The sequence below is a fragment of the Stenella coeruleoalba genome (assembly GCF_951394435.1).
Source record: "Stenella coeruleoalba genome assembly, chromosome: 20".
Classification (NCBI taxonomy): Eukaryota; Metazoa; Chordata; class Mammalia; order Artiodactyla; family Delphinidae; genus Stenella; species Stenella coeruleoalba.
This window is the reverse complement of record NC_137166.1, coordinates 10,737,811-10,881,989: the sequence shown is the minus strand read 5'-3', so window position 1 is coordinate 10,881,989 and position 144,179 is coordinate 10,737,811. Positions and strand designations below refer to the sequence as shown.

At 43.5% G+C, this 144,179-nt stretch overlaps 2 protein-coding genes and 1 long non-coding RNA gene across 13 annotated transcripts; 2 read left to right on the top strand and 1 right to left on the bottom strand.

Annotated features, from left to right (window-relative positions):
* Positions 1–52,358: 52,358 nt before the first annotated feature.
* Positions 52,359–121,913, bottom strand: LOC307179226. Of its 2 annotated transcripts, none has more exons than XR_013825344.1 (4): positions 121,769–121,913; positions 107,841–107,915; positions 53,098–53,271; positions 52,359–52,438 (listed from the first exon to the last, which is right to left on the bottom strand). It is a non-coding gene; the product is annotated as an uncharacterized lncRNA (long non-coding RNA). The 2 variants fall into 2 exon arrangements; XR_013825345.1 differs by lacking the exon at positions 121,769–121,913 and adding an exon at positions 113,028–114,907.
* A 361-nt stretch (positions 121,914–122,274) lies between these two features.
* On the top strand, positions 122,275–134,968 carry MON1B (MON1 homolog B, secretory trafficking associated). 7 transcript variants are annotated; one of them, XM_079907935.1, is made up of 6 exons: positions 122,275–122,355; positions 122,898–123,055; positions 124,939–125,259; positions 125,784–126,603; positions 126,965–127,112; positions 130,482–134,968. In XM_079907935.1, exons 2-6 carry the CDS (start codon positions 122,908–122,910, stop codon positions 130,689–130,691), a joined length of 1,647 nt encoding a protein of 548 aa, XP_079764061.1. In that variant the 5' UTR covers positions 122,275–122,355; positions 122,898–122,907; the 3' UTR covers positions 130,692–134,968. The 7 variants fall into 7 exon arrangements, with proteins under 7 accessions (XP_079764061.1, XP_079764059.1, XP_079764064.1 ...); XM_079907933.1 differs by having other exon boundaries at positions 122,349–122,485; XM_079907938.1 differs by lacking the exon at positions 130,482–134,968 and adding an exon at positions 128,941–130,206 and having other exon boundaries at positions 122,349–122,485.
* On the top strand, positions 131,857–143,942 carry SYCE1L (synaptonemal complex central element protein 1 like). Of its 4 annotated transcripts, none has more exons than XM_079907944.1 (12): positions 131,857–131,985; positions 137,174–137,236; positions 139,181–139,240; positions 139,432–139,506; positions 140,088–140,135; positions 140,407–140,461; positions 141,646–141,729; positions 141,977–142,040; positions 142,887–142,956; positions 143,051–143,130; positions 143,314–143,392; positions 143,580–143,942. In XM_079907944.1, exons 1-12 carry the CDS (start codon positions 131,925–131,927, stop codon positions 143,654–143,656), a joined length of 816 nt encoding a protein of 271 aa, XP_079764070.1. In that variant the 5' UTR covers positions 131,857–131,924; the 3' UTR covers positions 143,657–143,942. The 4 variants fall into 4 exon arrangements, with proteins under 4 accessions (XP_079764070.1, XP_079764071.1, XP_079764068.1 ...); XM_079907945.1 differs by having other exon boundaries at positions 143,043–143,130; XM_079907942.1 differs by having other exon boundaries at positions 143,314–143,942.
* Positions 143,943–144,179: the final 237 nt, after the last annotated feature.

Genomic DNA, 144,179 nt, shown 5'->3' with positions numbered 1-144,179 from the left:
AGAAATAAAGACGCAGACATAGAGAATGGACTTGAGGACACAGGGAGAGGGAAGGGTAAGTGGGACAAAGTGAGAGTGGCATGGACTTATATACACTATCAAATGTAAAATAGCTAGCTAGTGAGAAGCAGCCACATTGCACAGGGAGAACAGCTCGGTGCTTTGTGACCACCTAGAGGGGTGGGATAAGGAGGGTGGGAGGAGACGCAAGAGGGAGGGGATATGGGGATATATGTATATGTATAGCTGATTCACTTTGTTATAAAGCATAAACTAACACACCATTGTAAAGCAATTATACTCCAATAAAGATGTTTAAAAAAAAAAAACACCTGGGGCTTCCCCGGTGGCGCAGTGGTTGAGAGTCCGCCTGCCGATGCAGGGGACGCGGGTTCGTGCCCCGGTCCGGGAAGATCCCACAGGCTGCGGAGCGGCTGGGCCCATGAGCCATGGCTGCTGAGCCTGTGTGTCCGGAGCCTGTGCTCCGCAACGGGAGAGGCCACAGCAGTGAGAGGCCCGCGTACCGCAAAAAAAAAAAAAAAAAAATCTGTTTTAGACATCCACAACACACTCTTTGAGAAGCAAGCACATATAATGCAGTAAACGATAGCTCGTATGTATACATTTCCTTGGTGATTTCTTAGTGCTTATATTCGCGCTCTCGTCTCCTCTCACGTTTTGTCTGCAAGCAGGAGACTACGTGCTGGAGTGCTTTGGGATCTGTCCTTTTACTTCTACATAAGCAGTAAATACTACGTGAGTATCGTGTGCATAAAATAGCAAATTGGGTCTAGAGACTCACGCTCCGAGGTGGGGGGGAGGGAAGTATTGTGTCCACCTCTCACGAGTAGATAGAGTTTCTCAACCAAAATGTGGTTCAGACGCTGAGGCTGATGACGCCACAAACTCACCAAGAAGGTATGGGCAGATTTATTGCTCACAAAATGAAGCCCTGTGGGGACAGCTGAGTGGATCCTAAGTTTGCCTAAGGATGCCCTGAGAGAGGAGAAGAGAGGCTGGACCGGGGTTCTGTGTTGGTTACGGGGTAGGGAAGGGGTCAGGTTCCTGCCCACGGGCCAGGGCTTGCGCTGTTGGAGCATCACGCTACTGCACGTAAGGAAGACCCTGGACTTTCTCATCACCCTTCCAAATGTGGGGCAAAGGAGAGGCAAAAGCAATGGGGATGAGAAGCTGTCAACAGGCAAACATCAAAATGGGGTCAGACTCTTTATTACAGGGGGATGAAGAAACAGCAATTCAAAATAAGTACATATTCTCTTCCCGTTCCTATGAAAAACTCCTGCCCCCCAAACTGTTCCCTTTAAAGATGCTTGCCCCCTCCAAATTGTAAATTGGAATTTACAATGTAGTACAGAAAGCAGTAAGTAAAGCAACCATCAGAATTACAGACAAAGAGCAAGGGCAGATCTATGCGTAGTTAATACAGTGAGCAGAGGAGAGGATGTGTTAAGTAGGAGCCGGGAAGGCGCACCTGGCACCACGTTGTGGTGGAGAAGTGGAAGGCGGGAAGGCAGGAAGGCATTTCTGGCCAAGGAAGCAGGATGTGCAGAGGCGTGGGAGAAAGAGAGCACGACCCACCGAGATTTTCAAGAGCTCAGGTGGGGCTACAGTGTAAACAAGGGCCGAGAAATGCGGCTGGAAGTTTCCATCCAGAGTAGGTCAGGAACAACCTTGAGAACAATATCCTAGAAAGAAGGTAAGGCGTTAGATCTGAAATAAAAAAGATTCCAGCTGCATTTTAGAAAAATCACCTTGCAGCCAACTGAAGGGTGGATGAGATGGAGAGCAGAGGAGAATCCAGAATACTCATGGGAAGATGTTACACTGATGCGAGATGAGAAACTGACCCAGGACAGTCAGCAGCGGGGCAGGGTGCAGAGGTGGGAGGAGAGATCCTAACGAGGGGGCTGCTGCAGCACCTGCGCTTGCCCACACGGCCTCCAAGGGTAGGGGGTGGAGAGGAATTACAACGCAGAGGGAATTACAAGTGACTCCCAGCCTTCCCACCTGGTTGAGAGGGCAGAAAAACGTGTTTTGAAACAGTTGAGTGTGAGTTGTCTGGGTGACTTCCAGGCGATATCCAAAAAGCAAGAGGGGTAATGAGAGTGGAGATGGTGACATCAAACCACTCTCGGAGAAGGCGGGGTGAGGCCCTTCCCCTTCTAAAAGTACACAAAGGTCTGTCTCATGACACCTCACAAAATAAAAACATTGCTCCTCAGGATAGTGACATACTCAAGAGTCTTTGCATGGGGCAAAAAAGTATGTTGAGAGCCAAGTATACCCAATAATACTTCATTAAATGTTTATTTTAGGAACCAGCTTATACACTTGTCTTCGCTGAAAAAAATTTTTCGCATACTTTTAATGGTGATATCACTGGCAGAATACATAAAATCTGTCAAGAAAAGTCAGAAGATAAAGTTTGAGCCATGCACAATTATTAGCTGTTGCCTAATTGAGAAGCAACACGAATACACAGACATAAGTGCACACAGTATTAAAGGGTAAACGAGGAAAAGCAGGTCATCCCCCAAATCCAGAACCCCAAGTCTCCTCTCCAGATGCAATGAATATTGCCAGCTTCTTGTGCCTTTTCCCATGCATCTGAATTGCTTTGCTGTGAACGCAACTGACCTTACAAGTAATCTTTCAAAAGGATTTACCTATTAAGAAACCTGTTTTCCAGTTTCAAGACCCACAGAGCCAGAACCGCCCTATAAGTAAGTTAAGCAGCTGAGGAATTGATCAAAGTAATCGATGGCTCTTAGACTGGGTTGGGTCAGTTTTTACTAGTTGAGTGATTTATTATCTGCTTTTATCTCCTGCAAAGTTTCAGCTTCTTCCATCAGGCGAAGTGACCACCTGTCTTCCCGCAGAGCTCTGAAAAATGTCTTACCTTGGAACCAACCAGCAACAGCACTACGTAACAGGGAAAATCTAAGACTGCAAGAAAGATGCTTAAGCAGAGTCTGTCTCCGCTTTAATCTGAGCTAAGAATCTCTGCCAGGAAAGAAAATGCTTTGAGAGATGCTTTTTCTTAGTTTTTTCTATTTCCAAAACAAGAGTCAAGGAAGTTAATCAGGATAACAAAATACTTCAATCCTAAAATTGCTTACGGAATTGTTATCCTATTATCCTTTTATATATGAGATGCTTGAATAAAGCAAAAAATGTTTCAACTTTTCTGATTATAAAAGATACTGGCATTTACTGTAGAAAATATGAAAAGCCCAGAAAATAGAAGAATATTAATCATTATGTCACAATCCCAAAATAACCACTGTTACTATCTGTCTAGCTATGTCCCATCTAGACACATTGCAGTTATGCTTAAGATCTTGATGAGTTTTTTCCCAATATACTAAATTTCCCTCAGACTCAGATCAAAAGAGGTAACTCGTGAAAACGGGCTCTTTGTGTCTTTGTCCCCAAGGAGGGAGCCAGCTGTCCTGGCAGGTGGAGGGATGATGTGGACTGCTTTGCAGCAGGTGTTCAATACACCCTTTCCTTGTACCTTCCATCTCCTCCAGCGGTGATGCGACCAACAGAAACTATTCTAAAATCCCACTCTGTGGAAGACAGAGATTAGGTGAAAGTGATTTGCACCTGTGAGAAAGGTTTTTTTGGTCAATAGCCTCTTTAAATCGTGGTTAAGATAGATCTGCTTGGGAGCACTGCTGGTTCAGCTTAAGCACTGGGTGAAAGCTCCAAGGGGACTAGGGAGGATTCCTGTGCCTCTTTGTTTAATGCCAAGCTGGCTCAGGCTTCCCCGGCATGCAGTTTGTGTCTGTTTTTCTCCCATAGGAAAAAAAATGCAGGGGGAGAGCACACAGAGACCGATACGGTTGTAAATCTCCCGGTCACCATTTTATATTCTATATATTTATATATTCTATACATCTATATACTTATATAGTCTTAAGCTATCTTAAAAATATAGTTTCTGCAGACTTGTGGTTGGCAAGGAGGAGGAGGGTTGGGGGAGGGATGGATTGGGAGTTCAGGGTTAGCAGATGCAAACTATTTTATATAGAATGGATAAACAATGAGATCCTACTGTATAGCACAGGGAAATATATTCAATACCCTGTAATAAACCATAATGGAAAAGAATATGAAAAAAATATATATATATAAAACTGAGTCACTTTGCTGTACACCCGAAACTAAACATTGTAAGTCAACTATACCTCAATAAAAAATAAATTAAAGGGCTTCCCTGGTGGCGCAGTGGTTGAGAGTCCGCCTGCCGATGCAGGGGACACAGATTCGTGCCCCGGTCCAGGAAGATCCCACATGCCGCGGAGCGGCTGGGCCCGTGAGCCATGGCCGCTAAGCCTGCGTGTCCGGAGCCTGTGCTCCGCAACGGGAGAGGCCACAGCAGTGAGAGGCCCGTGTACCACAAAAAAATAAAAATAAAAAAATATGTATATTGTTTCTGATGAAAGTAGGGTATTTATGGCTGCCTTGAAGGAAGCCAAACACCGTTCCAATATGCTCTGGTGCAACTGATGGCTCATGGAGTATGAATCAACACAGGAAATGTGAGTTACATGCTCAGCCTAGAACATAGCCTCAAATGTTCTAATCATATTACATCCTTGTGTTTAAATGAAGTTGGTAGGTTTAATTGTTTTGCATCAGCAGACACTGCTGTAGGGCTACCATTTTCCAAAGTTATGCTGATATTACTGAACATCAGGCAAAAACAAATGTAGATACCAGTAAGAATATCAAATATAAAGGGAATTCTGCTAAAGGCAGTGTTCAGTGTACCAAAATGAGCAACAACATATTTTCCATCAAAAAATAAGCACTGGGGCTTCCCTGGTGGCGCAGTGGTTGAGAGTCCGCCTGCCGATGCAGGGGACACGGGTTCGTGCCCCAGTCCGGGAAGATCCCACATGCCACGGAGCGGCTGGGCCCGTGAGCCATGGCCGCTGAGCCTGCGCGTCCGGAGCCTGTGCTCCGCAATGGGAGAGGCCACAACAGTGAGAGGCCAGCGTACCGCAAAAAATTAAAAAAATAAGCACTGCATATAGTCTCAAAATGGAAAACGTCTTTGGTCATCATATACTGTCTTATACTATTTTAAATATCCTAAGATGAATGTCAAGAAAGTTAATTTCACCACCACCTTTCACAACTTAGGCTAATGTTGAGAAATCTTTATTGACAATGAACTTTTCTTTGAACGTAAAATTAGTTCCTCATTTTGGGTGTGTTTGGTTTTATTTTGTGTCTTGGCTTAAGTCTAAGCACCTAGTATGGTCATCTTTCGGTTTTGGAGGAAAATTAGAAGCCCACAGAGTAACACTGAACAGCCCACCCCGTAAATGGAAGAGCCATTTAAGGACTTTTTAAAAAAACGAATTTAGGCATAACACCTGGACTATTACACCTGCTCTCTGAACCAGGTTAAGCTGAATAGGGTGCCAGGTCTCCCTGGCCAGACCCAATTTTCCAAACATAAATCCCTTAAGCAATGGGCACTTCAACCTCAGTCCTTCACATATCTCTTTGAGTCTTTGAGAAGGTATACTCTGCATTCCACCAGAGACCATCATGGCCTAATAAGGAAGGTGAACTACTGAGACCTAAGGGATTCACTTTCTGCCAATTAACTGCATCTGAAAGTTGACTCACATTTGAATTTACAGCCATCACAATCCCTAAGGTTTCTCCAATTTGGCTCCTGTTAATCCACATCTCCTTAATCCTGTGCCTCTTCACTTACTCCTTCTGATTAATTTAAGTACATTTTTAGAAAAAAATATCACATGGCCATTAAAAAAATAAACATGGTTAAAAAGGAAATTCAAATGATGGAAAAATGTATGTTATATAAGGTAAGCATCGCTTGCTGTCCAAGATCCCCACTCCCTGAGGCCCTTCTCTATAACAACCAGTTACGATATATATGCACACAGGCGTGTTTATGTAAACGTGTAGCCCTTGGGTTTTTTTCCCTACAAAATGGGAGCCTATATACTTCCAGTGAGTTTCTCTGTGTATTGATACACAGTACAGTTAGCATAAAGATCTACATGAAGGATATTATTATATCTCACTATTATATTCTCAAATGCACCACGGGAAACTATTCAAGCTTTTCAAGGTCACCTTCACCTAAAAAATCATGAAAGTGTCACCTGTGTCTTCATGCAGATGTTGAAGAACAACAGACCAAAGGAGAGAATGAACCTGTAGCGCTCCACTGCCAACTCTCCCCACCCTGGCAGATAGTAATTAGCTCTCAAGGGGGCTATGAGCCCATTTAACAATATTGTTATCCAGCCCTCATTTTTTCACCCCAGCATCCTGGGATATAAGTCAGAAGCACCAGGAAACTAGAACATCTGCAGAGCCATTTCCTCAGTTATCTTGAGTTGTAATTTTTATTGATTTTCCCTCAATTCTCCCAGCCTTAAAGAGGAAAAAAGACCTTAATAACTTACGGTTTCTTATATAAAAAATGCTATGGACATTAAGTCTTTACTCAATGGGAACGCTGAGAATAACAACAAAATATAGGTAGTGATAAAGGCTAAAAACTACAAGGCAAAGTATCATGGACCCCAGATTCTCATCGCTCAACCAGTAGACTTCCAAACTAAAGCTCAAAGACACACCATGGCAATGCATGCCTGTGTGTCACACAACAGGCCATTCCTGTGAGTGGGAACGGCATAGTGACCAGATGGATCTCTGCAAGGGTTTCCATCTGCTAGCCACCGACACTTCAACTTCTACACGTCTAGAGATCTAGCTTTCCTGCATGAGAACGCACTGATGCAAAGCATAATGAACACTTCCAACGGCCCGCAGTACTTTTCACTGCTGCATAAACTTTCCGGAGAGCACACACCATATGTTTCCCTTTCTCCAAGCTTCTCCTTTGGGCTCCTCCTGCAGCCATACTTTGCTTCCTATTACTATTTCATATTGCTCGCATATGTCTATGCTTTTCAGAAAGCGAATAGCCCAATAATAACAACTGCCTTAACCATCACCTAATTCATGCTTTATGCTGAATTGTATATAACATGGCCATTGAGTAGTAACATTACTTAGCCTAGGGACAACTTCATGTGATACCCGCTTTCTGTTTGATAAAAGTATATTCAGACCGTTTTGAGGAAGATGAGACTACAAAATTAAGCTACATATGGTTTCAAAACTGAAAATAGAGTTTATCGCAGATGAGATATGTATTCAATCATTGGTGAAACGGTAGGTTTTATTTATAAAATGTACAGAGTAAAAAAAACAAGTTAGTCATAATTAAATTGTGGAATCATCTGCAATTGTAGGTACACTCTCATTTTTCTGAAGTGTCTATATTTCAAACTTTTATGAGGATATCATTTCTGAACCCAGAATTGCTCCCTTATCTTGACATCACACACCCTCTTGCATCCCTGTAACAGTGCATGTCTTCTGGACGCACTTGCTGAGATGCTACTGACAGGAAGTAAATACTACCACTGTGTCACATGTGTACATGAAGCTTGATTCATCATATCTTAGATAAGGAAAAACAAATAATTAAATATTACAATTACATCCGTAATGTGTAGTTATTCTAATGATTATGGGTATTTGAGACATAAACTGGATCCCTAGATGCAATCCAACATATATTTTGTGTGTCACTTTTGCTAATTAGATAATTAACATCTCTTCCTCTGATTAACTTTTCATGCCCTCCAAAAGGTAAGATCTATAAAACTTCAAATATGTGGAAACTTTTGTTTTATAAAACTTCAAGATTTTCATCCATTTATGCCTATACGGATAATGCCATGATAACCATATTTTCCATTTAGTAAGTGCCTACGATGTCCCGTTTAGTCCTTGTAACAAGCTTGCAAGGTCGATATTATTACCAAGGCAGGAAACTGACACCCAGGGAAGCTATATCCAGGTATTTACATAGCACATGGGATCCAAACCTACAGCAGACAAGCTCTTTTTATGTGGCAAGGAGTGAAATCATGGTCACAGGCTTTTACTATTGTCCCAAGCAACACCAGAAGAACTGGGGAGGAATGCTCTATCTTTGTTTTTTGGGGGTTTTGTTTTGTTTTGTTTTTTCTTATTAGTCATCCATTTTATACACATCAGTGTATACATGTCAATTCCAATCGCCCAATTCGTCACACCACCACCACCACCCCCTGCGGCTTTCCCCCCTTGGTGTCCATACATTTGTCCTCTACATCTGTGTCTCAATTTCTGCCTGCAAACCGGTTCATCTGTACCATTTTCTAGGTTCCACATATATGCGTTAATATACGATATTTGTTTTTCTCTTTCTGGCTTCCTTCACTCTGTATGACAGTTTCTAGATCCATTCACGTCTCTACGAATGACCCAATTTCATTCCTTTTTATGGCTGAGTAATATTCCATTGTATAGATGTACCACATCTTCTGTATCCATTCGTCTGTCAATGGACACTTAGGTTGCTTCCATGACCTGGCTATTGTAAATAGTGCTGCAATGAACATTGGGGTGCATGTGTCTTTTTGAATTATGGTTTTCTCTGGGTATATGCCCAGTGGTGGGATTGCTGGGTCATATGGTAATTCTATTTTTAGTTTTTTAAGGACCCTCCATACTGTTCTCCATAGTGGCTGTGTCACATTACATTCCCACCAACAGTGCAAGAGGGTTCCCTTTTCTCCACACCCTCTCCAGCATTTGTTGTTTGTAGATTTTCTGATGATGCCCATTCTAACAGGTGTGAGGTGATACCTCATTGTAGTTTTGATTTGCATTTCTCTAATAATTAGTGATGTTGAGCTGCTTTTCATGTGCTTCTTGGCCATCTGTATGTCTTCTTTGGAGAAATGTCTATTTAGGTCTTCTGCCCATTTCTGGATTGGGCTGTTTGTTTTTTTAATATTGAGCTGCATGAGGAATGCTCTACCTTTGATTCTGTTGTCATAATCTCAGTGAAGGATTATGGTTGGCCTAATGAGGCATGCGCTCACTTCAGGTCCAGTCAGTCATTCTGGCCATCTGCATATGGTATTACTGCTGGTCAGACTGAGATCATATACCCACCCTGCAGTCCATGCACTGAAAACTGAGTGGAAGTCCCACCAGCATGCTATGGAATGGGTGGTAGGGATGAAGAAGCTCCCCAGAGAAAGGTGAGTGACCTTACCACTGGAAGGGCGAGAGTGCTACATTACTTACTCACACACACACACACACACACACACACACCCCTTCAAATTCCTTTAATATGCCTCCTATTAGAAGTGGATCTAAGTCCCCTGGACAAGGATCTGGTCCTGTGCCTGCTTAACCAATGAAATATGGTAAGAGTGATGCTGTCCAGTTTCTGGCCCAAAAAAGTAAGCTACTGGGGGCTTCCCTGGTGGCGCAGTGGTTGAGAGTCCGCCTGCCAATGCAGGGGACACGGGTTCGTGCCCCGGTCCGGGAAGATCCCACATGCCGCAGAGCGGCTGGGCCCATGAGCCATGGCCGCTGAGCCCGCACGTCCGGAGCCTGTGCTCCGCAACGGGAGAGGCCACAGCAGTGAGAGGCCCGCGTACTGCAAAAAAAAAAAAAAAAAAAAAGTAAGCTACTGGCAGCCACCCTATCTCTTGGAATGCCCACTCTTGAAAATCAGCCACAATGTTACAGGGAAGTTTGTGGGGGAAGCCCAGGCAGAGAGGGAGCAGAATCTGAAGCTCTCAACCCCAGCTGAGCTCCCAGCCAACAGCCAGGACCACATCCCCAGTCCTGCGAGTAAGCCATCCTGGAAGTATATCCTCCAGCCCCTAGTCAGGCTGCCCCACTGATGCTGCATCAGTGGAGCACACAAGCCTTCCCTGCTGAGCCCTGCCGAAACTGCACGTTTGTGAGGTGATTCTTTTGTTCTTTTAAGCCACTAAGTACTGGGGGCATGTGTTATGTAAATACAGATAACTTGAACAGCCAATCACCAAACTTTCACCCTTTCTTTTGCACTAAACACAGGAACTTTGCTCAGCGCCTTCTTCACAGCCCTCTAAGTACCAGCACCATGCCAAGTATATTGTATGTGTGCTATAAATATTCATGAAATAACTGAATTATACACTGAGAAGGTATTGTCATCTCTTTGTAAATAGACAACTTAAGTGAGAACTTAAGTGAATTGCAGAAAGGGGTCTTCAGCTGAGCTGAAATAAAAGATTTTCATATCTAAGTTGAAAGCAGCATCTATTAGGACCCTCAGAACAGTCTCTTGGCATTAAATAAAACCCAGCTCTTCTTTTTCCCTTGGAACAAGAGGATGGATGGTAGTAAATGCTTTAAACACAAGCATGCTAAAATATCTGGAAAAATAAACTATAAACCGTTAACCGTAGTTAATTTTGGAGAGTAAGCATTGGGGTTTGAGGAATCAATTATTTCTATGTTCTATACCACTTTTGTTTCTTACAAAGAATATACATTACTTTTATAATTTAAATGACATTAAATTAGATCTAGTAAGGAAATTCACCAAAATGTTAACAGCAAGTGTCTTGATTATAGGATTATGAGAGTATTATATTGACATTTAATAGCTAAATCATATATCGATAGTGAAAATGTATTCCCCTACAGTTCTCAAATAATTTAATTTCAAATTCTCACTAAGATCCCAATTTTATATAACAGAAATAAAATCACTGTACATTATCAGGATGTATCATGCAAAATCAACTGTAATATAACAAGCCCAGATTTACACACAAAGAGGAGAATTACACATCTGGTCACCCAGCCCCACATGCACCAGGAGCTATTATGGAAAAGCTCTACTCAAGGACACAGCACCAGTAATAAAAATGCAAATGACTCTCTGATTAAACCTTTCTGCTCCTGAAGCTTTTGTCTTGCCACAGCAGCATTTCTAGAAAGGAAGTTTGAAACATGCACTTTCTCGGTTTCATGGTTAAGTGGAAGAGCCATTCGTGTCTGCTTCTGAGGCTCAAGCCCTGCTAAGGGATACTAAATCTTTAATACTTCCAAAGCTTCCATGCCTATGTAAAAGCTAGAAAATTAGTTAATACGGTATTTTAGATTCTCTTCAGTTATAACTGAAAATTTTCTCTGGACACAAAATTTCAGGATACTTACACTCTGCTTCCTGATTTTCTATTTCTATCAGTAATTTGAGTCATTTTCAGTCCAAATTACAAGTTATCAAAATCAAGCATTTTATTCATCCACTTAGATATTCAACCTATAGCTAAAGAGCAGTTACCAACTGACAGGCATTCTACTGAAGAAATACGAAGTGAGAAGATAAACAATGAATAGTTCTTACTCTTAACTAAATGTCCAAAAGGATGCTCTCCTATTGGCCATGGCTACGTTAGCTGCCTACCCAGCTATAACCTCTGCTCTCTATAAGTCAAGTTCATAGAAACAGAGAGCAGGAAGGTAGTTACCAGAGGCTGAGGAGTGGGGGAAATAAGGAGACGTTTGTTAAAGGATACAAAGTTTCAGCTGTAAGATCAATTCTGGAGATGTACAGCATGTTGACTATTGTTAACAATAATGTATGGTATACTTGAAATTCGCTAAGAGAGTGGATCTTAAATGTTCTACCACTCACACCAAATATTAACTATGTAAGGTGATGGATATGTTAATTAGCTTCACCTTGGTGATAATTTCACAACGTACACATACAGCAAATTATCGCATTGTATACCTTGAGTATACACAATTTGTATCTTCAATCATACCTCAGTAAAGCTGGGGGGAAACTGGCAGACTTAACAGACACCTCATCAAAGAAGATATACAGATGGTAAATAAGCATATGAAAAGATTCTCCATATCATACGTCATCAAGGAAATGGAAATTAAACAGACCAACTGCAACAGCCACAACTCGGAACACCAACGCCACCGAATGCTGGTGATGATATGGAGCAACAGAAACTCTCATCTGCTGCTGGTGGAGTGCAAAATGGTACAGCCACTTTGGAAGAGTTTGACAGTTTCTTATAAAACTAAACATACTTTTACCATATGATCCAGCAATCACACCCCTTGTTATTTACCCAAAAAAAGTTGAAAACATTTGTGCACACAAAAATCTGCACACAGATGTTTATGGCAGCTTTATTCACAACTGCAAAACTTGGGAAGAACCAAGATGTCCTTCAGTAGGTTAAAGAGTAAATAAACTTTGCTATGTGCAGACAATGGAATATTGCTCAGCACTGAAAATAATGAGCCATCAAGCCATGAAAAAACATGAAGCAAACTTATATGCACATTACTAAGTGAAATAAGCCAATGTGAAAAGGCTACATACTGTGTAATTCCAACGATAAGCCTTTGCCAGGGATTAGCTAGCAGGGAGGGGGGATGAATACGAGAAGCACAAAGGATCTTTATGGCAGTGAAACTACCCTGGATGATACTTCAATGGTAGACACATGTCATTATGCGTTTGTCCAAACCCAGAGAATGTACCAAGAGTGAACCCAGAGGTAAACTACAGAATTGGGGCAATAATGATGTGTCAATGCAGGTCCATCGATTGCAAAAAAAATTTACCACTCCAGTAGGGGATGTTGATGGGGGTGAGGGCCGGTGGTTGTGTAGGTGTGGAGTTAACAGGGGTTATATGGGAACTCTGTACTTTCTGCTCAATTTTTTGGTAAACCTAAAACTGCTCTGAAAAATAAAGCTTAGTAATTTTTAAAAAGTGGAGGGAAAATGTTGTTGATAGTCATCATCTCTGAGCAATGAAAATGTGGCTGGTTTTTCTTTTCTTTTTTATAATTTTCTGCATTTTCAAAATTAACCACTATTAGAACTATTAAATGCAGTAATTTTCTATTCTGAAAAAAAATGTATATTTACTGATGCTATCTGAGGAATTTTACCCCTTCTCTTAATTCCCACTATTGCAACTCTAAGTTCATCTTCCATACACTCACGACTGAACTACTGCAAGGGTACCCAAACAAGGTTCCCCACCATCACATCTATGCTCCACTGCATCCTACATATGTATCACACACTGTTCTTCCTTAAATACCATCTCACCAGGCTATTACATAAACTTCTTCAAAATCTCTGGTGTATCCATTGCCTTCTTCTTAAATCCCTTCCCATCCATTCAGGGCTGGCACACCCTCCCTCCCCACACACCTCCCTCCATCCAACCTCAAATGCTCCAATCCACAGTGATTGTTTTTACCGTCATCTTATTTTTTTTTTTTTTAAAAAAAGGACTTCCCTGGTGGCGCAGCAGTTAAGAATCCGCCTGCCAGTGCAGGGACACGGGTTCGAGCTCTGATCTGGGAAGATCCCACATGCCGTGGAGCAACTAAGCCTGTGAGCCACAACTACTGAGCCCACGTGCCTAAAGCCCGTGCTCCGCAACAAGAGAAGCCACCGCAATGAGAAGCCCGCGCACCACAACGAAGAGTAGCCCCCACTCGCCGCAACTAGAGAAAGCCCGCGCGCAGCAACGAAGACCTAATGCAGCCAAAAATAAATTAATCAATTAATTAATTTTTTTAAAAAAAGGCAAAGGCAAGCCTTTAGGAAATGACTGTAAACTTACGTGCACCGTATTTTGGTTTCATGGTCTGTGCGTACGTGGTGCTACCTCCTCAACCAGATTTTAAATCCTGTCGTCTCAGGGACCATGCATTACACCTGCCTTCTGTTAACTCCACTTTTGATGGGTGAAATAACATGATATGTGGAACTTGCTTTAAAATACCCTAGCAAAAATACATAGGGAGACAGATCAAAAAAGGAATGGATACAATATTGATCTTTGCTGAATGTGGATGTTCATTATATGGGGATTTTTTTTTAATACAATTGTCCTAGTTTGTGTGATTTAAAATTTTTTCATAATACAAAGTTCTGAAAAAGGAACTATGAAGAGTTTAAAAGGAATATTAGATGCCATTTCTGAAACTTTATAAGAAAGGTTTGGGTTCAACCTCACTGTAAGCCATGTTCTTAAATTCTTTTCCAAACTTCATACAATCAAATCCATTCCTCTGGCACATATATGCTTTTATTTTTAATATAAACCATTTAGCTTATACGAAAGTTCCTACTGAATGTAAGTCAAAAAATGTGTTTCCATTTATATAAAGTATGCAAATATTAAATAATCTTAAAATTAATTTGGAAAACAAAGTACCTGACAGTGACATTATTTTTTCACTCTTCAAAGAAAAAGTGAGCCCCCTTCTCTTTATTTCACATCATTTACATATACTGACCCCAATCTGGGTCACATAATGGTAATATTATTGATGTAAACATGATTAAGTCACTTATTTATTTAGTTTGTAAATCATTTTAATTACACAGAAATGTCAAGGGAGTTGAGCCCTGACATTCAGAGCTTTAAAAAAAAATGAAATGAGGTAGAAAGATCATTTTAATCATGGCAAAAACATGCTAGTTTTGGAAAGCATTTTTTCATATTAAAATCACACACAATTAAAAAAAAACCCTGACCCCTTCCCCCAACAAGCCCTCTTCAGGTGTGATAAATGCAAGCTTATAAAAGTGCCACAGCCCTTCCTTAGCAACTAGAAAAATTCGGGCTCACAAAGTCTCTGCAAAGGCCTCTTCATTCATCAACCTGCAGCAGAAGCATAAGTAGAGAAGAACATGCAGTTACTCACTGTGTAATGTACCCACACGTGCCTTCACATAGGTGGGACGCCTGCCACCCAAGTGATCCTCATAATCTCTGTTCGTCAGGCTTTTCAAACACCTGATAATGTGGTCTCCAGCCCAGAAACTCTGCACAAGGGCTTACTTCCCCAAACCTCATTTCCTCACTTACTAAATTGAGATAATGACAGTGTGGACCCCATCGAATTGTGCTTATTAAGAGAGATAATGCATGTGGAATGGTCACAGTGCCTGGCATTTTTAAAAGCCTCAAAATGTGAATATAATAATAATAAAACTTCAAAAAGCAGTTATGAAATTTTTTTCCTTCTATTTATTTTCATCACTCAAGGTTCTGGGGCTTAGAAAGATAATATGATTCTGCAGGTGGAATTCTTGCCTCCTAAGCCTCTGAATCACCTCCTCTTGCCTGGGCTCCCCCATCAACTCACCTGAAAGAGAATCTTGTAAGAGGCAATTCCAGGAATGAATTTTTGTGCCCAATTGAAGAAAAAGAACATAAAGTGAAAAAACAGACTTATGTACACATGTGAGTGCTTATTTAGACTGACAGAGAAATTATAAAAATTGTTGATAAAAATCTGAAAAACACCACCATTATCACAAAATCCAAACACATGACACTTTTATTAGGTACCCACCCAACATACATCCAGAAAATATCTATTTTTTTTTTGGTAACCTGCATACGCTTTGATTGCTTTCTTATATGGCAACCATTTTGATCATTTCATGTTCTCTAGAAATAATTGAATGTTAATTTACTCCTTCCTCTAGCATGGTTGATTGAATTTTTTTCGGTTGGTGTTCATAAAACATGCAACCTCACATGCAGATGTACCTTCTGTTTGCAGTACTACTACAGAACACTGCCTTACAAACGTAGAAATTCTGATAAATTCTATTTCACACTATTAACAAAAAATATGTAAAGTATGTTTACAATTTTATATGCTATATATATTCCTACAAAAAACGAGAGAGAAACATGCCTGAGGTTCCACCGCCAGCAGACGGCTGAGCTGGGACTCCATTCCTGACAGCCGGCATCCACTTCTGCTCACATTCCACCCCACGCCACACTACGCCTTCCAGCCTAGTACCCACACCCCTGACACCTCCATCAGCTGCGAAGAGGAAGGGGAAGGGAGGAAGGAAAACTCACTCGCACGTGCTGAACATTCGCTGTGTCTGTCACTTCCCTCATCTCCTTTACTCAAAGAAAGTCTGAAAGGTCAGTGTCATTTCCCCCAATTTACCAATGAGGAAACTGATACGGAGAAGTTCCAGGTTACAGCACTAAAGAGAAGCAACTGTGTGGCTCCGAATTTCATGTTCTGTCCACTGTACGAATCCGATGCCTCAAAAACGGTAAGAAAAAGGAGAGTGTCTGGGGTAAAAATGTAAACTTGGACTTCTAATTTATTTCACTTTTTAAATAAACATGCCTGTTGGCTCCCTGTCCTTTCCTGGGTTGTAAATGGATCAAGGAAAGTAGGAAAGTAGTTAGCATTGGCCACACTAAACACGCCTTCAAGATGGTTAACCTCATGCAGACCTGCAAGGGGCTCCTGGGCCCTTGACAAACCCGTGCTGGTGAGGAAGGGAAAGAAAGCACTGGAAATACACAGCTGCTATTTTAGTATTTACAGCATATATGCATTTTTCCTTCACCACGGCAACGTTGAGTGCCACACCCAAATAGCACTTTCAAATCCCTCAAAATCATCTGGCCACTGACTCGCCCACGATTTGATACCTCTGTCCACAACACAGGTATCCCCCGCTTTTTAAAAGATTGCTTTATGCCACTTCACTTTTACGAAAGACCTACATTAGTTCCTGTTTCCGCTGATGAAAAAATAAAATCCGAAGAGGATTTTCATTTTCAAGAAAAAAGGCGAAAAGCAAAACTGGTGTTCAGCGTTGGTTTTGCAAGTGAGCTGAGCCCATACAGCAGCAGCACGCAGCCTGAGCAGTGAGAGTGGCGCCACCAAGCTTCTTCCCCGGGAACTGCACCCAGCATCTCGGCAGCAAGCCTCCACAGCTTTGAACGGTGTCTGTATCTGTGATTTATCTCGATTTATTTTGTGCATCTGTTAGCGAGATGTGACCTAAGGTAGTTGCTTCGTCACTTTCCACCATTTAGGCTTACGAAAGATCTCCTAGGAACGCTCTACTTTAAGAGAAAGGGGAACCTGCACTAATGAAATCAAGCATCTCCTTGAGATTACTTTCTTGTTTTATGTGGGGGATTTTGGGTTTGGGTGCAATTTATTAGACTGGGGGAAAGAACAGCCTTCTTGTTTTATATTTTTTATTGCGATAAAATATATATAACATAAAATCTACTACTTTAATAATTTTGAAGTATACACTTCAGTGGTATTAAGTACTTTTACACTGTTGCACAAATACCATCAGCAACCATCTTCAGAACTTGTCCGTCTTTCCAAACTGAAACTCCGTAATCATTAAGCAATAATTACCCATTCCCCACTCCCTCAGCCCCGGGCAGCCACTGCTCTTTCTGTTTCTATGCGCTTGACTACTGTAAGTAGGATCACACAGTATTTGTCCTTTTGTGTCTGGCTTAGTTCAACTAACTAAGGTTCATCGATGAACCTTATGAACTAAGGTTCAGAGATGAACCTTCCAAGGTTCATCTATGTTATAGCATGTGTCAACACTTCATTTCCTTTTAAGGCTGAATAATATTCCACTCCACGTATATCCCACATTTTGTTTATCCATTCATCTGTCAATGGACATCTGAGTTGTGTTCACCTTTTGGCTCTTGGGAATAATGCTGCTATGAATGTGGCTGTACAAATATCTGTTCTGTAATTTTTAAGATGAGGAAGTGAGCACTGTAATTACTGTTATTTTGAAAATCAACATGGGTGACCCCAAGGGCTACATTCCTAGCAGCTGAGCCTGAGGGAAGTGCAGGGAGAGGAACCTCTGAGATTCTGCCACAGTCACTGCTTGTCAAAAGCAGAGCCTCAGGTAAGAGACTCCCCAGCATTGCTCAGGTTTATCCCACCACTGTCGTCATGCCCCAGGCTGAGGGAGGAGAGTCATAATGCTCCCTAGAGTATCACATCTTATGGTACATGCATTCATCCCAGGGTCCAAGTGAGTTACCTGCAAATGCAGGGAGGGTCAGACTCAGTTTCCCTGGAGTCCTCAATTCACTGATGAAAGAAGGAAGGGAGGGAGGAAAGGAGACTTATTCCATGAGCGTTAAGTGGAGAGTCATTTTAGGGCAACCACAAAAAGTAAGATCAGAGGTCATGTAGGTTTGGGAGCCAGTAGGACATTTTAAAAACAGCTAGACCTGCATGTGTAAGTGTTCTTTTTAATTAAGGTAGTGTACACTTTTTACTGTGTTACTGATAAATTACTCTAAGTTTTAGGACAAATAGCTACTATAACACTAATCAAAATCTACAAATATAATTATATGCAGATATGTTTATTATGTTTTTTATTGGAGTATAATTGCTTTACAATGTCATGTTAGTTTCTGCTGTACAGTGAAGTGAATCAGCTATATGTATACATATCTCCCCTCCCTCTTGGACCTCCCTCCCATCCCCCCATCCCACCCATCTAGGCCATCACAGAGCACCGAGCTGAGCTCCCTGTGCTATACCACAGGTTCCCACCAGCTATCTATTTTACACATGGTAGTGTATTTACGTCAAACCGTATCTCCCAATTCATCCCACCCTCCCCTTCCCCCGCTGTGTCCACAAGTCCCTTCTCTACGTCTGCTTCTCTGTTCCTGCCCTGCAAACAGGTTCATCTGTACCATTTTTCTATATTACACATATATGCGTTAATATACAATATTTGTTTTTCTCTTTCTGACTTCCTTCACTCTGTATAACAGACTCTAAGTCCATCCACATCTCTACAAATGACCCAATTTCGTTCCTTTTTATGGCTGAGTAATATTCCATTGTATATACCACATCTTCTTTATCCATTCATCTGTCGATGGACATTTAGGTTGTTTCCATGACCTGGCTACTGTAAACAGTGCTGCAATGAACACTGGGGTGCATGTGTCTTTTTAAATTATGGTTTTCTCTGGGTATATGCCCAGTAGTGGGATTGCTGAGCCTGAGGGAAGAGCAGGGAGGGGTACCTCTGAGGTTCTGCCACAGTCACTGCTTGTCAGAGGCAGAGCCTCAGGTAAGAGAGGAACCTCCATACTGTTCTCCATAGTGGCTGTATCAATTTACATTCCCACCAACTGTGTAAGAGGGTTCCCCTTTCTCCACACGCTCTCCAGCATTTATTGTTTATTGTTTGTAGATTTTCTGATGATGCCCATTCTGACAGGTGTGAGGTGATACCTCATTGTAGTTTTGATTTGCATTTCTCTAATAATTAGTGACATTGAGCATCTTTTCACGTGCCTCTTGGCCATTTGTATGTCTGCTTTGGAGAAATGACTATTTAGGGTCTTCCGCTCATTATTTGATTGGGTTCTTTTTTTGATATTGAGCTGCATGAGCTGTTTGTATATTTTGGAGGTTTACCCTTTGTCCACTGCTTTGTTTGCAAATATTTTCTCCCATTCTGAGGATTGTCTTCTCATATTGTTTATGGTTTCCTTTGCTGTGCAAAAGCTTTTAAGTTTCATCAGGTCCCATTTATTTTTGTTTTAATTTTCATTACTCTAGGAGGTGGGTCAAAAAACATCTTGCCGAGGGACTTCCCTGGTGGAGCAGTGGTTAAGAATCTGCCTGCCAACACAGGGGACACAGGTTTGAGCCCTGGTCCAGGAAGATCCCACATGCCGCATAGCAACTAAGCCTGTGCGCCACAACTACTAAGCCCGCACTCTACAGCCCACGAGCCACAACTACTGAGCCCGCGCACCTAGAGCCCGTGCTCTGAAACGAGAAGCCACCTCAATAAGAAGCCCGCGCACCGCAACAAACAGTAGCCCCTGCTTACTGCAACTAGAGAAAAAGCCTGTGCACAGCAACAAAGACCCAATGCAGCTAAAAATTAATTTTTTAATTTTTTAAAAAAAGATCTTGCTGTGACATATGTCAAAGAATGTTCTTCCTATGTTTTCCTCTAAGAGTTTTATGGTGTCCAGTCTTACATTTAGGTCTTCAATCCATTTTGATTTTATTTCTGTGTATGGTGTTAAACGGTGTTCTAACTTCATTATTTTACATGTAGCTGTCCAGTTTTCCCAGCACCACTTATTGAAGAGGCTGTCTTTTCTCCACTGTATATTCTTGCCTCCTTTGTAATAGATTAGGTGATCATAGGTGCATGAGTTTATCTCTGGGCTTTCTATCCTGTACTACTGATCTATATTTCTGTTTTTGTGCCCATACTATACTGTCTTGATCACCGTAGCTTTGTAGTATAGTTTGAAGTCAGGAAGCCTGATTATTTCAGCTCTGTTTTTCTTTCTCAAGATTGCTTTGGCTATTCGGGGTCTTTTGTGTTTCCATACAAATTGTAAAATTTTTTGTTCTAATTCTGTGAAAAATGCCATTGGTAATTTGATAAGGATTGCATTGAATCTGTAGATTACTTTGGGTAGTACAGTCATTTTCACAATATTGATTCTTCCAATCCAAGAGCTTGGTATATCTCTCCATCTGTTTGTGTCATCTTTGATTTCTTTCATCAGTGTTTTATAGTCTTCTGTGTAAAGGTCTTTTGCCTCCTTAGGTAGGTTTATTCCTAGGTATTTTATTCTTTATGTTGTAATGGTAAATGGGATTGTTTCATTAATTTCTCTTTCTGATCTTTCATTATTAGTGAATAGAAATGCAAGAGATTTCTGTGTATTAATTTTGTATGCTGCAACTTTAGCAAATTCATTGATTAGCTCTAGTAGATTTCTGGTGGCATCTTTAGGATTTTCTATGTATAGTATCATGTCATCTGCAAACAGTGACAGTTTTACTTCTTCTTTTCCAATTTGGATTCCTTTTATTTCTTTTTCTTCTCTGATTGCTGTGGCTAGGACTTGCAAAACTACGTCGAATAATAGGGGCGTGAGTGGGGCTTCCCTGGTGGCACAGTGGTTGAGAGTCCACCTGCTGATGCAGGGGACATGGGTTCGTGCCCCAGTCCGGGAAGATCCCACGTGCCGCGGAGCGGTTGGGCCCGTGAGCCATGGCTGCTGAGCCTGTGGGTCCGGAGCCTGTGCTCTGCAACGGGAGGCCACAACAGTAAGAGGCCCGCGTACCGCAAAAAAAAAAAAAAAAAAAAAAAAAAAATAGTGGCGTGAGTGGACATCCTTGTGTTTTTCCTGATAAGGGCTGTATTATGTTGAAGTAGGTTCCCTCTATGCCTACTTTGTGGAGAGTTTTTATCATAAATGGGTGTTGAATTTTGTCAAAAGCTTTTCCTGCATCTATTGAGATGATCATATGGTTTTTATTCTCCAATGTGTTAATATGGTGTATCACACTGATTGACTGATTTGCATATATTGAAGAATCTTTGCATCCTTGGGATAAATCCCACTTGATCATGGTGTATGATCCTTTTAATGTGTGTTGGATTCTGTTTGCTAGTATTTTGTTGAGGATTTTTGTGTCTATGTTCATCAGTGATATTGGTCTGTAGTTTTTTTTGTGATATCTTTGTCTGGTTTTGGTATCAGGGTGATGCTGGCCTCGTAGAACAAGTTTGGGAGTGTTCCTCCCTCTGCAATTTTTTGGAAGAGTTTGAGAAGGAGAGGTGTTAGAGCTTCTCTAAATGTTTGATAGAATTCATCTCGGAAGCTATCTGGTCCTGGACTTTTGTTTGTTGGAAGATTTTTAATTACAGTTTCAATTTCATTACTTGTGATTGGTCTGTTTATATTTTCTAATTCTTCTTGGTTCAGTCTTCGAAAGTTGTACCTTTCTAAGAATTTGTCCATTTCTTCCAGGTTGTCCATTTTATTGGCATATAGTTGCTTGTGGTAGTCTCTTATGATCCTTTGTATCTCTGTGGTGTCAGTTGTAATCTCTCCTTTTTCAGATTTCTAATTTTATTGATTTGAGTCCTCTCCCTATTTTTTGATGAGTCTGGCCAAAGGTTTATCAATTTTATCTTCTCAAAAAACCAACTTTTAGTTTTATTGATCTTTGCTATTGTTTTTTCGCTTCTATTTCATTTATTTCTGCTCCCATCTTTATGATTTCTTTCCTTCTACAAAATTTGGGTTTTCTTTGTTCTTCTTTCTCTAGTTGCTTTAAATGTAAGGTTAGATTGTTTATTTGAGATTTTTCTTATTTCTTGAGGTGAGATTGAATTACTATAAACTTCCCTCTTAGAACTGCTTTTGCTGCGGCCATAGGTTTTGGTTCATCATGTTTTCATTGTCATTCATTTCTAGGTATTTTTTTATTTCCTCTTTGATTTCTTCAGTGATCTCTTGGTTATTTAGCAGTGTGCTGTTTAGCCTCTATGTGTTTGTGTTTTTTACATTTTTTTTCCAGTAACTGATTTGTAATTTCATAGCATTGTGGTTGGAAAAGATACCTGATAAGATTTCAGTTTTCTTAAATTTTCCAAGGCTTGATTTGTGACCCAAGATGTGACCTATCCTGGAGAATGCTCCGTGTGCACTTGAGAAGAAAGTGTATTCTGCCGCTTTCCAGTGGAATGTACTATAAATATCGATTAACTCTACCTGGTCTATTGTGTCATTTAAAGCTTGTGTTTCCTTATTTATTTTCTGTCTGGATTATCTGTCCATTGGTGTTAAGTGGGGTGTTAACAGTATTTATTTTAAAGTCTATTTTATCGGACATGAGTACTGCTACTCCAGCTTTCTTCTGATTTCCATTTGCATAGAATATCTTTTTCCATCCCCTCACTTTGAGTCGCTATGTGTCCCTAGGTCTGAAGTGGGTCTCTTGTAGACAGCACATACACAGATCTTGCTTTTGTATCCATTCAGCCAGTCTGTGTCTTTTGGTTGGAGCATTCAGTCCATTTACATTCAAGGTAATTATCGATATGTATGTTCCTATTACTATTTTCTTAATTGTTTTGGGTTTGTTTTTGTGGGTCTTTTTCTTCTCTGTGTTTCCCACCTAGAGAAGTTCCTTTGCTGCATTTGCTGTAAAGCTGATTTGGTGGTTTTGAATTCTCTTAGCTTTTGCTTGTCTGTAAAACTTTTGATGTCTCCATCGAATCTGAATGAGATCCTTGCTGGGTAGAGTAATCTTGGTTGTAGGTGTTGCTCTTTCATCACTGTAAGTATATCCTGCCACTCCCTTCTGGCCTGCAGAGTTTCCACTGAAAAATCAGCTGATAATCTTACGTGGATTCCCTTGTATGTTATTTTTTGCTTTTCCCTTGCCACTTTTATTTTTTTTAATTTATTTTTTGTTAGTCTAATATGTGTCTTGATGTGTTTCTCCTAGCGTTTATCCTGTATGGGACTCTCTGCACTTCCTGGACTTGGGTGGCTATTTCCCTTCCCATGTTAGGGAAGTTTTCAACTATAATCTCTTCATATATATTTTCAGACTCTTTTTCTTCTTCTTCTGTGACCCCTGTAATTCAAATGTTGGTGCATTTAATGTTGTCCCAGAAGTCTCTGAGACTGCCCTCAATTCTTTTCATTCTTTTTTTCTTTATTCTGCTCCTTGGCAGTTATTTCCACCATCTGTCTTCCAGCTCACTTATCCGCCTCAGTTATTCTGCTATTGATTCCTTCTAGAGTACTTTTCATTTCAGTTATTGTGTTGTTCATCATTGTTTGTGCTTTAGTTCTTCTAGGTCTTTGTTAAACATTTCTTGTATTTTCTTGATGCGTGCCTCCATTCTATTTCCGAGATTTTGGATCATCTTTACTATCATTGCTCTGAATTCTTTTTTAGGTAGGTTACTTATTTCCTCTTCACTTATTTGGTTTTGTAGGTTTTTACCTTGCTCCTTTGTCTGTAACATATATTTTTGCCATCTCATTTTTTTTGATGGGTGTGGCTGCATTCCTGTCTTACTGATTGTTTGGCCTGAGGCATCCAGCCCTGGATTTTGCAGGCAGTGGGTAGAGCTGGGTCTTGGTGCTGAGATGAGGACCTCCAGGAGACCTCACTCTGATGAATATTCCCTGGGGTCTGAGGTTGTGTTAGTCCAACAGTTTGGACTTGACACTTCCACCACAGGAGTGCAGGCCCAACACCAGGCCTGGGAACCAAGATCCTGCAAGCCGCATCGGGAGAAAAAGGCGGGGGGCGGGGGGCAGAACAATAACAAAGAATAAAAAATAAAATTAGAAAAAAAAATTTTTTAGAAAAAACAAAAATATAAATGAAACAACAAGGTAAAACAGAACCACAAGAGCAAAAAAAAAAAAAAAAAAAGCCAGAAAGGGCCTTGCTTGTGGCGGGGCAGGGCTCAGGCAGGGGGCAGGGCCTAGGTTCAGGAAAAGGCCCTGGGGGTGTGGGGACGGGGCTTAGGCTCCTTGCGGCCAGAGGGGGCCTTGGAATGCAGGGGTTTTGGTCCAGGACCCCAGCAGGCTCGCCAGGGGCCAAGCAGGTGGGGTAAACGCTGGCCACATTCCCTTCTAATCCTTTGATCCCCCGAGTGTCTCTCCCTATCCCTGTTGATCCTGTTGCTGTGAATGGGCTCCTCCGGGCGTGGGAACCCCTCCCCTCTCCCAGCCGCCCCTGAGGGGTGCTGGTCCCGTCCCACCTCCACTTCTCCTCCCCTCTCCCTCCCCCCATGTCCTACCCAGTGACTCGGGGGTTCCTCCCATCCCCTTAGGTCTCCAAGGTCCCCCACCGGTGCTTGGTAGGCGTCCTAGCTGTGAGGAGACGCAAACTCCACATCCTACTGCTCCACCATCTTGACTCTGCCCCATCTTTATTATTTTTAAAGATAGGCGTTATGCATGAGTGCATTGCTGGCTCCATATCTAGTTCACATTTTAAGCTTCATTAATTAGTGCATTTATTATTTCTTAGGCATCTGCTTATGATCAGTTTGGTACTACTGATCACCCACCTAGGAAGCTGTAAGAAATATTTATGTCTTTTCCATTTTTATTGAACATTCTAAAACTATTTGGTTCCCATCACCATGGGGAACTGAACAAAGCATTTTTTTTATTGTATCCAAATGGGCATAAACCATAAAGATGAAAAAATATTTCCCAATGAAGCTTAACTTACCCTATCGACTTTTTTTTCTCAATTACAGTTTTGGTATTTCATATGAACAATAATTCGTTTTTCTTTTTTTTAATGTTTTTTTCTGCAAGTCTAGTTAATATTGGGATTATCATATACTTAAAATAAGCATCTCAAATAAATATCATAGCAGATGTCAGCTCTGCTTATCGCACTCTCCAGGGTAAGGTTCTGCTGAGTTCAGTTACAATCTAAAAGCAAAAAAAAAAAAAAAGGCCCTTTCACTGGTAGTCCTTTTGCTATATAAATGAAGTCAAAACCTCATATTATCACATGAGAGAGAGAACAAATAGAGAGAGAGAGAGAAGGGGAGGCTAGATTAGAATTGTTCCCGTCTTCCTCACCAGAGCTCACTTATGACTAGTCAGCAATGCCTGGGAGTTTGCTTCTTAATCCTGGAGAAAATAAACAGGGCTTAACTGAGCAAACTCCCTTTACAGGGTGCTAATTTTATTGAGCTTCAGGATAATAAATGTGGACCCTGGCGGGGAAGCCTGGACTGTTCTGAGGAGGCAGGTGAAGAGGGAGCTGGAGAGTGGGAGTGTCCGCATCCTGTGATGTCCTGAGGGCCAGCTCCAGTCTGTCCTGGTGTCAGCACGCAGGGTGGCCAGGGCCTGGGCAACTTGAGTTCACTCCAAGCATTTTGTCCACCAGTACTGTGAATGCCACCAGGAAAAGAGGTAAAAATAAGCATCAGAGTCATTCTGGGGCAAAATCAATGTGTCATAGCACCTCCTTTTTCTTTCAGCGTTTCTTTAGAAATATGGGCAGCAACCACAGACACTGAATTTTTTTGTTTGTTTGTTTGTTTTGGGGGTTTTTTGTTTGGGTTTTTTTTGCGGTACACGGGCCTCTCACTGTTGTGGCCTCTCCCATTGCGGAGCACAGGCTCCGGACGTGCAGGCTCAGCGGCCATGGCTCACGGGCCCAGCCGCTCCGCGGCATGTGGGATCTTCCCGGACCGGGGCACGAACCCATGTCCCCTGCATCGGCAGGCAGACTCACAACCACTGCGCCACCAGGGAAGCCCGACACTGCATTTTTTACAAATAAAACATGTGGCAACCCCACGTCAAGCAAGTCTATCAACACCATTTTTCCAACAGCATTTGCTCACTTTGGGTCTCTGTGTCACATTCTGGTAATCCTCTCAATATTTCAAACTTTTTCAGTACTGTTATATTTGCTTTGGTGACCTGTGATTCAGTGATCTTTGATCTCACCATCCTAATTGTTTTGGAGGCGCCATGAACTGCATCCACATAAGACTGCAAACCTAACTGATAAATGTGTCTTCTGACTGCTCCACCGACCAGCTGTTCCTTGGCTCTCTACCTCTCCTCAGGCCTCCCTATTCCCTGAAACACAACAACATGAAATCAGGCCAATTAATAACCCTACAGTGACCTCTAAGTGTCCGACTGAATGGAAGAGTCACACGTCTCTCACTTTAAATTGAAAGTTAGAAATGATTAAGCTTAGTGAGGAAGGCATGTTGAAAGCCAAGATAGGCTAAAAGCTAGGCCTCTTGCACCAAACAGCCAAGTTGTGAATGCAAAGGAAAAGTTCTTGAAGGAAATTAAAAGTACTACTCCTGTGAATGATAAGAAATCAAAACAGCCTTGGGCTTCCCTGGTGGCACAGTGGTTGAGAATCTGCCTGCTAATGCAGAGGACACGGGTTCAAGCCCTGGTCTGGGAGGATCCCACATGCCGCGGAGCAACTAGGCCCGTGAGCCACAACTACTGAGCCTGCGCGTCTGGAGCCTGTGCTCCACAATAAGAGAGGCCGCAATAGTGAGAGGCCCGCACACCGCGATGAAGTGTGGCCCCCGCTTGCCACAACTAGAGAAAGCCCTCATACAGAAATGAAGACCCAACACAGCAAAAATAAATTAATTAATAAACTCCTACCCCCAACATCTTCTTAAAAAAAAAAAAAAAGTAATAGTCTCCCCAGCTGTAAACCAGGGACAATAGCACCTACCTCATAAAGTCACTGCACTCAATAAAAAATATCAGCCTTCTACTGGTATTTGAAAAAGCACACCTTCATTTAAAAAAACAAAACAAAACAAAACAGCCTTATTGCTGATACGGAGAAACTTTTAATGGTCCAGACAGAATATCAAACCAGCCACGACATTCCCTTAAACCAAAGCCTAAACCAGAGTAAGGTCCTAACTCTCTTCAATTCTATGAAGGCTGAGAGAGGTGAGGAAGCTGCAGAAGAAATAGCAGAGGTTGGTTCATGAAGTTTAAGGAAAGAAGCTATTTCCATAACATAAAAGTGCCAGGTGAAGCAGCAAGTGCTGATGCAGAAGCTGCAGCAAGTTATCCAGAAGATCTAGCTGAGATCATTAATGAACGTAGCCACACCAAACGACAGATTTTCAGTGCAGACAAAACAGCCTTCTACTGGAAGAAGATGCCACCCAGGACTTTCACAGCTGGAGAGGAGAAGTCAATGCCTGGCTTCAAAGCTTCAAAGGACAGGCTGACTCTCCAGTTATGGGCTAACACAGCTAGCGACTTGGAGTTGAAACCGCTGCTCATTTACCATTCCAAAAATCCTACAGCCCTTAAGACTGAAGCTAAATCTACCCTGCCTGTGCTCTATAAATGGAGCAACAAAGCCTAGATGGCAGCGCATGTGTTTACAACATGGTTTACCGAATATTTTAAGCCCACTGTTGAGACCTGGTGCTCAGAAAAAAAGACTCCTTTCAAAATACTGATATTACTGCTCAATGACAATGCACCTGGTCGCCCAAGAGCTCTGAGGGAGATTAATGTTGTTTCCATGCCTGTGAACACAACATCCACTCCACAGCCATGGATCAAGAAATAACTTCAACTTTCAAGCTTATTTTTTAAGAAATACATTCTGTAAGGCTATTGTTGCCATAGAGAGTGATTCTTCTGACGGATCTGGGCAAAGTCAATTGAAAACCTTCTGGAAAGGATTCACCATTCAAGATGCCATGAACATTCATGACTCATGGAAAGAAGTCAAAATATCAACATTTTTAGCCACAATGCTATTGCACATTTAATAGGTTATAGTATAGTGCAAACATAACTTTTATATGCACTGGGAAACTAAAAAGTTAATGTGATTCACTTTATTGTGTTATCTGTTTTACTGCGGTGGTCTGGTGCCAAACCCACAATGTCTCCAAGGCATGCCTGTATAAGATTACTCTGCATCTGACCATATTTCAGTGATCTGAAGACACAGGCTTTCACACCCTAGTGGCTCTGAAATCGAGATGTATCTCATGATTGATCTCTGTTGGCCAGAGCAGCTGTGGCCTAGTCATTACCTGAGCATACGGGAACTTCATTCTCTTTTTCATGTACGCACAAGAGCAATATATGATTTTAAAATCTATATTATGTCTATATAAGTAGAAAGGGGCTCTTTCAGTAAGTATAAGATTTAAAAGAAGGCACTGGGTCATGGTTTAATGGTCGGCATTTTTTTTTCTTTCTGGAATACCCAATAATAGTACACCTTTAAAATGTTATGAAATTATAGTGGGTAGGTTTCCCTGGTGGCGCAGTGGTTGAGAGTCCGCCCGCCAATACAGGGGACACGGGTTCGTGCCCCGGTCCGGGAAGATCCCACATGCCGCGGAGCGGCTGGGCCCGTGAGCCACGGCCACTGAGCCTGTGCGTCCGGAGCCTGTGCTCCGCAATGGGAGAGGCCACAAGAGTGAGAGGCCCGCGTAACGCAAAAAAAAAAAAAAAAAAAAATTAGAGTGGGTAATAGTAAAGCTTAATTTATTTTTTCATTCTTACATTTCGAAAAGTATAGAAGTTCTAGTCTCTTCTTCCCAAAGCCAGAAGATCCTTTTGTGCATTTTCAGGATGCACACATCCCTATAACAGCCACTTTGGAAATCACTTGACAGGTGATTTCCCCTTGCTTAACGATAATAATACAAGTAGTTAAATGTAATAAAGAAGGCAAGGAATTTGATCTTAGAGACAGTTTCTTTCTGAACGCAAGCCCTTATCAGAACTATTCTCCCTGACGTTATGGCTGAACGACTCAGTGTAAGCTTTGGAAACATCACTTGAGGCCTTGATTAGCCCACTGGCTGAGTGAAAACAGCTGTTTCTTCCTAAAGCCTTCAAAAACAATAATCAAATTACTCTTCATCTCCCTGAATTCCACAAAAATCTCATTGTCTCCGACTGAAATGAAAGGAATATTAATGAAAAAGAAAATCATTTCTTCCTGAGTCACTCTTCAAACAAACTGTACTTTATTCTTCTAACGTTGACAAAACCCTCTCATTCCTTGCTACTCAAAGTGTGACCTCGGAGCCCCACCCCAGCCCTGCTGAAGGGGACTCTGTCCTTCAGCGGGACCTCCAGGTGCCATCCTCAGGACTCAAAGGCACTGCTCTGCCTCTCATCTGTGCCAGGACTGAATAAGGAAGTCATCTATTTTCCTGAAAGAGATCATGGCATGTATTTATTCCGGAAATGGCACTGTGCAGTCTTTTTCCTAGGGAATTGAGTTTATTCCTTTTTTTTTTTTTAAAGGGAACGCTATTTATTTATTTTTGCTGTGTTGGGTCTTCGATTATGTGCGAGGGCTTTCTCTAGTTGTGGCAAGCGGGGGCCACTCTTCATCGTGGTGCGCGGGCCTGTCACTATCGCGGCCTCTCTTGTTGCGGAGCACAGGCTCCAGACGCGCAGGCTCAGTAGTTGTGGCTCACGGGCCCAGTTGCTCCACAGCATGTGGGATCTTCCCGGGCCAGGGCTCGAACCTGTGTCCCCTGCATTGGCAGGCAGATTCTCAACCACTGAGCCACCAGGGAAGCCCTTGAGTTTATTCTTGATGAGGCTCTTTCTGACAAAACCAGTGATGTCTCTCGGCAGCTCCACGCTGATCCCGAAAGTCCCATGTGCAGCTTTCTCCTTTGAGAAGAAACTCTCAAGCCCTAGCCTGAAAAAGTATGTCAAGGCAGAGGAAGGACAGCTGCGGGTTCGGAGACGGGTGAAACGCTTTCGTTCCCTTTTAAATTACAAACTCAACAGCATATCTCTTCTGTTCTGTGTAGTATGATTTTCCCTGCTCTGGAAGAAGAATGCATAAGTTACAGTCTCACAGAAAAACATCACAGCCCGTGCAGTGTTTTCTTATCTTCCTGTCCTACTTTCTCCCACAGTGTTATCACTCTGCCCAGAGTCCATCAGAAGAACGCGAAGGATTTATCAGGACGAGAGTTATCCTCCTTATGTCTTCCAAGAGTCTGGCATATTTGGATATCACCCTCAATTCCACAACCAAGAAAGTATAGGCAAAAGAATCAGATCTTTTGAGATGGTGTTGCTTCCAATATACAGAACACTTTTTAGACATTGATTTAGAAATAGGTGATATCATCTTGTTTAATAACAGCAATACCAATATTGTTAAGAATAATACAAGATCAAGAAGTCTGACCTCTACAGAGACAGTTACTCTCCAAATGCAAATCTATCAGAACTATCCACCACATGGCTGAATGCCCCTGTGTATTCCTCTCTGAAATGTCATTTGAGACCTTGGTTAGCTTCGCTGAGGTAAAATTTCCATACCATAAAATTCACCCATTTTTAGTATATAGTTTGGTGAGTTTTTGTAAATTTGTATAGTTGTAGAATACTTCTACCACCCCCAAAAGTTCCCTCCTGCCCATTTTTGGTCAATCCCCACATCTAGAATCAGCCCCAGGCAAAAACTGTTCTGTTTCATGTCTCCATAGTTTTGACTTTTCTAGGAATTTCAAGTAAATGGAATCAGACAATGGGCAGTCTTACCTGTCCGACTGCTTTCACTTAGAATTATGTTTCTGAAATGCATCCTTGTTGGTGTAGGTTGTTCCTTTTGACTGCCTGATAGTGTTATATAGATATACCATATTTTGCTCATCCAGTTAACAACTAAGGGGGGATTTGGACAGTTTTTCGCTTTTAAGAATAATGTGTAAGTCTTTGTATGGCTATGACTCCTTTCTCTTGAGTAGACTTCTAGGAGTGGAATAACTGGAATGGATCATAGCTCTATGTTAAAGATTTTAAAGATTGTCAAATGTTTCCTAAGGAGCTGTAAAATTAATTTTTTTCATCAACTTTGGGAAGATATCAGCCATTATGTATTCAAATATGTTTTCTATTCATTTCTCTCTTCTCTTTTTGCAATTCCCATTATGCATACAGTGGTTCCTTCATGGTGCCTCACAAGGTCTCTGAGGATTTGTTCATTTCTCTTTATTCTTTTTTTCTTTCCTTTATTCAGACTGGATAAATTCTATTGTTCTAGCTTCCTGTTTTCTTATTCTTCTGCCATCTCACGTCACTGTTGAACACCTTTAGTGACTTCTTTTTCATTTCAGTTACTGTATCTTACAACTCCAGAATTTCCATTTGGTTCTTTTTTTAAATATAACGTCTATCTCTTTATTTAGACCATTTATTATACGAGTCAGTCTGTGGATTCTTTTTATTATTATTCCATAAAGAGTAACAGTATGACATGCTTTCCATTAGTTCTTGGAACTTATTTATCATAGCTACTCTGAAATCTCTGTCTTCTAAGTCCAACACCTGGGATCCCTCAGAGACCATTTTTATCGACTAATTTTTTCCCCTGTGTATGTGTTACATGTTCCTACTTATTTACATGTCTCATAAATGTTGCTGTGTGCAAGGCATCATGTTCAGCCAGGGACATGTAAAATGCTAGGGACCTCTCAGTGTCTCCTAAGCTTATGTAGCCTGATGCATGTGCACAACTGCAAGGACTTCCAAGGATGTGTGGGAGCTTATTGTCATCCACTATGGCTATTTCATTCCCAAATTTCCCTGCTACATTTCTGGCTAGTCTGCCTCTCCATTGCTTTCCCCACCTATGATTACAACATCAGGCTAGCTGTTATATTGGTCTTCCTTGTTCATTTGCTACCATTTCCCAGGAACAATTCCCAAGAACATTCATTTTTTTCAATACCACAGTCCAATTTAAGTCAACCCTCTCTGAGAGCAAAGCTTCTGGTTTTCACATCTTATCCTGCCCTGGTAGAACTACTATGCCAATGGAGCTGAGAGAATTGGGGGAGATGGGGTGGGATGAGAGTACCCCCAGGCTAAAATGCCATAAACTCCTATTGTTCTTATCCAAAGTTCAAGTATTTATCTTTAATAAATGCTTGTCAGATTGCTGTGTGCCTTTGGTTAATTTCCAGAGTCCTAAAATGGTTGTTTTGGAAAACTCTGTCCACTTTCATCACTGATTTTTGGACATAAGAATTGTCTCCTTACTCTGCCATTTTTCAGTCTGACCTCCTCTGTTCATTTATCTTCAATCTCCTTTTTCTTCTGTTTTTTGGGTTGGGTAATTTCTGTTGACCTATCAGAAAGTTCACTATTTCTTCTAACATCTAAAATATACCAGTAATCCTGCCCAGTAAATATTTAATTTCAGTATTATCATTTTCAAGTCTAAAAATACCATTTAGTTCATTTTTATAATTTCAATGTTTCTGCTGAGATGCCTCACTTGGAGCACCACTGACACCGTATTTCCTTTAATTTTTTGAATATAATTTCCTTAAATCTCTGCACATATTTGTGAACACTGATTTAAGTCTCTGACTGCTAAATCCAATATCCTGTACTTACAGAGTCCGTTGTTATTGCTTTTCCCCCCTGTGCATCACTCACACATTCACTTCTTTGCATGTTTTATACTTTTTGCTTGAAAAGTGGAAATTTTAGATAATACATAGTAGACACTGTGGATTCCTTTCGAGATAATATACTGTAGGAGCTGTGGATTCTTTTTATTATTATTCTATAAAGAGTAATAATAATTACTATTATAACTACTATTATTATTATTATTTACTTGTCTGGACTTAAACTGCAAAAACATCTCTCCCAGGTAGTGTGTTCTGTTTATTCTTGCTTTTATTTTCTATCCCAGTTTCTTGGGGGCTGCTCCTGTATCTGTATTGTTTACTGGCTAGCTAACAATAGGGGCAAGATTTGTGCTCGAGCATCTCAAGCTGCTAATGCTTCCACCCTCTACCGATCAATTTGTGTCTGTGCTGATTCTGGGGAAAGCATTCAAAGTCACAGCTAGTTCTCCAATATCCCTGGTGTTCTCTTTCCACTGGATTCTCTCAGGTCACTCTTGCATGTTTAGCTTCCCAGACAGAGGTGCGTAGAGAGCTCATCTCAGCCATTTGATGCCTCTCTCATTTCCAGGATCTCCCTTTGAGAGCATGCTCTTTAAACAAATTCTATTCTACTGGGGCATTCTGTTTTTTTCAATAAAATAGGTCTCATAAACACAGATAACATTGGAAACTGGTGGATCTTCGGTCCACTGTGAACTTTCGGAGGTTCTGTGTTTTGGCTGCAGAGCTATATTAAAGTAGAGTTGTTAGTGTGTCTTGGGAAGGGCCTTCTATTTCAGAATAACCATTATAAGAAAAAACAAGTAAAGCACTTCTCAAGTTTATCCTAAATTCTTGATGAATGTAAGGTTGTACGGTGCTTGTAGCATTAACTAGTGTTTTCAAAACACTTGCCTTCTATATCTGTATCCCTGAATGATAAAAGCATGCTGAAAGAGGAAGGCAGACAAAAGCGCAAAAGCAGTGCTTAGGAAATTAAATCACAGGAAATCTCTATGTTTATGGGAATGCAATTTTTATATACAGGTGAACCAAGAACTTTTTTTAAAAATTTATTTTATTTTTGGCTGCGTTGGGTCTTTGTTGCTGCGCGCAGGCTTTCTCTAGTTGCAGTGAGCGGGGGCTACTCTTCATTGCGGGGCGCAGGCTTCTCATTGTCATGGCTTTTCTTGTTGTGGAGCACAGGCTCTAGGTGCACAGGCTTCAGTAGTTGTGGCTCACGGGCTCTGGAGCGCAGGCTCAGTAGTTGTGGCGCACAGGCTTAGTTGCTCCACCGCATGTGGGATCTTCCCAGACCAGGGCTCAAACCCGTGTCCCCTGCATTGGCAGGTGGATTCTTAATCACTGCTCCACCAGGGAAGCCCCCAAGAACTATTTTTATTTTGAAAATATGGTATATACATATTCACATTTTAAGGGGTTTTACGTAGAAGCTAAAATTCCAGGTTTCTAGATTTCACAAATACAATAACTTCCCAGTTATATACATGTAAAGGAAACAAATCTTTACTAAAAATTTAAATCTCCTCAAGATACTGAGAAAATTAAGTAGTCCTCTTTTTTTTTTTAAACAGAACTTGGAGATATTTTGATTAGTTATTTTCCTCTAGCAGAGTGTGTCCTAACAGCTGGGTGTGTGTACTCATTAATTTAAAAGTGGGAATACTGAAATCCTTATGAGACATAAGAATGCCCACAGTTAAGGTTCTTCGCTTAAGGCACACATGCCCCAGACATTATATGATCCACCTAATTAAGAAAATAAAAAATAATCTTCTTCGGCTACCCACAGGATACCATCGCTGTCCGGAGAGGACCATCTTTCCTTCAAAGCAGTTACTAGTGCTCTCAATTCTGGATTGGCTGGAGAAAAATACTGTTCACTGCTCAGGTCTGCTTTATCTATATGCACTGAAGGACTGCAGAGCAAGCAGGCATCTGCTGCCACAGCTCGTTAAGTGCTCTCTCTGTGAGCAGCCACTTACAGGATGGAGAGAAAGGAAGAGGGAAAACACCAAAGAGAAAGATTAAATACTGTGCACTGCACTGCAGGTCATTCCCTCTTCTGATTTTACCTCATGACCGAAACAAATACTAACAAAGAAAACTCCTTCCTTCCATATTAGCGTCTCACTGTTTGCGCCAGTTTGGAGGGAGATGCAAGGTCACCCTTCTCTTGGCTGGAGGCCTTCAAAAGCAGCACTCTGAATTTAGTTCCCATTTCATTGATCTGCTCAAACCTCTTACGGGGAGAGGAAAATAAGAGGTGGTATTTCTTCCAATAACAACCACCTGATATCCCACTAGCGTCCCAGGCTTGCCACCTAAACTTTTTTTTTTTTTTTTTGTGGTACGCGGGCCTCTCACTGCTGTGGCCTCTCCCGCCGCGGAGCACAGGCTCCGGACACACGGGCCCAGCCGCTCCGCGGCATGTGGGATCCTCCCAGACCGGGGCATGAACCCGTGTCCCCTGCATCGGCAGGCGGACCCTCAACCACTGCGCCACCAGGGAAGCCCCACCTAAACTCTTGAGTGGACAGTCTCAAAGATGTTTTTTTTCTACACTGATAGCTATATTCCTAGTAACCTTCTAACTGAAAACTGCAGGAGGCTCAACCATAGCACTCTTTGAAACGTCTGTGCCACCTCCACTGAGTTTCTGTCAATCTCGAGGGTAGAAGCTCTCACTTGGAGGTGGGCTTAACTAACCTTCATTTTATAAACAGAAGAAAAGAAGCCCACAGCCAAGAATATCTACTGAAAATCATATATCAGCTCAGTCAATTTCTGGTTCCTCACAGAAGCCTAATTTTCTCTTTGAACCCAGAGAAAGCTAAGGATGGCTCTTTCTTGTATCATTGCTTCATACAAATCTATGTTGGGCTTCTAAGTGAAGGAGGGTAACAAAGGGAGAAATAAGCCATCAGATCGAGGAGCAGAGGTGAGACAGGAAAATAAAAAACTTTGAAGAGGAAAAAGGATTGTGTGAGCAGAAAACACCTAGGAGACATCTATAGTAGTTGCCTAGAGCTGTCCAAGTCTTATTTCCTTTCCAACAATAGTTTTCTTGAAGGAACTGGGTTCAGACAGGCATGAACTGAAATCCCAGCTTAGTCAATTACCAGATGTATTTCTTGGTTAATTTCTTTAACTTCTTTAAACTTCAGTTTCTAATTCTATTGGGTTGGCCAAAAAGTTCATTCTGGTTTTCCCATAAGATGTTCCAGAAAAACCTGAATGAACTTTCTGGCCAAGCCAATATGAAATGAGGACATGGGTAGTGCCATTTCTCTTTGTGCCCCCAGCGCCTGTCATGAAATCTGAAAATGTGTGTCCATAACACTTCTGAAGAGAAGGCTGAGGCAGGGAGGAGCAAAGCACACTGCTTCTGCTTAATAAACTCGAATGTAAGTTGCTATGCTTCCTTCCAGTCTCTTCCAGACATTTCCAACCACACAGATTCTCTAAAAACTCTGTGCTAAAGATCCTTAACTAAATCGAGTAGAAAGTGTTTGGAGGTTCTGGTTTGGAAAAGTAGGCTGGGAGGCATGACATCAGCAAGACAGTAGAATAGGAAGCCCCAGACCCTCCTTCCCCCACAGAGACAGGGATTTAACAACAGAAAGCCAACAAAATACCTCTGTGAGACATCCAGACACCAATTACAAGGTTCCTGCACCCCCAGGTAAGCATGAAGACAACCGCATCAAAACCCAGGCGGGGGGACTTCCCTGGTGGTCCAGTGGGTAAGACTCTGCGCTCCCAATGCAGGGGGCCCAGGTTCCATCCCTGATCAGGAAACTAGATCCCGCATGCTGCAACTAAGACCCGGTGCAGCTAAATAAATAAATAACAAATTAAAAAAAAAAACCCAGGCGGGATTTCCTGACACACTCCACTCTCTCTCATCAGGGTCATTGTAAGGATAAATACACAGACAAATATAGAAGCCTGCTGTATTGGAAAACAGATTAGTAAATCCCTTAAAAATATGTATAGAATTTTTTAAGCATAAAAAGTAATTATAAGACTATGTTAATAGATATGCAATATAAAAAGAAGAAATTTGTGTCATCAATGACATAATACACAAAAGTTAACTCAAAATGGATTAAAGATCTAAATGTAAGACCTAAAACTACTAAACTCCTAAAAGAAAACGTAAGGAAGATTGGTTCAAGATGGTGGAGTAGAAGGACGTGCTCTCACTCCCTCTTTCGAGAACAGCAGAATCACAACTAACTGCTGAACAATCATCGACAGGAAGACACTGGAACTCACCAAAAAAGATACATCACATCCAAAGACAAAGGAGAAGCCTCAATGACACTGTAGGAGGGGCGCAATCACAATAAAATCAAATCCCATCACTGCAGGGTGGGTGACTCACAAACTGAAGAACACTTATACCACAGAAGTCCACCCACTGGAGTGAAGGTTCTGAGCCCCACGTCAGGCTTCCCAACCTGGGGGTCCGGCAATGGGAGGAGAATCAGACTTGGAAGGCTTTGACTACAGGACTTCGAAAGGACTGGGGGAAAAAAACTCCACTCTTGGAGGGCACACACAAAGTAGTGTGCGCGTTGGGACCCAGGGAGAGGAGCAGTGACCCCATAGGAGACTGAACCAGACTCACCTGCTAGTGCTGGAGGGTCTCCTGCAGAGGCGGGGGGTGGCTGTGGCTCACACTGAGGACAAGGACACTGGCAGCAGAAGTTCTGGGAAGTACTCCTTGGTGTGAGCCCTCCAAGAGTCTGCCATTAGCCCCACCAAAGAACCCGGGTAGGCTCCAGTGTTGGGTTGCCTCAGGCCAAACAACCAAGAGGGAGGGAACCTAGCCCCACCCATCAGAAGACAAGGGGATTAAAGTTTTACTGAGCTCTGCCCACCAGAGCAACACCCAGCTCTACCCACCACCAGTCCCTCCCATCAGGAAGCTTGCACAAGCCTTCTTAGATAGCCTCATCCACCAGTCAGCAGACAGCAGAAGCAAAAAGAACTACAATCCTGCAGCCTGTGGAACAAAAACCACATTCACAGAAAGACAAGATGAAAAGGCAGAGGGCTATGTACCAGATGAAGGAACAAGACAAAACCCCAGAAAAACAACTAAATGAAGTGGAGATAGGCAACCTTCCAGAAAAAGAATTCAGAATAATGATAGTGAAGATGATCCAGGACCTCGGAAAAAGAATGGAGGCAAGGATCTAGAAGATGCAAGAAATGTTTAACAAAAACCTAGAAGAATTAAAGAAAAAACACCTAGAAGAATTAAAGAACAAACAAACAGAGATGAACAATACAATAACTGAAATGAAAAATACACTAAGGAATCAACAGCAGAATAACTGAGGCAGAAGAACGGATAAGTGACCTGGAAGACAGGTTAGTGGAATCCACTGCTGTGGAACAGAATAAAGGAAAAAGAATGAAAAGAAATGAAGACAGACTAAGAGACCTCTGGGACAACATTAAATGCAACAACATTCATATTATAGGGGTCCCAGAAGGAGAAGAGAGAGAGAAAGGACCCAAGAAAATATTTGAAGAGATTATAGTCGAAAACTTCCCTAACATGGGAGAGGAAATAGCCACCCAAGTCCAGGAAGCACAGAGAGCCCCAGGCAGGATAAACCCAAGGAGAAACACACCGAGACACATAGTAATCAAACTGGCAAAAATTAAAGACAAAGAAAAATTATTGTAAGCAGCAAGGGAAAAATGGCAAAGAACATACAAGGGAACTCCCATAATGTTAACGGCTGATTTCTCAGCAGAAACTCTACAAGCCAGAAGTGAGTGGCATGATATACTTAAAGTGATGAAAGGGAAGAACCTACAACCAAGATTACTCTACCCGGCAAGGATCTCATTCAGATTCGATGGAGAAATCAAAAGCTTTACAGACAAGCAAAAGCTAAGAGAATTCAGCACCACCAAATCAGCTCTACAACAAATGCTAAAGGAACTTCTCTAAGTGGGAAACACGAGAGAAGAAAAGGACCTACAAAAACAAACCCAAAACAATTAAGAAAATGGTAATAGGAACATACATATTGATAATTACCTTAAATGTGAACAGATTAAGTGCTCCAACCAAAAGACACAGGCTTGCTGAATGGATAAAAAAACAAGATCCATATATATATGCTGTCTAAAACAGACCCACTTCAGACCTAGAGACACATACAGACTGAAAGTGAAGGGATGGAAAATGATATTCTGTGCAAATGGAAATCAAAAGAAAGCTGGAGTAGCAATACTCATATCAGATAAAATAGACTTTAAAATAAATACTGTTACAAGAGACAAGAAGGATGCTACATAATGATCAAGGGATCAATCCAAGAAGATATAACAATTGTAAATATATATGCACCCAACATAGGAGCACCACAATACATAAGGCAACCGCTAACAGCTATAAAAGAGGAAATCGACAGTAACACAATAATAGTGGGGGACTTCAACGCCTCACATACACCAATGGACAGATCATCCAAACAGAAAATTAATAAGGAAACACAAGCTTTAAATGACACAACAGACCAGATAGATTTAATTGATATTTATAGGACATTCCATCCAAAAACAGCAGATTACAGTTTCTTCTCAAGTGCGCATGGAACATTCTCTAGGATAGATCACATCTTGGGTCACAAATCAAGCCTCAGTAAATTTAAGAAAATTAAAATCATATCAAGCATCTTTTCTGACCACAATGCTATGAGATTAGAAGTCAATTACACGGGAAAAAAAAACTAAAAACCCCAAACACATGGAAGCTAAACAATAAGTTACTAAATAACCAAGAGATCACTGAAGAAATCAAAGAGGAAATCAAAAAATACCTAGAGACAAATGACAATGAAAACACAATGATCCAAAACCTATGGGACGCAGCAAAAGCAGTTCTAAGAGGGAAGTTTATAGCTATACAAGCCTACCTCAAGAAACAAGAAAAATCTCAAATAAACAATCTAACCTTACACCTATAGGAACTAGAAAAAGAAGAACACACAAAACCCAAAGTTAGCACAAGGAAAGAAATCATAAAGACCAGAGCAGAAATAAATGAAATAGAAACAAAGAAAACAATAGCAAAGATCAATAAAACTAAAAGCTGGTTCTATGAGAAGATAAACAAAATTGGTAAACCATTAGCCAGACTCATCAAGAAAAAGAGGGAGAGGACACAAATCAATAAAATTAGAAATGAAAATGGAGAAGTTACAACAGACACCACAGAAATACAAAGCATCCTAAGAGACTACTACAAGCAACTGTACGCCAATAAAATGGACAACCTGGAAGAAATGGGCAAATTCTTAGAAAGGTATAACCTTCTAAGACTGAACAAGGAAGAAATAGAAAATATGAACAGACCAATCACAAGTCATGAAATTGAAACTGTGATTAAAAATCTTCCAACAAACATAAGTCCAGGACCAGATGGCTTCACAGGTGAATACTATCAAACATTTAGAGAAGAGCTAACACCCATCCTTCTCAAACTCCTCCAAAAAATTGCAGAGGAAGGAACACTCCCAAACTCATTCTGTGAGGCCACCATCACCCTGATACCAAAACCAGACAAAGACACTACAAAAAAAGAAAATTACAGACCAATATCACTGATGAATATAGATGCAAAAATCCTCAACAAAATACTAGCAAACACAATCCAACAACACAGTAAAAGGATCATACACCATGATCAAGTGGGATTTTTCCCAGAGATGCAAGGATTCTTCAATATACACACAAAAAAATGTGATACACCATATTAACAAATTGAAGAAGAAAAACCATATGTTCATCTCAATTGATGAAGAAAAAGCTTTTGACAAAATTCAACACCCATTTGTGATAAAAACTCTCCAGAAAGTGGGCATAGAGGGACCTACTTCAACATAATAAAGGCCATATATGAAAAACCCACAGCAAACATCACTCTCAATGGTGAGAAACTGAAAGCATTTCCTCTAAGATCAGGAACAAGACAAGGATGTCCACTCTCACTACTATTATTCAACATAGTTTTGCAAGTCCTAGCCATGGCAATCAGAGAAGAAAAAAGAATAAAAGGAATACAAATTGGAAAAGAACAAGTAAAACTGTCACTGTTTGCAGATGACATGATACTATACATAGAGAATCCTAAAGATGCCACCAGAAAACTACTCGAGCTAGTCAATGAATTTGGTAAAGTTGCAGGATACAAAATTAATGCACAGAAATCTCTGGCATTCCTATACACTAATGATGAAAAATCTGAAAGAGAAATTAAGAAAACACTCCCATTTACTATTGCAACAAAAAGAAAAAAATACCTAGGAATAAACCTACCTAGGGAGACAAAAGACCTGTATTCAGAAAAGTATAAGACACTGATGAAAGAAATTAAAAATGATACCAACATATGGAGACATATACCATGTTCCTGGATTGGAAGAATCAATATTGTGAATATGACTATACTACCCACAGCAATCTACAGATTCAATGCAATCCCTATCAAATTACCAATGGCATTTTTTACAGAACTAGAACAAAAAAATCTTAAAATTTGTTTGGAGACACAAAAGGTCCTGAATAGCCAAAGCAGTCTGGAGGGAAAAAAATGGAGCTGGAGGAATTAGACTCCCTGACTTCAGACTATACTACAAAGCTACAGTAATCAAGACAATATGGTACTGGCACAAAAACAGAAATACAGATCAATGGAACACGATAGAAAGCCCAGAGATAAACCCACGCACCTATGGTTAACTAACCTATGACAAAGGAGGCAAGGATATACAATGGAGAAAAGACAGTCTCTTCAGTAAGTGGTGCTGGAAAAACTGGACAGCTACATGTAAAAGAATGAAATTAGAACACTCCCTAACACCATACACAAAAATAAACTCAAAATGGATTAGAGACCTAGATGTAAGACCGGACACTATAAAACTCTTAGAGGAAAACACAGGAAGAACACTCTTTGACATAAATCACAGCAAGATCTTTTTTGATCCACCTCCTAGAGTAATGGAAACAAAAATAAACAAATGGGACCTAATGAAACTTAAAAGCTTTTGCACAGCAAAGGAAACCATAAACAAGATGAAAAGACAACCCTCAGAATGGGAGAAAATATTTGCAAACGAAGCAACTGACAAAGGATTGATCTCCAAAATACATAAACAGCTCATGCAGCTCAATATTAAAAAAACAAACAACCCAATCTGAAAATGGGCAGAAGACCTACACATTTCTCCAAAGAAGACATACAGATGGCCAAGAAGCACATGAAAAGCTGCTCAACATCACTAATTATTAGAGAAATGCAAATCAAAACTATAATGAGGTATCACCTCACACCAGTTAGAATGGGCATCATCAGAAAAACTACAAACAACAAATGCTGGAGAGGGTGTGGAGAAAAGGCACCCCTCTGCACTGTTGGTGGGAATGTAAATTGATACAGCCACTATGTATAACAGTCTGGAGGTTCCTTAAAAAACTAAAAATAGAATTACCATATGACCCAGCAATCCCACTACTGGGCATATACCCAGAGAAAGCCATAATTCAAAAAGGCACATGCACCCCAATGTTCATCGCAGCACTATTTACAATAGCCAGGTCATGGAAGCAACCTAAATGTCCATCAACAGACGAATGGATACAGAAGATATATATACAATGGAATACTACTCAACCTTAAAAAGGAATGAAATTGGGTCATTTGTAGAGACGTGGATGCATCTAGAGACCGTCATACAGAGTGAAGGAAGTCAGAAAGAGAAAAACAAATATCGTATGTTAACGCATGTATGTGGATTCTAGAAAAATGGTACAGATGAACCGGTTTGCAGGCAGAAATTGAGACACAGATGTAGAGAACAAACATATGGACACCAAGGGCGGAAAGCGGCGGGGTGGGGGGGGTGGTGATGAATTGGGTGATTGGGATTGACAGGTATACACTGATGTGTATAAAATGGATGACTAATAAGGACCTGCTGTATAAAAAAATTAAATTAAATTAAAAAAAGAAAACATAAGGGAAAAGCTTCAGGACACTGGATTTTGTAATGATTTCTCGGATATGATATACCAAAAGCACAAGAAACAAAATTAAAAACAGACAAAAAGGACTATACTAAACTTAAAATTTTCTTCATGTCAAAAGAAACAATGAACAGAGTGAAAAGGTGCCTATAGAATGGGAGAAAATAACTGCAAGTCATATACCTGATAAAGGGTTAACATCTCGAATGTATAAGAAGCTTATGTAACTCAACAATGACAAGAAACTAAAAATCTGATTTAAAAAATGGACAAAGAACTTTAATAGATATTTCTCCAAAGAAGATATACAAATGACCAATAAGCACATAAAGAGATCCTCAACATCACTTATAATTAGAGAAATGTAAATCAAAACCACAATGAAATAGCACCTCATATCCATCTGGGGTGCCAGTTATCAAAAGAAAACAATTGTTCTGGAGGATGTGAAGTTAGAATCCTTGTGCATTGCTGGGAATGCAAATGGGGTAGCCATTATGGAAAACAATGGCGTTCCATATGGAGGAAATACGGAGCTTCCTCAGAAAATTAAAAAATAGGATTACCATATGATCCAGCAATCTCACTTCTGGGTATATATACAGTGAACTCAGAGCAGGATCCTGAAGAGACATTTGCACATCCATGTGCATTGCAGCATAATTAACAATAGCCAGGAGGTGAAAGCAACCCAAATTCCCACAACAGATTAATGGATAAAAACATGTGGTACATACATAAGATTGAATTTTACGCAGCCTTAAAAAGGAAGGAAATCCTATCAGGCTACAACATGGATGAACCCCGAGGACATTTATGCTAAATGAAATAAGTCAGGTGCAAAAAGACAAATAAATATATAAGTCCACTCATACGAAATATCTAAAAGAGTCAAAATTATAGAAACAGAAAACAGAAAGGTAGTTCCCAAGGGCTGAGGGGAGGGGAGGAGGGAAGTAGTGTTTAACAGATGTAGAGTTTCAGTGTTGCAAAATGATAAAGTTCTAGAGATCTGAATTTAGACAATAATGTAAATATACTTTACACAATAATGTGAATATACTTTAAACTACTGAACTGTACACTTCAAAATGGCCAAGATGGCAAATTTAATGTTATGTGTTTTTACAATAATAAAAAACAAAAAAGTTAGCTTGGTCACATTTTCATTTGAACTGGTTTGTTAGGTTGTTTTCCCTTGAGTAATAGCTTTTGGGGAAAATTTTTTTGGTTCAATAAAAAAATACGTATTTAGATTCACTTTGCAGTTCAGCAAAATAGGCCATTTCAATTCAGACTCTATTCCTAACTAGGGCCAATCTGCCTTGGATGGAAGATACCTGGTCCAACTTAAACCAGCCTGTGGCTATTCTGTGGGTTTATTCTGCACTTCAAGCACAACGGGGCTAAAAACACTATTGATCACACCCCTGATTTCCTAAAGATGTCAGGGACACTTTTCCTCTGAGGTATTAAATATCAGGCCTGCCATTAACCAGATTTTGATAACAGACACAATAAAGCCAACTGCAAAGTTAACATTAAAGAATATTTCTCCAAAGGTCATGATGCGGCCGTAGAGTATCATAATGACCCTCTTCTTTGAGGGCTACTGGTTTCTCACAAAAGATGTCCCTAGCCCAGCTTTGCAACTTCCACCTCTCCATGATAGCAAGTAACTCAGAGATGATTCCTGCTGCCTCTAACCCTTCCTAAGAATCATTTAACTCAAGCACAAGCCTCAGTTTAAAAACACCCTCCCGGCTCCTTCTTATCAAGAGACACTTCACAGTTCACTAGCATACCCCCCCCAGTCCCCGCCCCGTTGCAGTAAGTCAGTAAATCTTCTTTGTTGGACAAAGAGTTTGCCTTGGTCGTCTTTGGCTGTTGGAATTTTTCCTCTCCCTTGCAGGAAAAGAATGTTTCCAACATGTCCAAAACCAGCAGGCTTAGGTAGAAGGGTTTGTTCTTCCCCCAAAATGAGGATAAATCTGAGATCTGTAAAGAGCCATTCCCAGCTCCTGGCCTGGCTCACCATCGGCCAGCCCATCAGGAACAGCAGAATGGCTGGAAGCTGGGCAAGACGCTCTCTGCCTACGACCATGCAGAGTAAGCTCCTTTCGCGGACTCCTGCCAGTATCTTCCAACGTTCCCCTGGAAAAAGTTGTGTCCTTCGGGTCCTTTAAAGCTATCACCACCTCCTTCCCTGAAACCATGCGTCGCCGACTGGGGGTACCTCAAGGTGTAACATTTGACACTCATCCTGCATCTCAGGTCAACACAAGTCTAATCATTCAAGGTCTTGCTAAAATGTCACCTCTTCAGAGACACCTTCTTCGATCCCTCTCAGCTAGCCTCTTCACAATCTCTTACACAACATCTTACTCTTTTTTTCTTCTTAGCACTTATCATAGAAAGCACCCTCAGCACTCGGCACTTCATGATTTCCTTCACTACGTTATCAAATTCTTTTCTTAATTCTCATATTTTATAGAACTTTATGGGCTTTTTAACTTTACAATCACGTCACCAACATGTCTCTTTTCCCCAATATTTATTGTAAATATTTCTTGTTCACATTGCATTAGCTGCTGCTCCAAAAAAAAAAAAAAAGAAGATTGAAATCGAGTAATGATACATTCTGATTCCAGGTGGGATTCCGGGGGGGGGGCAGGTTCAAATACCGTTATAAAACCAAAGCATTTTATTTATCTGTAAGGAACTTTAGTAGTCATAAAACGTTTCTCCCTGTCTTGCAGATAAAACTGAGGGCTGGACTGTGGAGGCAACCTGAAAAGACCTCGGTTTACTGGTGACTGCGTGCCTGATGATATTTGATGAAACAAGAAGAGGAGGACTGCATGTTTTCAGTACCACGAAAGCTTAGTATTTCGCATTCTTAAAATGAATATTTCTAAAAATAAAAAAATATATAATGTATACAGAGTTCGCACGTGTATAAGTTAAAGAACCATGAATAGTCCATTTACCTTAACAAATGGACAGAACTATTGAAACTCTCACTGGGACACTCCCTGATCACTGCCTTCTCTTATTTTATCTTGTGGGAAAAGGGGCAAGGAACTCTTCTGAATTTTGTTTTCATCGTTCCTGTTTTATTTGATTTGTAGTTTGACTACTTATCTGTTCTTAAACTGACATGAATGATTTCATACTGTATGTAATCATTAACAACTTGCTTTCTTTTCACTGTTTTTGAGATTCAGCATTTTCATGCTAATTCCTTTGGCTACATTAATTTTCACTGCTGTAAAATATTCAGGAGTGTAATAATGCCATGCTTCATCCATTCTCTTACTCTGTGGATAAATTAAACTTAAATATTTGTTCTGAGAGCTGAGATGACCTGTGTCAAACACAGCATTAACTATTTGCTCCAGCAGAGCCTAGTGCAGAAAGATAAGACAGCAACCTAAGAAATAACTTCACTATTACCTTCAGAAAATTCTTGCAATTCACTTTATCCAGGCAGATAGTCTGCACTATTGGAGAAACAACTCTTTTATAAGGAAGGACAAGAGTTTATTCATCTGGATACACAGTGAGCTTATCAAAACGACAGCACTTAAAAAAATACTCTATTAACCCCAAAGAAGGCAGGAAAGAGGGGGAAAGGATCCAAAAACAGGTGGGACAAATAGAAAACAAAAGGCAAGATGGCAGATTTAAATCCCACCATGTCAATAATAACATTAAATATAAATTGTGTAAACACTACAAGTAAGAGAGGCTGTCAAACCGAATTTTAAAATAAATAACTATCTGTCACCCACAAAATACCAACTTTCAACAGAAGGAACAGATAAACAGGAAAGGGCTGGAAAAAGACACGGCCTGAAAACACCAATCCAAAGAGAGCTGGCTGAATTAATAGGAGACCTAATTCTCTGGTTCCTTTCCGGCGGGAGGGGCGATGTTGGAAAAGCCAGGCAGGAAAGAAGAGGCGACGGTGAGGGTCAATAGACACAGGAAGAACTGCACGGCGGGGGCCGTCTACACTCACCGTGAGAACGAGGACACGGCGGCCTCAGGCTATGGAGCCCGGAGCATTCCTCGGCCGGGATGCTGTCAAGGACCCGATGCTGCTGCCCGTCTCCGCAGCCCTGCCAGGACCCCTTCATCCCCGCAGATGGCTTCCTGTATGAGCGTGAGCCAATGCGAGGTACATCTGCACCGGAAGGAGGAGATCGCCTGGCGGACACAGGCCTGCGAGAGGCTGCGGGGCGCGCGGTGCGAGCAGCATTAAGCGCCGCAGTGGCCGAAGCAGAGGACTGGGCGTGCGGCTCTCTGGAGAAGGAGGCGGTCACCGTGAGAGGCTCCTCAACCCCCGCACGCCCAGGGCCGCCTCGGGGAGCCTCCCGGGTGACGCCCCACCAGGCCTAGGGCAGCCCGCAGGCAAGGACAAGGTGCTGCCAGCTTCCGGCTCCGTCTGGCCCCCGAGGCCAAGGTTTTATGAGCCTGTACACAACCGAGCTAGAGCAGCTGTCGCGCATCGTGAGGCCCCACGCGGGGGGAGAAAAGGCTCACGTCTGGCCTACGACTCGCTTCCCGCCGCATTTGGCGACCCGTGGACCGTGTCGGCCGGCGCATGCGCGGTGAGTGACGTGTGCGCCGTGACCCGCGCCGGCCCGGACGACGCCGTGCCGGGCGCCGTGGCCACCCTTGCTTGTATGACAGGCTGATTCGGAAGGAAGTGGTGGACCCCCTGACCGTGACACCCCCGTGGACCTCAATGTCGTGGCTCTGCAGTGGGCGGCCGGGCCTCCTGGGTTCCAGAAGCTGCGGGCAAAGCTGCTGGCAGAGGTCAGGGGAAACCAAATAAACAGGCTTAGATGCAGGAGAAAGAAAAAATGCCCTGCACCAGATTGCCTGAGTGCAAAACCTGAGTCCCTGCTAACTAGCTAGAGTAAATTACCCTAGCCGCTTTCAGCCTCACTTTCTCCACCTTGAAAACGAGGATATTAAGTCTCCTTCTCAAAGGGCTAAAGTGAAAATTAAGGAATATGCGAAGTGAGCAGTGCTGATTCCAGTTTTTAATGGTAAATGACACTAATATTTTACCCTTTAGAATATCATTGGTTGGGGCTTCCCTGGTAGCGCAGTGGTTAAGAATACACCTGCCAATGCAGGGGACACGGGTTCGAGCCCCGGTCCAGGAAGATCCCACGTGCCGCAGAGCAGCTAAGCCCATGCGCCACAGGTACTCAGCCTGCGCTCTAGAGCCCAGGAGCCACAACTACTGAGCCCGCCGCACGCCCAGAGCCCATGCTCAGCAACAAGAGAAGGCACCACAACGAGAAGCCCTTGCACCGCAATGAAGAGTGGCCCCCGCTCACCACAACTAGAGAAAGCCCACGCACGGGCAACGAAGACCCAACGTAGCCAAAAATAAATAAATAAAATAAACAAATTTAAAAAAATATATCACTGGTTATTTTAGTAAATAGCATTTGTTTAAATAGCTTTCTTCTAATCCAACTCTTTGCAGTTATTCACAGTAGCTCTGTATTTAACTGAATAACTTTTCAACATCTATTGATGTCCTTTAGTTTGTTGGTAGAATGAAATATGTTGATAAAGTTCTTGTTTCTGAAGTCCTTGCATTACTGAAATTAATCCCATTTGTTTATATCATAATTTTATAAATGGATAGCTGGATTCAGACTTCCAATAGTTTATTTGAAATATTTGTTTCTATACTTGTAATCAAAATTCATCTTATTTTCTCTGGTGTGCTATCTTTATGATACTTTATACAATGAATTAGGGGTCTTTCATCTCTTTCTGTGGACTGCAATTATTTAAATAGCATAGGAATTACATGATCTATGAACTGAGATTAAACTCAGCAGTAAAACCATCTGAGCCTGCCACTGAATTCAGCTGTGGTTATTGGTCTGTTCAAATTTTCTGTATCATTTTTGGGTCAAATGGGATATTTTATGTTTTGATAGTAAGTTGTCCATTTCTCTCAGTTTCCAAATTTATTATCATGAGTTTGTACAAGCTGCTTTAATATAAATCTTTAAGCTTTAATGTATCTCATTATTAACATTGTACATTTATTTTCTCTTTCTCTCGCTCCCTCTTAATTACGTTTGCCAGGAATTTCCTTTTTTATTCTATTATTCTTTTTAAACAAAAATGTGTATTCTGTATCATGTAACATAGAACATGTTATATATCACACAAAAAATTAAGGAACAGTGTCTTAAACAAGAAAAAGTTCATTTCTCTTTCATGTAAAAGAGGTCCAGAGGTGTGCAGCCTGGGACTGTTGTGTTAGCACTCTGGCATCATCAGGGACCCAGACACAGTCTTCAAGCTGTGATTCCCCAGCCTAGCTTCCATCCTTGTGATCTTATCATTCACAACGACTGTGGTGCTCTAATGATCAGATTCGTCTTTCTGGCCAGTAGCAGGCAGAAGAAGGGAAAGATAAAAGAATCACTTCACCAGTAATTCAGCCCCCTTATTAGCCTTCCCAGAAGTTCCTGACCATACTTTTGTTAATGTATCATCTGCCTGAATTAATCATAGAGCCACAGTATGAGGCAAGGGAGTGCTAGGAATGCAGCCTGAGTAGATTTCCAGCCCAAAAAAAAAAAAAAAAAAATCAAACTTCTATTCCTGGATAAAACGACAGGTATGGATACTGGGGCGGGGGGCGGGGGCTGGAGGTTATCTGCACAATTTCATGTATCCTGTCAAACATTTCTGCTTGCACTTCTGCTTTAAATTTTCATAGCTTTCATGTCAATTAACTTTTCTTCCTAATTTCTGTTGGTTTATTTTGATACTCATTTTTTAAAGCCTGAGGTCAGTTTATTTATTTTTTGTCTTTTAAATAAATTACAATAAAACACTTGAGAATATAAATTTGAAGTCCTCTATTTTGTTGCCTCATTTGCTAGATCTCAACCTTTTACCAGTGGGGTAAATGTTTATGGAGCTGTCCCAAGACAGCTGGAACTAAACCATTAGATTTTCAGGTTGTGATCTTTGAACATATATTCCCTGAGCTGGGTGGTTATTTGACATATTAAATGTCTCTTCTCAAGCACACAGTCTCTTGTATCAAAATTCATTGAACGACTTGCCTTTTGCCAGACACTGAGTTGTCCCTAATTCTTCAAGATTATGAGTACTGCTGTATCTGCCATTCTTTTATCTTTATCTACCTGTGTAATATATCTGTAGGATTAATTTCTAGAAGTGGAATGGCTGCGTCAAAGAGTGTAAAAAGGTAAAATCTGATACCTATCACAAAACAGCTTATTAGTCTGATCGTCTTTTGCCCTCCAAAAAGTTTTCCAGGAAATATAGAATGCTTTTTCCCATACACTTTTGGTGAGAGCATACCTTGCTAAAGCTGATTCAGATAGCAATCTGGTCACATCAGCCAAAAGTGAAACAGGCACAGCCTCTGACACAGCAAGCCCTCTTCTAGGAGTCTGTCTTACTAAATTGCTTTTATATGTACACAGATATACACTGTACGTGATGACTAGGAAATATAACCTAAAGACGTTAAAATTAAGTGAAAAAAGATCCCATTGAAGACACGTGCTGTGATTCCATTTTGTAAAATAAAACTATATGGGCAAATGTAAGCATACATTAGTACTTAAGTACAAAGTAAAAGAGTGAAAAGAATACATACCCAACAGTGGTCATTGGTTACCTCTCAGGAAGTAAGATCAGGCCCAGGAAAGGAAGATTGTGGAAAAGAGAAAGGTCCACATTTAAGTCCATATACTTTTATATTATATATATCTTTCACACTAGGGATATATCTTCCTTTGACTATTACAGGAAATAAGATACTTTTTAATTAAATTAGAATGTTGGTTCGTATTTTAAAGTTACCTATACTATCATTTCATTAGTTATTTATATTGCTTATTTATAGGGTGGCTTTATTTTTATTTTAGTGTCTCAATGACATTATCAAGGAGCTAGGTTCTTTCTCTCTTCCTGCTCTTCTACAGCATAGATTGCTGCCACCACCCCAGGTGTCAGCCAACAAAATCCAGTTAAAGAAGGGCTTTTGTCACAATGTCCCCTCCAAAAAATAAATCTTAGCAACCCACCCAGCAGTCCTTTGCCTCATACACACACACACACACACACCCCTCACCTCCTGGGTCATAATTTTTCCTAAGTCTGTTCCTAAACCCATTCCTAGCAAGGGAAATTAATGTGATTAAACTTCACCATAACAAAGAAGGTGGGTACCTGAGAAAAACCTGGGATATTTAAAAAGCAAAATGGGGGTAACGGCTATTATATAAGCAGCCAACAAGTCCTGGTAATGTACTGAAAGGGCTCCCTCTTCTCCCAGGATAAGTCCTTTCCCCTTATTCTAAAGTTTGGACCTCAGAGTAAATCTTACAAATACATTTCCCCCAGAAAGATCTGTTGCGGTGCTCTAGCCTGTGTGAGTTGCAATTTGGGGTAACTTATTGAATGCACACGTGCCTAATTAGGGGCTGAGGAGATTCCTTCTGCTCTGCATGTATCCACAGGTTATGACGTTTCATAGGGAATTTAATGGATTACCACATTTAATCTTAAAGAGTACATAATTTGCTAAATCATAACATAAATATACAGTTTTAGGAATTTATCTGCAGCTTGGGCCACAGCCCTCTGCTCCCGGAAAAGGAACTATCTAAAAGCAGTAGTTGCCTAGCATTGGTGCTAGGTGCAGAGAGTGAGTTTAGACCAAGAGAACTAACCCCATGGCCAAGGTTGGCTAAGAATTCCTTCCCCCAGCATGGGCTGCACTCCCCGGAATCAGAGAAAGGCTTGATACGGAAAGCACTTTGCCTTGAGTACGAGTATTCTACTTTCTTCACCAAGTCAAGCCACATATGCCACACAAGTGGGCAAGATTTCAGCTAAAAATTCTAACAACTTGCTGAAGACCAGTTTAGGCAAGTGTGAGAGTATAGAACCCCTGGGAGATTCAGATATAAAGGGAGTTTGTACCAACTCACAGGTTATTCTTTATGGGCTTCAGAAGCAAGATGAAGAACAGGGTGGTTCAGAAAGCCTAAATCCCCACCCAGATCTTCCTCCTCCATGGAACAAAAGCATTAAGCTGTTGAGGAAAGGGTGGCAAGAACTGCCAAACTTAGAACACAGGCAAAGACCCACTGCAGCAAAGAAAGGAGGGCACAACTCACACTACTGTTTGGAGAGTCTCAGGAAACCATGTGGGCTCAGATCATTAGAAATTCTCTATTTTTGCAGGAGTGGCAGAATCACTGAGTAACCTCCACCAATGAGCCCCAGGAATACAACAGAAGCCTAAGATTGAGGCTTAAGAGGGAAAACCAGAGAATACCCTTTCGCACCTCAATGGGGCCAGTGAGGATCAATTACAAAGATCAACTGTCCATCACACAGAATGGGGCAAGACCATGCAGAACAATGATCTCTGAGGTTCTGGCTCAGAGGGAAAGCCTAAAGCTGAGGGGGTGGCGGGGGGCATAAGAACATGGAGAAAACCTCTGATAACCTGTCCCCATCTCAAGCACAAGGCAAAGCTGGAAGAATTCAAAGCTGGGGGTCCACTGAGGGTAACCAGAGCAACAACAGAACGCACAGCTAGCTCAACCACTGTTAAGATTTTCTCTTTATCTTTGGTGTTCAGCAGTTTGAATATAATGTACTTGGGTGTGGTGTTCTCTGTAGTTGTTTGGCTTTGTATTAATTGAGGTTCTTCAAATATGTATTTGGTCTTCAGCCTTGGAATTTCCTGTGATAAGAGGGATAAAGGTGTCTTTTACTATGTCAGTGAGGTGACTTTTGTAAAGCCCTTAGGTAACTTAGGGATGAGGGCTAGTTGCCAGGGGAACCAATCACATGATTAGAGGGTTAGAATTTTCAGTATCCCCCCACCACCAACAACCTCCGGGAAGGGAACAATGGGCTGGAAGTTGAACCAATTACCAATGGCCAATGATTTAATTATTCATGCCTATGTGCTTCTGCCTATGTAATGAAGCCTCCATAAACCCCCAAAAGGACAGGGTTTGGAGAGCTTCCGGGTTGGTGAACAGGTGGAGATTCTGGGAGAATGGCAGGCCTGGAGAGGTCCTGGGAGCTCCACACCCTTTCCACATGCCTTGCCCTGTGCATCTCTTCCATCTGCCTATTCCTCAGTTACACCCTTTTATAATAAACTGCTCATCTAGTAAGTAAAATGTTTCTCTTAAAATCAATGAGCCACTCTAGCAAATTAATTGAACCCAAGGAGGGGCTCTTGGGAACCCCTGATTTCTAGCCAGTAGGTCAGAAGCACAGATAACCAACTGGCCTTGCAACTTGCATCTGAAGTGGGCGGGAAGGAGGAAGAGGGAGGGAGAGGAGTGTTTGCTGGGCTGCACCCCGCAGGCCTGCAAGGTCGGTACTTACCCAGCTCTAAGACGAAAGAAAGAGCCTGGAGTCAGAGACAGAGACGTCAGTGGTTTAATGGTTAGAGGGACTTTACACATCTGCAGCAAGGTCCTGGAACAACATCGCACCGTGTGCTTCCGGCGGCATGCAGGATGTGGCAGAAGTCTTCGCTCCCAGGGGAGAGGGAGGTCCCTAGTTATAGGGAGAATTGACATCGGGTGGGCTCATCGGTTACCAGGGAAACTAGCAAAGGGGCACGAGGCCCCTCCTGGCCCCTTTGATAAGCTAACAGGTGAAGATGTTCTGACCTAAGTATTAGAACAGGGCTTCCCTGGTGGCGCAGTGGTTGAGAGTCCACCTGCCGATGCAGGGGACACGGGTTCGTGCCCCGGTCCGAGAAGATCCCACATGCCGCGGAGCGGCTGGGCCCGTGAGCCATGGCCGCTGAGCCTGCGAGTCCGGAGCCTGCGCTCCACAATGGGAGAGGCCACAGCAGTGAGAGGCCCGCGTACCGCAAAAAAAAAAAAAGATTAGAACAATCACTAGCGGGGGCAGGGGTAAGTACGTAGGAAGGTCGGTCACGTGAGTAGAGTATAGGTGAAGCAGGGGAGGTACAGAGAGCAAGACAGCAGCCACCTTGGGAGGCCTGATCAGACAGTCTTGTAGGACTGAACACTTAACTCGTGGAATATGATGTAGTCTCCAAGTATAGCTGAATTGAGTTGAATTGTAAGACACGCAGCTGGTGTCCCAAGATTCGCTGGCTGGTGTGGGGAACATCCCCCCACACACATGGAAGTGGTACCAGATCCTGTTTTGAGAGGAAGGGAAATCATCCAAGGCGTCTGCACAAAGGACCTCCTCGACGCAGAAAGAGGGCACCTTGAGAACTTCCCTGAGGCTGTGTGAAAGAATATTATCAAGCCTCAGTGGTGAGTGAAAATGCAGCTCTTTAAGAGAGATGTGTGGTTATTGAAATGTCCTGGCTGCGCACTGGTGAGCCAAACCCCACATCTGGCCCCAGCCATCCTTCCTCTGCCTTAAAAATAATGAAGTGTGGTGCCTTGAGTTAGGGTCGGTATCCCTCAGGGTGCCCATTATTCTCTACTCACCCCCTGTATTGCCTGTCTAGCCTCTTAACCATCCACAGACTCACAGTAATACACACACGCCGGCTCCACCGATACGGAGGCCCCAACCCTCAGTTTCAAAAGGAACAAAAATTAGACCAGCATGGAATAATTTTTTATTGGCTTGTTGGTGGATTTCTTTGGGCTCATCCTTGCTTTTCAGCAACTTCTTTCAACCTGGCTTATAATTATGCAACTACAGTACCTGCTAGAATCACTCAGCCTTCCCAACCCAAACACATTCACCCTCATCCACATGTAATTTATCTGAAACGCCATGTTGGTGTGAGCATTATGCATTACTGCCTAGGCTTCTATTTCTTTCTTAAATAATGAAACACCCTAATGGAAAATATTCCCTCTAAATAAATTTTAATGAGCACTTATTTGCCCAAACTGTCCTTTCTCTGAATGGCAGAAATTTAATATGAACCTGAATTATCAGGGGCATTTTGTGATAATGGGCTTTGGGAATAAATCATGCAAAGATGACTTATTTTCCTGTATCTTCTAAACTGCAAGTGCTGCGGTAACAACTTCCTCTCAAATGCAAAGTCAGTACCAACGTCTTAACTCGCATCTCTACAGGGAAATGTCACATCAGAAATCATGTCAAGGTGTAAGATATTACTGAAGATCGAAGGCAACAAAAAGCCTAATTGTTATAGAGGGCATATATCCCAGACTTTGCCACTACAAATGAAAATGCTTGTGTCTGCTATGTTTTTGTTGTTGTTGTTCCATGCACTGAATTGTTTTTCTGAGGAAAGAAAGCAAATAGGAAATACCACCCTGTATCCCGGGCAGGCTGGGAACTTGGGCCTCATTGTGCTAAGCAGGGATGAGAGCAGGGTCAGACGCAGAATTTGGAGAGGTGCCTTCCAGAGAAGAGCTCCAGCGTCAGTAAGGATTATGAGTCTACGAAGTAGGGAGCCTGATTGGAGGATGACCCCTTAGATTACAGAATGCACACCGTCAATTACTCTTCCAGGCTTTCTCTCCATCTGAAATACTGCCAAAGGGAGCCATTGCCATTTCTGAATCGTTTTTATAATAGAAATGACACTGAGAGGACTCATTTATTCAGTTACAAAAAAATTGTATTGCACACCTACTAGAAGCTTCAGAATATTAAAGAACAACAATAAAAGAGAGAGCTTCCATTTTCTTTTTTCTTATTGAAGTCTAATTGCCATATAACATTGTATCAGTTTCAGGTGTACAACATAATGATTCAACATTTGTATACATGGCAAAATGATCACCTCCATAAATATGGCTAACACGGAGAGTTTCTATTTTCAGAGAGCTCTGTTCTGGGCTGAGGAGCTCACAGAGAAGTCAAAAACACCTCAGTGAGTATCAGTCAGATTCTTCTTTTTAAACCGGAAAAGTGTCAGCTCAATGAGCACCTCCAGGGGACAACAGGGCACAAAAGTCCCACTCTTCCTGTTCCCCGGAGGCTTTGGGCATGGAGGGAAACATGGACTCCAGATGCTGAGGGCTGCATCACCCACCAGCCTCCATCCACAAGGTCAATGAACGCCCCGAACACTCTGCATCCTTATCAGTAAAATGGGAAAAGAACGCCCATGTTGTAAAGCAGTTGCGAGGTGCTGGCAGACAGTAAACATTTCAGGAACGTTCTCCTAACCTCCTCTCCAATGAGCACTCTCCTGTCACCTCTCCCGCCACCGCATCATAGGACTCCGCCTCCCCCCCCACTCTCCTGGCAGTTTTGTCCAGGGCCAGCTCTGTCCACAGAGATGATCAAATGATTAGAACATGGAATCTCAAAGACGATATGGGAAGTGGAATTATTTAGTCCATGGAGAGAGAAGGTGGACAAAATACTATACAATGTGATTAAGATGATTTTGTAATCAATAACGGTAATATGCCCCCTCCTACTTTACGTACCTGAATCATTAATCCTACTAAAAAAAACATTAAAATAACATTTATAAAACATTTAAAAGTTACGAAGCACTTTCATATTTACTTTATCATTTGATCTTCAGAACAATCTGGTATTATCAGCAGGACAGAAATTTTACTAATGATTTTTAAAATGAGGAAACTGGGGCTCTGAGGATCTATATGGCTTGACCCAGTCATACAGAACATTGATGGAAAAAGAGGACTCACGTAAACCTTTGCTTCCAAATCCTATCTCCTTGTAGCCTGTCATACTGCTTGAATAAATATCTCTAAAAGAGGACCGGCCTTGACTTATGACATACCAGTAGGCCTACTCAACAGCTCAATTTAAATGTCATATTGGTAACTCAAGCTAGGTCCAAAACGTTATTCTTGAACTCACCACACACCTTCACTCCTTCAAAGCTTCCTGTCTTCATGCAGGTGCCGCCAGTCACCCTAGTGTTCATGCCGGAAGCCTTGACGTTACCCCTGACACCTCACCTTCATCCACCTCTTGAATATCTCCTGAATCTGACCCCACCATCCTAGACAAGCCACAATGATCTCTTCCTTCTCACTGCCATGCCCCCTGGAATTCATTCTTGCCCCCCTCTAATGTGATCCCCCAGACACCATCGAAGTCATCTTTTAAAGCCTGGATGTGAAGCCACCCCTTCCCTGCTGAAGTCCTCCGTCTTAGTCCTCTCAGAGCAGAGCCAAGTCCTTCATGAGTGGACCACTGCCAGCTGCTTTGACCTCATGTGCTCTCATTCTCTCTACAACACCAACCCAGGACTCTTTCGGGTCCAGGCAGCACATCTCTGCCCACCTCTGGACCTTTCCACAGGGCACTCTCTCTGGGTGGTGGGTCCTTGCTGCCCACAACACCTGCTTCCCTCCTACTATCCCGTGTGTATTCTTCTAAATGCTTTTGCTCTTCCTGGTTTTTTTCCTCAACTCCTCTTTTACTCCAGGTGGTAGGCAGAACAATGGCCTCTCCACTGATCTACATCCTAATTCCTGAAAGCTGTGAGTATGTTACAGGGCAGAAGAGATCTTGAGATGCAATTAAGTTACGAATCTTGATACGGGAAGATTATCCTGGCTTATCTCACTGGTCCCAAAGAAATCACAAGGGTCGTGATCCAGGAAAAGTAGAAGGCAGGGGAGTCAGAGAAGATATGACTGCAAAAGTGGTGGTTGGAGTGATGTAATTACTGGCTGGGAGTCACAAACCAAGGAATGTGGGCAACCTCTAGAAGATGGAAAAGGTAAGGAAATAGATTCTCCACTCCTGCCTCCAGGAGAAACACAGCCCTTCCAACACCTTGATTTTAGCCCTGTAAGACCCAGTTCAGACTTCTGACCTTCAGAACCTTAAGATTCTTTTTAAGCTTCCACGCATATTTTGTTACAGCAGCAACGAGAAACTAATACCCCTCTACTCCTACATCCCAGGTCCTCTTAGGCCCCCTCGTCTTGTGTTTGCATAGCATTCTATACTTCTCTTAACTGCAGGTAGTTCTCTTGCAAACAATTTATATGGAATATTTTGTTTACTGTCTGTTCTCCTGGCCAGAGAGTGTGGCATTCCTCACATAACCTGATTTGGCCTCCACTGATTCCCCAGCATCCAGCCCAGGACCTGGCCTAAGAAGTAATTCACGGATTCAAAGAGCAGGAGTCCGAGAGCATTGCTGTGGCAGGGGAAGCAGGATGCATCAATATAATGATGAAAATAAATTGGTTATTTTCAAAGAAAGCGGCAACTGACAGGCAGCGTGTGTTGATAAGGAGGAGAAGGACTGTCTCCCAGGGCTGGCTCACTACCTTTCTAAGTTGACACAGGAGTAGATGCTGCTTGCAGGGTGGTACAACCTCTCCAGTGAGCTTCTGAGTTTGCATCACAAGGGACTGAGTGGTCAGGTGCCTCTGAGGGACAGAGGACATGGCATTCTAGGTCCCTCTACTCTGAAAGGGAGTCCTCCACCAGGAAGGAGGGAACCTGGGGCAGGGCTTGGTTTCCACGTGCTCTGCAGTGCAGAGTTATGGGAAACCAGCAGCGTCACCGGGTAGGAAAAGAGGAGTCATTTTTTAAATTTATTTATTTATTTATTTTTGACTGCGTTGGGTCTTCGTTTCTGTGCGAGGGCTTTCTCTAGTTGCGGTGAGTGGGGACCACTCTTCATCGCGGTGCGCGGACCTCTCACTATCGCGGCCTCTCCCGTTGCGGAGCACAGGCTCCAGACGCGCAGGCTCAGTAGCTGTGGCTCACGGGCCTAGTTGCTCCGCGGCATGTGGGATCTTCCCGGACCGGGGCGCGAACCCGTGTTCCCTGCATTGGCAGGCAGATTCTCAACCACTGCGCCACCAGGGAAGCCCAAAGAGGAGTAATTTTAAGTGCCTAACATGTACTCACATTTTATTCCCAAGTGGTAAAACATACACACACACACACACACACACACACACGCACACACACCTCCCACGAGCAAGCTTATTTAGGATGTTTTAGACAATAAGATTTCCCTGTGAGGAAGAACTCCAGTGCAGCGCTTGAGATGATCCCTTCTGAAGTTACACGCATCAAATTCTGGCTCCCTCATTTATAGTGAATGGACCAGAGTTGAATCCCTAAATCTCTCATTTTCCTCATCTGCAAAAGGACTTGTAATGCTCACCTCGTCAGACTGTTCCCACATCCTGAGGATTAAACAAGAACATGCCAGTGAGATGCCTGGCGCACACCACGTGCTCAATAATGGTAGGAATTGTTATCATTATTCCGTGGGGCAGGAGAGATGGACGATGACATTGATTGGTGCTTTTTATAAGCCGTGCACTGTCTCTGGAGCCTTCACAATCACCATCTCGTTGTATCCACACCACACCCGTGTGGTCGAGAGAATCATCCCCACCTTGCAGGTGAGGAATCTGGCTCACAGAGGTGGTGTGATTTGCCCAGAGCCAGACAGAGTGTAAATGGCAGAATGTTTGATCTGGTTCTAGAACCAGACTGGCCTGGCTGGAGGAAAAGAACAGTCAAGAGCTCTGTAGGAACACTGCTGGAGAGAATCCTGATGTGAGCGTAACATTTCTGGGAAAAGGAAACTGGCAAACCTTACTGTCAACCATCAGAAGGGGATCAACAGGAGGAAAGTAACTCCGGGAAAGCATTTAAAAAAAAATCTTCTTTGAAACAGAGCTGATTTCACTAGACAAACAGAGAGGCAAATTCATGCAATTATCTCTGCATACACGCCTGTCATCTTCTCTCTTGGTAGACAGTATACTTTATTTCTTAAGTAAAGGGGGAAAAAAAGAGGTGTTGTTATTCATACATTAGCAGGCTGAAAAATCTCTCTCCCCCTGCTTCTCTGTTGTAGTCATCGGCACGTGTTAGGATGAATTTTGGGAGTAGGTCAATTAAGACATCTGTAAAAAGCTAGTAAAAGAAAAATTTCTCGGTGTTTGCTAGTGGGAAGAATACCATCAATTGCTTCCCGATTTGGGGGAGAAGGAAACTAAGGGTCTCTCCCTCAGTGGAAGTGAACTCTTTGCTCCAACCACATGTGCCTGGAAAGTAGGAGCATTAACTCATGGGGGCAGACATGCATCAACATGACTTCCCACTGCCCACACACCTACCACCTGGACAACCGGCTCCTCTTCCCAAGGCCCATCTGGGTTCCGTATCCCCAAGGAGGTGAAGGCTAGCCCTCGCTGTCTGCTTGCTAAGCCTCTCTGGGGACTGATGGGGCGAGTGTGTGTTGTGGGGCTAGAAGGGTCCAGGCATCTGCTGGCCAGATGGCATGGTCCTAGCTTTCACGTGACTGTGTCTGCCCACCGCAAACTGGGGTAAGAACACATATTCGTTCACAGTCCTGAACTCTGTTTCCTTCCAGTCCCCCCTCTGGTGGAGCCCCAGAGTAGTGAACACCCTTCTTCCAAATTCACAGAAGCCCTTAGACGTACTTCTTGCTATATTTGCAACTGTACGAAAACAGGCTTTTGTACATTCAGAAATATTAACCTACTGGGATACTCAGTCCTGGGGCTCCTCAGGGAACCCAATGGGAGTCAGAGTGGCTGGTCGATTCTGTGGTCCCCCAATTTCCTCCTTTGCCAGGCCTGTCCCACAGGTGCGCTGAGCCCAGAAGACATGGTGAGCACTGGTCTATGCCCTCCCTCCATGGAGACCCAGGGCACAGCTGGATCACGAGGCCAGAGAGAAAGGACTTATGTGAAGCCATCCTAGTGACCCAGGGGAAGGATCAGAAATCAAAATCTACCATGGGAAGCAGTGAAGCAAAGGGTAAAAAGAAGTAAGTGATAAACCAATTGTACAGTAGACTCTCATTGTTATTGAAACAATAAACTGTATAAATGTTATATTCATATATCTTGAAAAAACACCATAAAGAAATATAGCAAAATACAAAATTTTGAGCTTCTTCCCCTGCCCCAACCGCTAGGAAAACAGGTGACATTTATTGATTGATTTACATACGTATGTATTGTATGTATGTATTTATTTCTGTGTGTGACACAGACCTATTTTTTCCCCAAATTTTCCACATGAAGCATGTACTTTTGTCATAAAGACAAGAAAGCTACTGTTTAAAAAAATTACAAATGCTCCACACCGGCCTATGAGCTTGAAGGGAAACCATTGATGGAGACAAACAGAGTCATTCTCCAAGCTTCCCTGTAACCAGGACACTGAAGGTTTAAAATGCTCACATCAGCAAACATGTAGTCATTAGGCTATAAATTTTTTAAAGACGTGGATGTAAGTGACCACCTTTGTACAGAGCAGACTAAACAGAGGCAGCTTCCTCTTACCCCTGATCTAGTTCCTCACCCTCACGGGGCAGGGCGGCTCTCCTTTGACCATCTCCATCCTCTCCTGGAGGTTCAGGGTCCAGGAAGCTACACACCAAGGTCAACAGCAAAGAAGTGAGATGGGTCTGATGCAAGACAAAGCTCAGGGCTACAGTGCGGAGAAAGCAAACGAGACTGCAATCCCAGCTCAGCAACCACCGAGCTGGCAAATCTTTGGACAAGTTATTGATTGTCTCCTGGACTCATGTTCCTCATAGGTACCAGGGTCCTCTCTTTTGTCTCCAAGGAACTTCTGCGGAAGTTTCACAGAACACTGATTACTCCTCAGAAGAGGAACTGGGAAAAACGACAAACGTGAATCAGAAAAACAAACCAACCACCTTAGCTCAGTAAACATGGAATGGAAGTAAAGTGTGTTTACCTTTACTTTTGCTTAAAATGAAAGAAAACCAGGACACCTGGCCCTCACGCACGCCTCAGATACTATGGTACAACTGTACAATAATTATACAAGTGATCTGATGTTTCAAAGTAATGCCGGAACGCCAGAATCGTCTAAGCCTCTATTGTCCAATATGGTAGCCACTAACCACTTGTGGCTATTAAAATGGGGCTAGTCCAAACTGAGGGGTGCGGTAAGCATAAAAAACACTCTAGATTTCAAAACTTTAGCATGAAGAAATGGTAACGTATCTCACTCACATTTTGCATTAATTATACATTGACCTCAAAATATTTTGAGAGAAGAAATCAAATTATTAAAAATAATTTCACCTGTTACTTTTTACTTTTCTTTTAGTGTATCTTATAAGATAATTTAAAATTACTTACATGGCCGGCACTATATTTCTACCAGACAGTGCTGATCTAGATGAAAGGTTTTCTTTCTGGGGATAGGTCCTACCTGCATGCCCTTCCAGCCACCACGTGGCATGATGAGAGAGCTATGTGAAGGGCACTGTACTGGTTATGGCGGCTGTGATGTGAGCCACTGTTTCTTCTTCCCTCCTTCTTCCTCTTCTTCCTTGCTCTCTCCTCTTTTTCCCTTTTTTGTAACGTCACCTATGCCATTGGCCTGCCATTGCTAAGCTCTAATAGGAGTGAGGTGTCAGTCAGATAATTAGCTGCCATTACACTTCACTCATCATTAGCAACTGATTTACTGGGAAAGCTCCACTCTAGGTAAAATCATTACCTGCCAGCGAGATGTCACTTGTAGGGACAGGTCTTGCCTGCCCAGAATACTTCCAATGTTCTTTAAGTAACAGCGCTCTGATTTTTCCTTGCAAAACTGATCAATGCCTTTCGTTGTGTCAATCATAGTGCCCTACACTCTTCCCCTCCTCACTGGACATTCAGGACAATTTGACTCCACTTCCCAGAACTTGAGTCTCAAGAGAAATGACGCACCATGGGAATGAAGGTGGATCTAAGCCATTGCTATATATTCTCATTTGTCTCCAAAGAAGAATGACCAATCGCACCTGCTACTGGACTCTTAGAGCTGCCTTGACACTGTGCCTGACTGATTTTCAATTCTCCCTTCAATCTGTTGAGCTAACCAGTCATCTTCCTGGTTATAACTGGTTTTAACCTGGTTATAACGAAATAACTTTCTTTTGCATGTAAGCTACGGGGAGTCATTTTCCATTCGTTGGGGCCACAGCCCTCTATGTCACTATTCTGATTCAGCAACTGTAAAACGTATGTAGGGATCTGGCTGTAAATATTAGTATCAACAGTAGAAGCACAGAATAAAGAGATAAAATGGTTGAAATTCAGCCATCAGCTTTGTCTTTGTAAGAAACTACAATTGGGGACAACTGAGGGGAACCTACTGCAGAGCACAGGGAACTCTACTTAATGCACTGTGGTGTCCTAAACGGGAGGGAATTCCAAAAGGGAGGGGATATATGTATAAGTATGGCTGATTCATTTTGCTGTGCAGTAGAAGCTTACACAACATTGTAAAGCAACTACACTACAATCAAAATTAATTAAAAAAAAAAAAGAAACTACAATTGGGGAATTCCCTGGCAGTACAGTGGTCAGGACTCTGCGCTTTCACTGCCGAGGGCCGGCCTGGGTTTGATCCCTGGTCAGGGAACTAAGATCCTGCAAGCTTCGTGGTGTGGCAAAAAAAAAAGAAAATGAAAAGAGAAAAAAAAGAAAAAGGAACAACTACAATTGACCTGGCTCCCAGCTAGCTCAGTTAAACACAGAGCTGAAATTTACCACTACCTTGAAGATCTTACCTCCATGCCAGAGGGCTGAGCTCTGGGAAAAAGGAGTTAAGGGGAAGCAGATGGCCTGGATTTCTCTAAGCTTTCACTTTTTAAACACTACTACAGTGAGTTCTCACTCAAGCTGTCCCATAGGAAATCAAGTTTTGATGTTGTGTCTAATATCTCTGAGTTATCTTCAAAGTACACCTTAAATTTTGTCCTCAAAGATGCATCTATTCTCAGCGACATGTAAAAGAATGAAATTAGAACACTCCCTAACACTATACACAAAAATAAACTCCAAATGGATTAAAGACCTAAATGTAAGGCCAGATGCTATAAAACTGTTAGAGGAAAATATAGGAAGAACACTGTATGACATAAATCACAGCAAGATCCTTTTGACCCACCTCCTAGAGAAATGGAAATAAAAACAAAATAAACAAATGGGACCTAATGGAACTTAAAAGCTTTTGCACAGCAAAGGAAACCACAAACAAGACTAAAAGCCAACCCTCAGAATGGGAGAAAATATTTGCAAACGAAGCAACGGACAAAGGATTAATCTCCAAAATATACAAGCAGCTCATGCAGCTCAATATCAAAAAAAACAAACAACCCAATCCAAAAATGGGCAGAAGACCTAAACAGACATTTCTCAAAAGAAGATATACAGATGGCCAACAAACACATGAAAGAATGCTCAACATCATTAATCATTAGAGAAATGCAAATCAAAACTACAGTGAGGGGCTTCCCCGGTGGCACAGTGGTTGAGAGTCCACCTGCCGATGCAGGGGACATGGGTTCGTGCCCCAGCCCGGGAAGATCCCACATGCCGTGGAGCGGCTGGGCCCGTGAGCCATGGCCGCTGAGCCTGCGTGTCCGGGGCCTGTGCTCCGCAACGGGAGAGGCCACAACAGTGAGAGGCCCGCACACCGCAAAAAAACAAAACAAAACAAAACAAAACTACAGTGAGGTATCACCTCACACCAGTCAGAATGGTCATCACTGAAAAACTCTACCAACAATAAATGCTGGAGGGGGTGTGGAGAAGAGGGAACCCTCTTGCACTGCTGGTGGGAATGTAAATTGATACAGCCGCTATGGAGAACAGTATGGAGGTTCCTCAAAAAACTAAAAATAGAACTACCATACAGCCTAGCAATCCCAGTACTGGCCATATTCCCTGAGAAAACCATAATTCAAAGTCATGTACCACAATGTTCATTGCAACTGTATTTACTATAGCCAGGACATGGAAGCAACCTAAGTGTCCATCGACAGATGAACGGATAAAGAAGATGTGGCACATATATACAATGGAATATTACTGAGCCATAAAAAGAAATGAAATTGAGTTATTTGTAGTGAGGTGGATGGACCTAGAGTCTGTCATACAGAGTGAAGTAAGTCAGAAAGAGAAAAACAAATACCGTATGCTAACACATATATATGGAATTTAAAAAAAAAAAGTTTCTGAAGAACCTAGGGGCAGGACAGGAATAAAGACGCAGACGTAAAGAATGGACTTGAGGACACGGGGAGGGGGAAGGGTAAGCTGGGATGAAGTAAGAGAGTGGCATGGACATATTTACACTACCAAATATAAAATAGATAGCTAGTGGGAAGCAGCCACATAGCACAGGGAGATCAGCTAGGTGCTTTGTTTCCACCTAGAGGGGTGGGATAGGGAGGGTGGGAGGGAGGCACAAGAGGGAGGGGATATGGGGATATATGTATACATATAGCTGAATCACTTTGTTATACAGCAGAGACTAACACACCATTGTAAAGCAATTATACGCCAATAAAGATGTTTAAAAAAAAAAGATTCTCTTGTGACATATAAATGCAACTTCAATTACTTTTGTTATTTAGGCAGAATCCTGGTGGTTTCACCTGTTAATTGAGGTAAAGGAGGGCTTTCTTTCCTCCCAAAGGATGGCCAACTTTCCTCTTATTTGAGAGTTTTAAAGACTTGGTCAGGGCTTCCCTGGTGGCGCAGTGATTGAGAGTCCGCCTGCCGATGCAGGGGACGCGGGTTCGTGCCCCGGTCCGGGAGGATCCCGCATGCCGCGGAGCGGCTGGGCCCGTGAGCCATGGCCGCTGAGCCTGCGCGTCTGGAGCCCGTGCTCCACAATGGGAGAGGCCACAACAGTGAGGGGCCCGCGTACCGCCAAAAAAAAAAAAAAGACTTGGTCATTGTCTCTCACTAATTCTAATTGTTACTCAATATACGTATCTCTAACATTTTATTTCATCAAGGGAAGAGAAGAGGACGATACATAAAACTTAATGGAAGTTTTGCAGCTGCAAGCACTGAATCTACTATTCCTAAAATGCTTTGCATCTGCAAAGTAAGTTAACAAAAAATTGGTTGTTTCTTCATGAACTCTATACCTGTAAGTTCTGTATTTATTAGAAAGGTTAGTGCCAGCCAGGGACAAAGGAGTAGGGGTAAATATAAATCCCTTGATGTGTGTAACCAAGAGACTGAAGTAATATTCACTTACACACAATTGTTTATTGACTGCACACAAACTTTCAGGCACTGAAGTAGGGATTTCACTTGTTTTTCACAACAACCCTGAAGGTTACATATCAATTACCCAATTTTAGAACTGAGAAGGCTGAAAACCAAAATAATTAAGTCATCTGACTAAGGTCACTCAGCTAAGAAATGGCAAAGCAAGGTGTCAAACCCCAGGAGGGGCAGCCAAGATGGTGGAGTAGGAAGACACTGAGCTCACCCCCTCCCACGGCTGACCAAAGTAATAGCTATTTACAGAACAACTACTGATGAGAAGACTAGCATAAAAGATCTTCTATCGCTAAAGATATAAAAAAGGAACCACAACAAGATGGGTAGGAGGAGTGTGATGTGATATAGTCAAGACCTACACCCCCAGGTAGACAACCCAAAAACAGAGAGGAGCACTAATGTCCAAAATACACAAAGAACTGGTTTTTAAAAAAACCCAATTGAAAAATGGGATGGACCCAAAATAGACATTTTTTCAAAGGAGACATACAGATGGCCGATAGGCATATGAAAAGATGCTCAACGTCACTAAGAATCAGGGAACTGCAAGTCAAAACCACGATGAGATATCACCTCACACCTATCAGAATGGCTGTCATCCAAAAGACAACAGATAGCACGTGTTGACGAGAATGTGGAAGAGGAGGAACCCTCACGCACTGTTGATGGGAATGTACACTGGTACGGCCACTATGAAAAACAGTATGGAGATTCCTCAAAAAATTAAAAAGAGAACTACCGTATGATCCAGCAATTCCACTCCAGGGTATTTATCTGAAGAAAATGAAAACACTAACTGAAAAAATATATACGCACCCACTGGTTCATTGCAGCATTATTTACAATAGCCAAGATATTCAAGCAACCTAAGTGCCCATTGATAAATTAATGGATAAAGAAGATGTGATACACACACACACACACACACACACACACACACACAGAATATTACTCAGCCATAAAAAGAATGAAATCTGGCCATCTGTGATAACATGGGTGGACTTAGAGGGTATTATGCTTAGTGAAATAAGTCAGAAAGAGAAAGACAAATACTGCGTGACTTCACTTATATGTGGAATCTGAAAAACAAAACAGATGAACAAACACAACAAAAACAGAGTCATAGATACAGAGAACAAACAGGTGGTTGCCAGAGGACAGGGTAGTGAGGGGAGGAGAGAGGTGAAGGGGATCAAGAGGTGTAAACTACCAGTTACAAAATAAAGGTCACAGTATGAAATGTACAGTGTGGGGAATAGAGTCAATGATCATGTGATGTCTTTGTATGGTGACAGATGGTAACTAGGCTTATCATGGCGAACGTTTTGAAATGTATAATAACATGGAATCACTGTCCTGTTCACCAGGAAGTGTTCAAAACTTTGTAGGTCAATGTACTTCCAAAACAAACAAACAAACTCATGGAAAAAGAGATCAGATTTGAGGTTAACAGAGGCAGGGGGATGGGGGAAGGGATAATTAGATGAAGGCATTCTAAAGGCACAAACTTCTGGTCATAAGATAAATAAGTACTAGGGATGTAATATACAACATGATGAATGTAATTAACACTACTGTATATTACGTATGAAAATTAAGAGAGTAAATCCGAAGACTTCTCCTCAAGGAAAAATAATTTTTTTCTCTTTCCCTAATTTTGTATCTATGTGAGGTGACGGATGTTCACTGAGCTTACTGTGGTAATCATCTCATGACATATGTAAGTCAAATAATTATGCTCTACACCTTAAAACATATACAGTGATGTATGTCAACTGTATCACAATTGGAAAAAACATTTTTAAGGTTTTAAACTCCAGTGATATCTAATTTCAAACCTAATTCCTTCCATCAGATCTTCCCGTTTCATTGCTATTGTTGTTGCTGTTTAATAACATTCATTTTAGTAAAAAACTAGAACTCAACTCTGAACTGACATAACCGGTTTCTTATGTTAGCCCTTAAATAAGATGTGAAATAAGACTTAAAGAAACAGACCCCTCATCGAGGATGCATACACGGAACCAGCAAGTGGTATTTTAGGCACCACTCTTTAAACGTAGCTCTGGTGCCCACCCATCAGACTGAAGCTGTCTGATGTTAGAAATTCATTGTCTTTTATCTGCCACAGACTCCATAGACTGCATATTCTCCCAGGTCCTACTGCTTGAAGTTTCTGGATCCAGGGAGACTGCCCGCTTCGGGCATTCTGTGACTTGTTAGCTGTCCTTCCTCACAGGTAACATCTGAACGTACTTTGCCTCTCCCTGAGGTAAGCTGAAATTGAAAGAATCTGATTAATTCTACAGGTTAGCACCCTCCCCCAAACCTGCAGTCCCAAGTTCCTAAACGTCTCACATCTAGATCCCATCCTTCTAAATAAGTATTTTAGCAGCTGCATAACTTTATTATTCTCTAACTCTCCATCCAGGATAAACCGCTTCTCAAAGGAGCTGTACTCACTCGTGACTTTCAACAAAACACCTAAAATAATTTAAAATACAAGATAAGGTGATACCATTATTTTCTTTAAAAAAAGTCATGGATGGGTTTATCCTATTACAGTATGTGGTTGTTTCCTAATAAAGTCACCACTGGGTTTATCAGCTCCAAGGCTGGGTGTTTCTGGTTCCACCTGCTGTTTCAACATCTCTCTCTGAGGTTAGTTTATGTTATTGTATTTGAGGCTATCCCACAGAGATGGCAATCACTGCCCACCAAGTCCACTCCCAGATGTTAGGGAAGCATCTTTTCTACAATTCTTGATTACAGGAGGGGAAGAGGCAGCCGAATTCTTTTCCTTCTCACAACTTTCACATGGCCCTCTCCACCCTCAAGCTAGTGTCAAACCTGCATCTACTTCTTGTCTTGAGTGTTGGGCCCTTAGAGTGAGAGAGAGAGAGAAGGGAAGGAGAGGGAGGGAGAGAGACTGATGAAAAACAGATTTCACAGAAAAGTCTGTGCATAATCTTGGAGGGAAATAGGGGAAGGCAAAAAATAAAAAGGATTGAGTCAAAGAGTAGGATAACTGATCTTCATCAATGATATTCTCTCTGCTTCTGAACATTTATTTTTTTATGTTTTTGGACAATAAAGAAATATTTCCTGAAACAACAAAATAGATATTATACTCTGCCCCACTGTACTCTTCCATCTGTATTCGAATTCTATATGTCTGATAAAATTGAAATTTTAAATGTTTCCAAAGGAAGCACTGATCGGGACTTCCCTGGCGGTCCAGTGGTTAAGACGCCGTGCTTCCAATGCAGGGGGCGCAGGTTTGGTCCCTGGTGGGGGAACTAAGATCCCCCATGCTGCACGGCCAAAAAACAAAAAAAAAAGAAAGAAAGAAAGAAAAACAAGGAAGCACTGATCACTACTCTGAAATATCAAGCACAGAACACCTATACCCCCGTGGCTAGACGTGCCATTTAAAATCACTCAGCAAACATTTCCAAAAGCCAAATGAATCTGGCCCCAAACACATCTGAGTCTAACTGGAAAATAAACACTCGCCTGGCTATTGAGAAGAAGGTACATAGAAACCCTATGGTTCCATGGAAGGAAAACTGAGGTCATCCTACAATGGAGGCCAGCAGTGGGTAGCGTATGTTCTGGAAAATTTCTAATCCAAATAATCCCCTACCCTTTTTGCTTCATGGATAGTAAATGAAGATGACTCTCTGCATCCAATCCTGGCTCCTGCGGTTGCTAGCTTTGTGACCTTGGGGAGGACGTTTCACTTCTCTATCAATTCATTTCATCAGCTATAAAAATGGGCGCAATTATATTTGCCTCGTAGGACCATCGTAAGGATTGAGCAAGGTCGTGTGTATGAATGAGCTCACTTAGTCCCTGGCATGATAGGTGATTAATGAACATTAGATTTTTTTTTAACATTAGATTTTTTTTCTCATAATTTGAGACTAACACTTCTGTTTGAAAAGAGCCCTGATTTTAACTACAAATATCATTGCAGCCAACTTGTGGGTTGGGGTGAGAGCTTGGATGAGAACGCCAATCAGACTTCTCATCACATACTCATCAGCTTTGCAAAACCGGCAACCTGTCAGATGTGGAATTTTAAGTTCCCGAGACTCAAAAGCGGAGAGTTGTTTTTACCTCAATGGATTGTGTGAGTGGAAAACAAACTTTGTAAAACACCTGGTCCTGCAGAGCGTTGGCACACGGCACGTGGGTGTGTGGGTGTATCCTGTTCAAGAGACTCTTGTCAGCCACCGAGTCATGAGGATATTCTCCTAAATTATATTCTAGAACCGTTCTTGTTTTACGTCTCATATTTAGGTCTACTGGCCACCTGGAATTGATTTTTGTTCTATGGTATGAGAAAGGGAATTTATAATAACTATTTATTATAAGATAAAGCCGGTGAGGATACTCAAGACCGGCTTATTCGTCAGTAGACTTCTTGATTCATGACCTTGATCCTCCAGAATTACTGGGGTTCCACCGCAATCTATCTTCCTTTCTCCTTGCAGCCTGTATCAGCTCTCTCTCCTACTCTTCAAGCCAGTTTCCTATATAAGCAGACACATCTAGTTAGGGAAAGAGATTGCCTGTCTTCTGAAACCCTGCATTCTTCCTAAAGGATGGTCTTGGAAAATCTCTAAAAGGCTGGAGTGCAGGTGGAGAATCGCAGCGGGAAGAGCCAGGGCGCACCCCAGCCCATCTTCCTAATCTTCCGTTTATATCAGCTTGGCAGGGAAGGTGACTGGAATGACGACGGAGGCACCAAGAGACAGCTTGGAGACTTCTGTGAGGATCTGGCAACTGGACAAGTTCCACAGATCAACCTCCCATCACACCAGCGTGAGCATGCAGGGGAGAAAGGGCAATACAAAGAGGAAACTGCGGTCCAAACTTAGATGGTGCCCACTTGACACTCTCACCGGAGCCTTCACCTGCTCACGTGCTTAAAGAAACGAGGAGTGCTTGCGCCCCCTGCAGGTCGCAAGGGGCGTCCCTGGTACCCAGGAGGTCATCAGTGATTCTGCGAGCTTCAGGGTGCACAGCTTACAGGGGGCTCTCCATCATCCCCGAAAATTTAAAAAAAAAAAAAGCATTCTCACAGCTGAGCAGCTGCCGATAATGTTCATTGAAAACAACTAAAGCAGCCTGTGTGTTGTCAAAGAGCCGCATGGCACCTGAAAAACTAGCATTCTCATATTTTAGGGGGGGAAAAAAAGGAAAAAGAAAAAGGAACTCTTCTATCTCAAAAGACACAGATTTTCCCAATTCTGAGAATGTGAATTACAGCCAACTCACGAAGTCTTTTGAAATTAACAGGTTATATTGGAAGAACTGCCACAGCCTTATCTAAAAGTAAGCAAGAAAAGCCCCACTATGATGAAAAAGCAAAACAAACTTCTAAAACATGCCATGGCCTGAGACGAAGAAAAATTAAGGTGTTTGCATAATAATGTCCCAGAAGAAGCCCATCATATATTTCTGTGAGGAACTTGGTTAGGGGACCAACAAGTCACATTTTCTTGTGTGGCAGAACACATAACATGAGGATTTTAGAGTTGTGGGTGGCCAGGATATTTATGAAGATGCAGGAAAAGTTCCGGTCTAAGAAATAAGATGAATGAATATGTACAGAGAGAAGCATAAGCAGGGGCAGGAGATGGACAGAGAAAGCGATCTCAGGATCTTTCCAGGTTTGGATTCCGTCACTCTTGAAGTCCAGCTCCTTCCCATCCTATGTGCCATGAGGTACACCTGAACTGATTTTGTAGCCACTTTTTGAATGAGCTGCCTCGAGGTGGGTTCTCTTACTTTCAATCCAGAATCCTAACAACGGCAGCAAGTGTTAGGAGATGGGCCAGTGAATAGGGAGGCTGTTTGCAAGGCACAGGGCTGTGACACAGCACACGACATCACTGACAAAACTCACTCTGTTCCAGGGGTGCTGACATCCCGCATAAAGTTCTTGAATATCAGGTTATACAACAGAGAAACACATCACATTGGATGTGTTCTGTCTGCAAAGGAGATGGAGGGTAGACTTGAGCGGGCATCTCAAAGCAGCTAGGATGTGTGATTTAACTATTCCATTGCACTAAGGAAGGCCATGTAACCCGGAGCTGGCAGCAAAGTCCCACTTTAAAATACTCTGCTAACATCCGCCTTGACATTGCCACAATCCTCCCTTAAGAATTTATGCTCATCCTTACTCAGGAAAGTCCAGCTAAATCAGTTTCCCAGATTCATTCTTTCCAGTGGTCCAGTGATGAGCAGAAGATTTTAGTACACGCATCACAGGGCCAAAGAGACAATCACGTTTCATCTGCATTCATGAAGCCCTAACGAGGCTGACATCAAGCACCAATGTTGTGAATTCCATGTAGTAGAAATACATTTTTTTAAATCACTTACATTTTTCTAATTATATGACCTTTAGCAAATTGCTTAAACTCTCTGGGCTTCCGTATACTTTTCTGTAAAACAGTTTTAATATGCATTTCTTCATATGATTATTGTGAATATTAAATAAGTTTACTAATACAAAGTGCTTAGTATAGTACCTGGCCCATGATAAATGCTGAATAAATATACGTTATTATTATTACTAGAAGTACCTGGCTGCCTCCACTGATTCGATTTCAGTGGCAGGTGAACTTTGCCTCATCCAAAACTATTTCAGACACCACTCAGGCCATCAGAGATTCATCACTTTGGGTTGTCAAATAATCTCTACTGTAACGCAAGAAAATTCTAGTAGGAAATATGAAATACGACCTAATGGTCGGTCATTCAAGCCTTTTATAAAATAGTGTTCCAAGTGGATTATTTCCTCCTAATATGTTTTAATGAAAAGAAGAATGAGATTAACCATCAGACTCTTGAAAGAGGTAAAGATCTGGAGGACTGACGTGGGGGTGGGCTGGTATCACAGTGCTCCGTAAGTCTCTATACTCACCAGGCAGAGAACTGATCTCCTGATTTAACAGATACTCAGAGCTTCAGACTTTTAGGAACAGGTGCCTCCTTACCAGGTACATGGATTTTTTCTGCCATCTACTGGTCATTTTTTAGGACAACAGCCTTTATGACCGCATAAAAGGCATCCCACCCTGGACAATTTTAAGTACCTCACATAAGTGGAATCATAATTTCACAGGTGTACATATATGTCCAAACACATCAAATTTAATGTACATTAAATATGTGCAGGTTTTGCATATCAATTATAGTTTAACAAAGCCATTAAAAAAGAAGAAGAAGAAGAACTCACTGGTTCCCAGGCATCTTTTCCAGCTTAACACTTTCCAGGAGCTGCCCCTGAGATCTTACATGAGAGGGGAAGAAAAACAAAGGCCTGAGTCCTCAAGGAGGCTCAACCCCCAGACTGGCTATTCAAAGACCGATAGTTTAGCCACTGATTCTCCACATGGCATCAGCCTGTCACTTCTCTCTCCCAATCTGTTTTCTCATCGATCAGATAAGTCATCCTGGCTGGTCCCTGCTAGCTCTAATACTCTGATGTTCTAGTGTCCCCTCAGATTGTAAATCTTTGTTTAAAGAAGTGTATCTATACTTCCTTCATTAATAAAACTAAATTGAGGGACTTCCCTGGTGGTCCAGTGGTAAAGAATCCACCTTCCAATGCAGGGGATGCGGGTTCCATCCCTGGTCAGGGAACTAAGATCCCACATGCCGCGGGGCAACTAAGCCCACGCGCCACAACTACTGAGCTCGCACGCCTCAACGAGAGAGCCCGCGAGCCGCAAACTACAGAGCCCATGCTCTCTGGAGCCCGCGCGCCACAACTAGAGAAGAGAAAACCCGCACACCACAACTAGAGCAAAGCCCGCATGCCGCAGCAAAGAGCCCTCATGCCACAAGGAAAGATCTCGTGTGCCTCAACGAAGATCCCACGTGCTGCAACTAAGACCCGATGCAGCCAAAATAAATAAATAAATCTTTAAAAACAAAAAAAAATTAAATAAAACTAAATTGAGGAGAAATTATAACATTTAGACGGTTAACTAATTTACTAGTCTCTAGGACAACAGAGTGGTAAGGTGGGTGAGCACAATGTTTCTACATCATCTGCCACTTGGGGGAGCTCTTCCTTCTTAATTGCCTTAGAGAGACTGTATGAAACGGATTCATTTACTCTCAAGTCCATACGTAAAATGCAAAGAGCAATGAACAAGTGCCTTGTTTCTAATACTCAGCTCTTCCTTGATGAATGACAGAAAGGCTTTAATACACAGTCATGTATTCATTTGTTGGATTTATTTAACCTTGATTTTTCCATTTGTCATGACACAGACTGGTTTAATTCTTCCCCAAAAGGACTGCCATACTCTTTACACATTATCATACTCTCTAACATTCTACTGGCTTCTAGAATCTCTCCTTTCCCTTCATCACTATTCTTTCCAATAATTAAGAGAGAGAAATCTGAAAAGAATGGACTCCTTAAGATCCCGCTGGCTTCCCACAGCTGCCATCACTCAGTCCGAACCTGCATCATGCCATCGAAGCATGCATGGATTGGGCCCTAGAAGGGACATTTGTTTACTGCTTTCTCAGCCTCCCCACTTCCCTACCGGCTGCAGCACCCGAACTTTCTTCGAAAAACTATTCCCTGCTATGGCTTGGGTAGTCTTAACCTCACTTCCAAGTCTAGAGTGAATCTGTATTGCCATAGGCCACTCTAAATGACCCTTCTCATGGCCACAGTGGTCAGTTCAGGGTGGACACATAATCCAACCTGAGTCAGTGATCAATGAAATTTCTGCAGACTTCTGAGAAACAGACCCTCTCCGATCCCTCTGGACAGAAGCAGGACATATGTAGCCAAAGAAGTTGCTGGTACCATCTTGGGGACGAGAGGGGAAAGACTACTAGAAATTGGAGTAAGCACCAAAGAAAAAAAGAAATGGAGAAAGAAACTGAATCCTGGTCAGATCATTGGAGCCCCGGACCAAGGCTCACCCTTTCCCTACTGGCCAATAAAGTTCGTTGATTATTTAAGGCAGCTTGAGTTGAGTTTTCTGCCTTTTCAAATAATAATAGTCATAACTCATATAGGTCCCATGCAAACTTTTCCTAGACTTTGCGTTAGTCCTCACAGACTCCTTTCTCTTGATCTCACCAGACTAAAGAAGAATATTCAGGCAGAAGGCCCAGTGTGGGTGAAGGCCCAGGGGTGCTCATCAGGTTCTGGGATTGCTGACTTGGTCATTAATAACTGGACCTGGGAATGGGGAGAAAGCAGAGGCAAGGGTGACCCCAAGGGGATGGACTTGAGTCACTTCGGGACTGATTGCTGTTGCCATTTAGTTTGGGGGAAGGACACAAGGTTCAGTTTGGAACAATTCAAATTTGAGGGGAGTTTTCCTACTCGGCTGTGAAAGCTGCTGACTTGTCTGCCACTGCCAGGAAACTGGCAGGTCCTTAAGGGCATGGACTGTGTGTTCTTCATCTTCAATCCATCCTCCAGAAGACCCCAAGGATGGTGTTCAATTAATGAAGAAACAAATAACTCTAAGCTACATTACCCAAAAATAATTAGAGAATAATTAAGTCCTGGTCTCTTCTGTGGGTCTGGTGATTAAGTTTGTGAAAGTTCTGCAATGCCTGATGGTGGGAAGGAGTCTGTCAGTGGGAGAGGTGGCACTGAAGCTGTACCTTGAAGATACTGGTGGAGGAAGGGGAGTAGGGCATTCTAGGCTGGGAGAAGGACTTGGGCAAAGGTGCTCCTACCTCCCCATCTGACTGGGGAGTGCCACTACACCCTGCAGAATTATATCACTGTTCCAAACAATTGGAGAGAGAGCCAGAGGGAAGCAACCAATAAGGGATCCCACGTGATCTGACCACCGGTGACCCATCACAATGGCCAGAGAAGTCAAGGGCACCAGGAAGGAATTGTGTTTGGAGAAATAGGTCGCAGCAAATTAAACAGACAAACAAAAAAAGGTTCTTAACTGCAACGTTCTACCTCATTCAGCTGAGTCAGGAGGCCATTTTTTGTGCCTCTATTGAAATCCAAGGAATAGGAAATGAGGCAGCTGGTGCTGGTGTTTTGTGCCTCTTTTTTCTGATTACATACAAGATGGAGAGAAAGGAGAGGGGACTCTAAGCCACTGTGATAAACAAATCCAGAAGCTAATTGCATTGTTGTGTTCTCTTCGCCTCTGAAGGAATTTTCCAGCGGATGAGTTACAGAGAAATTTCTATTTTAAAAAAGGAAGAGTCTAACTCCCATAATTGTTTCCAATTTAAGAAAAAACATCTTCAAAAGGACATCATTACTTCTAAGCTAGTTGTTCCATACGCATTTTAAAAAGAAAATACGGCACAACCTAAAGCAGCTTTCTGTGGGCTACCGGGGATTTGCATGAGAATGATCAAAGGGGCCTTTTTCTTCCTCTCTGAGATGTATAACCTATTATCCGTCTCCTCTTAAAAGGCTCTCTGGGTGTTTGCAGTCATTCTTCTATCATGACTGTTTACACTTACAGGCAACATAACTCTCATGGCTGGTTTTATGAATTTCTTATCTATCCGCAAAGAAGTACTTTGAAACATTAGAAAATCCATTCAAATCTTATTTTCTGGCAGCAGGTGACTTGGAAATGATTTTGTGCTCCTTGTTTTCTAATTCTTTGAAGAGTGATGCTGCCGAGTGGCTTTACTACTTCTACAGGGAAACGAATCTGGGATGGAGAGATCTGTGAAAACAGTGGCCCTCACCCATCATCATTATGCAATTCACACCTTCCGAGTTTTTTGTGACCAGATTAGATTTATCTCAAAGGAATAATGAAATGACTGGGGCCTTGCATTCTGGAAATTTGCTCATGTTTTTGCATTTTAATATGAACACTACACAGTAGAACAGAGGTGGTGTGGAATAGCAGAAGAGGCATGGAATTGGGGACCATGAAATCCCAACTTGGCTTGACTAAATAATTTAACCTTTTAAGGCCTCTGTTTACCTTATCCCTAAAATGTGATCGTTACATCCACTCCAAAAAAAGTACTGAGGATTAAATGAGATAACATATATCAAATATCTCATACATGATACACAGTATTGGTTCAGGGAATAGGTTCAATTGGGGAGAGGAGCGCACTGCCAGTAACAGCATTATTATTATTGAACTTTAAATATTCATCCAATGGAGGAAAACATTTAAGTAGGAGAGTCCACCTCAAATTATCCATGATGATTGCAAAGGGTGACATAAATAAGTAATACGAAATTGACATTTTTCAATGCGGGATATTTTTATTGTTTTATTAAAGCTAATATATGCTCACTTTCAAATGTTTAAATGATACAATTGTATAAAGTGGGAAGTGAAAATCCCTTATAATTTTATACCTTCCTGCTCTGAGATATGGTGATTATCCTTTCAAATTTGTTTTTGTACACATATAAAAATACTGCTAGAACAAAATAATGGATTCTTCACTCAACAATAAGACTGGATCTGGATGGGCTGGAGGACCATTTTATCTCTAGGGCCTTATCTCTGGGATGGAGCCCATTGGGAACTTCAGTCTTTTGACCCAGTTTGCAGGCCAATAGCAAATGAGGCTTTCGAATTAGTCTAACCGAGTGGTCCTGTGTTGTCCATCATCAAATAATGTCTCAAAACATCAATATTTCCTGCTGGACTTCCCTAGAAAAGTAATGACTTTTACTGAAGGATAATTTCAAAAAGGTAAAAATTTGACTCATGTAAACATACGATAAGCACATGTCAACTATTTAATTCAATATATATTTAATAACTTAAGAAATCACTTAGATGGTACACCTGGTTCAAAGTAGAATTCAAGGAACAGAAATTTAAATAGTCATTCAATGGGATGCTGAAATAAACTTGTTAATAGATGCAAAACTGGTTAATGCCCTTCAGGGCCATAAACTGAAATCTTTGGAGTTTAGATTTCTGACTGGACAGAAGTGTAAAATTTAACGTCTAAGATCAGAGTTTCAATGCTCCCATCAAATAATAAGGAAAAAAGTTAAACACGGACGCATTCGCTTAGATAATTAAATAATCCTTGGATGAGACCTTTCACCAATGACCTAGTATGACTTTGAAAGGACATGCTGTCATCTCTTGCTTTATTTCAAAATTGTGCATGTTAATATTTTTTTTCTTTTTCAAATTCTTTTCCTGATTAGATTGTTACATAATACTGAGCAGAGCTGCCTGTGCTATACAGTAGGTCCTTGTTGGTTATCCATTTTAAGTATAGCAGTGTGTATGTCAAGAATATTAATTATAAGAATAAATATTAGTATTAATTATTCTTAATAGTTATTTAAGCTTGCTCTTGCTTGTTAAAGTCATATGTCCCTATTATCTTTTGACTCAAAATCTTTTCACCTGTCTTTGATTTCCTTTTCATGTCTTTCATGTTTTTATATATATATATATATACACACACACATATTATTCATAATATATATTTCATTGTATCTATAACTTTTATAAAGAAACAACATCTTAAGTTACCTTCACTTGCTCTTTTTAATCTTATAGATACATAAAACAACAACTGTGAGACTGGTTCCTTGTCACCAGCCAGGTCAATTCTATCTCCCATTGTAGAGTTGATTCCATCAAAACATAGTAATTAACTATTAAGATTCCTGTTCTATTGTTACTTTTTGCACATTTCTCTAAGTTTCAAGCTTAGAATAAATCCCTCTCATGCTCTATCCCACCCTCAAGACCATATAAGGTGTCTCTTATGTGTCCTAATGCACTTGTCACACTATTATGACACACTTCTTAGCTACCTACCACCACCAACATACTCTCCTATTAACTTGGAACCCTTAAGGGCAAAGCCTGTCTTCGTCCCATTTCCTCAGGTCCTGGCTTATACTAGGCACTCAATAAATAATACTTGAATCAAGGAATGAGGTATGGATACTACTCTTATCGTCAATGAAGCAAATGTGAAAATAAATATTAAAAATTAATTCAAAACTTCCTTGCTCTTCTCCCTGCCCTGCCGCCATAGTTTTGTTTTAGTCATTCTACCAAACTTTGTCACTCAACTGAAACATCGTAAAACTCTCCATCTTTTTATGTTCTAATTAGTACTTTCGGCTTTACTTAGACCATTTACTCTTTAGGCGACATAGCAAGATGGTCAAATTCTGAGTTTCTCAACTCAAAATTGAGCTTAGCTGTTCATAACCAGCTTTACTGAATGGTAACAGGGATTTAATTTTGCTCTGTAGTCAACAGCTATGAAAGGGATTTTTCCCCTCTCAGAGCTAAAACCATTTAGTACAGCATTTTAATTTTTTACCCAACACTTCCTTCTTACCCTCTTCCCTCAAAATCACAAGCTGTCCAATCTGCTCTTGCCAAGGGAATTGGATGTTTTCTAGAGACCAGCAACTTCTATGAAAAACTGAGGTCCTACTCTTTCTATCCCTCCCATCACAGATACTCAAGTTTCCCAGGAAGGCCCCCAAAATCAATTATGTTTACACATCCAAGGATTGGGATAGCTGTGGTTATGAGGTGAGGACTTCTCAACAATCACAATTACGTATTGCAGGCGAGCACCCTGTCCACATGCAGCCCCTCCACCTTGCTACCCACTCTACTTCTGCAACTGTAGCACCACCGAGGACCAAGGGCCCCCTCTCCATGATCTGACAGATACTTCCCAGGGAAGAATGCTGGACCATCATTCATGGCTGACTCCATACCAGCCTCAGGGTTTCCAGACCCTCTGGGGCCAACTACCTAGGGGCCAGAGCGTGTCCTTCTCTGGGGTCACCCACACAGGCTGTGCTGACTCTCAGGGCGTGCACTCTGATCACCGCAGGGTATCTGAGGAGGGAGGCGCTGTACTTCACAAAATGCCACCCGGTATACTTCTGGTACCGGCTCACCAGTGAGCAGAGACTAGGTTTCAAGGCACTGTACAAAAAAAGATGCAAATGTCACGCGAGTGGCCTCCTAAGCCTTTTTTCTCTGCAGCCCAGGCACTGGTGGTTGTCCCACGTCCTTGTGTCCAGGGCTCTCTCCCTTCTATCTCCCTCTGTGGATGACCCCTGCTCTCTCACCTTCCTCCTATTCCCTGGCCGCCTCCTGCCCCAGTTTCCCTCCTGTTCCCTGCCCCCCTCACTCTTCCCTTTAGCCTCTACCTGTATTCAGACCCTTGTCTTTTTAGGGTGGGGTTGTGAACAGGAGTGGGTAGCAGGTGGCAACAAGCCCTGGGTCTCTCTCCACCTCTAGGTTCAGCCATGCCTCCTCTGCTGGCGCCCTTGCCCTCAACCTGATTTCAAAGAGTGTGTGTGGCAACAGAGAGCCTGTGACTACCATATATGGGAAGGAAACCAGTCCTTGTACGCCATGTGTGCCCTCACGTGCTATGGTCACTGTGAATGGACCAGAATCCAGACCCATAATTATCAACCCGAAACCACTACTCCAGAAACAATTCCTGAGATGCTTACCTTTTACATTATAGGGTTTTAATATTGTTTTTTGACATGGCTATTCTTAACAGAATTGAGTTAGTTTTGTATACATTCATTGAGATGAACACTTAAGTTTTGTTTACTTTTTGCAAGTAGTGTATGCATCAATAAAATTTATAAAAATAAATCCCAAGCTTGCAAACCCAACCCTGGTAACAAATTCCTTTTATCTTCTCAATTCTTCAATCACCTCTTATCTCTTATTCATCCAGCAACAGCATGCCTGACCTTAATCCCTCTCATTCCAGAGTTCCTGACATTTCCTCAACCTACCAAAAGCAAGAGCCCTGGGCTCACACAAAGGGATAAATCCAGAGAGACTGGAGTCAGTCTCCACCTGACATGCCCTGACCCTTTCCCACATGATATGCAGAAGTAAGAATTACTGGGCCAGGGAGAAAAAATATTCCTTATTCCCACTGAATCAAGACTCCTTTGCAAATATAAAAATCATTCTTTGTCAGAGTAAAGTCCTGAGCATAAAATATGAAACTCAAACTTTTACAAGAACAAAAAGAGGAATATTTTTAGGACTTCAAACTCAAAAGGCACACAATATGAAGAAAAATATTAATAAATTTCACTACTTTAAAAATAAAACATCTTTCCAAAAGTAAAATAAAGCACCATGAACACTATAAAAATATAAGATGCAGACATAGATTGGAATGATAGCAGACTTACAGCATTATGGTAAAAATGAGGTCTCAACAATGAATGTTTTAAGGAATTAATTGAAGTTTTCCTTTGAACACAATTTTTCCCCTTGAAAATTTTCCACAGTCCTTCTGAAAACAGTGTCTTCTCTCTTTATTCATTTTATTCAATTAATTTTTTCAATTTTGGAATAATTTTGGATTTACCAAAAAAAGTACCAAAATGATTACAGAGAATTCATATGTACCCTTTACCTAGTTTGCCCTAATGATAACATCTTATGTAATGATGATACATTTGGCAAAACTAAGTAATTAACATGAATACAATACTATGAACTGAATGACACTCTGTTCAGACTTCTACACCTTTTCCTTTCACCTGTGCCAGAACCCAAACCTGGATACTGCAGAAATTAGTCAACCTGCCTCCTCGGTCTTCTCTGGTCTGTGATAGCTTTTTAGTTTAACTTTGTTTTTGATGACCTTGCAATTTTTCTGGTCAGGTGTTTCACAGGCTGTTCCTCAGTTTGGGTTTGGCTGATGTGTTTTCATGATCAGACTGGGGCTATCAATTTTGGGGAAGAGGACCACAAAGAGGAAATATTTTTTCATTGCACCACATCACAAGTACATAGCATTGACACTACATCACTCATGATATTAATAATGACTACTTGGTTAAGGTGGTGTCTGCCAGGGTTCTCCACTGTAAAGCCATGATTTTTCCTTTTCTACACTCTATTGACCATGCCCATGGTTATTTTTTTTTCTATAACTGAACAATGGAATTTAGAAACCCATACCTGGGCGCTGGGTTGTTCACTGTCACTGGGGTCACTGCTTCCAGGCCCTCTCAGTAAACAGAGCTACTAATTCATGTATATACACATAGACATAACTACTTCTATATCTCCCTCAATATATATTAAATAAACATGAGTTCATACTATCTCCAACTATAGAGTAATACAGGGTTAATTCTAGCCCTCAACCCTTGATTATTTGTACATTTTTTCTCTGACAATAAGAAACCTGATTCCCATTTTATATAATTTATTTACTTATTTGTTCGACTCTAGTATACATATAAAGTAGTTTCAGAATTTTCAACATATACACCTGTGAAAATGATTTTATCAACTAGAGTATCAGGTTTATGTAGTTTTTACATACATCTACTCAGATTTATGGTCCCTACCCTTGGGCACAAAGCTTCCCGAAGCATCTGTGTCCATTCTGAGAGAGGAAGCCCTGCAGGGGAGATGGTGTTCCTGGCCCAGACTCAGAAATCTGGGCGGACTTACATGCGGTGTCAGGAATAAAGGCACTGCCTGGTAATTACACCTCTACAATCCCCACCTAATTTATCCAGACTCCCAATTTCAAGTTTCCAAGAAGGAGGTCCTCCCATTAAAAGCTCTCAGAATAAGACAGAGCTCCTGGAAAAAGAATTAAGAATCTGAGTGGGTATAGTTATGGTAAATAAGCATAATGGGAGGCTGCAAAATCCATAGACCAATTGCCTGTGATCTCATCCTCCCTGGAGTTCAACTATCCACCCTGGAATCAAAGGATGATTCAAAAAATAGAGCAACTATGGGACAGATGGCATACCTGTCACAGACTGGGGGAACCAAATGGGCACAAGGAGGTTTTCTGTGACTACAAGGCCACACACACACACACACACACACACACAGACGCACACATACACACACACACAGTTACAAAAATGTTTTAAAATATTTGTGTATACATTGATAACATATATTTCCTAGCTTAGTGTGGTGAGTGCCTAAGTGAAATAAAATCTATCAGTGGCCCAGGCAACAGATACTCACCAAAAGCAAAAATCTATAAAAGACAAACTGACAAATTGCGCCTCATTAAAATGTAAGACTCCCACACTTCAAAAGCTGTAATTCCAAAAATAAAACAATAAGCTCCGGAAAGAAGTGTTATATGCAAAATATATATTATCTGACAAACAACCTGTATCCAGAATACATTAAAGAAAATTTAAAAACCTCTTACCACTCAATAATAAAAAGAGAAACAATACAAATGGGCAAAGTATTTGAACATTTTATAAAACACGGTACATGAATGTCTAATAGTCCATTACAACATTTATTGGAAAAATATATGTAAAACCTCTGCAGGATACAACTTCACATCCACTACGGTGGCTAAATTAATGACTGATAATACCAAGTGTTGACAAGGATTTGAAGTACCTGGAACTCTTCTTTTTTTTTCTTTTAATTAATTTATTTGTTTTTTTGTTTGTTTTTGCGGTATGCAGGCCTCTGACTGTTGTGGCCTCTCCTGTTGCAGAGCACAGGCTCCAGACGCGCAGGCTCAGTGGCCATGGCTCACGGGCCCAGCCGCTCCGCGGCATGTGGGTTCTTCTCAGACCAGGGCACGAACCCATGTCCCCTGCATGAGCAGGCGGACTCTCAACCACTGCGCCACCAGGGAAGCCCCTAATTTATTTATTTTATTTATTTTTGGCTGTGTTGGGTCTTTGTTGCTGCGTGTGGGCTTTCTCTAGTTGAGGTGAGCAGGGGCTACTCTTCCTTGCGGTGTGCGGGCTTCTCATTGCAGTGGCTTCTCTTGTGGCGGAGCATGGGCTCTAGGCACGTGGGCTTCAGTAGTTGAGGCACGCAGGCTCAGTAATTGTGGCTCGCGGGCTCTAGAGCACAGGCTCCGGAGTTGTGGTGTACAGGCTTAGTTGCTCTGCAGCATGTGGGATCTTCTCAGACCAGGGCTCGAGCCCGTGTCCCCTGCATTGGCAGGCGGATTCTTAACCACTGCACCACCCAGGGAATCCCCTGGAACTCTTCTAAATTGCTCTTGGGAGTACAAAATATGACAACCAATTTGGAAAAAGCCCAACAGTTTCTTATGAAGCTAATGATAAAATTATCATATGATCAACAGATTACAGCCTTAGAATTTACACAAATAATGAAAGCATATGACAACAGAGACTGGTAAGGACTGTATATGACAGCTTTATTCATAATGGCCAAAATCTTGAGAGAAAACAATTTTCCATCAGAAATTGATTGAATAAACAAATTTTGGTTTATTCATACATTGTAACAGTGACTAATAAGAAAGGGAATGAACTATTAGTACAGGCAACATGGATAAATTTTAAAATGACTGTGCTGAGAGGAAGAAGCCATTTACCAAAGAGATAATGCTATATTAACTTATTTATATTAAATTCTAAAATATGCAAAATTAATCAATATTTATAGAAATTAGGTCAATGTTTGTCCAAAGCTGGCATGGGTGAATGATTAACTCCAAAGGGATATGAGGGAATTGGAGTATTTATGCTATTGTTCTGTATCTTGACCGAGGTACTGTTACATAGTGTGTTTATTCATAAAAAGTCTTTAGACTGTGTGATTGAAATGTGCATGTCGTGTTGTGTGTCCATTTCTTTAACATATTTGATTAAATTGGTAACCATCATTTTATTACTTCTTATATCTATCCCAGTTATATTTTTGGAGACCAAGATCCAAGTCACTGACTGTCTGTAGCCCTAGTAGGAGTCACATCAAAAAATAAAATACCTAGGAATAAACCTGACCAAGGAGGTGAAAGACATATATGCTGAAAATCATAAAACACTGATAAAGGAAATTGATGATGGTTCAAAGAAATGTAAAGATATTCCACTCTCTTGGATTGGAAGAATTAATATTGTTTAAACGGCCATACTACCCAAAGCAATCTACAGATTTAATGTGATTCCTATCAAAATACCCATGACATTTTTCATGGAACTAGAACAAACAATCCTAAAAGTTATATTGGACCACAAAAGACCCAGAATTGCCAAAGTAATTTTGAGGAAAAAGAACAAAGCTGGAGGCATAACCCTCCTAGACTTCAGATAATACTACAAAGCTATAGTAATCAAAACAGTGTGATACTGGCGCAAAAACAGATATATGGATCAATGGAACAGAATAGACAGCCCAGAAATAAACCCATACCTCTAGAGTTAATTAATCTACAGTAAAGGAGGCAAGAATAGACAGTGGAGAAAAGACAGTCTCTTCAGCAAGTGGTGCTGGGAAAGCTGGACAGCCTCATGTAAATCAGTGAAATCAGAACACTTCCTCACACCATATACAAAAATAAACTCAAAATGGTTTAAAGACCTAACTATAAATCATGACACCATAAAACTCCTAGAAAGGAACATTGGCAAAACATTCTCAGACATAAATTGTGGCAATATTTTCTTAGATCCAACTCCCGAGGCAAAAAGAAATAAAAGGAAAAATAAATAAATGGGGCCTATTCCAACTTAAGAGCTTTTGCACAGCAAAGGAAATCATCAACAAAATGAAAAGACAACCTATTGAAAGGAGAATATATTTACAAATGATGCGACCAACAGGGCTTAATTTCCAAAATTTACATACAGGTCATACAACTCAATATCAGAAAAACAAACAACCAATCGAAAAAAGGGCAGAAGACCTAAATAGACATTTCTCCAAAAAAGACATACAGATGGCCAACAGGCACATGAAAAGATGCTCACCATTGCTAATTATTAGAGAAATGCAAATCAAAACCACAGTGAGGTAGCACCTCGCACTGGACAGAATGGTTATCACCAAAAAGCCTAAAAATAATAAATGTTGGAGAGTGTGTGGAGAAAAGGGAACTCTCCTACACTGTTTGTGGGAATGTAAATTGGTGCAGCCACTATGGAAAACAGTATGGAGGTTCCTTAAATATCTAAAAATAGAGCTGCATTACGATCCAGCAATCCCACTCCTGAACATATACCTGGAAAAGATGAAAACTCTAATTCAAAATGATACATGCGCCCCAATGTTCATAGCAGCACTATTTACAATAGTTAAGACATGGAAACAACCTAAGTGCCAATCAACAGACAACTGGTTTAAGAAGATACGGCATATATATACAATGGAATATTACTCAGCCATAAAAAAGAGTGAAATATTGTCATTTGCAGCAACATAGATGGACCTAGAGATTATCATACTAAGTAAGTCAGACAAAGACAAATATCAGGGGCTTCCCTGGTGGCACAGTGGTTGAGAATCCTCCTGCCAATGCAGGGGACATGGGTTCGATCCCTGGTCCAAGAAGATCCCACATGCCACAGAGCAACTAAGCCCATGCGCCATAACTACTGAGCCTGTGCGCCACAACTACTGAGCCCCCATGCTGCAACTACTGAAGCCCAAGTGCTTAGAGCCCATGCTCCACAATGAGAAGCCACCGCAATGAGAAGCCCATGCACCACAACGAAGAGTAGACCCCACTCGCTGCAACTAGAGAAAGCCCACACACAGCAATGAAGACCCAACACAGCCAAAAATAAACAAAATAAATAAATTTATGAAAAAAAAGACAAATATCATATGATATGACTTATATGTGGAATCTAAGAAATAATATAAATGAATCTATATACAAAACAGAAACAGACTCGCAGACACAGAAAACAAACTTATGGTACCAAAGGGGAAAGGGAGTGGAGGGAGGGATAAGTTAGGAGTATGTGATTAACATACATGCTACTATACATAAAATATATAAGTAGCAAGGATTTACTGTATAACACAAGAAACTATATTCAGTATCTCATAATAACCTATAGCGGAAAATAATCTGAATATACATATGCAACTTAATCACTTTACACCTGAAACTAACACAATATTATAAATCAACTATACTTCAATTAAAAAAAAAAAACTCCAAGGAGAAATGTGTGTGTTTCCTATGGACACCGCTCTATCAAATTCTACAACTCCTAGTATTCCTCTTACCAGAATCTGGATCAAGAAAGAAAACACAAACCACTTAAGTGTTATTAGATTTGAGGAGGCTGGCATGACGTCTGTGAGGGTCTTATTCAAGTTATTTCAGAACAACTGTTCACACAGTTTAGACAGGTGCTTGGTTTGGTAAATTGTACACCTTGAAGACAGGGCAGGAGAAATCTTGCCTATATGACTGTATGAGTATGAGTAAGCAGTGACCACTATCCCTACGGAAATCTCTCTGGAGGATGCAGAAAGCAGAGCAAAGTTTACCACGTCTTAATTCTGTGCCCTGTTCAATGCAGACAATAGAAAAAAGGTGGAACAGAAGATGAAGGATTGGCAGAGTCCTGGGAGGAGAGGGAAGGAACAAAAAGACAGCAAGTGGAGCAAACAGTAGCAAGTAAAGCAGGTAGTGACAACAGAGAACAGGGAAGATCAGAAGCTCATCAAAGAGAAAGGGCAAACACAGATTTAAAAAAAGGAACTACAGAACGGCCAAGAGGATAGAGAGGAGAGGAGGAAAGGAAGAGGGAGAGGCAGCAAGGCACAAAGAGAGTAGGCACCAGGTCCTGGGCTGAAAGAACAGCGGATGGGTCATTCATGGTAGAATGACCTGTCCTGTAGATATGGAGAAGGTATCTTAGTTATACTCTTTTCCGTATTTCATGCTACGTCTATTCAATTTTGATTTACTGTTACTCAAAACTGCTCATGAAGACAGAAGTCAAATTTGGAAGGTCAGCACACTGTGTCCACTCTGTGGTTTAAGTGAATCTAGTCCTAATGGCCTCAGGAAACCCCGGGCAGGGAAACAAATCAGCTATGGATGAGCAGTCCCGGGAGGGAGAACAATGTTCTAAGTTACTAAACAGAGATTATATTTCTGGTCTGTTGGCCAAAACTCAGGGTTCCATGTCAGCGGGTGAGAGAAGGCAAAGGGCTAGGGGGTGTGTGACTCATCCTAGATTAGGTATTTTTGCTGAAAACTCCACTCAGGAATGTAACCATGCTAATTTTCCTTACCACGAGCATATAGATAAATTCAAATTTCTCCTCAAGAGATCTGATCACCTGTGGAGGAAAGAGAGTGATATGGCACTCAGGAATATGTGTGGGGTGGAATGACTGTGGTGTTTGTGTGTAACCCAGACCTGTTAGACTCCAGACACCCTCCCTGCACATTCTCTCAGTCAGAATCTTCCGTTGGCCAAAATCTTCTGTTCTCGAGGGGAGACACCTATGGGGAGGAATCGGTAGGGTTTCCCTGCTAATGCGCTCTCATAGGGCTACATTTTCCTGCTGACATGGCCAAGTCCTAGAATAAAGCAGCAATGATTGAGAGGGTGGAAAGAGTATGCATGGGACCCCTCATGTCTAGGTATTCAAGATCCCACTCATGTGCCTCCAGCCAAGACTCAAAATACAAAATGTGCAGCCCCACTGCACTCATACCTGGGATCCTTCCCTCAACCACCTGAGCAGGGTGAACTCTCACCCCTTCGAACCAAATGGTGAAACACCACAGCAAAGGACCTTGCATTCTTCTTTTTCTTTTTTAAGATTTTTTTTTTGATGTGGACCATTTTTTTTAAGCCTTTATTGAATTTGTTATAATACTGCTTCTGTTTTATGTTTCAGTTTTTTGCCCGTGAGGCATGTGGGATCTTAGCTCCCCGACTAGGGATCGAACCTGCACCCCCTGCATTGGAAGGCGAAGTCTTAACCACTGGACCGCCAGGGAAGTCCCCAGGACCTTGCATTCTTAACAGACTCCCCAACTTCTAAGCAACAATCCAGTGGTGTAATAGTGCACAAGAGCAGGCATGGTGATGAGAGGCAGGAAGAGGCAGAGACCACCAGGAAGGTGGGAGCCAGGTGGGAGCGTGGGGGATAAGGAAAGATTTAGGAAAAGACCTTCTTGCAGTCTCCCTGTCTTTAATTGACATAATATTGACAGGATGTAGATAAATAATACTAGTGACTTATGATAAGTATTCTTTTAATCACCATGAGAAACACAGAGGTTAAATAAATGGAGCATGGACTCAAGGTGCTTGGGTTAAAATCCAAGTTGCATGAACTCCCGACCGAAGTACCTCAGCACAAGTCATTCAACAGCTTTTTGCCTCAGATTCCTCAACTATGAAATGCAGGTAATCACAGAACTTCTCTTACAGGATTACCGACAAGGTTACACGTTTAATGCACGGAATACACTTGAGGTATGACCCGAAACCAAGTGAACGCTCAAAAACTATGGATTTGTATTGTACACTCTATGGTTAGTAGTTACTGTTACTAACATAGCTTTAATAAGTCAGGATCTACCTCTTTTACACCTCACGAATACTCATAAAAATATAGATTTATCCCCCTAATTTACAAGTATCTCTTCATTCCTAATTATAGGATTAATTTCAATTATAAAGGCAAAAGTAATATCAACGATGCATCATAACTATCCCAATTTTGTATAGATTAAGGGACAACAACAGGATTCACCAGGGTAGTATTAATCATGGTTATAATGTTATATTAATGTAAATTAACAGTGTACCGAAATCATCCCCATTTCCTAAAGGGAAATCAATACTCCCAAAGAGAATGTCAACATTCTTATGACGACTTTCTTGGCCCTGGTTATAAAGGTTCCGGGATATGAAAGAACTCTGTAGAGTAAACTCTGTACTCTGCTCAGAGATTAGTCCCCACAGTCGTTACCCCCCATTTTCCTTCTAAGTTGGCCGTGAATTTTCTTGGACGTAGCCATGTCCCTACACCCTCACCCCATGCTGGGCACTCACCAGAGTGAGGCCATGCCCTAGTCTCCCCCCTCCTCTGAGAATGCCCAAGTCTACGCAAGCACACAGCCACAACATACCCCAACAAAGAACATACAATCTTTTTGAGGCTATAAGCCCTGACTTCAATCACACACCCTGCCTTTTGCCTCAGGAGGAGGTCACAAATAGGTCAAAGATCAGTTTCTTGTCCCCATGCCCTCTTCTAGGGCCTCTCGGTGCCACCATTGAACTCATCCAGCCCCCCTGCATAAGCAAGGGAGAGAAATGCTATTGAATACATTGCATTTTGTGGTGACAGAATAGTCAGAGATATCAGTGCAGTGAGTATTCATGTCTATTTTACTATATATTCAGATATTCAGATGCAGAAATAATTATAGATATGCTTATATACAAAATTAGCAGTATATATATATATATACAAAATCTATTTATTGAATAGATATTTACTGAATATTTATTTATTCATTTGTTTCTTTGTCTGTTTCTTGGCTCTGTCTCCTGAGCAGACCTAGAAGCACTGACACCTTGAAAGCAATGAGCACATTCAGTGCACAGATCTTGGTTTCTAAACACCATTACCCATTAAAGGGAAACCAGAGCTCTTTGGAAAAAGGGCTGAATACAGGGCTGGGCCAGGTAAAACACAAGATGATCCCATCTATGTTATAAGGACACATGAATCAATATGAAAGAACGCCCAACAGACAAGGCTGGAACCATTTTCCTAGAAAACTATATAACAAATGGAAAAATTAAAACATGGGACAGGGCTTCCCTGGTGGTGCAGTGGTTGAGAGTCTGCTTGCCGATGCAGGGGACACGGGTTCGTGCCCTGGTCCGGGAAGATCCCACGTGCCGTGGAGCGGCTAGGCTCATGAACCATGGCCGCTGAGCCTGCGCGTCCGGAGCCTGTGCTCTGCAACGGGAGAGGCCACAACAGTGAAAGGCCCGCGTACCGCAAAAATAAATAAATAAATAAATAAATAAATAAATAAATAAATAAATAAATAAAATATGGGACAATTTTCCTAGCAAAATAAATATATAATATTGAATTATACCCCAAAGAAAAAAATAAATATCCATCAGCCCATACCAATGTTTATAAAATATTGAATAAATAAATGGAGGGAACAAATCTTCCTTATGGAAGAATTCCAAATAACATGTTGAGATACCTGCCTTCTAAGAAGTGGAAATTCATTTCCTTCCCCTTCAGTATGGGGAGGACTTGCCATATGCCAAAGAATAGAAGATGGAAAGAAGAAAATCATGATTTTATAATAGAGAAGTAGTGAAGAAACATCTTAAGCAAGCAATCAAGCTAATTTCAGCAGTGATCATTTTTACTGAAACCATATATCCCCTGACATGATGCAATGAGAAACACACTCTACCTCTCAGTATATTTTAGAAATATACTTTCTCTTTTCAAAGTGAAATTTACTTAAATATATAATGAATGCATTATATTTAAATTACAATTCCTTTGTAAGCCTCTGCTATAACATACTAAATTTATGACTATATCTATAACCACTGACTCTAAACTAATGCAAAAAAATTAAATGCTGACCATTACAGATTTGCCCTCATTTTTTTTTCTTGTTGAATTTTCTCATCTAGGATCCACTAAGTTAATGCAAAAACTTAATCTCAAAAGTTGACTACTGGAGTGTAGGGGTCTTGCCTTCTGGTCTTTCAGGATGTTTGCTGAGAATGTGACTCAAATGAGGTCCTTCCCTATGAGACTGCAACTCATGTTGTTAATGACAGAAGATGGAGATGTCTTAACCTTCATGATGCTTGGTATATATATGTTAAAAAATAATGCTCTTAGTAATTTCCAGATTTTCTTCCAAGCATGTTCCAAATTTCTTTCACATACACTGAGCTCAGTTTTTATTTTTGCAGGCTGAGGGAAATTTAGGGATCTGTATAACATTTGGTTGATACCACCATTGCTTGTCAGGGAGGTGAGTAAGGCAAACAAATGATAAGGATCAGATCTTCCACTAATTTAAGTGATCTGGGTGTGTGGTTAACACATGCTCTTGACACCACAGCATTTCTATGTGGATGTAACTATCCCTCCTCTCCACATATGATTCTGTATTTAGGCTTTAGGAATGCCTAACATTAACGGTGAAAAAAATGTAGTGGATTTTCCCCTCAAGTTAGGCAATTTTCTAAAACTTATTTCATGATCTTGTCCCTAAATGATTCATCTAAGCGAAAACAGATAACAAGATAACATCACTAAGCCTGTGAATTCATTCATGATGCAACACCAAGTGTTACTAATCCCAGCATCAGATGTGAGCCTACTTTGAAGGGTGATGAAGGGTGACATTCTGGGGCTCTGTTGATGATTAGTTAGATGCTCTCCTTTGAAGAGACTTACAAATAAAACAAACAACCGTGAATGAAATGATTAAACAGGGCCTGTGAAGACCTTCAGAGACTGTTGTGGGTTTAGGCAAACAAGAGAGTGCATTAGGTTGTAAGAGACAGAAAAGTAGCTCAAAGTAACTTAAGCAAAAGAGGAAGAATTTATGGGATCTCACAGTGAGGAAATACAGAACTGCCTCTGGCTTCAGACCTGGCTTGACGCAAAAACTGAGTACCTTGAGGCCTCCTGATCTGCCTCTCCACCTCACACTCTCTGGATTCTTTTGGCGCCTTTCCTCCGATGGGCTCCTATCCGCCGGCTCAGCCACCCCACTGAAAAAAGGCAGTCTTTTCTCTTTTCAGGCATGAAAATTTCCAAGGAGACCACCCCGGGGTCATGTGCCCTTCACCAACCGGTCACTAAGGTCTGGGCTGTGGTACTCCAATTGGACGGGCTTGGCCCAAGCCTTGACTCCTCTGTCCAGGGAAGGGTGGGGCCAGGTGATTCATGGACCAAAGGGCCACAAGGGTGAGGGAGGAGAAGTTCCTAAAAGAGAAGAGGAGCGTCACTTTCAGAAAACAGGGGCGGAGATCACAGCCCCTACAGCTCTCTCAAGCGAAAGTGTTCTCTGACCAGAGACACCTGTGATCATACGGCAATCATCCACCAGGGCCTAAGAGAGTGCCCCAGAGCGGGCCTCATACACCATTCACTACCCTGTTACTGTTCTGAGCAAGGTCTACCCAAGCACAGCTATGGAGAGACGCTTCTCTGTCTGTTGCAGCTTCGTGGATCTGTGCACTCCTTCTGGAGCCCCTCTCTCTCACACAGTAGGGACAGGCTCCCAGAAGCCATGTGTGTACCACGTGATTTGGCTCTACCCACAGCTGACGGGTAAAAGGCAAGTCTCAGAACTGAACTCATCAGATATATGCTGAGGAACTTGGGATTGGGGCCGACAAGGCAGATCTTCCTATGTGGCTAAACACGAAACAAGGGAATTTGAGAGCTTTGTGTGGTTAGGATTTTCATTCAGAAACAAGGAAAGCAGGGGCCTCAGAAGTAAATAACAAAGATATAGAGAGAGGTGTGGAGAGAGGTATAAGGATGTTTGGACAGAGGTATAGGCAGAGGGCAGAGAAAGAAACCTCAGGATTTCCAGTTTCTGATTCCATCCCTCCTGAAGTTCAGCTGCTTTCCATCCAATGTGCCATGAGGTAGGCTCTGATTCCTTACCTCCCTTTTAATGAGCTCACCAGAGCTGGGTTCTCTTACTTTCAACCCAGCATCCTAACCACTATCACAAGTGTTAGGAGATGGGCCAGTGAGTAGGGAGGCTGTTTTCTAGGCACAGGACCGTGGCAAAACACAACACAACACATCGCTGACAAAACTCACTCAGTCCCAGCGGTGCTGAGGCTGAGCTGTTCCACAAAGCCCATGAGCATCAAACTAGACCACCAGAGAAACACACCAGGTTGGAAGAACTGAGTGACGTTCTGCCTGTGCAGGAGGGAGAAGATAGACTCAAGATGGTCCCTGGCAGCTAGGATGTGTGTTTTAACCACTCCATCATACTAAAAGAGGGTCATGGGACTTCTCTGGCGGTCCAGTGGTTAAGACTCCACGCTCCCAATGCAGGCGGCCCGGGTTCCATCACTGGTCAGGGAACTAAGATCCCACATGCCACACGGCACGGCCTGAAAAATAACATAACAACATAACAGAACATAATATAAAATAGGGTCATGTAACCTGGGGCCAGCAAGACAGTCCTGGTTGAAAATATTCTCTAACATCAGCCTGGATGCTATCACAGTGCTCCCTTAAGCATTCATTTATGGTCACACTTACTCAAGATAACACAGCTAAAACTGTTTCCCAGATCTAGGAAGAAGATTTTAACCCACGCGTCACAGTGTCAAGAGAACAATAACATTTCACCTGAATTCATAAGGCTCCAGCAATGCTAACAACAAGCACCACATTGTTAACTGCATGTAGTATGAACAGATAAAAAGGAAAAGTCCTGAGCAGTTTTCTAATTGTAGGACCTTGAACAAATTACTTGAACTTTCTGGGCATCAGTGTACTTCTTAGTAAAAAAAAAAAAAAAATTGTTAAATAGCCATCACTTCTTAGGGTTATTGTGAAAATTAAATGTGCCAATATGAAATGCTTCATACAGTGCCTAGCATATAGTAAGTGCTAAATAAATATCAGCTTTTATTATTATTACTAAAATTATACGGCTGCCTCCACCAAGTTAATTTCAAAAGCACATGAACTCTTTCCTTGTCCAAAATTATTCACACACCATTCTATTACACATTCATCACTTTGGATTGCCAAATCTCTATTGTAATGCAGAAAACTCTAGTAGGAAACGTGAAATACCACATTCAAGACTTTTATAGTTTTCAGAGTAGAGGGACTTCCCTGGTGGCGCAGTGGTTAATAATCCGCCTGCCAATGCAGGGGACATGGGTTCAATCCCTGGTCTGGGAAGATCCCACATGCTGCAGAGCACCTAAGCCCGTGAGCCACAACTACTGAGCCTGCACGCCACAATTACTGAGACTGTGCTCTAGAGCCTGTGAGCCACAACTACTGAAGCCCATGCACCTAGAGCCCAAGTGCCACAACAAAAGAAGCCACTGCAATGAGAAGCCCGCGCACTGCAACAAAGAGTAGCCCCTGTTCACCTCAACTAGAGAAAGCCCACGCACAGCAACAAAAACCCAATGCAATCAAAAAAAAAATAAATTTTTAAATCCCTTAAAAAAAGAAAAGTAGATTATTTCCTCCTAATGGGTTTTAACAAAGAGAAAGGTGAGATTAACCACAACACTATTCTGACAAGTACAGATTTGGACAAGTGACATAGAAGTAGGTGGGCAGTGTTATAAGTGGTGGGCTGAGAACAAAACGTCTTGATGGAAAATTTGATGATATCACGATGATCTGTAATTCTCAGTATTCACCAGGCAGATGAGCCGGTGTCCTTAGAAAAACTCTAGACTGTCAAAGCTCCATAATTTTGGGAGCACATGTCTACATATCCAAATCATATATTTTCCTGCCACCTACTGGTCATTTCTGAGAAGGACCACAGTCTGTACGTGAGCAGAGATGGCAGGAGGGTCTTGATGCTTCTCTTCTTTCTTGGCCTACCTGGGGCCTTGCCCACAAACCTCACTGGAGCTGTGGAGTGTGAACTGGGTTTGTGGGATAAGTGACAGGGCTTTTGGGGATGATGACGGTGGTGTATGGAGACACTGATGGACATATGTGGGGTAGTGAGTATCGATCTGTGGGCTTACAGAATGGGGTTTATATTTTCAGGAATGGGTTGTCTGTGGACTTTTATATCCCATCGAGACCAGTCATTGGATGTAGGCTGCCGCTTATGGGTAGGAAACCAGTCCTTGCACTCCAAGTGTGTGCCCTCCATGACTGGTGGCTGTGAATGGACCCAAGTTGATGTGGCGCCCAATCCTTCCCCTCCAAAGAAGAATCCTGATGTACACCTGCCCACTCACAGCCTGAATCCCAACAGTTCCCCAGCACACATGATAACTTTTCTGGGCACAACTCTACTGTTCCACCCAAGGACCCCACCAGCTCATCCAACTGTTAATCCTATGACCTTTCCATCCAGACCACTAACAACTAAGTGGAATGCAAAAACTCCTCCAGTTCATTTAAACTACTTGAAGTAGTCCAAGCAGTACTTCAGCCTGTCCTATCACTGTAGGGTTATAATGTTTGGTTCCTTGATGTGGGAAATGGGGACAAGCTGGGGTGATTTTCTGAAAGTTCATTGAGTTGTACCCTTAAGTTTTGTTTACTTTCTATAAGTAACATATGCATTAATAAAATTTATGAAAATAAATCTCAGGATAACAAACTCCATCCTGATGAAAAATCCCCTTGATCCTCTGTATTCTTCATTTACCTTTTTTTTTTTTTTTTGTGCGGCACGCGGGCCTCTCACTGTTGTGGCCTCTCCCGTTGCGGAGCACAGGCTCCAACGCGCAGGCTCAGCGGCCATGACTCACGGGCCCAGCCACTCCGCCGGCACGTGGGATCCTCCCGGATCAGGGCACGAACCCGCGTCCCCTACATCGGCAGGCGGACTCTCAACCTCTGCGCCACCAGGTAAGCCCTTCATTTACCTTTTATCTCTTATTCATCCAGCAAACTCATGCCTGACCCTAACCCTTCCCATTCCAACATTCCTGCCATCTTCTCACTCCATCCAAAGCAAAACACAGCCTGGACAAAGAAATAGATCCAGTGGGATCTGGAGTCAAACTCCACCTGACATGCCCCGAACATTCCCTAGATGATTTGCTGAACCCAAGAATCATTGGGCAAGAGAAGGGAGGGTATTCTAGCTCCCAAAGAGTAAAACTTTTAAAATTTTATCATAACACAAAGGAGACTATCTTTAGGACTTCAAGATACAAAAGGCACAAAATATGCAGGAAATTGTTAGTGAGTTTGACTACTTTTAAGTAAAACATGTTTCCAAAAATAAAATACAGCACAGCCAACACTATGACAACACAGTAAGGTGCAGACACAAGTTAGAGTTGTAGGAGATGTACGGCAGATATGAGTCTGAACAGTTCATATTTTGGGAACTGATTAAATGTCTCCTTTTAACATAATTTCACAACACTAAACTTTTCTAGAGTCCTTCAAAGACAGCGCATTCTCTATTTTGTTTTGTTCTATTCATTTTTAGACTTTAGAATAAATTTAGATTTGCAGAAAAGATTCTAAGAGGGTACACAGAATTGTTTACAGCCTTAACCTAGTTTGCCCTAAGGAGAATATCTTACATAACCAGGGTGCATTTGTCAAAACTGGAAAGTTAACATGGGCACAGTACTATTAGCTAAATGACAGACCCTGTTCAGATTTCACCAGTTTCTGTGCCAGAAGCTAATCCAGATCGCAGCATCTAGTCACCATGTTTCCTTCGTCTCCTCTGACCTGCGACAGTTTCTTAGTCCTTTTTTGTACAACTTAGAAAATGTAAACAGTATCGATCATATATTTTGTACTATATCCCTCGATTTCTGTCTCCTGTATTCTCATTATTAGACTAGGGTTACATTTTTTATGGGAGGAAAAAATCCCCGAAGAGCAAGTACCCTTCTCATGAAATCATAACAGGAGTACGTTATATGCCCGTGGTATCTCTGGTGATGTTAATCCTGATCATTTGGTTAAGGTGGTTTCTACCATGTCTTCTCCACTGTAAAGCCACTTTTTCTTTTCTCTCTCCATACCCTATCTTTTCTTTTCTTTTTTTTTTTGGCCGCACCGCAAGGCTTGTGGGATCTCAGTTCCCCAACCAGGGCTTGAACCTGCGCCCTCAGGGATGAAAGTGCAGAGTCCTAACCACTGGACTTCCAAGGGAATTCCCTCCATACCCTAACATTAGGAAGTGAGCTAGAAGTCCAGCCTACACTCCAGGGAAGGGAAAGTAATTGGAATCAGTTCAAATTGTTCTATAAGGAAGATCGACCTCCTTTCCCCCCATCTATTTATGCATTCAATGATTCATTCACATTTTCATAGACTCGTGGATATTTAGTTTCTTGGGTTATATAATCCAGTACTAGTATTATCTACGTATTTGCTCAAATTGTTCCAGCTTTGCTTACTGGGAGCAATTTCAGGTTGGCTCCTGTACCCATTTGCAAACCCCATATTTTTTAAAATCAGAGAATGGTATTTAAAAGCCAGTATCTGGAAGAGTAATGTCAGCAAAATGGCAGCTCTAAGCTCTTGTCTCCCCACAGACACATCAAAAACAGAAACTATCAGAACCAATTTTATCAGAACTCTCCAGCAATCAACAATGTACCTCAATTAAGCCAATGCTGAATCAAGAAAAAAATGAATCTTCAAAATTGCAGAAAAGTTTTGTGGTTATTTTATTTGCCCTTATTCCACCCCTCTCCCCAGCCAAGCAGCAGTTTTAAAGCAGTAGCAACCTGCATTCCCTGAAAGGAACGCTTCTCCCTGGATCAGGAAGGAACTGAGTAGATCTTTTTTTCAAATTACTGTATATCTGTTCAGATCTGTCTGGGGGCTACCTATAAAACTAATAAAAGTTCCTCATCTCTGTTTCATCTAACTTGGAAGCCAGCACAACAGAGCAGAAAAGTAACAGGCATTCCTCAGAAACACTACAAGGCCTATTAACTACCCTCAGATGCCTGGGGCAAAAATATTACCTTCAAAACATTCAATAGATTGCTTAAGGCCAGAGAGCAAAACTTCAGAGCAAAATCTGGGAAGACTTTCTCTGGGAAATCACGCATTCAAAAGCACTCACATAGACAGGGAAGTTAGAAGGTTATGCACAGACCCAGGACAAGGCACATGCTCAGAACAGACCTGAGAGGATCCTAAGTTTTCACCTGGGAATGATCCAGTGCAAGCATAGTTTATGTGGACCTGGTCAACCCAGAGTGAGCTGTATTGGGGCCAGGATTCTACTAATTACCTGGCTCTCATATGATCCCAATCAAACTTGTTTTTCCGGATAGCAATGTGAACTCAGACCCGCGCTGAACAGTGATGGAAATGCTCAGTTAGACTCCTTGTCCCAGTATATAGTTACCAAAAGGTCCAGAGTCCCATTGGAGGACCAGGAAAATGTTTACTGTATGGTGTTATAGGGTCTTCCCTTCTGCGGACCAATCCTCTCCAGCATTTAGTGTGTTCCCAGTAAAGACAGTGGCTCAGGACTGGGGAAGTGTTCATTTTGACGGCTTCCCTGAGCCTCCCATCCCTCTTTTACTTCATTTGATTGTACAGACTGAGAACTACCATGATGGCTGCCAATCTAATCTGCTTGAGGGGGACTCTTTTCTATTACTTAACTCGATTACTTTCAGCCATTCAGGCCCCTTTGTCTTCCATTCCCACCTTGTTGCTCACGAAGATAATTGTATCACCAGGCTTTTGACGGTTAAGTCCTATACCTAGTACCTATATTCTTGGTTACCTACCATTTCCAATGCTATTAGCGATCTCAGATCTGAATGGCATTTCCTATCTTCAGTACTGAGCTTAGAGGGGAGCCACTAAATAACTTGCTATGATTCTGATGCCTTTCTCCCCAGTACATTACTTATGGATGATATAAACGGTTATCTCATGGGCCCTCTTAAAGAACTGAGTGGTCTGATAGTTTTTCTCGTCTTACGTAGTTAATCCACTCCAACACGCCTACTTCTGTGGGTCTATGTTACCTTCTTCTGTCTGCTATGGCATTTCTGGTTTTTCTCCATCAAGTACTTTAGTTATTACACATTGCTAGGAGCCATCCTAGAGACAGGTTGACACCATCTAAAACAGTTCCTGCCTTGGTGTTAAATCCTGTATCCTTGGTGTTCTGATCCAAATGGAATCTTCAATACCACCTGGCCAGCAACCTCAGAGTCTGGTTCCACATCCACTCCATGGCTCTTGCCAGTACATGATATCTATGTACTGTCATTATACTGAGACATTGTCTCTACTTTCCTAGCAGGCTCAACGTGTCCCTCACTGGAATACATTATGACCTTTTCATAGGTATTGACTTAGTGGGAAGCCCTTGAAAGGCTCTGAGTTAGGAAAATATTTGGTAGAACGTGACAAAGAGTGCAGCACCAGGGAGAAATGGCTGATTCCAGGACAGAAGCAGGGACAATGCAAAATGATCCCAGGGCATCATCTTGTGCCACAAATCAAGGATGTACAGATTTTTCCAGCTATTGAGGTATAATTGATAAAACTGTATATATTTAAAGAAGTTAACATGATGGTTTGATATATGTATACATTGTGAAATGATGACCACAGTCAAGCTAAATTAATACATCTATCATCTCATATAGTTGCATTTTCTTTTAAAAATTATTTCAGTGCTGTGAGAACCCTTAACATACTCTCTTAGCAAGTTTCAAGTATACAGCACAGTATCATTAACTATGGCACATGCAGTGCACCCAATCCCCAGAACTTATCTATAACTGAAAGTCTGTAACCCTTGAACCCACCTCTCCTCCATTTTCTCCACCCCTCGGTGACCATGGCCGAGAAGAAAGCACAAAATTTAAATAAATACGTAAGAATTACAGATATCCCAAAAGGAAACAGGAGTTGATCTCAAAGAGATCTCAATGGCTAAAGCTGGAATAATTTGCCCAAAATATATAGTGACAGTATAGGATTATGCCCAAAAAGAAAAAATAAATATCACTAATTATACGGATATAAATTAAAGATTGAATAAAGAAATAAATGAGGAAAAGAGGCAAATCCTTCGTACAAAAGTTTTCCAAATAACATACGTAGATACCGCTAGAGCACTGGTCCACAACTTTTTGGCACTAGGGCCCGGTTTTGTGGGAGACAATTTTTCCACAGATGAGGAGTTGGGGGGAATAGATCAGGTGGTAATGCGAGCGATGGTTCAGGCGGTGATGCGAGCGATGGTTCAGGCGGTAATGCGAGCGATGGGGAGCGATGGGGAGCAGCAGATGAAGCTTCGCTCCCTTGACCATCGCTCACCTCCTGCTGTGCAGCCTGGTTCCTAACAGGCTGCAGCCCACTACAGGTCCACAGCCTGGGGGTTGGGGACCACTGCCCTAGAGGACTTCACTTCCTTCTTTGAGCGCAGACTGGACTTAATGACTCACTCACTTCCAAAGAATAAAGTATGAAAAGGTAAAATTAGCAACTTTACAGTGGAGAAACCTGACAGACACCTTCAACTAAGTGATCAAGGTGAATATCACCAGTGATGGTTCATACTGATATCATGTATCACCTGACATGATACAATGAGAAGGGGAATACCTCTATGGTATTCTTCTTGAAAATCCATAACCCAAATTTAAACAAGAGAAAACACCAGACAGACAACAATGAGGGACATTCTATAAAATACCTGACTAGTACTCTTCAAAACTCTCAAGGTCATGAAAAGCTAGGAAAGATTGAAAACTGCCACATATTGTAGAAGACTAATGGCACTTAAGGAGTCAATGTCATCTGTTATCCAGAATTTGACCAAGGAAGTGAAAAAGGATATGGGTGGCAAGACTGATTAAACATGAATAAAGTTTATAGTTTAGCTCATAATATTGTACCAACGCTAATTTAATAGTTTTAACGAATGTACAATGGTTGCATACCATGTATTTTAGGTACTTTCCCTGGGGAAACCGGATGAAAGGTATACAGGAACTCTCCATACTAAATTTCCAAAATTAAAGTTCATTTAACAAGTTAAAATGTAAAAACAAAATTGTGAAAAGGCCCTTCCTAAGAATAAACAAAATAAAGCAAAGGAGTCTAGGGCAGGTGGAGTTGGTGACTTGCATTAAGTAACCTAAGAAGAATGATTCCAATTGATTTGTGAACCCATCATCAGCCTGTATTTCTCTCACAGATATGCCCAAAAGACGAAAATAAAATACAGTTGACTATTTATCTCCTAAGTAGCTTGAGAGCCCTGCAGAAACTCTGTGGAGTGTCTCAGCCAAGAACGCCAAAGGAGCAGCACTTTAGAACAGTGGCCTAGGCTAGGTATATGTCATCCCCAGCATCTAGGTGTAGAATTCTTTGTGCTTAACCTATTCTGAATTTGTTGAACTTCTTAAATGCACATATTAATACTTTTCCTCATATCTGAGCTTTCAGCCATTAAATGTCTCTTTTTGACCCCTCCCTTCCTTCCTTCCTTCCTTCCCTCCTCCCTCCCTCCCTTCCTCCTTTCCTTCCTTCCGTCTCTCTCTGGGATTAGCATTGCATGTTTAATGTAGTATGTTTAATGGTTTCCCAAGGGTCTCTTAAGATTCTCTTATTTTTCTTTGAATACATTCTTTTATGTCCATCAATTGGACAATCTGTATTGATCTATCTTCAGTTTTGCAGATTTTTCCTTCTGCTAGCTCATATCTGCTGTTGAACCTCTCCAGTGAATCACCCATACCAGTTATTGTACTTATTTAACTCCAGATATTCCTACTAGTTCATATGTATGATTTCAATGTATTTATCCATGTTATCAATTTTATGAGTCATGTAATTGTATTTTCTTTGATTCTTTAGTTTTTAAGGCATATTTATAACACCTGTTTTGAAGTCCTTTTCAACTAAGTCCAACATCTTAGCCCCCTCAGAGAAGATTTCTATTGACAGATTTTTTTCTTCCTGTGTATAAGGCACACTTTCCTGCTTCTTTGCATGCATTCTTGAAAAACTGGCATTTTAGACAGTATGTTATACTAACTTTAGATTCTGTTGCTGCCTTGTGGGTGGTTGTAGTTGATGGAGTTTTATTTGTCTGTTTAGTGACTTCCCTGGACTAATTCTGTAGTCTGCTTCTCCCTCAGTGTGTGTGTGACTGCTGTCATCTTGTTGCCTAGAGCTTGAAATTCCATTCCTACATCCTCATTGCTTCCCTACAATAACAAGATGGCATTTTTTCCTATCCCAACTAGAGAGTATGGGGAGCTTTATGGAAATGATGGAGCAGGAGAAAGGGATTCACTAAATCTGTATTTGATGTCCTGGTAGACCCTTAAGAAATGTACGTATGAAAGGGGCTATAACCAACACAGAAGAAGGTTTGAGAAGTGAATTACAATATAGAAAACCAAACAAGTTTCAAAATTGGCCTCTGGGTAGCACACACGTGAGGGAGACAAGAGTCACACTGCAAAGGCTTTGAAAGCTAAATTCATAGCTGAGCTACAGCCCATAAAAGCAGGTCAGAATATGCGTTCCAGACCAAAACAGATTGATCACTTACTAAAATGGAAGATTTTCAAAGGAACCATGTACAAACAAACAAACAAACTCATAGAAAGAGAGATCAGGTTACCTGAGGCAGTCGTTGGGGGAAGGGGAAATTGGAAGAAGTCTGTCAAAAGCACAAACTTCCAGTTATAAGATAAATAAGTACCTGGGATGTAATGTACGATATGAACAAATATAATTATCACTATCATATACAGTGCTCATATATATGTTATATATTAAAGTTGTTACAAGAGTAAACCTTAAGAGTTCCAATCACAAGGAAAAAATCTTTTTCTGTTTCTTTAATTTTGTCTATATAAAATGATGGATGTTCGCTAAAGTTATTGTGGTAATCATTTCATGATGTATATAAGTCAAATCATTATGCTGTACATCTTAAACTTATACAGTGCTGTATGTCAATTACATCTCAATACAACTGGAAGAAAAAAAAGCAAATGCAACACCATAAAATAAATAAATAAATAATAAATAAATAAAAGGAACCATGCCATATAATATTCAACAAGCCCAAGACACAGTCTAAAATAGCATAGCTGCATTCTCCCTTGTAGACCCAGAGTTTGCCTTGCTGCTACTCCCAGCTAGAAATCTTCCCTAGTAATTCCTGCTGCAGTTTTAATTTCTTGTGATTCAGAAAGGCTCATGGGAACAGAGGTCATAGCCCGGAGCCACCTCAGTGTGTGTAGATATCCACAGACAAGAACACGTTGTGGTTTACAAATAGTCTGTTCCAGAGACTCAGGGCACCCTGGGGCAGGTATAGAATGGACATGGCTGGTCAGTACTGGGAGACTCATGAAGAATAATGTGCAGGGAGTGGAACCTTTTGTCCTGGGAAGATGGGTTGGGTATACTTTTGAGGAACGCATACCAAGGGTTAGGGGTAGGAGTCTGGACAATGGTCAGCTTAGCCTAGATGAGGAACCAAGGTAAGTGCCTCCTGAGAAGTTCAACTTCTCCCGCGATGTCTACTTTTGGATGTAAATAGTTATCCTCCTTAGAAGTTATACAAATGAACTCATATACTCTCTCAGTTGCCTTGATCATCTATAATGAAAAACAGGAGTGTGGCATGGCCTGAAGAGTATGGAAGTGTTTTAGTCAGCTTAAGCGGCTATAATAAAATAGCATAGACTGGGTAGCTTAAACAACAGATGTTTATTCCTCACAGTTCTGCAGCCTGGGAAGTCCAAAACCAAGGTGATGACAGATCTGGTTTCTGGTGAGGGCCCACTTTCTGGTTTGCAGATCACTGCCTTCTTACTGTATTCTCACATGGTGGAGAGTGAGCAAGCTCTCTGGTCTCTTCTTATAAGGCCACTAACTCCATGATGAAGACCCATCCTCACGGCTCTCTAAACTTAATTACATCCCAAAGGCCCTACCTCCAAATACCATCACACTGGGGGTTAAGGCTTTAACATATGGATTTGGGTGGACATAATTCAATCCATAGCAGAATAATGCCCCCCTCCCAATATGTCTGTGTCTTAATCCCAAGAACCTGTGATTATGTTACCTTACATAGCAAAAGGGAGCTTGTTGGCATGATTAAATTTAAGGACACTGAGTTGGGGAGATTATTCTGGATTATCTGGGTGGACCCGATTTAACTGTGTGAATATTGAAAAGTAGAGAACCTTTCTTAGATCTCAGTCAGAAAAGTAAATGTGGTGACAGAAGAGTACTCAGAGAGATGCAACACTGTCAGCTTTGGATATGAAGGCAGGAGACCATGACCCAAGGAATACAGGAAGATTGTAGAAGCTAGAAAAAGCAAGGAAACAGGTTCTCCTCTAGAACCTCCAGAAAAGAACACATCCCCAATGATCTTTTTTTTAAATTAATTAATTAATTAGTTTGGTTTTTTGGCTGAGTTGGGTTTTTGTTGCTATGTGCAGGCTTTCTCCGGTTACGGTGAGTGGGGACTACTCTTCATTGTGGTGCATGGGCTTCTCATTGTGGTGGGTTCTCTTGTTGCGGAGCACAAGAGCACAAGCACAGGCTCTAGGCATGTGGGCTTCAGTAGCTGTGGCACACGGGCTCAGCAGTTGTGGCTCGTGGTCTCTAGAGCATACACTCAGTAGTTGAGGCGCACAGGCTTAGCTACTCCGCGGCATGTGGGATCTTCCCGGACCAGGACTTGAACACGTGTCCCCTGCATTGGCAGGCGGATTCTTAACCACTGCGCCACCAGGGAAGCCCTCCCAATGACATCCTGATTTTTAGCCTGGTGAGTGAGATCCATGTTGGGTTTCTAACCTATAGAACTGTAATAAGACACATTTGTACTGTTTTAAGCCACTGAAGTTGTGATAAGTTGTTAAAGCAGTAAGCGGTGATTAATACAAGGGAATCTGTGGGAATCCAGAGTCCTAATATTTCAAGAGAATTTGCTGGGCTCTAGGAATTCACCCAACCCCATTCACCCAGAGCCGTTTTTAAAGACCTTGTATTTTGGTGGGGACATGGAGGTTGGAAAAGTTCATTTGTTTAAATGTTAATTTCATGGACAGGCATATTCCTGCTAATATGGCCAGGATCCTGGAATTTAACACAGGAGGCTGGCCAGGGTAAGAAAGGAGTTACAATTCAGGAATTCCCTGCTATGAAGAGACTAAAGAATTTATCCTTACATATACCCAAACCTTTGGAGGAGAAAGTGTGCAGAGACCCTTTCCAGGCTCCCCTAACATGAATCGATGGGCCTGTGCAATCTGGGAGATTTGATGGGGGTTGAAAATGAAGGACATGGGCTTCCCTGGTGGCGCAGTGGTTGAGTCCGCCTGCCGATGCTGGGGACACGGGTTCGTGCTCCGATCCGGGAAGATCCCACGTGCCGTGGAGCGGCTGGGCCCGTGAGCCATGGCCGCTGAGCCTGCGCGTCCGGAGCCTGTGCTCCACAACAGGAGAGGCCACAGCAGTGAAAGGCCCGTGTACCGCAAAAAAAAAAAAAAAGAAAATGAAGGACAATCTGTTTTCCCGTGGAGGCTGCAGTGACACTGAGGGGACTGGCCACAAACAACAGATAATTCTGGATTAAATGTGAATTCCCAGTTTGGTTTATGATATTCAGCACCTGTCGTGTACTGATTAGTCATGTGCGTACCTTAGTTTAAAAAGTATCTATGGGTTGTATTCTTCTTATTAAGAGTTCTTTCCATATATTCTTTGTCTGAGAATTTGAGACATTTAAAAATTTTTAAATGTGCAGTGGTATCTCACTGTGGTTTTAAATTGCATTTCTCCAATCCTTAATGATGTTGATCATCTTGTATGTGCTTATTTACCAAATGCACACTTTCTTTGGTAAAATTTCTTTGTCAATTATCTATCTATCTAATCTATCATATTCTCTCTCTCAGTCTGTGTTATTTGTTTTTATTTTCGTGGTGTATTTTGAAGTCCAATTCATTTTTTTTTTTTGCATGATTGATGCTTTTGGAGACATAAGTGAAAAAAAACGTTCCTAACCCAAGACTGTGAAAATTTTTCTTCTATGTTTTCTTCTAGAAATGTAAAATTCTAACTTTTATGTTTAGGTGATTGACGTATTTTGTATTAATTCATTGTATGGTGTTAATTTAGGGTTGAGTATTTTTTTTTCTGTATGAATATTTACTGTTCCAACTCCATTTGTTGGCAAGACCATCATTTCCCCATTGAATTATCTTGTCATTTTTGTTGCACCGTAGAGGTGGGGGGGGGAGGAGTTCTCTAGTGTGGTCCATTGATCTATATGTGTAAACTTTCTCACTATCATATATATTTCTTTTTTTTTTTTTTTTTTTTGTGGTACGCGGGCCTCTCACTGTTGTGGCCTCTCCCATTGCGGAGCACAGGCTCCGGACGCGCAGGCTCAGCGGCCATGGTTCACAGGCCCAGCCGCTCCGCAGCACGTGGGATCTTCCCAGACCGGGGCACGAACCCGTGTCCCCTGCACCGGCAGGCAGACTCTCAACCACTGCGCTACCAGGGAAGCCCTATATTTCTTTAATATAATCTAAGTATGTGATTAAACCTGCTAGTGTAGGTCTTCCCTCATTTTTTAAATGGTTTTAACTACTCTAAAATATTTGCATTTTCATGTAAATATTAAAATAATCTCATAAGTTTCCTCAAAAATGCACATTACGGTTTTCATTACTATTATATTAAAAAATGAAACTTCTGTGGAGTTCTCCAATCAATGATCATAGTATACATCCCAACGTATTTACATCTTCTTGGTTTCTTGCAGCAAAATTCTATAGTTACCTGGATACAGGTCTTGCACACATTTTGCTAAAATTCCCACTAACTGTCTTGTGGTGTTGATGCTACTGTTTATCCTCTTGATTTTCTAAATTTCATTACTTTTTTATGTTAGACATTTTATTAAATATGCAGTAGTATCTCTTTGTGATTTTAATTTGCAGTTCTCCAATGACTAATTAGTTCAGCCCTTTCTATATGCTTATTTACCATATGTAGAACTTCTTTTGTAAAGTAGTTGTTCAATTTTTTGCCAATTTTCTATTTGGTTATTCATATTCTTGTTGAAATTTGAGAGTTCTTTATGTATTCAAGATACAGTCCCTTATTAGCTATGTGATTTTCCCCTAATCTGTTGCTTGCCTTTTATTCTTTTTTTTTTTTTTTTTTTTTACTGTACGCGGGCCTCTCACTGTTGTGGCCTCTCCCATTGCGGAGCACAGGCTCCAGACGCGCGCAGGCTCAGCGGCCATGGCTCACGGGCCCAGCCGCTCCGTGGCATGTGGGATCTTCCCGGACCAGGGCACGAACCCGTGTCCCCTGCATCGGCAGGCGGACTCTCAACCACTGTGCCACCAGGGAAGCCCTCCTTTTATTCTTTTAACAACATCTTTCAAATAGCATAATTTAAAGTTTAATGGAGTCCAATGTTTCAAAAGGTTCTTTTTTCAGCTTTGGTGATTGTGGTTCAGGGTGATTTGTGAGACTATGATCAAGAAGAAAATCAGAACCACAGATATCTCAAGACTCGAGTGGAAGAGGCTATGCCTCTCAGGTTACTTACTTGGCTCTTGGAAGAACTCAGTTTTTTGCCTTGAGACCCTCTTCACCTGCCTCATGACATGGCAGCTGGCTTCCCCTAGAGCAAGAAAGATGAGGGAGATCAAAAGAGTTTGCCCAAGAAGGAAGATGCAGTCTTTATAACCTAATCAGCAAATGGCATCCCATTACTCTGCAACATTCTATGCCTCAGAACCGTCATTAAATCGAGTGCACACTCAGATGGACGGGTTTACACACAAGTATGAGCAACAAGAGGCAGGAATAATCGAAGGGTATCTTAGAGGCTGTTTACTACAGTTCACCCTCTGGCACCTAAAATTCACAACACTTCCACAGGCAAAATACTCTCATCCCCTCCCAAGGTCTCCCAAATTCCCATTAAAGTATAAGCTAAAAAATCCGGAATCTTATCATCTAGATCAGGTCCAGGTATGGGTGAAACACCTCTGGTGTATTTCCTTTTGCAAATTACTAGAATGATCCCATTTCATGGAAGGGAACAGAGATCTCAAGTACTTATGTAGCCATACATTAGGCCCTAGGAAGGCCCTGGCTAGATCTTGTGGAAGGTCACACAAAGATCTGAGGCCAGTTATGAAGCTCTCAGGTCCTAGACTGGGCTAATTATATGCAACATTAATGGCTTCATCTTCAGCCTAAGAATGTCCAAGACCTCTCAGGCCCTCAGTGGAAGGAGATGCACAGGTCAATAATCAATGCTCGTGGCTCCCACCCCAATCTATGGGGCTGGCCATGCCCAAGCCATTACTAAGGCCAGTCCATGCCTCATTATGGGATGGGGAGAAAAGCAGGCTTTCTCTTATCTGAGTCTTTGAGGCCTCAACCAGCTCATCTGGTCTGCACTACAGCTTGCTGACGTCTCAGGTCTCCTTGACCCCTGGAGACCCTATGTGCAGCAATCATAGGAGAGCACAAGTCAAGCAAGGAAATGTGCGGATTGAATCAAGGACTTGGTGAGAGGGCAATTAGGGGTCAGAAAGCAGTCACCATGCTTCATAAATTCTGGATACACACTGGTCTGTAACCAGACCATCAGCTCCTTCCCAGTCCTGGCAAGGCCCAGGGCCAAGCGGGTGTTTGGCTAGAGGACGCAGGCAGGTCAGGCTCTGGTGGCCCTGTTCTCCTCCAGGGCTCTCCTCTTGGACTGTGACCCCAGGTCATAACCATTCTCCAAGATCTTCTCCGTACACAGCAGGAGATCACTCACTTCAGAATTAAATCCATTCGATCAGGCACGCTCTGGACCTCTCAAAGTCCCCAGGGTACAGTGGAGGAGACAGGGTTTGGCAGGATGGGCCTTGACTAGCTCATCTTGTCTGCCATGATGACGCCTGAACTCCCAAAGTGAGTGCCTCCTGCCTCGAGCCGTGTAGCCCCCCAAAGACCCTCTGAGAACAGGAGAGCAGGAAGAGGGATATAGGTCCACTGGGATTCAGAGGAAAACCAGATTGTAGATAGGAGGAAGTCACAGGCAGCACAGGAACCTCTCCCCATGCACCATGCCCTTTTCCACAGACCTGTCCATTACCCCATGAGCCATAGCCCTGTCCCTGCCTTGGACTGGGAGCCAGGCTTACAGGCTCATCAGAGGAAAAGGGTCAAGCTGCCAATGGCATCCATGAGGCACGACCCTACTCTTCGAACTACACCCACATCTCAAGACCATCTCCTGTGCGTGTCTAAGACCTTGTGGGATTTACCAGTCAAATGTAACACTCAACCCTCCAAACAGGCCAGATGTTCTCCCTGTCTCCCTATCCCAGACGACTCAAGGCTTCCATGATCTTTAAGAGAGGTTCACATGATGAAAGTTTTCTTACCCACAAAACACTCTGGATCAAGCACCCTCTCTAGCTTGAGGTTTTATACTCTCAGTGGGGTAAAGATGCAGACTATACTTGAGACTGAGGAAAAAACAGCGCCAGGAGTGTGACTTGCAGGTGAGGAAGAATTCAAATAGCAAAGTACAAGAATGAAGAGGCAGAGAGGAGAGGACAATTTGGGTATACTTATTTATTCTATTATACTGATGTGTGAACGTAAGTGTACAACTTCGTGAATTGTTACAAAACAAAACAAGTGCCCACATGCAGATAAGAATTCATGTGCTTAGTGAGCTTTGGGGGCTTGGAGGAGGGGTGATGGGATTAGCAAGAATGGTGTGTTTGGAATGACTGGTGAGCCTGGCAGTCTTCAGGTGTTTGGGAACATTGACAGGCTTGGGGAGATTTACGAGCTTAGAGATTAAGACAACTAACCAACTGGGTGAGGTGCAGTGAAATGCGGGAGGCTCTTATTTATATAGTTTCATTGAAGGTGGGCAAGCAGAGAGGGCCTCAGGAGCCGGTCACCAACAAGTGGACTGAACTCAATGTTTTCATGCAAATGGGGCTTCTTCATGGGACAGGAGTTCAGGAAAGCAGCAACCCACATTTGTTTTGAAATCTACCTACAAAGTACAGCAAAGTCGGTCCCCGTCTGCTCTCCATTACTGCGGTCTACCCCAACTAGAGAAGAGAAGTGAATCAAATATTTGAGAAGAGGAAACAGAGTCTTGGTGAAGCCACGGAGCAGATAGATGGAGACAGGCTGAGAGTGAGCGGGAAGAGAACGGGGAGGAAAAACAGAGACCAGATCACACAGAGAACAGCAACGGGATCAGAAAGTAGGAAGAGAGGGATCAGGGAACGTGGTAAAGGAGCTGGGAACAGGGACAGGCACTGGGGAGGAGGAAGGAGAGCAGGGTCAGTGAGTGAACACAGGGAAGGAGAAGAAAAAGCAGAGAACAAGGAACACGGAGAAGCAGTAGGGAACATGGAGGGAAAACAAGCCATAGTCCTGGAGAGCTGCAGGGTCAGCTGCTTGTGGTGCCGTTTCATCCCACGTGTTGTGTACCAGGAAACCTGGTTTTGCTCAAAATGCAGCACCATCCAGGAATCCATAGGGCAAATACTGTGACTCAGATAACCTGTTATACAGAGAACTTTGAGGGAACACACGGTACAACATTAGAGCCAGAACAATGTGTCCAGATAGCTCCATAAAAGGACACATTGTGGTTCACAAGAGTCAGTTCCAGAAGCTCAGAGGACGCTGAGGCAGGGGAGGAATCCTCTAGGACTCCTTGTTCTGCAGCACAGTGTCCTGGAGTCAACTCAGGGCAGAAGACCTTACGTGAGAGGTTCTGTGTGGCCAGGCCCATGTCTGAGACCCAGCTACAGGGAATCGTGCAGGGCAAGGAGACTGGCGTGGGTCACGAAGCCCACACGAGGAAATCTTTGCTTGGGACTCCAGCCTCATGGCTGTCCTCAAGCAGAATCAATGACGTGGCTAATTAGAAGACAGCAAATGTCCTCACAAAGCTTTTGGTCATCTACGGGGAGAAAAGGAATGAAATGGGACAGAAGAGTTTCTGTGGGATGAAGGGCCAGTCTTGTTCTTTCAACAGGACCTGGTGGAGGCCTGAGACCCACCTGGCTCCCTCAGCTACAGCAGACTGGGGTGGGGGGCGGGGTGGGGGGGTGAAGGGTTCTGGGGCTACAAGTAGGAGGAAACATTGAAGGATATACCTGCCTGACGATGAACTCATGAAGTGTGTATTATCAGTAACCTTGCTGACATCACCACCAACACTATGTCAATATAACGGGGATGACGCACAGACACTAGAGGCTTGTGACAAGTTTCCACAAAGCACATCAAAGAGAATGGAGCCAGACCCCTAGGGTGAAATCCAGGATGTTTTCTTCCTGACGTTTATCCCTCGGCTTTAGGTCAGTTGCCCCGGCCTTACCTCAGGTTCCCGGCTTCATAGCTGGTGCCACAGCTTTATTTCACGTTCCCTCTTTATGTCTGGTCTTTGGGCTGAACGTCATGTGCCCAGCTTTTGTAACATAACTGGCACTAAATACAAGGGTCCGCATACTTTACCTCAGTTTCCTGGCATTTACGTCACCTGACCCTGCTTTATGACACTTTACCCTGCTCTACTTCAGTTGACAATGCTTTACGGCACTACCAGGCTTTGTTTACATTAATTTCCCAGGCTTTACGTCACCTTACCCTGTTTTACATCACTTGACAATGCTTTACGACACTTCCAGGCTTTACATCAGCTGACTTTGCTTTACCTCACCTGACCCTGTTTTATGGCATTCCTCCTGCCTGGCATGACCTCAGGTTTTCAGGGTTTTCGTCAGGTGATCTGGCTTTACCCGTCTTATCCCGGTTTAACTTTCCTAACCCTGCTTTTCTTCAAGAGCTTAGCTTTATGTCAAGAGCCTGGCTTTCTGTAACGTGCCCGGCCTTACATCAGGCCCTGTAACAGGGAAGAACTAATCTGGTTTCGTATTACATCTTTCTTTTATTTTAACTTTTGTTTTCTATTTTTACTACAAGATAATCACTAAAGGAATGTTGCCTATAGCTTAAAATATACATAATGGCCTGTCTTCTCTGAGAGCCCTGCCGCACCCCCAGCCCCATGCCTGAATGTTAAACTGAAATACCTTTGTTCAGCTCACAGGAAACATCCTGACCCAGCCCACCTGTAAATGGCTGCAGGCAACAAGAAATTAACACATCCCCTCCGGGAGTCTGGATTAAGCCAGGAGATGTTTGCAACAACTCAGGGCCTTTTATTCTACCTCCTCACCTCCCCCTTTACGTGTTCTCTAAAAGAAACTAGCATCCAGACCCTAGTAAGATGCTTCTCTAGGACACTGGTCCGCCATTTGCTTCGACTCCCGGCATTCCAAACAAAGTGGTCATTCCATGCCCCAACACCTTCGCTCCCGATTTATTGGCCTGTCTTGCAGCAAGGAGAATGAGCTTGGACTCGATAACAAGCCTAGAACTAAGAAAGAGATGATATTATATTGTAGTAGTGTATGGCCACAATATGTGTTAGGATCAGAAGAGCGATGGCCCCTGAATAACTCCCTCAATTATTATACGATCTTGCAGTTAGAATTGTTTTGTGAAAGAGCAGGGGAAAATGACAAGATCCTACACACTGAAGCATTTATACTATTACATCAGGAGGAAAAGGAGTCAGAGGGCTAACGCCTTACGGTGCATCGGTCTGAAAGGAAACCCAAGGGAAAATCTGTTCTACAATAGGGAGAGAGAGGAAATGACAGCGGGGACATGTTATGTCAAAACTTACCCCGGGGGTTTCCCTGGTGGCGCAGTGGTTGAGAGTCCGCCTGCCGATGCAGGGGACACGGGTTCATGCCCCGGTCCGGGAAGATCCCACATGCCGCGGAGCGGCTGGGCCCGTGCGTCATGGCCGCTGAGCCTGCGCGTCCGGAGCCTGTGCTCCGCAACGGGAGAGGCCGCAGCAGTGAGAGGCCCGCGTACCGCAAAAAACAAACAAAAAAGGAAAAAAAAAACGGAACTGTAGCCTATCCGCTTCCCCCACCGGCAGAGCCGACTGTACCAGCAGCTGTGCCGACCGTCCCCATGCCGCCAATATATTCACCCCTTTTACCGCCTCCTGTTTCCCCTACTAATGGGGATCAAGTAGACGTTTCTAGGTTAACCGCTGGGGCACGGAGACCTGGTTTGGTATCACCACTTAAAACCCAACAGCGCACTCAGTTTGGACCTGGAGCCACTTCCGGAGCTGGGAAATTTCCCTTGTGCTGATATCCCATAGAAGGCTTTCATGCAAATGGCCAACCAGATAGGTTTCTATGGATGCACAATCCATTCTCAACTTCATATTTGTGTAAGGCCAGCAGGTCCGGGGAAGGGCCCAGGGAGCCAGACGGAACCCCCGCCAAAGTGGCTGATGCAACCACTCCTGACATTGCCACACCACTCGGCCCCCGTCTTCCCGCTCCCCGAGGGGCGGAACCAACGGCTCTGAGGCTGATGCAACCGACACCTGACATTGCCACAACACCCGAGAGATTACCAAAAAAGGGCTGCTTCACACAGCAAGCACCTCCCCTGCGTCCGCGCCTATAAATTTTGTTCATGCCCGCACCCGAGCGCGACTCCTCTGGCCCCTTTCTCTCGGACCAGTGAACCTCGCCCGGGAGCGTTCCCAAATAAAGCTAGTTTAAGCTCTCCTCCGTCTTTGGTGCCGTGCCTTACAATTTGCTTAACTGGAAAGACCATAACCCTGCTTACCGAGAGGACCCCCTCTGCATGACTGAACTTTTTATATCTGTCTTTGCCACTCAACATGCCACTCGGGCGGACATTCACACTCTTAAGAATAGGATGCTTACTGGGGATGAAAGGAGGATGGTTGTTGACAAGGCTAGAGAGGAAGCACACCAGCTCTATCTAGCGGATCCAGGTGAAACTCCAGAAGCAAATCTGGCATTCCTATTGCTGAGCCTAATTGGGACCTAAAAATGGACGCATGCCACACCTAGAGCATTATATCAATAGAAAGTGTAGCGGGTCTTCAAAAGGGGGTACCTAGGCAAAAGAGCTTAAACAAAATTTAGGAGATAGAACAAAAACCCAGTGAGAATCCATCAGCGTTTATAGAATTTATCAAGCTCATAGATGCTACAGGGATGCAGATCCTGAGGCCCGAGAATAAAAGGATGGCAAATATGACCTTCATCGGGCAAAGCTCCCCAGATGTAAGAAGAAAACTACAAAAGTTAGATGGTGCATTTGGAATGGACCCTTCTCAATTGGTAGGTGTTGCTTTTAACGTGTTCAACAACAGGGGATGACGACAGAAGAAAGAAGATGCAAAACAGAACACCACTTCTCTGGCAGCAGCATTGGATTCCCAGAAGGTGAGTAACCCAAAGAGAGGTAAGCCACCACTGGGGAAAGAACGATGGGCTTACTGTTAAGGAGGAAGGGCACTGGAAAAAAGATTGCCCTAGGCTGAAACATAGGAACAAAAACGATAAAAGGAAGCAGGGAGGCTCTCTTGCATGGTAGAAAGAGAGGAAAGCTCATGGTAAGTGAAGAGGCCCGGGGGCTCCCTTGAACTTGAGGCATCAAATTCCAATCTCCCCACAGGAGTCCCGGGCAACTTTGACAGTGCGGAAAAAGTTGATTGACTTTCTAATAGACATGGGTGCAACATATTCTGTGGTAAACACCAAGGTGGCACAGAAAACATCTCAATCCATCCTGGTCATGCGAGTCTCTGGAGAAGTACAAAATCGTTCATTCTTACAACCTCTAGAACGTCAACTAGGGGACCTCACCCTGAAACACATTTTCTTATATATGCCAGAGTGTCCAATCCCTCCTTTGGGACAGGACCTCCTTTGTAAATTAAAAGCTCAAGTAACATTTTTGACAGAATAGCTTGACATCAGGGACCCACCAGAGCACGCTTTGAGCCTGCAGATGGGGCTCATGGAAACCCCAGAAAAGGAGACGGAGCTCTTTTCCCCCCTGAAGTCTATGAAAAGGTAAGGCCAGAAGTGTAGGCTGACAGCACCCCAGGGAAAGCCAAAAATGCATGGCCAATATGAATCCCATTAAAAAGGAATGCCGGGACACCTAATCTAAAACAATATCCTCTGAGTCAAGAGGCCCCAAAGGGAATTCAGCCAATTCTCGAAAAGTTTTTGAAAACAGGACTGATTAAACCTTACAAGTCCCTGAACAACCCCCCTATTCTCCCGGTCAAAGCCAAACTCGGCAGAGTATTGCTTTGTCCAAGACTTGAGGCCTATGAATGAAATAGTCAAAGATTTGCACCCTGTGGTACCTAATCCGTACACTGCTCACAGCGATTGCTGGAGAATACAGCTGGTTCTCGGTTTGGGACTTGAAACATGCTTTTTTCTGCATTCCTATTGCAGAAGAATCACAGCAGCTATTTGCTTTTACGTGGCAGGACCCAGAAGCACAGGTAGTCCAACAGTATTGTTGGATTGTCCTGCCTCAAGGATTTAAGAATTCCCCTACGGTAAGCTGCTCTTTGCAGGAAACCGCCCTCAGCAGGAAGCCCCTTTCCTTGTCACTTTAGCAAGGCTATATTGTAACTAACTTTTAAACCAAGCAGCCCCATGCTCTACTCATATCTGACCCAAGCACACCTTTCAAATCTTTTAATCAAACAATACCTTACCTAACTTTTCGGTTCTTTCCATAGATCAAAGCAGTAAAAATGAAGAATAAGTAATTAACAGATGACCAGATCTCTTCCCTAGCTTCCCTTTCAGTAAACTCTGGAACAAACTGTGTGAGCAAACTCTGTGAACAAGATAATGTCTAGAGGAAGATCAGAAGTCGACAAGCCTGCACACAGTGGGCGGTGGCGCTAACTCTGACCCCCATCTCAGTGATTAACTGAGATTCCTTCTCTGTTTCCCTTTCAAAACTTTGATTTCTGAGCAAAATCTTTGGAGGTGGTTTTGGGCTGAGGCCACCATCTTCCCAGATTGCTGGTGTTCTGATTAAAGGCACCTTTTCTTTCTACCGACATTTGTGAGTATTGATTTTGTAAGCGGCAAGCTGCAGGACCTGATTCATTCAGTAACACTACTTCGTTTGGGGAAATGTTGGCTAGGGACCTCAGAAACTTAATATTGGATGAAGGAGTCTAACTCCAATATGTGGACAATTTGCTCATAGCAAGTCCTACATATGATAAATGTCTATAAGATACCATCAGAACCCTGAACGATTTGGCCAGTTGTGGATATAAGGTCTCCCAGAAAGAGGCCCAGATATGTAAGCAAGTCACCTATCTGGGCTCTTTCCTCTCCCAAGGACAGCGGGATCTTTTGCCTGATAGAAAACAGGCAATTGCAGGCTTGGGAATACCCAAGACCCACAGGCAACTGAGAGGGTTCCTGGGAATGGCAGGGTTCTGTCAGATTTGGATCTCATAGGAAAACCCCTCTATGAGGCTTTAAAGGGACATGATCTTGAGACCCTTACTTGGACTAAAGAGTGCCAAACAGCCTTTGAAACAATAAAAACAAACTTAGTCTCAGCCCCGACTTTGGGATTACCAGACTGAAAGAAACCTTTCAAATTGTATGTCCATGAAAGACAAGGCATAAGTCTTGGGGTGTTAATTCAAGCTCTGGGGAATAACCCCTCACCCACTGCCTACTTCTCAAAACAACTAGAAGAGACTGTTAAGGGACGGCCACCTTGCCTTCGAGTTGTAGCCACTACATGTGACAGACTTCAGGAAGCTGAGAAGTTTACTCTGGGGCAACCCACCACTGTGGATGTCCCTCGCCACGTCCTTTCTTTACTGGAACAAAAAGGGGGCTATTGGCTGAGTTCTGGGAGAATGGGAAAGTACCAAGCCATTCTCTTAGACAATTCCAACGTAAGACTTCAGGTCACTTCAGCCCTAAATCCAGCCACATTGCTCCCAATTGATGCTGCACAATTCCCAGAGCACAACTGCCTACACTTCATTGAGCTAGTGTACTCTAGCAGACCAGACTTAACGGACCAACCCTCAGCTGAGCCAGATATGGAACTGTTCACCGATGGAAGCAGCTGCATGGACCAAGGTAGCCAACACACTGGGTATGTGGTGGTAAACCTTAAAAAGATTGTTGAAGCAAAAGCCCTGCCCCGCAGGGAGCTCAGCTCAGAAGGCGGAAATCATTGCACTGACAAGAGCCCTACTCCCACTGAAGGCAAGGGAGTAAATATATACACAGACCCTTTGCTATGTGTTCTCGTGGTGCATGCTCACGGGGCAATCTGGAAGGAAAAGGGGTTCCTCACTTCGAACAATAAAGACATAAAACGTTCTTCTGAAATCCTGTCACTATTGATAGAGACAGAGTAAAGGGACAAAGTAGGTAATTAAATAGTTAATCCCACTAGGGTATTGTAGGTAAAGAAAAAGGGGTGGGAGACCCCTGTAAGTTAATGATCACTCAAGAAAGCAGGTTTGCTTAACCGCAAAACCAAGCAGGCTTGCTTAGCCATAAAACCATGGAACAGAAGCATGAGAAATGCCCCAAAACAATAAAACAATGGTGTCATGAGAGCCATATCCTGCCCAGTGAGCTCAGTAAGTTAATGACCCCTAGGACATGCTCTCTGCACACATAAAAAACAATAATTTATGGAAAGGTGACATTTCAAAGTGAAAGACCCTCATTGTACCGAGAGCTGAAATCATTTTTCCATAGTGCCATGACGCTCCTGGCTTGACCATGTAGGGACAAGAAAACTCCCCTGCCCAACCTGGAGGATGACCTGATGATGGAACTGTGACATCTACTCAAGAATGAGGAAGAAGGTGGTCTTCTCCCCCTCCCCACTTTTCCTCTGATTATAAAACTGTAGCCCACTGAGTTCTCAGGGTGCAGCACCCTCTCACCCACCCACTTGTAAGCCTCACAAGTGTCCTATTCCAATAAATCACTTCTTATCTATCACTTTGCCTCTCGCTTAATTCTTTCTGTGCTGAGACATAAAGAACCGGAGCTCCCTGGAGCCCCCCGAAATGCCACCTAGTGGTTTCACTGTTAGAAGCAGTCCATAAGCCCTCCCAATTGGCCATAATGCACTGCCCAGGCCACCAAAAGGGTGAAACTCATATAATAGAGGGCAACTGGTTAGCTGACCAAAGCTGCAAAGAAGGGAGCAAAGAAGGCAACCATCAAGCCATGATAGGATCACTTCTCCCACAGACTGACTTGTCAAAACACCAGGCAGTGTATTCAGAAAAGGACAAGGAGAGGGCCGAAGAGTGGGGTTTCACTCTTGACCACACATCACCTGGCTGGAAATGTAGTGCACAAGGAATTGTTTTGATTCCTGAGATACTCCTGGACACTGTGCTGTAGCACATTCATAATCGTACCCATCACGGGAGAGATGCCACCTTACGATGGATTCAAAAGTATATAATGGGGCCTAACCTACAAAAAACCATCCAGTGAGTCACTCAGAATTGCATGATTTGGGCTAAAAATAATTCAAAGGCTTCTGTTAGGCCTCCCCAGATGGGGACCCAACACAGAGGAACCTGCCCCACTGAGGACTGGCAAATAAAGTTGACTCAAATGCCTTGAGCTGTAGGAAATTTCAGATATCTGCTAGACTTTGTGGACACTTTTGCAGGATGGGCGGAAGCATAACCCATCAGGACAGGAAAATTCTCTGAAGTGGTTCCAGCCCTCCTTAAGGAAATTATCCCCGGGTTTGGACTGCCTAACACCCTTCAAAGTGATAACAGGCTTGCTTTTGCCTCTAGCATAATCCAACAAATGACGTCTAAAGCACTACAAATTAATGGGCAGTTCCATTCATCCTGGGACCACAATCAACAGGGAAAAAAATGAATCATATATTAAAAAGAAGCACTGCTAAAATAGGTCAAGAGAATAATTTAACTGGGGATAAGGCTCTGCCAGCTGCCCTGCTATGGATCAGAGTGGCTCCCAGAAGCAGGCTTAAATTAAGCCCCTGTGAAATATTTTATGGTAGGTCCAGGTGTCTACCTGGACCAGGGAATCTGTAAACGCTCTGAAAGATCTAGCTGTTGCTAATTAGTTAAAATTTGGGGCACTATACTGACCTCTCTTCAAGAGTTTGCCTCCAACAGGTCTGCCTATCCAACTGAAGTAGCCTTACATCCTTTCCGACCCAGAGACTGAGTCTTCCTTAAAACCTGGAGAGAACAAGGGCCTGAAGTTCAGCTGACTGCAAGGCGGACAGGACCACATGTGGTATTACTTACCGTGCACTCATCTGTCAAGTTAGCTGAAGAAAAGCCATGGATTTATCATACTCAGATTAAAGCAGCACCACCGTCATCAGAAAATGGCCCAACTCCCGAAAGGCCTAGAGAACAATGGGTTTGTGAACCCTTAGAAGACTTAAGTTTGCTCTTCAAAAATGATAAGTATTGAGATTGCAATTTCATTATAACTGGAGAAGGGTGGGTCAACCTACTTGTTTAATCTTGTTCAACTGAACAACACAGCAATCTAGTGTAATTATGACACAGTCGGAAAGTTAAAATTAATAGATATGTATAGAAACTTGAACCAAAAGCCCCAAGTCCAATTACAAATTAGACAACAGAAGGACTGAGGGATTTCATCGGGTTCAAATAATTGAGAATTGTCCTATCTACCAAAGATTCTAAGGACTATTCTTAGACTAGAATAGAATATTCTTATCAGCCCAAGGCTGATCAATTCCATTCTACAATCACCCACATCACCCCTATCTAGCAGGAAGTAGCCAGAGGGGTCATTGCCCCTTTTCCCATAAGATTGTGGAATGGACATTGACAGTGGGGAATTGTAATAGGGAATAACAAATCTGACTCCATATTAGATCTGTTTCTTTTACTTTAACCTTTGATTTCCGTTGCTTTTGTTACAAGTTAATCACTAAAAGGATGTTGCCTATAGCATGAAGCATACATACTTAATGGCCCGTCTCAGGTAACCCTGCCCCCTCTGCCTGAAAGTTAAACTAAAATACCTTCGTTCAGCTCACGGGGAAACATCCTGACCCAAGCTACCTGTGAATGACTGCAGGAAAGAAGAAATTAACATATCCCCTCCTTGAGTCTGGTGAAATCAGAAGATATTTGCAAAACGTATGGGCTTTTTACTTTACCTCCTCACTTGCCTCCTCTCTGTTCTATAAAAGAAACTAGCATCCAGGGCTTCCCTGGTGGTGCAGTGGTTAAGAATCCGTCTGCCAATGCAGGGGACACGGGTTCAAGCCCTGGTCTGGGAAGATCCCACATGCCGCGGAGCAACTAAGCCCATGCGCCACAACTACTGAGCCTGCGCTCTAGAGCCCGTGAGCCTCAACTACTGAAGCCCGCCCGCCTAGAGCCCATGCTCCGCAACAAGAGAAGCCACTGCAAGCCCAAGCACCGCAAGAGAGAGTAGCCCCCGCTCGCCACAACTAGAGAAAGCCCGTGCGCAGCAGCAAAGACCCAACTCAGCCAAAAATAAATTAATTAAAAAAAAAGAAACTTGCATCCAGACCCCCTGCAAGACGGTTCTCTAGGACTCTAGTCTGCCATCTTCTCAGACTCCCAGCTTTCCAAATAAAGTTGTTATTCCTTGCCCCAACACCTCCTGTCTTGATTTATTGTCCTGTCATGCGGCGAGCAGAACGAGTTTGGACTCGGTAACAATGAGAGTCAATTTCTCCTAAGATTGCTCAACGTAAATGGGAATCCTGTGGGCAGTGGAGGTCGGGGTTCCAAGTAGGCTGGTCCTCAGGGACTTTGCCTCATTGAGCTCCATTCGGTTGACCAAAGGGGAAAGAGTGGGAAGCCAGAGATCAACTGAGAGCAAAGTGAGAGCGACACAGAGGAAGAGAGAGAAAGGGAGATATTGGAGGAGAGAAAACTGAAGAACGACTAAGACAAAGACCTGGAGAAAAAGACGTAAAAAGAGCTAAAGGGATAAGGAAGGAGGGCACACAGACACACGGAGACATAAACATCGGAAGAGAGACAGAGATGCAGACGCAAAGAGACATCCAGACACAGAGAGAGAAAGAGGCTCAGAGACAAGGAGTCGCGGGCAGAGACATTCAGAGCAAAGAAGGAGAATCCAGAGCAGGACTGTCTACATCTGCGCTCACCCTCACACTAAATTTGTCGGCTAGGACCGCCTGATGCAGCCCAGGAAAAGAATATCGGATCATCCGGACCGCGCACTCCTCTAAGCTAGCTTAGACACCCTCCAGGGGACGGATCCCAGCGGCGGGCATCTTGCCCTACCCTCGTCCAGCCAGTGGTGGCGCTCAGAGGCCGAAGGGGCATTTTCCTCAACCAACGAGGTCTCAGAAGGCTCCCAAAGCCTCGCCCACAAGCACCCTAGTTAGGCCTGGGCTCCTAATCTGCATGGCTCCGCCCACAGAGCCCTATCTTCGGAAGCGAGGTCAGCTCGGCCTTTTGCCGGTCTGGGCAGGCCCTGGTCAGCCTACACATTGCCTTTACAAACTCACCCCTCTGCGCCATGAGCATGTCCACGGCTCGCGCTTGCCTTTTTCCAGAGGCCGCTAAGCCCTTCGCCTGCCTGAATACCCAGACACCCACGAATACTTCCTACATCTGAGAGGCCCGCCTCTCGCCTTAGAATCTGAGTCCCATAGGCTGGCCAGCCTGCGCACGGCACTCCGATTGGAAGCGGTGACTGTCCGTCAATCATTTTCTCTCTGTCAGACTCCACTCCACCCTCACGCCCCTGCCTTTCCTGGTGGATAAAGGAGGGTGAAGTTGCCTCAATTCTGGCGAGCACGTCTATAGACCAGGCACGGGCATCTATCATGACCTAGGCTGCGAACCTCCTCCAGTGAAGAGAGGAATAGGCTCGAATCTTCGATTGGGTCCAGAGAGATGTCAGTCAAGGGATCGGCGGGTGCAATAGCAATCCGACGCACAGTATTGGTGGAGATACGAAGCCGACGGAAAGCGGCGGAACGGTCGGAGGGGACCGGCTTCGCTTGATTGGGCCATAAAGGAGGCAGTGCCGCCCTCCGTACTCCGGATTGGCTGAACGTGAGCCGCGCTCCCCTCACGCCGGCAACCTTGGGTACGAGAAGTGGCCCGGACTCGCCCCTGTTAGCCGCTGGTGCGGGTGCGGTGGGAACGAGGGCAGAAAGGGCTCTGGGTTCCGGGCCAGATCCGACGTAGATCCGGGAGTGGCGCGCGCCTTCTCTACGGTGAGGGAACACAAGTGGGTGGCGGGAGAGAGGGGTCCGGCCCAGCGAGCGAATGAAGGTCCGCAACCGGAAGTGTCTTCAGAGCCGCGTCGCACCCGGAAGTGTGGCAGGAGAGCGGCCACATCCGGAAGTGTGATGCTTCCGCGGCTGCGGGAAGTAATGGTACCTGGCCAATTGAGATACGGAGTTAAAACAGGTGTTTATATATCTTTATTTCCAGAGGCTCGGTAGAGCCTCACTTTTCGGAAAGTGTTGGAGGTTGCAAGTATGTGGTCGTGTTTTTGAATGTCTCATCCTGTTGAAACGCGAGGGGAAACGAGCCCCAGGAGTGTGTACAAGGGGGCCAGGTTCAGTAACAGCTTTTAAGAAGTTTCTTTTGCTGCGGGTCACTCTCCATTCCCCTCCCCCACAGGGATGTGCAGATGGAGGCCGGAGGAGGCACTGCTGCCCCAGCCCCCGGGGACGCGGAGGACTTGGAGGAGATGCGGTTCCCCAGTGGGGAGGCTAGAGACGGTGGAGGGATTTGCAGGGACCTACCCGGTACTGGAGATAAGAGCGTGGAGAAAACAGGTATGCATTCCCTTCACTGGGGTCTTGGAAGGAATCCCTAGTGGGTGTTATTGTTGGGGGAGGTCCATGGGGGACCAGAGGGGAGCCTTTTGGGACTCGGGGAAGTAGTTTAAACCATAGCTTGGGTCAGTGGGAAGTCATTGTGTACTCAGGTTGTAGTTTAAATGATTGAGGAGTGAAAAAGAAATGAATGGGCGTCAATGGATGTTCACTGGGGAGTTGGTATGAATTTAGGTAATGGACGAATCAGAAAGGGATCCGTTGGGGTTAGAGAGGGGCACTAGGGATTGAGGATGTTAAGGTCAGTGAATGACCAAAAAAATATTAATACGGTCAAAGGGGGACTATTTAGAAGTCAGTCCCCCTTTGACCCCTTTGGGGTCTTTAAATCATTGAGGTGGGAAAGGGGATCAGTGGGGGCCAGTGGGCGCTCAGAGTATTTACATCATTGAGGAGTTGATGGGAGTTGTTGGAGGGAGTCTTTAAGGAACCAGATCTTAGTGGACGTTAATGATGATCATTGATGGGGAGACAGTGGACATCAGTGAAATTATCTGGGGAGTCAGAGGACCAGTAGGAAGATCTTTGAAGACTCTGGTGTACGTGTAAAGGTATAGAGTGGAGGATCAGCGGAAGTCATTGCGGAATGAGTGCTCATTGACCACTTCGGAATTAGTGGATGTTAATGGGGTCATTGGGAAGGATCAGTACACTTCACTGAAAATTAGTCAGTAATTGGGGGGGGAGGGCGTCTTTGAGAGCTTGTTGGCAAGTATTGGGAGTAGGTACTTGGGGACTGTCAATGAGAAAATGAGGGAATATGAGGTCATTGGGATTTTATGAGGAAAGTACTGATATATAGTTTGCCAGTGGATAACACTGGCTGTCACTGGGGATCAGTGGACATCAACTAAAATAAATGGGAGGGTAGTCAGTAGAGGGCAATGAAATTGTGGATTTCATTGGTGAATGTTAATGATGGTCATGGTGAAGGGCAACAGAGATCATTAAAGTCCTGTGTGTTAGTGGATGTTATGGTGGTTATTGTAGGGAGGGGAGTGGATAACAGTGAGAATAAAGGGAAGTCATATCAATGAGAATAAAAGTCAGGGGAGTCAGTGGAGGTCACTGGAAGTCTTGGATGTTAGTAGAGGTGGTTAACGGTGGTCATTCTTGGGAATGCAGTGGACATGGAGTAGATTAAATTGTGGGTCGGGGCAGTCATTGAAGGTCATTGAAGACCCAGGTATTAGTGACGTTAATGTGGGGTCATTGGAATGTTAGTGAACAGCAGTGGGAATGAATAGGGGGTGAGGGGAGTCCTAAAGATCCAGATGTTAGTGGATAATCGTGGCAGAATTTGGATTAGTGGTCATCACCAAGACTGGGAGAGTCAATGGGGTCATGAGGATCAGTGGACATCAGTGAGAATAAATAAGGGGTTAGGGTGGTGAGGGGCACATTCAAAGACACAGATGTTAATAGATGTAATGGTAGCTATTGAGGGGTGAGTAGACACCAGGAAAATAAATGAGGGGTCCGAGACTAATGGGGGAAATCATTGAAGATGAAGATATTGATACTCATTCGGAGGCAGTGGAGTGCTTTGAAGACTTCGGAATGGCAGTCATTGAAAGGGGAATAATTAGTCTGTAGGGATATAAAGGGTTCAGTAATGACAGTGAGATGGGATTATTGGACTTTTAGGGGGATCGTTGAAACGTAAGTGTTAGTGGATGTCATTGAGGGGCAGAGGAGACACCTGGAGGACTGTGTCAGCAGCAGGGGGTCATTGCAGGGCTGCTAGGGATTTGGTTGGTCTGTGGGCACATGGGGTTAATGGGAGTCCACAGGCAGATGACTCACCAGGGGCTCCCTTTCAGGATCCGAGACCAAGGACCAGCCACCCGGCCTGCTGCTCCAGTCCGAGGCTCCATCATGCACCTATGGGCTCTGGGGTCCGGCAGCCTCTGAGAACAGTCCCGTGGGCGGCCCTGAGAGTGGCTCAGGGGGCCAGGGCGGGGACCCCAGTGACGAGGACTGGCGCAGCAAGCGGAAGCACGTGTTTGTGCTGAGTGAGGCTGGCAAGCCCATCTACTCGCGGTATGGTAGCGTGGAGGCATTGTCAACTACCATGGGTGTGATGACAGCTCTCGTGTCCTTTGTGCAGAGTGCAGGAGATGCCATTCGCGCCATCTATGCTGGTGAGCAAAGGGGCAGGAGGCAGAACAGGTGATGGTGACTGGGACTGTGGCTGTCTGTCCAGCAGTAGGTCTTTCTGTCTGGCTGGCTGCCTGGGGGACTATCCAGCTAGTTAGGAGTGAGTCAGTGTGTGTGGAGGCTGGCCAGGCGTCTGTCTGTCTGTTGGCCCTGATGGGTTCTGAGTGATTAACTCACTGGGATCTAAGTAACTGGCTGGATATTTCCTTCTTGCCTAAGAGGGTGGGTTTGGGGGCTGTTGGGCTGAGTTGGTGCCTCTCTAGCTCTGTTAGTCCTTGCCGCATCTTCCTCACTCCATGCTGTGTGCCTGATTCCCTGACCATCCCATCGTGTCCCTGCAAATGTCCAAACTCCCCCAGTTTGTCCTTACCTTAGTGCTGTGTCCCTAGAGTGACCGTGTGGGCTTGGACCAGGAGTGTATGCCTTCTGGGGAAGGGTGGAAGAGCCCCACCTGAGCCCGTCTTGTCACCACTGACGCATCTCTACCCCCGCCCCTTCCCTCCCCCAGAGGACCACAAGCTGGTGTTCCTGCAGCAGGGCCCACTGCTGCTGGTGGCCGTGTCAAGGACGCCTCAGTCAGTAGCACAGCTGCGGGGGGAGCTTATGGCCGTGCACGCACAGATCGTGAGCACCCTGACGCGTGCCAGCGTGGCCCGCATCTTCGCGCGCAAGCAGAACTACGACCTCCGCCGCCTGCTGGCCGGCTCGGAGCGCACTCTAGACCGGCTTCTGGACAGTGTGGAGCGGGACCCGGGTGCCCTGCTGCTGGGCGCCGTGCGCTGCGTCCCTCTCGCTCGCCCGCTGCGGGATGCGCTGGGTGCGCTGCTCCGACGTTGCACGGCGCCTGGCCTGGCCCTCTCAGTGCTGGCGGTTGGCGGTCGCCTGGTGACAGCAGCCCAGGAGCGGACTGTGCTGGCCGAGTGCCGGCTGGACCCAGCCGACCTGCAGTTGCTGCTGGACTGGGTGGGGGCACCGGCCTTTGCAGCGGGCGAGGCCTGGGCGCCTGTGTGCCTGCCCCGCTTCAATCCCGATGGTTTCTTTTACGCCTACGTGGCCCGCCTGGACGCCTTGCCTGTCTGCCTGCTGCTGCTCGGCACCGACCCCGAGGCCTTCCACGACATGGCCACCTGCCGGCGCCTGGTCGAGGACGGCATGCACTCCCTTGGGGCCATGCGCACCCTCAGGGAAGCTGCCAGCTTCTCCAACACCCCATCGGCCGGTGCCTCGGCCTACAGTGTGCAGGCTGTGGAGGCCGCCGGCCTCCGGCACTTCCTCTATAAGCCACTGGACATCCCCGACCATCACCGCCAGCTGCCCCAGTTTACCAGGTGGGCCCCTACCCTGCAGGCAAGTGGCCCGGTGGGAAGGCTTATCTAAGTGGAAGGTTCGGCAACTCTTAGACATGAGTCTGGAGAGAGAGCCAGCCATGCTCTAGAGAGATGCAATAGAATGGGCCTGCCCGATGCGGGAGGCTCAGCCAGCAGCCTCGAGAATTCCCCTGTTCTAATGGAGAGGAGGGCCCCAGGACTCAAGGAATCCCCGAGTCTGATGGGGAGCTTAGGCCCTGTGAAGCCTCCAGTCTAATGGGGGAGGCTCAGCTCCTAACTTAACTCCCTAGACTGAGGGGAGATAGGCCAGCCAAGAAAGCCCTAGACTGACCTTGTCCCCCACCACCGTCCATCACTGCAGCCCCGAGCTGGAGGCCCCATACAGCAGACAGGAGGAGCGACAGCGCCTGTCCGACCTGTACCACCGCCTGCACGCGCGCCTCCACAACACCTCCCGGCCCCTGCGCCTCATTTACCACGTGGCTGAGAAGGAGACGCTGCTGGCCTGGGTGAGTTGAGTGGGGGGCTCTGAAGGAGTTAACTGCCCCACTTCAAGCCTTCTTTCCCTCCCCTGTATCCCCTCCAGCTGTGACGGCCTCCTTCAAGTGCACCACGCCTTGGCCTGGGCTGCGGTTGTGCCTCCAGAAGTGTCCTGGCCACTCCGTGTGTCTGTGAAACCCAGCAGTTGCAGTGCCCAGAACCTTTAGTTCCATCATTCTGTTGACCGTTCCCTCGGTCAACAGTAACCATCTGGTAAATACCAGAGAAACAACCAGTAGAGAGTCTGGTGGTTTTTTGGGTTTTTTTCTGGAAAAACAAATTTATTTTTAAAATTTTAAAATTACTGAAAACATTTTAAATGTTCTAAGTAGCAGTAACTGTCTCTATCAGACAATACAAGTGTGAAAATTACTAGCAGAAATATGGAAAGACGCATACTATTTCAGGTAAAATTGAAATACAGAGTTTTCTGAATTTCATTCAATAACGTGTTTCCAGATATTAGGATCTTCTGCCATCATGTGGAAATTTTTGAAATTACAGTTACACAAAAAATTCCTGTATCTGACTGGAGTATTCCAGTCAATACTAGAAGGAATAAATGAATCCAGTTGTAAACAAGGTAAATATTCTTAGAAGAATTTAGTGAAAATTACCATGCACAGTTGCTCCTTGTTTCTGTCTTCTTCCAGAGAGAAGATGGTGTTCACTGTAGCTTAAGGAAACTGCATGACAGACACTCAACTTCTTTTTGTTTCCAAGATTCTTAGCAGTTATGCCTAGGACTCTCCCAGTTCATGATCTTAAATTTCTTTAATACTCTTTAATTATCTCTTTCCATTCTTAGGCACTTAAAACACAAAAGTGCCAAATTTGAATTTGTTCTTCACATAAAACAGAAATTAAGTTTTCTTCTTTTTAGACACATGCATTGACACTTGTAGACAAACCACCAGTCTACAGTAGAGTGTCTCCTGATTAGCCACCAGTAGAGTGTCTTTGACTTTCAAGAGGCCCCGTTATCCACCATCACTGTGCTCGCCGATTTCCCATGAGCCCCGCCCACGTGTCTGCAGGTACCAGTTGAGCTTTGACGCCATGAGTTCCCAGCACTCTTGAACAGTACAGGCTTGGTCCCCTGCTGTGCCTTCCACCTGGGGTATCCTTCCCTGGGGTCTCCTCAGGGCTCCTGTCCTCACTTCCTATGGGTCTATTCAAGGTCAGCTTCAGGGCGTTTGGTCATGTGACCCCACGGGAAACGGCACTTTCCCCTAGATTCTGCTATTTAGTGCATATTTATTACATCATTTATTTGCATGCCTGTTATGTATCAGGCATTGTTCTAGGCTGAGAATTTTATTTAATCAAAAAAAATTTCTTTAGCTTTCATTTTCAAGCAATTTTAGACTTACAAAGAAGTTGCAAGAAGTTACTTTAAATAGGTCCTTCACGTAGTTTCTCCAGATGTTAACATAACCACAGGAACTCATTAAATCAGGGAATTAACATCAGTACAATCACATCTTATCCACAGACCTCATTCAGACTTCACCACTTGTCCCACTAATATCCTTTTACTGGTCCAGAATCCAGTCCAGGATCACATATTAGATTTGTTTACTGTGTCTCCCTAGCCTCGTTTATTCTGGAACATTTCCTCAGTTGGTTTTTTGTCTTTTATGACTTGGGCACTTTTAGAAAGTACCAGCCAGTTAGTTTGTAGAATGTCCTTCAACTTGGGTTTTTCTAATATTTTATCAAGACTAAATTGAGGTCATGCATTTTGGGCAAGTGTATCACAGAAGTGATGTTGTGTCCTTTTCTGCTTCATATCAGGAGGACCACAACGTCACTGTATCCCATTGATGATGTTAACTTCTGTCGCTTCATTAAGGTGGTAGCTGCCGGGTTTCTCCACTTTAAAGTTAGGTGTTTTTGCCCTTTGTAATTAGTAAATATCTTGTGGTGATTTTGTAATTAGTAAATATCTTGTGGTGATTATGTCAGTGTTCTCTTTTCACCGTATTTTCATCCCCTAATTTTTTTTTTTTTTTTTTGTGGTATGCGGGCCTCTCACTGTTGTGGCCTCTCCCGTTGTGGAGCACAGGCTCCAGACGCGCAGGCTCAGCGGCCATGGCCACCGGCCCAGCCACTCTGCGGCATGTGGGACCTTCCCGGACCGGGGCACGAACCCGTGTCCCCTGCATCGGCAGGCGGACTCTCAACCACTGCGCCACCAGGGAAGCCCCATCCCCTAATTTTAATATCCATTACTGACTTTTGCCTTTGACAGTTGTTTCTCCGGTATTTGCCAGATGGTTACTTTTCTGACTCCATCATAACTTCATTTATTGGTTGAGATTCTACTGTATGGAAGAACTTTCCCTGCTCCTATTTATTTGTTGAATTTTGAATTTTATATTATGGAATTTTCTTGAATTCATTGGGCTAAAGTCTTTTCCTTTCATTTATTTGTGTGCTCAGATTGTCTCTGAGTTAGCCAGCAGGAGCCATGATTTAGCCAGACTGGCCCCTGTATCTTTTTGACACGTCTGCGTGACTGCTTAAGCACTTCTTACTTTCTGGCACAAGGTATTCCAAGCTCATTTTGTACTTTCTCTGTGCCAGTCCTGAAATTGGCCATCTGTCCAATGAGCCCTTGTACCTTTCAGTGGAGGACGGTATTTCAAAAACAAGATCTGGTAGGCCCAGGATTTTAAATCGGGCGGTCAGGAAATGACATCCACGTAGGAGGGGAGGTCCCAGGTCGTGTGGGTATCTCCAGGAACAGTACACCTGGCAGAGGGAAAGGACTGTGCAAATGCCATGAGGTGAGGCTGAGCCTGGTTATGTTTGAGGAATAGCAAGGAGAGGCTAGAGTGGCTGGAACAGAGAGAGCGAGGGGGAGAGCAGAGAGAGGTGATGTGGAAAGGTGCTGGTGACCTGGTCAGGTTAAGCCTCTCAGGTTGGAATGAAGATTAAATTGCGTTAATCCTCCTATTTTGCCCAGGCTACAGATGATAAAAACAGGTGTGTGGCGCTTAGAACAGGACTTTGTATACAACCATTGCTCATTAAACATTAAGCATTGTTGTCACCATCCCCAGTGCACACATGAGTGAACTGAGGTCCAGAGAGTGTACATACACACACACACAGCCAGCATCACCCAGCTAAAGCCACTAGATCTCGCTCATCCCTTGGCCCACTCATGATACGATAGCATCAGCTTACCCACTTTAGCCCAGTGACCTCCAAGGAGGAGCTGCTGCCAGGTGCACCTTCCAAATGGGACCGGTATGGGGCTAGGGTGGGGTGGACCGCACCGGGCATGGCCAGCTCCGGCCCAGCTGACCCTGTCTCCTCTCAAACCCCAGGTGACCTCCAAATTTGAGCTGTACACCTGCCTCAGCCCCCTGGTGACCAAGGCAGGTGCCATCCTCGTAGTGACCAAACTCCTGCGTTGGGTGAAGAAAGAGGAGGATCGTCTGTTCATTCGTTACCCACCCAAGTACTCCACACCCCCAGCAGCCCCAGCTGCCTTCGCGGACCAAGCTTCCCATAACGGCCTGTTTACTGGACCTTGAGAGGCGGAGCTCCCAGACTGTGCCGTGTGGGGAACCACCACCTTTGGCTTTTACTTCCTGTCTCCACCCTGGAAATGGGCCGGGGGCGGGGGGGAGGGGGAGGTTGCTGGTGGTGGTGTCTGTGGCTGGTCCCTGTCTCCCCGGGCAGTGGAGCGAGATCTGGGGGGCTGCCCACACATGAGCCATGGGTGGCAGTGTGACTGCACACAGGTGAGCAGGCTGCTTCCCCAGCCCCCTTCTGCCCCTCCACCGCTGGGGAAATCCGTAGGACTCCCTCTTCCCCTCCCTCTGCCACACCTCCTTCACTTGGATGATGTTGCAACCTCTATCAGGGACCGTCTCCTCCAGTCCTGGGCACCACACCCTCCGTCCTGCATCAGGGGTTTGCCTCCCCCACGGGATCTCAGCCCTGAGGGTCCAGGGCTGGCCAGGGTCTCCTTCGGTGGCCCACGGGGGTTCTGGAATTGGAATGCAGGACCAGCCTGTGCCCAGAAACGGCCTGAAGATATTTTAAAGAAAAAAACTGCATATAAAAAGCCTAAAACCGACCCCCATAAGGACATTCCTTTGTGCTTCACGTTCGTCACCTTTACCCAGTCAAAAACGGCCCCCCTCAGTGCTGGCTGCTGCTAGTATTGAGAAGATGGCCTCCAGCGCCTACCTGTCTTTGTAACCCGCGGCAAAGCACCTGACTTCACGTGGTGGCTGAGATGCAGAATTTTTACATAGATCCACTTACCTTCCACGGCTCATTCTACTCACTCGTGAAATGGAGAGACCTAACCTCTCATAGGCTGTTAAGTGAGGATTCGTGAACGAAGAGGGACTCAACGCATGCGTACCACCACACAGCGTATGGACATTTGTCCCAGACTTGCACAACCTGCACAACACAAGCATCCTAGAGAGGGAGATGGCGAGACCTGCCTGTAATTTCCATGCGTGCACGCAGCACTCACTCGCCAACGACCAAGACCCTAGTTTTGCCCTTCTTTTCTCTAACCTGGAGTTGCAGGCCTCGTGGTGCACGCGTGCGGGCCAACTGTTGCTCGGGGGCTCTGGGCTGTCCCCTCCCGGGAGCTGAAAGCCCATTTCTCCTCACCCTGGTCAACTGACGCACAGACACGCACTGGACGCGTGCGCTCTGCACAGCCTATCCCCACTCGCGTGATTTTTTTTTTAAGCCAATCATCATCCCAAGCGCAGGCGCGCCGCTCGTGCGAGCGTTGGAAAATGGCGGGGAAGTTGGACCCTTCCAAGGTGGCGCCGCCGGTAGTCCTTGAGGAGGCTGAAGGTAGTGAGGGCAAGTGGGCCTCTGGTGGCCAGGGTAGAAGGAAGGGAGGCTTCGTGCCCTTACAATAATGAAACATTGATAGCGGTACTTAAAGAAGAAAAATTGTAAGCCTTTTATAAAAACAAAAAAAAAGCTCTTCAACAAAGTGCAGATAAATAACATGTATATTCTCAGCAGGTCGATTAATTGCTGTCAACTTTATTGGCTATATTGCTTACGTATTTTAAAGTAAACAATAGACTAAATACTTCAGTATGCATCTCTTCAAACAAAAGAGGGGTGGATGGTCTCGCAGAACCCACTCAGCTGCTGCCATAGCTAAGAAAATGAACAGTAATTCCCCAATATCATCATTTCACACCCAGCCCATGTCACACTTTGCATGGACTCTTAAATCTTAATTGTGAATGGCACTCCCACAGACGGCTTCTTTGGAGAAAATTCTCCAGGGCATTTTGTTGATATTGACACCACACACCCCAGTGAGAGGAAAGACAAAACTTTCCTAGAAGGAGTTGGGAATTTAGGTCTAGCCAAAAGAAGAAAATCTCCCAAGACAATGATCCCCTGTTCGCCACTAGCGTTTTTTTTAATTATAGAAATTTTCAAAATGTACCAAAGCACAGGAAATAGCGTGACGAATGCCCTTGTACCCATCACTCTGTATCAAGCGTTTCGACTCTTGGCCCTCCTTTCATTTATCTCTGACCACCTTTCCTACACACTCTTTAAACCATCATATTAATGAGCACATTGGATTGCATCTTTCCAGATATATCTATGCAGATGACAATAATTATGCACTTGTATATTGTCTATCTTAGGATGTGAGCTTCATGAGAACAGACCAATTATTGCCGTTTCCCCAGCACCTGAAACAATGCCTGCTTGGCATATAGTAGGTGCTCAGTAATTTTTTTACTGCATGAATAATGAACTAACACTGAGAGCTCTCTTAGATTTTGGCCTCACATTGAGTGCAAGCTTTCAACAAGAAATAAGACATGCCAATAAATCTTCCTTATAAAGCACTTAGTGTAGCTGCCACTGTGCTTTAAAAAAAAAAAAAAGACATTATCAAATTTTTTTAAAAAAGGAAGTTATGATCAACTTCGCCAGCAATGGAGAAAGTTGAAAAGCATATCAAGTTACCATTTCTAACCCATCAAAATTGGCTTTAGAAAAATATATCTGGTATTTTCATATCTTCACTCACCATGCTTGGTAATCTTAGAATACACAGATGTGTGGACCAAGCAGGGTCATTGGAATGTTGTTGATGGAAGCAAAACACAGGAGCAATCACGAAATGACTAAATTTAGGTATATCCATGCATTATGGAATGCCTGTATAGTGGACATTTTTTCTTAAGAGGCAGGAAAAAAATTCCAATTTAATTTATTTAATTAAAATTAATTTTCAAAGGAGAAGATGGTGATTCATTAACAGAGAGTGAGCTTCAAAACAGATCATATTCTTATGAGAGAAAAGCAAGTTGGGATTAAAAAAAAGAAAAAAAAAAAAGAAGAGGCAGTTCAACTACAGCCCTACGTGTGCTGCTTAGAAAAATGTCTGAAGGCTAAAGGCCTAACTGGTGACTCTCAACAAGGGACTTGGATTTGGGGGGCTGTGTAGAGGTGGAAGCATTTTTGTAAGTTTTTAGAAAGGAAAATGTAAGTAGTGCTAAATAATATTAAAATACAAGAGGAAAAATGCTGAATGGCATCTGAGGATCATACATTAATATTGGTCAATATTAACATCTCTGTTTTGATGGTTATACTGCAGTTACCTGGTAGAGTCCCCTTATAAATAGGAAATATATACTGAAATATTAAATAATGGGTCATGATGCCTGCAATTCATGTGCAGTAATGCTCACAAATGGGAAATCTGATACAAGGGCAAATAGCCCTGTGGCCTATTTCTACAACTTTTATGTATTCAATACATCTGAAATTATTTCAAAATAAAGTGTTTCAAAGGGGTTCATGCTCTATAGGCTGTTTTGTTTTGTCACATTGATTTTTTTTTTTTTTTTTGGTACGCGGCCCTCTCGTTGTTGTGGCCTCTCCCGTTACGGAGCACAGGCTCCGGACACGCAGGCTCAGCGGCCATGGCTCACGGGCCCAGCTGCTCCGTGACATGTGGGATCTTCCTGGACCGGGGCATGAAGCCGTGTCCCCTGCATCAGCAGGCGGACTCTTAACCACTGTGCCACCAGGGAAGCCCTGTCACATTGATTTTTTTTAACTTTTGTCAACATGTTAGCTGGACTATTTGAAAGATTTACTGATCACCTATGATCTTACTGTGTGACTAGGACTAGTAATGCAGTGGAGAGGATCATATGGTCGTTCTATTTGTAGTTTTTTAAGGAACCTCCATACTGTTCTCCATAGTGACTGTACTAATTTACATTCCCATCAACAGTGCAAGAGGGTTCCCTTTTCTCCACACCCTCTCCAGCATTTATTGTTTGTAGATTTTTGGATGACGGTCATTCTGACTCGTGTGAGGTGATACGTCATTATAGTTTTGATTTGCATTTCTCTAATAGTGATGTTGAGCATCTCTTCATGTGCTTTTTGGCCATCTGTATGTCTTCTTTGGAGAAATGTCTATTTAGATCTTCTGCCCGTTTTTGATTGTGGTTTTTTTTTTTTAATTGAGCTGCATGAGCTGTTTGTATATTTTGGAGATTAATCCCTTGTCAGTTGTTTCATTTACAAATATTTTCTCCCATTCTGAGGGCATATACCAGAGAAAACCATAATTCTAAAAGATACATGTTCCCCAATGTTCACTATTTGCAATAGCTAGGACATAGAAGCAACCTAAATGTCCATCAACAGCAGAATGGATAAAGAAGATGTGGTGCACATATAAAATGAAATATTACTCAGCCATAAAAAAGGACAAAACAATGCCATTTGTAGCAACAGGGATGGACCTAGAGATTGTGATACTGAGTAAGTAAGTCAGACACAGAAAGACAAATATTGTATGATGTTGCTTATATGTGGAATCTTAAAAAGGTACAAATGGGTACAAATTTACAAAACAGAGGTAGAGTCATGGATGTAGAAAACAAACTTACGGTTACCAGGGGGTAAGGGTGGGAGGAGGGATAAACTGGGAGATTGGGGTTGACATATACACACTACTATATATAAAATAGATAACTAATAAGAACCTGCTATATAGCACAGGAAACTCTATTCTATACTCTGTAATGGCCTATATGGGAAAAGAATCTTTAAAAAAAAAAGAGTGGATATATGTATATGTATAACTGATTCACTTTGCTGTACACCTGAAACTAACACAACGTTGTAAATCAACTATACTGCAATAAAAAAATACATGCAGTGGAGAGGAAAAACACAGACGGAGCTTTCACAGAAATGGTTCAACAAGCCAGCTGTGAAAGACATATGGAGACAATCAGGGGAAACCACATATGTTGTGGGCATTTTATGATATAAATGATCCGATGATTAGTGACGATTGCTAATCTTGTCGGTGTGATTATAGGATTGGAGTCATCTAAGACAATGTCTTCTAGTAGTTGAGACTTTTTTTTTTTAGTTGAGACTCAATGAAGTATCTAGGGATGAAATGTCATGAAGTCTGGGGCTTGCTTGAAAATACTTTAGCACAAGAAAAACATAGCTGAAGCAAATATGTTTTTTTCGGCTGAAGCAAATATTAATGCTTGTCAGATCTGGACACTGAGTAAACTGGAGTTCATCATGGTATCCTCTCTACTTCCATGTGCCTTTGGAAATTTTCATAATATTAAAAACAAAACAAGTAATCACAAATATCTCCATTATTAAAGTAGATTTAATTTTTTTATTTCATTCCAAATATTAAGAATATTTAAAGAACATAAAAGTCTCCAGAGGAGACATAGCAACCAATGATACCAGAGAAAAGCAATGAGATTTATGCAAAATTAAATTAATACATACCAATTTGTAAAAGATCTCAGACAAGACAAAAAGATGTAAAGAAAATGAACATACCACCAAACATTTCAACAAAATTTAATAAGCTTAGGTCAAGAAGCCCTGATTGTTTTTTTCCCCCGAGGCTCGTGGGATCTTAGTTTCCTGATCAGGGATCAAACCCAGGTCCCGGCAGTGAGAGTGCTGAGTCCTAACCACTGGACCTCCAGGGAATTCCCAAGAACCCCTGATTTACAACATGAGTTTTAATGGCTGCAAAGAATTTTATCCTCTGAATGTACTGTAGTCAACTAAGGTAACTTTAAGTTGCTTCCGTCTTTTAAGATTATGAACAATGGAACAATCTTGCCCACCATCCTTAATTATATCCTTAAAATATCTAGAGGTGGAATTTCTGATCCAGAGGAGTAAGTTTTTAATATTTACTACCAGAAAGTTTGAAATGAAATGCTGGTTTTGCCTATCCCATTGGCAAAAGTGACAAAGGTTGAAGTTTCCTTTTTTTTTTTTTTTTGGTTGGGATTGAGGGGAGCAGAATCCTTCACAGGTGGTGTTATGTTCTTCCATCAGGAGGCTTATAATATCCAGTTGTCTTTCGTGGATGTTAGCAGCCATTAGTAAACCATTTCCTAGACCCATCAGTTCTTTAAGAATTTGCAAATTGTGGCCTATAATGATTTTAAAGAAATTCATATGAAATTGTTCTGTCCTACTGCATTGCTTACAACTTCATACTGATTTTGAACAGCAGTAGCAGCAAAAGGGCATCCCCTTCTCTCACATCTGAATTTCATTAAAGGGATGTCTGTGGTGGTCTTGGACCTCTCAGGAAGAAACGGCCATTACGGGTCCTGATTCATCTAGCACACGCCATCAACCCTAGAGACACAAGATGGGGTTCTGGGAGCTCCTTGATGGTCCAGTGGTTAGGACTCCATGCTTTCACTGCCAAGGGCCTGGGTTCAATCCCTGGTCAAGGAACTAAAATTCCACAAACTGTGTGGTGCAGCCAAAAAAAAAAAACAAGGACAGGGGTCCTGCAGGGACCCTGCTCTGGCTGGAGAGCTGCCCCTCAGCCTATCTTTGGTTCAGCCCAGGGGTGTCCTCAGAACCCAGTGAGGCTTTCTTCCTCCCTGCCCAGATTAGCTTGGACCTTTCCTCAGTCCCCTCTCACTGTCACTGGATGCTGCAATTCTGATTTTCATCTCCACAGGTCAGACCAAGTCTTCAAAGAAGACTGAAGAGTTGCTGGAAATGGTGAAGAAGCTGCAGAAAGGTCATGTGTCTCCTCGTGTCTGAGGCTTAGCCTGAGGTTTTGAGTCAGGAAGATGTGGTTCAAACCCACCCTCTCAACTCACAACCTTGGGAAATTATCCCGTTGCACTTTCTCCCTCTTATACAATTTAATTCTTTAAACCAAAAACACAACTTCAAAATTCAAGAAGTAGGGCTTCCCTGGTGGTGCAGTGGTTGAGAGTCCGCCTGCAGATGCAGAGGACATGGATTCATGCCCTGGTCCAGGAAGATCCCACATGCCGCGGAGCGGCTGGGCCCGTGAGCCATGGCCGCTGAGCCTGCGCATCCGGAGCCTGTGCGCCGCAACGGGAGAGGCCACAACAGTGAGAGACCTGCGTACCAAAAAAAAAAAAAAAGAATTCGAGAAGTATAAAGGGATAGAAAACCCTACCCTCCAACACTCATATGCATGCACGCACATACACACATGCACACACACACACACACACACACACACACACTCACACACACCCCAGCCATCCATTTCCCTGACCCATAGGCCAGCAGCAGCTATTTTTAAATTCTTAGGTATTTTTCTAGACATTAAAAAAAATACATTCTTGGGTGTGTATTCTTTGCCCTCCTTTTTTATATACAAATGGCAATGCAAACAGCTTTGCACCTTGCTTTGCTTGTTGATGGGAGACTGGGAGCCAGCCAGCATCCAGTACCCACAACAGGGCTGGGGCAGAGTTCTGGCCGTGTTTGAGGTTGGATCCCCCCCAGTCCATCAGCAGCTTAAAATACTACAATCCACTGGTCTGTTCCAAATAAAGGGGAACCTCCCCTTCCCCAACTCTGTGGCCACATGCGAAAGTACATTGGAGCTGCTGCCTAGACTAAACTTAGGTAGGGGAATTGCGTGATTGAAAATGCAGTGACTCTGCCCGTCTCCAGTAAAACAAAGACCCCAGGGATTTGTATCATAATCAGTACCTCAGAGAGCACTCAGTCTCCTGGAAGCCACAGGAGATGAAGGTGGTGGCCTCTGGAAATCCAGAACTTGAACTTAACTCCAGAGTGTCTCATAGGCTGGTAGTGAGACCCAGCGAGGGTTGGGCAGATTTTTATCTCAACCCTGTGCTTCCAACCTTGAAGCCAGAGAGACACAAGGAGGACTTCCCCATACGGAGCACTGAAATTCGGAATGTGAGATGTTAGCGATGACGCCCTAAAGAGACAGTTGATCTCCCTGTCATTGGAGAACTTGATAGCTGTCATAATGAAAAGTGGCATTTTCCCCATATCTCATATGAGGTCAGCACCAGAGTCCAGGTGGACAGAAGCGACAACCCACCCGCCAGCCTTTTCATGGGGGGCAGGGGCGTCTCCCTTGTCTCCCACCGCATTCAGATCTCCATGTAGAAGTCTCTACCACATCCCAGGAGGCCCTGGGCGACCTGCCACTTCCACTTCCCCACTTGGCCTCCAGCTACTCTCCACCAGCTCACTAGAGCCACACGAGCCACAGCAGACCGCTTGGCCGTATATTTGGGGCATGCGCCTCACTCAGCCCCACTGCGGGGGCTTTGCACGCATCATCCTCCTGTCTGGCATGTCCCCCACTCCACACTCCCCACCCCACAGAACTGCAGGGCTGTCTTCCTTCACATCATTTGGGGCCTCTCCACATCTCAAGAGGCACCTTCTACCCTTTCATTCTTCAGCCCATTGCTTCACTTTATTTCCCTTCCTGGCATTTCCTGCCACCAGCATTGACATCATGAATCTTTGTTTAGTGTCCATCTCTCCCACCCAGAATGCAAGCCCTGCAAGGGGTTCTTACAGAGCCTGGGACACAGCGCACACTCAATAAATTCTGATCTATAGCAGCAGAGACACAGTGGCAACACCCGCCCCCTCCTTCTGCCTTAGACAGCCAGGCATGTGCCTTCTCTGGCTCAATCTTTCTTTCCTTCTGCAGAGGGAAGCCTGGAGCCACAGGTCGAAGACCTGATTAACCGGATTAATGAGCTTCAGCAAGGTAAGCTCCGGGATGTAAGACGGCCAGCTGCCCAAGAGGGACCTGGGCTTTGAAAGTCTCCACTTCTTCATCTATGAGATCCAGGCCCCTCCGAGTTGTCTGAAGATGAGTGTGCAGTGTCATGGTCTGTGAGAGAATAGCAAGGCTAGTGGCTGCACTCACACCATGTCTTCTTCCCTTTTTTGACCCAGCAAAGAAGAAATCCAGCGAGGAACTGGGAGAAGCCCAAGCTCTCTGGGAGGCCCTGCGTAGGGACCTGGACTCCTGTAAGTGGGACCAGAAGAGGGACCCAGAGATCTCATGACCAGTGCGGACGTTCCTGTGCACACCTCAGGGTCTTTGCAAGGGCTGTTCCGTCCACCTGAGAGGTTCTCGTCCTACATAATCCACATTGCCTCGTGCTATCTCGAGTCACCTTTCAGCTGTCAGCTGAAACTTCACCCCAACAGGTCTACCTTGATGACCCCCTCTAGAAATAGACCACCACCTTCTCTCACTCCCCTGCTTGATTTATTTCTTCACAGCCTTTATTTCTACTTGACGTGGTGTACTTTTGTATTTCTCATCATCTCTACCCTCAGTATAAACCATAGACATCGTACACAAGGGAGCCCTGCAGCCCCTCACTCCTTCAGCACTTACAGGGAATGTGTGCCCCAAGCGGGAAAAGCTGGACCAGGATGGTCCCCAGCGGGAGATGGGTGCACGGTTGGTGAGGAGATACCGCTGCTCCCCTGAGGCTGTATCATATCTTCTTTGTGACCTTGGGCCTTCCTTTTGCATGAAGTTGCAGTCAGGGCACAGGATGAGGCCCCCTGGAGACTCAAAGTGTCATTGTGTTTTCCAGTGAATGGAGAGAAAGTGCACCTGGAGGAGGTTTTGAGCAAAAAGCAAGGTATTTACCAGCTGCTTCGTCCTCATTATTCTACCGCATCACCCCACAAATGCCTGAAGTTCTCAGACAGCCAGAGGAATCCCCCTGACACCTGAGTCAGGGTGGCCCCCCTCTCTGCTCAGATCTCTCCCTTGGCTGCCATCTGACTCGGAGTAAGCACTGAAGTCCCTCAGTGCCCTCCAATGCCCAGCATGATGCGAGGCCCCTTGCTTCTACCCAGCCCTGAGTTCTCAAGAGCTCTCACAAAGCCCCTCGGTTCCTCCTCCCACAGAGGCACTGAGGACCCTCCAGCTGCACTGCCAAAGGAAGGAAAGTGAGGCTCACAGGTAAGAGGTCCTGCCCAGCTCTTCCCCGCCTTTTTCCCCAGCCCGAGGGAGGAGTGGGCAAGAGCTAGGGAAAATAAATCTTGGACACACACTCCTCACTTTCCCTTTCTATAAAATCGAGTGGCTAGACAAGAGACACCCCTGCTCATCGTTAGTATTAAGTGGTGGTGTTAAAATGAACTCATTTAATCATTCATTGCTAGTTTCTTTATCAAATAAATTTCACCCATTAGTATTATTCTAAGTCTTCCCCTATTGGTTAGCCAGCTCTTCTGCCATCCATTCATTTGTTTATCTGTCTACTCATTTATGACCCCAGCCATCCATCTACCCACCCATCCACCCACTGTCCCACTCATCCATACATACATCTATCCAACTATCCAACTCTTCATCCAGACAGACAGCCATTATCTCTCCAGCCTTCCATCTAATCATCTTTCACCCATCCAATCGTTCATTCATCTTCTCTCCACCTTTCCAATCATCCATTTAACCGTTCATTTCTCTCCCCAACCATCCATCCAGACAGCTATCCATCCTTCTGACAATCTTTCCTTTATTTCTCCATCCATCCATCACCCCTCCACTCATCATTTCTCTAACCAGACATCCTCTCTCCAGCCTACCATTCACCCATCCAGTTCACTGTCCATCCAGCCATCTATCCATCTATCTCTCCATCCTTTGAACCTTTACATTCTTGTGACCAGAAGTCTCAAATACTGGCACATCATGATTTTAATAATGTGGTAAAACTTGATGATAGTTAGTTAAAGTGTATATATGCTTAACCACACCACACCTACCACTGTCTGATGAGCAGTTTATGTTCATTTATCAACTAATCCTCGCAATGACAGTACCACCATTTTACATATGAGGAAACTGAGACCCAGAGAGGTTAAATAACTTGTCCAAATCACAGTGGAATAGCAGATCCAGGCCTCAATCTAGGACTTTATAATTTATGAAACTAAACTACTGTACCCTTCACAAAGGTTTCTTGGGAAGGCATGGTTTGATGGGGGACAGAATGGACAGGGTGATAGTGTCAAGAGAGGCCTATGAAGGTTCACATTTGCTCAGAGGAAAGGAGAATGAGGACTCCCAGCCCCTCTCCTGCTGGAAGGAGTGGGGGCTCATTCAGAGAATATAACTGAGGGTTCTCTTGCCTTTCCCAGGAAGTACATGTTGGCGGAGCACATGGAACAAATTTCTATCCATAACTCTCAGATCACAGAGAGTCAAGGACAGAGGAAGCCGGGGTAACCCTGGGTCTAAGGCCTGGGGTGGCGCGGTGTGGGGAATGGGAGTGGGGCTTGCATGAGGGAGAGTTTGTTGGAAGTGGTGCTGTTGGAAGCAAGGCTTGGAGGAAAAAGCCCATAAAGGGGCTCCTAGCAAGGGACCACCAGGCAAAGATCTGAAGGCCTATGAATGAGAAACCCCCAGACTGGGCCAGGCTGGGTGTCAGTCCTAGCATGTGTTTTCTCATTCCTGGATGTCGGCCCCTAGGTTGCACGTGGAAGAACGTCTGGAGGATTTGACAGGCCAGCACAAGGACCCCTGGGAATTCCACGTGAGCCATTATCATTGCCTCAACCAAGGCCACTCCTCCCCTGGCTTCAGTGTCTCTGCTGATCAGCCCAGGGTCCGCCTACTGCTCAGGCCCAATGCCGAGGGGTAGTCCTTGACTCTTTTCTTCCTCTCACCGCCTCTACTCAGTCCTTCAGCTTCTACCTTAAACCCAACCACATCTCATAATCCCCCACTGCCACAGCCAGCGTCCATTGCCCAGAGTGTTGCAGCAGCCATTGCTGATCGTGCTTCCCTCCTGCTTGCCTACAGTGCTTATCCTGCAGTGGCAAATGGGAACTCCGAACCAGACAGACATGTTCAGGGCATTCCTTCGTTCAACCCATGTCTCTGGATGTGTCCAACAGCATTCCAAAGGGGCCAAGTCTTTGCTGTCCCCAAGTTGGTTAGGAGCAAGGAGATGCATACCCAGACTCTAAACAAGAAAATAAGTAGATAGATCATGTAACGCCAGTGGGGAAGTCCTGTCTGAGCAGGTGTCATTTGAACACAGACACGAAGGAAGTGAGGAAGCCATGCGGGTATCTGAGTGCCAATGTCCCGGGGAGGCTGAACTGTGCCTGGGGTATTTGAGGAAGAGCAAACAGTGAGGCTGGGGGATGAGACAGTGGGAAGAGATGAGGTTTAAGGTACACGGGGACATGGGGAGTGATTAAGGGGGAGAGCATCTATGCCAGCGCCCGGCCACAGCAGAAGCTGCACACTGAATTAACGGAGAGCTGAATGAATGAATGAACGCCCTAATTCAAGTAAGGACTTTCCGAGAGGCGCGAAGGAGGAGGGGCCAGGAGGACAGCTGGACGGACAGGGCTCCTCTCTCTCTTCACAGATGCTGAAGCAGCGACTGGCCTGGGAGATCCGTGCCCTGCAGAGCAGCAAGGAGCAGCTGCTCACCGAAGGTGGGACTCCTGCGCGGGGTGGGGTAGGAGCCGGGGCGGCAGGCGGGAGCTCCCGGCCCCGCCCATGACGCCCCGCCCACCCGCAGAGAGGCAGGCGCGGGCAAAGCTGGAGACGGTGGAGAGGCGGCTGCGCTCGCCGCCCGAGGTCCAGAGCGCCCCGGCAGAGAAAGACGGGTAAGAGGGGAAAGGAGGAGGGGGGGCCCGAGGTCCGCCCCGCCAACACCTCCCCTTCTGCCCCTCCCAGAAGGGCGGGGCCTCCGCGGGCAGTCTTCAGGGCTCAGAGTATCAGTCGCTTCCTCCCTGTGCCCCCTCCACACTCCCTCTCTCTTCCTCCTCTCCTCTGACCCTTCTCCGCAGGCTGAAGGCGGAGCTGGAGAAACTCGGGGGGCAGGTCCCCGCCCAGACTCAGACCACCCCAGAGGACCAGGCCGGAGAGGTAGAGAGCCCGGGATGGAGGCAAGACGGGCCGAGACACAGCGGGCGGGATCTGGGATCCGGAGCCCCTCTGAGAGGGGGGTGTGCGGGTGCAGGGCGTCCTCGGGGCGGTGGGGACAGGGAAAGGGCGGCGCGGGTCAGCGTGGGCGGGCGCCAGGGCCCCAAAGCCTGACTCTCAGCCCCCGCAGGACGGCCCCCAGCTCCCAAGCGAGGGCGACCTGGCGCCGCCGGCGGAGCTGGCCCTGACGCCCCCCTAGGCCAGTAGGACCCACCCGGCCCCACCTTCCTTCAAGTGCCGCCCGGAAATAAAGGCGACGTTTGCGGAGCATCCTCCAACTCCCCGGCTGAGTCTGTGCCACAGGAGTCATTGGGGGTGGGGGTCGTGCCCTTCCTCTCTCCAGGAGAAGGGGGAGTGGTTCAGGAAGTCTGGGCGGGGCCTCGCCGGACTCTGCCCACCAGTCCCTTGGCCGGCTCAGGACGCGGGAGCTCTGTATACGCCCCCGACAGCTCAATGACTGGGTGGGTGTCAAGACCACTCCATCTCCACGGCCTCATCTCGGGTTCCTGAACCGTCTGTTTTACCAGTAAGGGCTAGAAGGGACGTGTTAAAAACCCGCTGCAGGTCCTGTCAGTCTCCTGTGGTTCAGAGTAAAATCCCAGCCTCCCAGATTCCCTGCATTACCCACAGGCTCCCTCAGACCTGCCCGCCTACCTGGCCTCACCTCTCACACCCTCACACGTTTGCTTCAAGCCACACAGCTGATTTTCCACCCTTCTCCAAGCACCTT

Coding starts and splice junctions, on each gene's coding strand:
- MON1B (XM_079907935.1), top strand. CDS start 122,908: ATGGAGGCCGGAGGAGGCACTGCTGCCCCAGCCCCCGGGGACGCGGAG. Junction 123,056..124,938: donor TAAGAGCGTGGAGAAAACAG/GTATGCATTCCC, acceptor GCTCCCTTTCAG/GATCCGAGACCAAGGACCAG. Junction 126,604..126,964: donor CAGCTGCCCCAGTTTACCAG/GTGGGCCCCTAC, acceptor CCATCACTGCAG/CCCCGAGCTGGAGGCCCCAT.
- SYCE1L (XM_079907942.1), top strand. CDS start 131,925: ATGGCGGGGAAGTTGGACCCTTCCAAGGTGGCGCCGCCGGTAGTCCTT. Junction 137,237..139,180: donor GGTGAAGAAGCTGCAGAAAG/GTCATGTGTCTC, acceptor TTCCTTCTGCAG/AGGGAAGCCTGGAGCCACAG. Junction 139,241..139,431: donor GATTAATGAGCTTCAGCAAG/GTAAGCTCCGGG, acceptor TTTTTGACCCAG/CAAAGAAGAAATCCAGCGAG.